This window comes from Salmo trutta, chromosome 3, assembly GCF_901001165.1.
Source record: "Salmo trutta chromosome 3, fSalTru1.1, whole genome shotgun sequence".
Taxonomy (NCBI): domain Eukaryota; kingdom Metazoa; phylum Chordata; class Actinopteri; order Salmoniformes; family Salmonidae; genus Salmo; species Salmo trutta.
Window position 1 is genome coordinate 53,721,685 of NC_042959.1, and position 144,179 is coordinate 53,865,863.

General features: G+C 42.6%; 2 protein-coding genes and 2 long non-coding RNA genes across 14 annotated transcripts; 3 read left to right on the forward strand and 1 right to left on the reverse strand.

Moving 5' to 3' along the window:
- The first annotated feature begins 3,655 nt into the window (after positions 1-3,655).
- On the forward strand, positions 3,656-16,798 carry LOC115178724 (tanabin-like). 4 transcript variants are annotated; one of them, XM_029740022.1, is made up of 5 exons: positions 3,656-4,693; positions 5,579-5,703; positions 7,332-7,405; positions 8,068-13,830; positions 13,876-16,798. In XM_029740022.1, exons 1-5 carry the CDS (start codon positions 3,878-3,880, stop codon positions 15,387-15,389), a joined length of 8,292 nt encoding a protein of 2,763 aa, XP_029595882.1. In that variant the 5' UTR covers positions 3,656-3,877; the 3' UTR covers positions 15,390-16,798. The 4 variants fall into 4 exon arrangements, with proteins under 4 accessions (XP_029595882.1, XP_029595876.1, XP_029595891.1 ...); XM_029740016.1 differs by having other exon boundaries at positions 8,068-13,290; positions 13,336-16,798; XM_029740031.1 differs by having other exon boundaries at positions 8,068-10,535; positions 10,716-16,798.
- A 2,644-nt stretch (positions 16,799-19,442) lies between these two features.
- On the reverse strand, positions 19,443-93,275 carry LOC115178754 (myocyte-specific enhancer factor 2D homolog). 8 transcript variants are annotated; one of them, XM_029740065.1, is made up of 13 exons: positions 93,048-93,275; positions 61,637-61,993; positions 59,598-59,801; positions 47,825-47,962; positions 43,730-43,937; positions 40,592-40,648; positions 35,934-36,112; positions 35,234-35,254; positions 33,311-33,422; positions 32,775-32,979; positions 31,535-31,603; positions 26,504-26,554; positions 19,443-23,723 (listed from the first exon to the last, which is right to left on the reverse strand). In XM_029740065.1, the coding sequence occupies exons 2-13, from the start codon at positions 61,688-61,690 to the stop codon at positions 23,300-23,302; spliced, it is 1,722 nt and encodes a 573-aa protein (XP_029595925.1). In that variant the 5' UTR covers positions 61,691-61,993; positions 93,048-93,275; the 3' UTR covers positions 19,443-23,299. The 8 variants fall into 8 exon arrangements, with proteins under 8 accessions (XP_029595925.1, XP_029595899.1, XP_029595915.1 ...); XM_029740039.1 differs by having other exon boundaries at positions 35,225-35,254; XM_029740055.1 differs by lacking the exon at positions 47,825-47,962 and adding an exon at positions 48,053-48,187 and having other exon boundaries at positions 35,225-35,254; positions 93,048-93,273.
- Positions 93,276-112,186: 18,911 nt separating this feature from the next.
- LOC115178796 (uncharacterized) lies at positions 112,187-115,713 on the forward strand. The gene is made up of 3 exons (XR_003872700.1): positions 112,187-112,402; positions 114,292-114,336; positions 115,591-115,713. It is a non-coding gene; the product is annotated as an uncharacterized LOC115178796 (long non-coding RNA).
- A 2,198-nt stretch (positions 115,714-117,911) lies between these two features.
- Positions 117,912-128,898, forward strand: LOC115178791 (uncharacterized). Its single transcript, XR_003872699.1, has 3 exons — positions 117,912-118,105; positions 124,281-124,526; positions 128,358-128,898. It is a non-coding gene; the product is annotated as an uncharacterized LOC115178791 (long non-coding RNA).
- The last annotated feature ends 15,281 nt before the right edge of the window (positions 128,899-144,179 follow it).

A 144,179-nucleotide genomic window follows, 5' to 3' on the forward strand; every position in this document is an offset into this window, starting at 1 on the left:
AGGAGGGGATAGGGTCAAGCGGGCAGGTTGTTGGGCGGCCGGCCATCACAAGTCGCAAGATTTCATCTGGAGAGAGAGGGGAGAAAGAGGTCAAAGCATAGGGTAGGGCAATGTGAGCAGGACCAGCAGTGTCGTTTGACTTAACAAACGAGGATCGGATGTCGTCAACCTTCTTTTCAAAATGGTTGACGAAGTAATCCGCAGAGAGGGAGAGGGGGGAGGGGGAGGAGGATTCAGGAGGGAGGAGAAGGTAGCAAAGAGCTTCCTAGGGTTAGAGGCAGATGCTTGGAATTTAGAGTGGTAGAAGGTGGCTTTAGCAGCAGAAACAGAGGAAGAAAATGTAGAGAGGAGGGAGAGAAAAGATGCCAGGTCCGCAGGGAGGCTAGTTTTCCTCCATTTTCGCTCGGCTGCCCGGAGTCCTGTTCTGTGAGCTCGCAATGAGTCGTCAAGCCATGGAGCAGGAGGGGAGGACCGAGCCGTCCGGGAGGATAGGGGACATAGAGAGTTGAAGGATGCAGAAAGGGAGGAGAGGAGGGTTGAGGAAGCAGAATCAGGAGATAGGTTGGAGAAGGATTGAGCAGAGGGAAGAGATGATAGGATGGAAGAGGAGAGAGTAGCAGGAGAGAGAGAGAGCGAAGGTTGCGACGGCGCAATACCATCTGAGTAGGGGCAGAGTGAGTAGTGTTGGAGGAGAGTGAGAGGGAAAAGGATACAAGGTATTGGTCAGAGACTTGGAGGGGAGTTGCAGTGAGATTAGTAGAAGAACAGCATCTAGTAAAGATGAGGTCAAGCGTATTTCCTGCCTTGTGAGTAAAAAAAAAATTACAAAAAATTGTGTTTCTTAGAGATACAAGTACAGAGAAACCTTACCCAGTATTGATCTATATGAGTGGTGATGGCTCCAATTAGGACCAGTATTAGTACTTCTGCTTAGACTCTGGTTTGCATTACTCATGTCAGACAACAATTTCCCTGTTTCACCTGACTGAGAAGAGGAAGTCATGTTGACGTGCCATTGTCATACACCTGTAGTTAATATGAAAAACTGGATGGAAAACAATAGGCATACAACTGTGAATGGAAAACAGAAATAGTTTTGTACGTAGTGTATCTCATTCTATGCTCACTTGTTTTAGTATGAGGACACCTCTGAAGACATGCCATACCCTCTTGTCAGTGGTTGCTTGAGAAGTTTTTTGAGAAGTTGGCCAATTCACATTGTGGTTGACAAGTTAAAGGGAATACCCTGACTTGCTAAGACTTCAGAACATGTAGTAATGTGTTTCTCATTTGTCTGTAATTAATTTTCCATATGTCTGCAATAGATCTTCAGGACACTACTGATTCAGAGGGGTTGGGTTAAATGCGGAAGACACATTTCAGTTGTAAAACTGACTAGGTAGCCCCCTTTCCCTTTCCCAACCATAGGATCAAGGTTGAATCGAAGTGGACTTGTTACTGTATGGATGTGGGGCTGCTGCAATGTTGAAATACTGTCACCAGAGGGTAGTAGTGAGGTCAAAATGGATCTGAGAAGTGGATACATAACTTTTTTAAATAAAACAATTATCCTATTAGATTTATTTAGCCTATCATTTCTCAACATGTGTGACAATCAGAGTTGTTTTAGTACAAATACAAATGTTTCCTCTAGGCATCCTGTCAAGTCTCTTCATTTACAGTGCTGTCTTAGAGTATTGCATTCATGCTATGGCATTTAGCCTTACATATACAGTGGGGCAAAAAAGTATTTAGTCAGCCACCAATTGTGCAAGTTCTCCCACTTAAAAAGATGAGAGAGGCCTGTAATTTTCATCATAGGTACATGTCAACTATGACAGACAAAATGAGGAAAAAAAATACAGAAAATCACATTGTAGGATTTTTAATAAATTTATTTGCAAATTATGGTGCAAAATAAGTATTTGGTCACCTACAAACAAGCAAGATTTCTGGCTCTCACAGACCTGTAACTTCTTCTTTAAGAGGCTCCTCTGTCCTCCACTCGTTACCTGTATTAATGGCACCTGTTTGAACTTGTTATCAGTATAAAATACACCTGTCCACAACCTCAAACAGTCACACTCCAAACTCCACTATGGCCAAGACCAAAGAGCTGTCAAAGGACACCAGAAACAAAATTGTAGACCTGCACCAGGCTGGGAAGACTGAATCTGCAATAGGTAAGCAGCTTGGTTTGAAGAAATCAACTGTGGGAGCAATTATTAGGAAATGGAAGACATACAAGACCTCTGATAATCTCCCTCGATCTGGGGCTCCACGCAAGATCTCACCCCGTGGGGTCAAAATGATCACAAGAACGGTGAACAAAAATCCCAGAACCACACGCGGGGACCTAGTGAATGACCTGCAGAGAGCTGGGACCAAAGTAACAAAGCCTACCATCAGTAACACACTACGCCGCCAGGGACTCAAATCCTGCAGTGCCAGACGTGTCCCCCTGCTTAAGCCAATACATGTCCAAGCCCGTCTGAAGTTTGCTAGAGAGCATTTGGATAATCCAGAAGAGGATTGGGAGAATGTCATATGGTCAGATGAAACCAAAATATAACTTTTTGGTAAAAACTCAACTCGTCGGGTTTGGAGGACAAAGAATGCTGAGTTGCATCTAAAGAACACCATACCTACTGTGAAGCATGGGGGTGGAAACATCATGCTTTGGGGCTGTTTTTCTGCAAAGGGACCAGGACGACTGATCCGTGTAAAGGAAAGAATGAATGGAGCCATGTATCGTGAGATTTTGAGTGAAAACCTCCTTCCATCAGCAAGGGCATTGAAGATGAAACGTGGCTGGGTCTTTCAGCATGACAATGATCCCAAACACACCGCCCAGGCAACAAAGGAGTGGCTTCGTAAGAAGCATTTCAAGGTCCTGGAGTGGCCTAGCCAGTCTCCAGATCTCAACCCCATAGAACATCTTTGGAGGGAGTTGAAAGTCCGTGTTGCCCAGCGACAGCCCCAAAACATCACTGCTCTAGAGATCTGCATGGAGGAATGGGCCAAAATACCAGCAACAGTGTGTGAAAACCTTGTGAAGACTTACAGAAAACGTTTGACCTGTGTCATTGCCAACAAAGGGTATATAACAAAGTATTGAGATAAACTTTTGTTATTGACCAAATACGTATTTTCCACCATAATTTGCAAATAAATTCATTAAAAACCCTACAATGTGATTTTCTGGATTTTTTTTCTCATTTTGTCTGTGATAGTTGAAGTGTACCTATGATGAAAATTACAGGCCTCTCATCTTTTTAAGTGGGAGAACTTGCACAATTGGTGGCTGACTAAATACTTTTTTGCCCCACTGTACATTCAGTAGTCTAACAATTACACACAATGCTTTTTTTATCAGAAAAAAATTGTGTAAAGAAATACATGATTTCATAAATAACTGAATGTGTACTTGTAGAGAGATAACAGAAATCATTCAATCAAAATGTGAATTTCTCCCAGTGAATAAGAAAAAGACATTCCCAGCAGTGCTAGAGTTAACCCCCAAATGACATCATTGCTCACTCCCACCTCCCTCTCTTCCCTCCTCTCCATCCCTCCTCCCCTTTCTTCCCCTCTGCCCTCCCCCTGCATTAATTCCAGTATGAAAGGAGAGTATCTCACCAGCGGTCACACTCCAGGAGGCAAGCAGCCTCACAGCACATTCTGACCCTCACACACAGGCTTGGAGAGAGAGAGAGAGAGAGAGAGAGAGAGAGAGAGAGAGAGAGAGAGAGAGAGAGAGACCAAATCAGCACCTCACACACATTGACAGAAACTGCTCGCTCCAGAGTGAGGCCCTCTTTACTTTAAAACATTTGAATTACTCAACCAGCATTACTATCCGTCCTCTCTCTCTGACATGGAGCTCCACCGCCTCCGGCACCACCACAGCCACCGGACCGACGACAAGCTCCAGATGCTGAACCTCAACCAACGCCTGGAGACCTACCTGGGCCGAGTGAGGCTGCTGGAGGAGGAGAACAAGCTACTATGCCAGGAGATCCAGGCCCTGAGGGGCAGCGGCCAGGGGGGGCGGATGGGCCTGGAGGACAAGCTGAGCCTGGCCAGGCAAGAGGTAGAGGAAGCCTGGAGGGAGAAGGATCGGGTGGAGCTGGAGCTAGGGAGCCTGGGTGAAGAGCTCCAAGTCCTGGGGCTGCAGAGACAGTGGGAGGCGGACGCCCATGGGGAGGTGAAGAAGAAGCTGGCAGACAGCAGGAAGCAGATGGAGGAGGAGAGGAGGGCTCAGATCTGGTTACGAGAGAAGGTGAGCCAGCTAGAGAAACAAATCCAGTTCCAGATACAAACCCACCAGGAAGATGTTGCCGGCTTCCAGGCTACACTAATCCATGTCAGACCTGCACTGCCACCCCCTCCACCCCAAACGGGTACCCAGCTGCCCAGCCTCCTGGAGCTGGGTGAGGAGTACTCCCAGATGGCTGTCAGGGCGTGGCATGAGGCGGCCATGGTGTTTCAGGGCCAGGTGGACAGCCTGGACGAGTCTCTAAACCAGGCCAGAACCCGGTTGGCCCAGGTGGGCCAGGAGAAGATTGAGAGCCAGCTGAAACTTCAGGCCCTGGAGAATGAGCTGCAATCAGCCCAGGATAAAAGGCAGTATCTGGAGAGGAGTGTGGCCAAACAAAGAGACAGGCAGAGGCAAGAGATACAAAACCTGCAGGTAAGAACAGTTAAAGTAGCCGACCCTGGTCTTTGGTGTGGGCGTATTTATGGGTGTGGGTTTATTCATGTCAATATCTCATAGGTAACTTTGTTAACAGTGTCCTTTGCTAATTCAATCATATAACAGTATCAATTAGATTATTTAGAACTCCTGTTCACCTAAACTGAGACTGAAGCCATAAAAGTGAGATTCCTAACCATACTATTAAATTCCATATTGAGTGACGCTTTAATAATCATGCATTGTTTAAAACGTCTTGAGTGTGTTGTCTGAATGTGACTGCTGTCTGGGATTTAGGATCTTCAAATGATTTCAGTCCAAAGACAAATTACAATGTGCTTGTTGTGCATCTTGCCAGTTAATCGAGACAGCTAAAGCTGCTTCCAGTTGAGCAAACCAGAGCAAAACAAAGCGTTTCAAATGTCAGTCATAGTAGAACATTTTTCAAATGGACATGGCCCAAAATAAAAACAGGAACAATATGGTAATTTTAGGAAAACAAGGTGTTTTTGTCCAAATGAGTCTGATATCTATGAAGTAGAAACATACCAACGCAGTCTCTCTGAGAAGGCTTATATTGTGCTCCCTTTCATTTGAAATGCTAATGAAATGTTTGGACAGAAACAGCATGTTGGACTCGGCCTAGGCTGGGGCTCTGGGAATTACTTCCAGGTCATCATTTGTCCAGAAAATCCACACTGGGGCCCAACCATAAGATGCAGGGAACACAACATTGAGCATTCTATGTTCTATGCTGGACATAAGCTCTTGCCATGGGACCAGGAACCATAATTCGGTGCCTTCAATACCTGTTCATGTGCTATGGTTGGATAACATCAATGCCATTTCCAATCAATTCTCTTCCCTTTTCCTGTTCCACAGGCCCATCTGGATGTGTTGGAGATGGAGAAGGGGGCTCTGGGAAATCAGATTGACACTCTCCTGACAGAAAGTAGGGGTCTGCTGCAGCTGAAGATGTCTCTAGGCATGGAGGTGGCCACATACAGGTACGATACATGTCACAGTACATTTATCAGACGCTACAGTACCTCTCTCATCATACCTTTAGCACAAAACTATAGACATTTTGGGCCAAATGCTAAAGGGTAACTAGTAAATCATGCATTGATGTCAATTGGAGCTTTGCTTGAAAACATTACTTGTATACAAGGATCTCAAGTTGGACTTCAGTCTCAACTAACTTGTTTTCCTTGTATGTTTATCTTCAAAGTATGTTGATGGCCATCCATCCAGTTATTTTACTTATCAACTGTAGAGAGGGAAAGGAGACGAGGGGAGGAAGCCATGAAAGACCATTGGCACACAGCCAAAGGTGATAAGAGGTAGTCATTTTTTATGTAAGAGAGACGTGGGAAGGTTCAAATAAAAGTGTCACCTCAAGTTGGTTTGAACATGCTCTGATGAAGGCGGCAACAGCTGAAAAAGCGACACCAAGCCCACGTATGTTTGATGTCTGCAAAAAAAGCCTGTCGATCAGAATATGAACATTGAGGCAAATGTCCCAATCATCCCATCTTCACTACTATCTTCCCCTTCTTTTCCAAGAGTTATTTTCCAAACATGTTCTTTTTCTTTTTACTTTTCTACCGATTTCTGAGAAAGCCATCATTATTAGCCCCATGTCCATGCTGATTTAGATGTCTAGTTTATCACATTCAAAGATGGCTTTTCAACTGGAAGTTCAGACTGAGCCCCATCACCCCTCCCCCTATGAGAATGTGGAACAATATGTAGATGTCCAAGGCCTGTTGTCCAATAGGGCTCAGCCGTCTGGCCCAAAGGTCATCCCCTTGAAAAGGCCAGTCTCAGCTGTCTTGAGCAGGGTAACTTTATATGGGCCTCTATAGTGGTGCCTTTCTCTTTCCCTTGGTCTCTTCCCACTCCATAGTGACCCCAAGGTATCAGCAGGGAATGACCAGCGTAGGAGCTACGGGAGGGAGTCTAGAGGAACAGGAATAAGAGGCAGGGGGAGAAGGAGAGAGCAAGTCTCAAAGAGATGTATTAAATGCATCAAATTCATATTATCGGCACCTATACAGTACATCCCAACATGCAATAGAACACATTGAGCAACACTTGGAGTGTAATTCTGGGATCATATTGGGATATTCATTTGCACCAGTTTACAAGTATTTCTAAGTATTGTTTCATTAGAGATGCTGGTTTGAATGTGTGTTGGAATGGGCATGGTCCATATATGTGAATACAAATTGTATTAGTTCTGCTTGGGCTAATCAGAATGTCAGGGCGTGCATGCCTGTATTTTAGGCTGTGAGTATGTGAGAGGGGGAATTGAAGGCAGTGGTATGCACAGCAGATGGCTCGTCAATGACAATGTCGTCCCCACATTTCCATAACAACAGATCTCATGTTGGCAACAAAAGCCCTCCCACTTCACTCCTCTCACCCCACCCTATGACACATCATTTCAGAATACCCCCCTAGTGTGGCCAAAGTAAAAAAAAAAAAAAAAAATGGTTATTCGTCACATTAGTATTCAAGCTGCTTCTAACCAGGACATAAGATTTTCTAGATAGTGTTGAAAAGGAATATTACATCACTTTCCCTTTATGAATCCTTCTCTCGTTTGTCTGTGTCTGCTCTTTTCCTTCAGAGCATTACTGGACAATGAAAATCTGAAGGGGGATTTCTCTTCAACAAATCAGCTAAGGAGCACCTACATCTCTGGTAAATGATCACTTCATTCAGGAATCAACCAGCTAGATCAGTGACTGTGTTGTAGTACAACATGATATTGATAGGTGTCAAAGCCAACACCTCCATGACATGTACTCCTGTTACTGTATAAATGTTACTGTAAACCAAAAGGCATCTTCCTCATACTTAAGGTAGGTGAGTCCTGACTCTGTATTGTACCGTGTATATATTCACATTAGACAAAAACGAGTGGGGGATGGTGTGGGTTGGTTAGGGGGCTGAGCTAGGCGCTTTGTGCTCTGTAACACAAGCTACCTAGAGTCCCCAAAGGTCATTGAGCCATATGGCTTTGCTTTCCGGTAATTCAGACTGGAGGGGAAGGAAGTCATGATCAATATCTCTCCATTACTGTCTAACCTCTGTTCAGGAGAACATGTCTCCTAATATTGACTTTGGGATGGGGTTTCGAGATCCCTGTCAACCTAAGATAAAACTGAAGACATTTTGGAATAGACAGAGATTGTAAGACAAAAAGCAATCAAAGCATTGGTGAATGTTTCCTGGTATTGTCAAGATTGTCAGTGTCATTTCAACCTTATTGATGTCTATCTACGATAGTCCCTGGCCTGTGGCCTACCCAGTACCATTATGTATGGTGTACCTATTCAATAATTTTCCTATGTCATTCACAGATGGAGTGCCCAGCTCTCGAGGGGCTAAGCAAAGCTTCCAGTCACAGCAGGCTACCAGTCACATGATCAGGCCCATCTCTACCATCCATAGAGCAAGCCCCCGATCCAATGTAACAATGATGTCCGCATCACCAATCTGGACTCAAAATCGGGTAACCCTGAACGAAACACCCGAGAGTTGTCGAAAGACAGAAGAAGAGCATATTGACTTTGGCACAGGGTCCAACCACCAGGTAAGTTATTCAACGCCTTACCCCGAAGTACCACAGGACGGAATTTCAGTTGACCACTTCAGACCCCAAGATGTCCATAAAGAAGTCAACTATGCTGAGCTTCTCTCACCTCCCACTGAAGAGGCAGGAGCTGATGTTGTATCTTTGCTTGGATCTGACCATAAGGAACAATCCATGTGGGATATGGAAAAGGAGGAAGAGGATCAGAACATAGTCAGAACCTGGTTTGCTGAAGAGAAACCCGTTCTGGAATCTGCCATGAGTCACCAGGTTGAGACCAGCTTCATAATGCCAACTGTGTTCAGCACTGATGCTCAAGAGCTCTACAGCCCTTCAGTGAGCTATGAGAGAGCAGGTTCGGTGACAGGGGCACATTCTGCTTTCTCAGCGAATGATGATAATGATGTACCTTTTGAAATGTCTTTTGAAAAAGAGGAACCTCTACTAGATATGCCTTACGGTCCCATGAATGCATCGGAGGAAAGAGATCTTGAAACAGCAAGGAAAGATGCTGAATGGGGGGGAAATGAAGGCTTGGAATCTGAAACTGCATCAGTGCTAGAACAAGCATTTGAGACCTTCACAAGCAGTCAAGCTTTTGAGTATGGAGCTGGGAAAAGTTACAACAAGCCAATAGAGTTCAACCAAGAGGACAATATGTCTTATGAATCTACTCAAGCCTCCCACGGTTTAGAAGAGGCATTTCGCCATGTTAAAAGAGTGGAGGAAGATGTTATTAATCTCCCAAAAGAGGATGAAAATTATATGTCTAACAAACATGAGGAGCAATTGGAAGATGAATTGCCCCCCTATGGGTATGATAAGGATAATTGTGAAAGATTGGAAGGATTCAGTAAGGAAAATGATATGACGGAAAGAATCGACGAGTTCAACCAAGAGAATATTATTAATCTCACAAAAGAGGATGATGAAAATGATATGTCTAACAAAGATGAAGATCAATTGGAACATGAATTGCGCCCCTATGGGTATGGTAAGGATAATTGGGAGATATTGGGAGGATTCAATAAGGAAAATGATATGACAGAAAGAATCGATAAGTTCAACCAAGAGGAGATTATCTCATATGAATCTGCTCAAGCTTCTCACTGGTCAGAAGAGGTATTTCACAATGTTGAAAGAGTGGTGGAAGGTGACATAAATTTCAGAAAAGGGGATGATGAAAATGATATGTCTAACAAACGTGAGGAACAACATGCACTGAACCCCAATGGGGATGTAAAGGATGAATGGGATAGAGTGGAAGGGTACAATGAAGAGAATGGAATTGGAGAAAGAATGGATGATTGGAAAGAAGGAAAGTATCATATGAAAGAGGAAGAGACGTGGAATAACAGAGAAACCCAACCCAATCGGTATGATCAAGAGGATATACCTTCAAATGTAGAGAAACTGAATCAATTCGAGCAAGAGCAAATACCTTCAGGCAGAGAGAAACTGAATCAGTCTGAGCAAGAGCATATACCTTCAGGCGGAGAGAAACTGAATATATCCGACAATGACAAAGAGGATCATGATGAGGCAAACCTCTGTCAAAATAATTCTGTTTCATGGAGGGCTGAGCTAGAAGGCGACAGCTATGCTCAGGACAACACACTAGCCGACACACACCCCCTGATCCGTTACAAGAGTGACGAGACGGATGTCAACACTCAGGCTTCACACATGGGCGAAAGTGACTCCAGTGATGGTGAAGAGGACAGGGAGGTTTGCCAGACAGGAACAGACACCTGGGGCGAAGGCAAGTCCAAACAGTTTGACACCATGGAGTATCTGTATGAAGAGTCAGAAGGGGATGTCATAGATCAGGAAAGTAACATGGGCTCCACTCACCAAGAGGACATGGATGCTAGCCAAACAAAGGAGCATGCTACACAGGAGAACGATGAGGAGAATGCTGTCGATCAGTTGATTCAGAAGGCAGAAGAGGAGCAATCTTATGAGGAACTTACAGAACCTGGAGAGTACTCCATGGTGTGCTCTGATGAGGACTATAATGAAGAAACAATTGATAGATTGGTGGAGCAAGAGTTAGAGAATTTATCTATATCCAGTTACAGTGAACACTTTACTGGGCAGATGATTGAGAGCGAGTCAGTACTGAGTCTTCAAATTGAGTCTCACACTGAACTTTCCCAGACACATGACATATCATACAGTGAGGAGGTAGAGCAGATACACTCAGAGAGACTGAATCAATCTGAACAAGAGTATATACCCTCAGGCGGAGAGAAACTGAATCTATATGAGCAAGAACACATACCCTCAGACAGAGAGAAACTGAATCAATCTGAGTCAGAGTATATACCCTCAGGCGGAGAGAAACTGAATCTATATGTGCAAGAACACACACCCTCAGACGGAGAGAAACTGAATCAATCTGAACAAGAGTATATACCCTCAGGCGGAGAGAAACTGAATCTATATGAGCAAGAACACATACCCTCAGGCAGAGAGAAACTGAATCAATCTGAGTCAGAGTACACAACCTCAGGCGGAGAGAAACTGAATCTATATGTGCAAGAACACACACCCTCAGACGGAGAGAAACTGAATCAATCTGAACAAGAGTATATACCCTCAGGCGGAGAGAAACTGAATCTATATGAGCAAGAACACATACCCTCAGACAGAGAGAAACTGAATCAATCTGAGTCAGAGTACACAACCTCAGGCGGAGAGAAACTGAATCTATATGTGCAAGAACACATACCCTCAGACAGAGAGAAACTGAATCAATCTGAACAAAAGTATATACCTTCAGGCGGAGAAAAAGTGAATCAATCCGAGCCAGAGTATATAATTTCAGGCGGAGAGAAACTGAATCAATCCGAGGCAGAGTACATAACTTCAGGCGGAGAGAAACTGAATCTATATGCGCAAGAATACCTACCCTCAGACGGAGAGAAAATGAATCCATCCGAGCCAGAGTATATACCTTCAAACGGAGAGAAACTGAATCAATCTGAACAAGGGAATATACCTTCAGGCAGAGAGAAACTGAATCAATCTGAGCCAGAGCATATACCTTCAGGCGGAGAGACACTGGATATATGTGAGCAAGAACATATACCCTCAGATGGAGAGAAAATAAATCAACCCGATTCAGAGCATATACCTTCAAATGGAGAGAAACTAAATGTAAATGTGCAAGAACACATACCATCAGACGGAGAGAATCTGAATCAATCTGAACAAGAGAATATACCTTCAGGCGGAGAAAAAGTTAATCAATCCGAGCCAGAGTATATAATTTCAGGCGGAGAGAAACTGAATCAATCCGAGGCAGAGGATATAACTTCAGGCGGAGAGACACTGAATCTATATGCGCAAGGATACCTACCCTCAGACGGAGAGAAAATGAATCAATCCGAGCCAGAGTATATACCTTCAAACGGAGAGAAACTGAATCAATCTCAGCAAGAAAATATACCTTTAGGTGGAGAGAAACTGAATCAATCTGAACAAGAGAATATACCTTCAGGCGGAGAGAAAATGAATCAATCTGAGCAAGAGAATATACCCTCAGGCGGAGAAAAACGGAATCAATCCGAGGCAGAGTACATAACTTCAGGTGGAGAGAAACTGAATCAATCTGAGCAAGAGAATATACCTTCAGACAGAGAGAAAATGAATCCATCCGAGCCAGAGTACACAACTTCAGGCGGAGAGACACTGGATATATGTGAGCAAGAACATATACCCTCAGATGGAGAGAAAATTAATCAACCCGATTCAGAGCATATACCTTCAAATGGAAAGAAACTGAATGTGTATGTGCAAGAACACATACCATCAGACAGAGAGAAACTGAATCAATCTGAACAAGAGAATATACCTTCAGGCGGAGAGAAACTGAATCAATCTGAACAAGGGAATATACCTTCAGGCAGAGAGAAACTGAATCAATCTGAGCCAGAGCATATACCTTCAGGCGGAGAGACACTGGATATATGTGAGCAAGAACATATACCCTCAGATGGAGAGAAAATAAATCAACCCGATTCAGAGCATATACCTTCAAATGGAGAGAAACTAAATGTAAATGTGCAAGAACACATACCATCAGACGGAGAGAATCTGAATCAATCTGAACAAGAGAATATACCTTCAGGCGGAGAAAAAGTGAATCAATCCGAGCCAGAGTATATAATTTCAGGCGGAGAGAAACTGAATCAATCCGAGGCAGAGGATATAACTTCAGGCGGAGAGACACTGAATCTATATGCGCAAGGATACCTACCCTCAGACGGAGAGAAAATGAATCAATCCGAGCCAGAGTATATACCTTCAAACGGAGAGAAACTGAATCAATCTCAGCAAGAAAATATACCTTTAGGTGGAGAGAAACTGAATCAATCTGAACAAGAGAATATACCTTCAGGCGGAGAGAAAATGAATCAATCTGAGCAAGAGAATATACCCTCAGGCGGAGAAAAACGGAATCAATCCGAGGCAGAGTACATAACTTCAGGTGGAGAGAAACTGAATCAATCCGAGCAAGAGAATATACCTTCAGACAGAGAGAAAATGAATCCATCCGAGCCAGAGTACACAACTTCAGGCGGAGAGACACTGGATATATGTGAGCAAGAACATATACCCTCAGATGGAGAGAAAATTAATCAACCCGATTCAGAGCATATACCTTCAAATGGAAAGAAACTGAATGTGTATGTGCAAGAACACATACCATCAGACAGAGAGAAACTGAATCAATCTGAACAAGAGAATATACCTTCAGGCGGAGAGAAACTGAATCAATCTGAACAAGAGAATTTACCTTCAAGCGGAGAGACACTGGATTTATGTGAGCAAGAACATATACCCTCAGATGGAGAGAAAATGTATAAATCTGAGCCAGAGCATATACTTTCAAACGGAGAGAAACTGAATCAATCTGAGCAAGAAAATATACCTTTAGGTGGAAAGAAACTGAATCAATCTGAACAAGAGAATTTACCTTCAGGTGGAGAGAAACTGAATCAATCTGAACAAGAGAATTTACCTTCAGGCGGAGAGAAACTGAATCAATCCGAGCCAGAGCATATACCTTCAAACGGAGAGAAACTAAATCAATCTGAGCAAGAGTATATAACTTCAGGCGGAGAGAAACTGAATCAATCTGAGCCAGAGTATATAATTTCAGGCGGAGAGAAACTGAATCAATCCGAGGCAGAGGATATAACTTCAGGCGGAGAGACACTGAATGTAAATGCACAAGAACACATACCCTCAGACGGAGAGAAAATGAATCAATCCGAGCCAGAGTATATACCTTTAGGCAGAGAGAAACTGAATCAATCAGAGCCAGAGTACATAACTTCAGGCGGAGAGAAACTGAATCTATGTGTGCAAGAATACCTACCCTCAGACAGAGAGAAAATGAATCCATCCGAGCCAGAGTATATACCTTCAGGCGGAGAGAAACTGAATCTATATGAGCAAGAGTATGTCATTTCAGGCGGAGAGAAACTGAATCAATCCGAGACAGAGGATATACCTTCGGGTGGAGAGAAACTGAATCAATCCGAGACAGAGGATATACCTTCGGGTGGAGAGAAACTGAATCAATCCGAGACAGAGGATATACCTTCGGGTGGAGAGAAACTGAATCAATCCGAGCCAGAGTATATAATTTCTGGCGGAGAGAAACTAGATATATGTGAGCAAGAACATATACCCTCAGACAGAGAGAAAATGAATCAATCTGAACAAGAGTATGTCATTTCAGGCGGAGAGAAACTGAATCAATCCGAGACAGAGGATATACCTTCGGGTGGAGAGAAACTGAATCAATCCGAGCCCGAGTATATACCTTCAGGAGAAGAGAACATGAATCAATCTGAAGAGCAGTACATACCTTCAGGCGGAGAGAAACTTAATCAGTATGAGCAAGAGTGTTTACCTTCAGGTGGAGAGAAACTGAATCTCTCCGAGCAACAGAATATACCTTTAGGCAGTGAGAAACTGAATCAATCTGAGCCAGAGTATATAACTTCAGGTGAATACAAAATGAGTCTATATGAGCAAGAACATATACCCTCAGACAGAGAGAAAATGAATCAATCCGATCTCGAGTATATACCTTCAGGTGGAGAGAAACTCAATCAGTCTGAGCAAGAGTGTATTTCCTCAGAGGTTATGTATTCGGTGCATTCTAGGATTCTAAAGACATCTGAACACACATCTCTTAGAGAAAGTTCAGTAGAAATATCCAAAGAAGAATCTTTGGCTCAAGGTAAGGAATTCAGAGGGGGACTGGGAACTGAAGCTGTACCAGACAAAATAGAAGGACAGGATGACCAGAACCTTTATATGCTGACTCATGCAGACTTCACTGAAAGCCATTCTATCTACAGCAGTTTAAACAGCAGGCCTGAGAGTCAAACCAACATGAACAACTTGGATATAGAAGAGTCCAACAGCACAGATGATGAGTCGCCAAATGCAAGCCAGTATTTGCAACCTGTCACCAAAGCAAATCTAACTGCAGATCAGGAAGACTTGTTAGATATGGCGGTCTCTCACTATGAGGATTGCAATACTCTTATTGAACATTCTGCAGAGGAGGTCACTAGCTATCAGGCAAGTAATGAATGTCTTCAGACAGATGAATGGGAAGTCTTAGAAAGTCCAAACAAACACCTAGAATCTAGAGATCCTTTTGCAGGTCACAAGAGAGACTCCGAAAGATCATCCAAAACTGACAGCGAAGGCCAGGACCTACACAGCTTCCTCAGCTCTGGTGTACACAACAACTTCTGGGGTTCCAATCTGGAGACAGGAGCCTCGAATCAACCGGATCAGCCGTATGACCATGTGACCGAACTACCCAATCAGAACCTAGCCTTGGCTGACAACCTATCCTGGGTGGATTTGGAGAATCCACAGGCAGCTAATTGGAACACAAAAATGGACAGCGACACACCTAAAGCTTCCACCCTTGGAGAAGAGGACAAACAGATGCCCTCACAGGTGAAGCAGCTGGTGTGTAGAGATGTGGTAGAGGGTGTGAATGTTACTTCTGAAGATGAGGGAGACTCCTGGTCATATGGGGAAGAATAGTAACAATTTCAGCATGGTTTCTATAAGGAGTAAAGTAGAAGTAACAAGTGTTACTGAGAGTGTAAAACTATTTACATTTTACAGGCTTTGAATTTGAGCATTGATTCACATTGATCATCACAGTCGAAAGTAAATGAAACGATAATTTCATCCAAACATGAATGTACTATGTCACAGAATGTCATGACAATTCAGTGCTACCCGGGACCCTTGGGATGTCCCTACCCTAAACCCTAACTATAACCATAATCCTTACCTACCCCATTTAAAATGTCAACTTCAATGGGGTAGGGACATCCCAAGGATGCGAGATAGCACAGACCGTCAAATATTTATGCTGTTTTCAAAAACCAAAGTTGTGCTTTGGTGCACACCCTGCTGACACAAAACACCAGTGTACCTACTCCATTTCAAGACATTGAGGGCCATTTTTTGTAAGTTTTACAAATTGATGTTTGAATAGCATTTGTTTTGGTTTGGCCCATCCCCCCCTTTGAAGAACAAAAGTAACTTAATTAAAAACCAAAGAAAGGACATTTGAAAGTCAAAGCATTCTGAACTGCCATTAATTGATAGTTGATTTGATTGCACTGATTGAAGGAAATCAATTAGAGCAAAAGTGAGAACCAAGGTATTTCATTGCACAAGACCTGGGAGCTTGTTTTTTCTAGTCAAAACTTTTATCTTAACATCTTAAGTCCATTTGATAAGGACTCCAGTTGATATATACAGTGCCTTCAGAAAGTATTCATACCCCTCGACTTACTCCATTGAATAGTGTTATTTATGATTATAATTTAATATTTCAACTCACACACTACAAGCAGCAAATGAAATCAAATTGTATTAGTCACATGCGCCGAATACAACAGGTGTAGACCTTACAGTGAAACGCTTACTTACGAGCCCTAACCGACAGTGCCTGTTTCAAAAAATATGGATAAGAGTAAGAGATAAAAGTAACAAGTAATTAAAGAGGAGCAGTAAAAAATAACAACATATACAGGGGGGTGCCGGTACAGAGTCAATGTGCAGGGGCACCGGTTAGTTGAGGTAGTATGTACATGTAGGTAGAGTTAATTAAAGTGATTGTGCATCGATGACAGCAGAGAGTGGCAGTGGTGTGGAGAGGGGGGGCAATGTGAATAGTCTGGGTAGCCATTTGACTAGATGTTCAGCAGTGCATGGTTTGAAATCCTAGAAGAACAGTTTGCCTTCATTTTATGAAAGCATTTCACAATGCAGTGTCACAACGCATAACTAACATACAATGAAACAACATGGTACCATATTAGTTATGCTTTGTTCACGATTACGGCAAAATAAACTTGTGTTGTTTTTTGGCTTGTGTTCTCTCTGTAGAAATGCACAAAAAAAACATACATGGAAAAATAAAACAAATTGACAAATATGTTTATCATTTTATTATTGCTTAAGAACTTTGTATGACTTATTTCATGATACAGCTTTGATATTACTCTACATTGAAATATGTTTATTTTATTTAACTAGACAAGTCAGTTAAGAAACTGTCAGTTATTTAACAATGACGGTCTATTATCCAGTAGTCTCTTCTGAGAGAGGAAAGACCAGCGCACAACGGGTTCTGAGAAGAATTATCCAGTAGTCTCTTCTGAGAGAGGAAAGACCAGCGCACAACGGGTTCTGAGAAGAATTATCCAGTAGTCTCTTCTGATAGAGGAAAGACCAGTGCACAACGGGTTCTGGGAAGAATTATCCAGTAGTCTCTTCTGAGAGAGGAAAGACCAGCGCACAACGGGTTCTGAGAAGAATTATCCAGTGTGTTGAAATCTGGATGAAGCTCAGAGGAAAGTATACCCTTAGACCAGGCCAAGAAAACAGCTGGCTCCTTCCTCTGCATCTATCTGTTTCCTCTGTGTATTACATTAAAGTGAGTGAGACCCAGGGGCGGTGTGGGAGGGGAGATTTGGCACCATCCCAGCTTTACTGACCTCAAAGCAGGCTAGCTAACAAAGCTGCACTGGGCCCTCCATAACAACCATCCCATGGGAAGACCGAGGGATAAAATAGGCAACAAGGAACAATGGGTGACCTCACCTCCTCCTCTTCCCGCCTCACGGCCTTCTTTCCCCCTTTTTTGTCATTCATTAGTCAGTTTTCAGAACAATGTTGGCTATTTTAGCTGCCGGTTGCCTGCTTACTGCCCAAATCTGTGCAATGACTGATTGAATAAAGGGGGAAACCACAGCCATTCACAGAGAGAAAGGCTGAGTGCTGGAATGGCATTATGGCAGCTGTCTGGCATGCTCTTATTCTCTAACGTCTATGGCTCCTGCTCAGCCTTATAACTAGCTATGACAATACAACGTTATCTATTCAGTTCAGGGAATAAGAATAAACTAACTAGATTACATAGATGATCTACAGTATATGAAATAATATTTATATAAAGAGATGTTGTGGATGGACAAGCTATGTCTATCCCAGGAACACATGCCCAGTGCTATTAATAGAAGAATAGTTTCCTGACAAACAGCCAGGATGACCATATCTGATGCAAGAGGCTGAAAGTGCTTGGTCACTATGTCCGGCTGCGACCAGAGGCTCCATTTCGGCTGGGCCATTCTGGCTAAGATGGGGGGAGGGGCTCAGCTGCAGGGCTGGTGTGTGTGTGTGTGTGAATTTGACACAGGAGGGATGTAAAACTATACCTGCTCTCTATAGGGAGTGTGTTTGCTCTCCTTCAACAACCATATGTCATCCATGATTCCCTTTCTGTTGATTTACTCCATGTGACGGAAGACGGAGGAAGGGGTGGCTCCTTGACTGGTCTTCCTTTTCTCTGTTCTAAATTTGGCTGGCCCACCCCTTGCAAACAATGGGCTATAAGGAAGAGAAATATGTTATACGTGCCATGTTGTAAACAGAATAGACAAATATATTCAAATCAGCGCAACCTGATGCATATACAGTATGTTCTCGTTCTATTAGACTCAAATAATTGTATGAATACATCACTAAGGACAAGTGCCCCTTACCAAGGACAAACAAATGACAAAGCACTTTAGACAGAGCCGCTTCTGACAGGGTTTGGCTCCAGCTGCTTCAAAGAATGTGTGAATCATTCTCACATAAAAAGGTCCTCTTATGATGAGATAAGGTCATGTCTGGCAATCAGCAACAGGGTAACAGAAATAATCACACACGTCCAGCCAATGACCTTGATTGCAATAGTGGAGCCACACCCTGACTCATCCCTGGCCACATGACACACAACGTAGCTTGCTCTCTGTAAATAGTGATAAAGGATGATATATACGCAGGTTGGCGTTTATTGTCATGAGTCTTGTCCTGGAGGCAGAACTGAGTGATTTCCCCTTAGGCCAGCTGCAAAGTCAAAATTGGCTAAATTGTAATAATTAATGAAAACAACAATGATATTTTTGGTCTTCATTTAAGGTTAGGCATTAGGGTTAGCAGTGTGGTTAAGGTTAGGTTTCAAATCAGATTGTATTACTTTGTGGCTGCGCCAGCTAGTGACCACTCTGCAGAGCTAAGATTCATGACAAAAAATGCTAACCTGCGAGGTTTAATGCCAGACTGAGTGGTCTGGATTATACATGATTATTAGTTGGCCATTGCCACTGGAGAAAGAAGTGTGTGTCTGAGACATGTGCTCATGGGCCACACAGGACAGAACAGCTGACACTTCCAGCTGACACTATGGTCAACTGTCTGGAGGAGGGGAAAATACACCCCCACCACATCACCCCAATCCTCTTGTCTCATTACTTCATCTCTCTCATTCAGAAAATTGGGACTAAACAAAGTCTTATTTATTAAGTATTTGTTTACTGTGCAATTTAAAATGTCCAATGATACATTTGGAAACTGAAATCTTGCACTTCTTTAAATAAATAGAGATTATGTCAGTGGAAAAGTTATCATGCAATGAATAGACGCCTCAATACAACCTTTCTCCATTAACTCCCCCAAGTCTCTCCTTCCTAGTTGATTTGGCTTTCTCTTTTCCTCCCATGACAGTTATGATTTAGAAACAGAGGAATTTTATATCAACATTAGTTTTATTTGTATTAATCTTAGTTATGTCATTCAAATACCGTGGCATAGTGTCTCACATAACATGCAGTTTAAGTCAATTAAGTTTATCACTTCGCTTGCGAAAAATGGAATGCTTTAAATGTGATTCGATATAGTAAATTATTTCTAGAAACATTTCCATTTCGTAAAACTAAGAAAAACCAGAACAAATTTGGTTTAGGTTTAAAATAATTCAGTAGATCTGAACATGTGATAATGATGCCCAAAGCATTACCAGCACGTGATGACATCTTATGGTGAAAATACATCATTCCACTTCACATATCTCTGGCAATTAATAAACTACTCTCTCAACAGTCCCATATTTTCTGTCACTTACCAAACATAGCTGATACATCACGTTTCAAAAAACTTCTTTCAGAAAACAAGTTTGTATTGATAAATGATCAAATGTTTTGATGGTGAACAACACAAATGCACATTCTAATGTAAATCATAATAACAAACCAAACCTCTTTGTAGGTCAACTTGTCTATTTAATATATAAAATACGATAAAACATACGCAGAAAGGGGAGGGTAAGAAGGGACAAATGGATACTTTGGTACAATAACAAACACTTTTTTGTAAAAGCAGTATAGAATTTGTAATAACATCAGTGCATACTTTATTTATGAAAATATACACAAATTGTATATCATTCTCCAAAAACAACAAAAAAGTTCATTTTGTTTACAACAAAAAGCAGACTAGCCGAACACAATATATTAGCTATAATTGTACTTTTTTCTTCAATTTCTATTTTATTTCTGTGTGATGTATATTCTTATTGATATTACATTTCATATTTATTTCCTATAATATGATTCATTCTTTTTTTGTGTTACGCCCATGCATTGACATCTTTGTGTCTGGTCAGAAATAAATTAAATGTGTCTTGTCCTCACTTTACTATGTGTAGACTAAGTTTTGTACATTTGACAAAAGATTGCAGCATTGAACTGGTCAGTATATTAAACTTGTTTACCACCTTTCATGATCTCACATGTACTAATATTACTACAGCGGTTTTGTTTTACGTCATAAATCGTGCAATTTTAGTACACCCTTTGAAGAAAAAAAACAAAAAATGAAAACAAAACAAAAATATATTTATATATAATAAAATAAAATTCAAATAAAACAAGATTCCTAACCTACACAAAACCGCAAAAAATAAAAATTGCCTTTTCTATATCATCATTACAATTACCATCGATGGTCACAATAATGATAATATTAACATTAATAATAGCAATTATCATAGAACAATTATAATAAAAACAGACAATAGAACTGTCACCGGCACAAATTAACACTGGAAAGTGAGATTCTCGAAACATCATTCATTATACATGGGGAATATGGGGGCGCAGGTTAACTATTGTCATGACGATTGTCTTTTCATTTGTGATTACAGTGACCCTTAGTGTTGTTCTGAGATAATGTCAGGGCTTTATACAACACCTCGATTGGCCAGCATCCAGAGTATTAACCAACCCCATCGTCTGCTTCCGCTAGTCACCATTTCGTCTAGGTATGAAACATCGCTTCATGGCATGTAGCCCTATTCAAGACATAGCTACCATTATTATAAAAAAACAAAAAAACATCAGGGTCAACGTTTGTTCAAAGCTCAGGACACAACAGTCTTACAGTCTAAGGGAAGGTGAATATGCCGGCAGGCGTGATCGCTCTCTCTCTCTCGCTCTCTCTCTGCCATCCACCTCTAGACGATCGTCTAGACTCCTGACGAGTCAGGCTGCACAATCCCTACGGCAACAACTACAACGATATAAAACGAGAAAGAGCCAATGGGAGGTCATTTGAACCTGTTCTGGATAGAGTGCAGAGTATATGCGAGTATGGTGTTTGAGTGTGTGGAGCAATGAGGCGTTTTGGCAGAAAATTGATAGTGGCAGGGGTCAAATGAGCGTGAGATGGACTTGTCTTAAGTCACTGGTAGGGAGCAGTCGCGTTTACACCACGGTTCAATGAGCGAAATGCTGTAATTAATTCATGTGGCCATGGAACTCTCCTCTAACAGAAAGCACAGGGGATACTTGTCTGGCTAATGTGTGTAAATGTGTTTGTGTGTGTGTGTTGAATGAGTTTGACGTGCCTGAGGACATGCAGACATGACTGTCCCTTTCTGGAGGACACCTGGCTTTTAAAGAGAGGGGGCATTTTGGGGGCTTGGGGGGAGGAAGGGGTTAAAGTGCGCTCCGTCAGAGTACTAACCACTGCTCACTCAAACAGTCCAATCCATCGCTACTTCCCTTTTCTGTCCCTCTAGCACCCTCACTTGGCTTTGCAACCTAGTACACTTATGTACACACACATAAATAGAAAGACAGATCCACTGAGAATCAACACATTAGCTTTTAGGGATATCCTGCTGAACATATGTGAACATATATTTCTATATACAATCCCTGTCGTCTATCGTTTTCTCTGCATCGTATGCAGTTCATCACTTACTCTCAAAATCTGCTATCGCTGCTGTTTAAATATATATTTATATGCTCTATATGTTTACCCTCAAAGAACGATGTCCCTGCCATACAAAAGCCATACAGAAGGAAACCGAACAAATTGCTTATATACACAGTTCTTCACTTTTTCTCCCAGTTTACATCTCCTATTCAGAGCCTTCTGAAACACAGGCATTGTTTAACAAAAATACTTTTTGTATGTGAGTGTGGATGGATTTGAGCGTGGGGAAAATCGAAAAGTCAAGAAGGTAGTAAAAAAACCCACAAAAAGAGCATTTGAAATAAATATCACAGAACAGGAAACACACGAAGCATCTGAAGTTGATCTGTAGGTATCTGCAGCATGTGTCATACAGCTAGTGCAGCCCTTCCCTGATAAAACAGTATTTGACCTAGACAAGGTATCGATGTTTCAGATTAAAACAGCTATTTGCATGGTCCTGATTAAATACCTGGCTAAAACTAAACAAAACAAGGATCGTCCACTTTAGAAGAGTAAATCCTGTCTTATAAAATGGATAGCTAATCAGTTTGACTCAGTGAATTTTGGGTTCTCAAATCTAAAACAGAAATGTTTATAGAAATGTAAAGATGGTTGATGGACAACAGTCAGACAGAGAGAGGACGTAATACTACAAAAAGAACAGTTAAAATCTCATTCACCAATCTCATACTCTTTACAAAAACACCAAAAGCTGGATATAACAGTGCCACTGAGCAGATACAAAGAAGTGGATTCATTTTGGTTGTTCTACTGTTTCTCAACAGAGCAGTGCAGCTGGACTAGAGACCTACTGTGGATAAAAGACAGGAGGATACCAGGTGTGTATTATGTAATGTAGAGGGTGAAGAGAAAACCCAGCAAAGCCTATAGTCAGTCAATAGTCAGTCAGTTTTCTAGCTGCTCTCTCTCTCCCTTCAAAACGAAAAGGAGACAGAACCAGCTTGAACAAAAGAGAACTCAATTCATTCCAATCCTAATCTTGTCCAACACACTATGTTGACATGTAATCCCTGGTTCGGTGTCTCTGCCCAAATAGAGGGTGTTTGTGTGAGAATGTGTGTGTGTGTGTGTGTGTGTGTGTGTGTGTGTGTGTGTGTGTGTGTGTAGTACAATATAGTGTAAAACAGTATGCAGCTTGTGTGTCAACGCATACATTTGTGAGAGAAAGAGTGTGTGTAAGAGTGTAAGAGCATGCGCAAATGGGCGTGTCCGGTGCATGTGTGTGTGTTTGGTGGAGGCATGTGTGTGAGGTCAGCATTTACTGTACATACGGTAAAAGGGTGGGGGAGAGGGGGCATCTCTCCCCTCCACTCTCTTGTTCTACACATCTATGTGACCCAGGTGTCCAGTCTCATTCTCTTCACGTTGGCCCCCTCATGCTCCTGCTGCTCCTGAGTGGACGAGGGCCTCAGGAGCCCCATGGCAGAGGAGGCCCCTCCCTGGTGGTGGAAGTCCTGGGCCCGCCCCTGGGCCCCATCGTCCCGGTCACCCTCGTAGGAACTGCCGTTGCTGCTCAGGCTGCCGACGGGCGAGCGGCCCTGCAGGGTGGACGGCTCCAGGCGCAGGGCCCCTGGGTACTGGCCTGACATAGGGGCCCCTGTGATGGTCACTAGGCCCCCTCCTCCGCCACCCCCAGCTGTGGAGCACGGGGTGCTGCGGTCGCGGTTGGGCGACACGGGCTCCGACTTGATGCTGATGTTGGGGTTGGTGTTAATCGTCAGCATGGTGCCCTGGGGTAAGTGGCCCACCGGCCTGGAGGGACCGAGAAAAGAGAGAAAGAAATGGTGAGACGTGTGCTGACATCTGCTGGTGAGACGTGTGCTGACATCTGCTGGTCAGCCAGGGTAACTGCAACACTACTTCCAAACACATATATCCACATCACCATGAACATCACTTTAAATACAGGAGCCCAGAGAGGGACCTGCTAACCAGCACACAGTGTAGTAAGCGCTGATGGAACATAGAGTCAACACCTCCACACACTAGGTGGGGGGGGGGGGGGGTCCTAGATGACAAATGTGCCAGCAAATTGAGTAGCGGAAAAACAAACAGAACCTTGCAGAGGGAAAGAATGTAATTGTTTATGGGAGTGGTAGATAAGTGTCCCTTCTATGAACTGCGTAGGTCTTCAATTCTATGTGCCGTGCTCTGTGTTCCACCCTACTGTTCATACACACCCTGGGATGACAGCTCATGTTTTGGCTAATTGCTAACGACAGGTAATGTTTCACTGCTAAATGTTTTAGGGAACACTATGTCATGACGTAGCTTTTAAAAGCGACTATAGGTTGATGGACTGAGGTTAGACACACGAACAGAGACGCAAACAGACTGGATGAAAAGGCCACACGGAAGTGCACGGTCCACAAGCCATGCAGACGGACTCTGGATTCCGAAAGACCACTCCCATGCCTTGTGCCATGTGTCCACAGTCACTTATCTTTAGCATTTAGTAACTCATGCAATTGTACCCAGACATCTCCAACTTCACACCCCGCCAACAAGTCCCATCTGTAAATTCACACAGCCCTCAGCACCCTCCCCCTCTCTCCCACACCACTCCCCTCGATTGGAAAAGCCAACTCACTTGAATCACTTCACCCTTAAATCAGGTCCAACGCAGCCGTTTTTATCTCAATATCAAATCGTTTCTGGCTAACAATTAAATACCTTACTGTGATTGTTTTCAATTAAAATTGTCAAAAATAAACAAAAATTGCTTCTTAGCAAAGAGCAATTTCTCATGAGTGTGGAGTGGAAAACTGAAAACTAGCTGTTATTGGCAGAGAGGTTTGGATGTCACCAGGCGGTAAATTAGTGAATAGACCAATAAAAAAAGATATTCACCAGGCAGGCAAAAACTCCATCCCACAAAAACAGGCAGCCATTTTTTTCCAAAAGTATTTTCAAACAGCTCTTACACTAAAAGGGCCTTTTCACAGTATTATTCCATCCTCAGTGTGGAAATATACAGTGAGCTCCAAAAGTATTCTGACAGTGACTCATTTTGTGTTGTTTTGGCTCTGTACTCCAGCACTTTGGACTTGAAATGATACTATGAGGTTAAACTGTCAAGCTTTGATTTGAGCGTATTTTCATCCATATCGGGTGAACCGTGTATAAATTACAGCACTTTTTGTCCCCCTATATTTTTAAACACTCCTACCTTCATGCGAATGCTACCATGATTACGGATAGTCCTGAATCATGAATAATGATGAGTGAGAAAGTTACAAATATCATATCCCCAAGACATGCTAACCTCTCACCATTACAATAACAGGGGAGGTTAGCATTCTTCGCGGGGTATGATATTTGTGTGTCTAACTTTCTCAGTGATCATTATTCACGATTCATTCAGAATAACGATGTAATCATTGCATGCTAGGAATATGGGACCAAATACAAAAATGTTGACTTCTTTAATACACATAAGTGAATTTGTCCCAATACTTTTGGTCCCATATAATGGTGGGACTATGTACAAAAAGTGCTGTAATTTCTAAACGGTTCACCAGATATGGTGAAAATGCCCTCAAATTAAAGCTGACAGTCTGCATTTTGTCATTGTATCATTTCAAATCCAAAGTGCTGGAGTAAAGAGCCAAAACAACAAACAAAATAAATCACTGTCCAAATACTTTTTTTGCTCACTGTACATAACACACAGGTAAATAATGTTTTTGACTGCACTGGGCCTTTAAGCTAGTGTACTTATAGGGCACAATGGACCCATTCATATTATTTTATATATTCACAATTGCACAATAAAAGATGCAAGAACGTGATTCTTTACCCTACAACACACACACATACTCTCGCTCATGTGCACACTCACTCCCTAAACCCTTGACTGTGTTACTCTGCCTCTATGTGCCACTTTATCAAGTGTAAGCCCGGCATTATGGACTTGTACAGGTTGATGGATTATAGTGCCACAAGGGTCCTGTTGCTATGGAGAATAATACGGTCAGAGTCAGCAGGCTGGTGACAGTGATGAAGGCTCGCTCTTCAGGCTAGCTCAGAGCGCTAACACAGCTAGCGCAGTCAGAAGCACACGGTTACAGTACAGTACAGTATAGCGCCATTTCCCAAAACCTGGTCCAGAAGGACCATTGTGTGCACAGTTTTCACATTAAACCAATCTCTCAATAAATGAGCTTAAACTGAGTTGATAGTGAGTTTCATTGATGATTATTACCAGTAGCTTCTGTTGAATAATTATTGGATCTGGTTTTAAATGAAAACCAGCATGCATGGGGGTCCTCAAAGACCAGGTTTGGGAAACAGTGCCATGCTGTGTGGCTAGTTATACACTGAAGATAGAAGAGGCTGGTGGGAGGAGCTATGGGAAGATGGGATCATTGTAATGTCTGGAATGGAATGAATGGAACGGTATCAAACACATCAAACATTTGGAAACCACATGTTAGACTCAGTTCCATTTATTCCATTCCACCCATTACAATGAGCTCATCCTCCTATAGCTCACCCCACCAGCCTCCTCTGACTGAGGAGATATACAGTACCAGCAGAGACCCTCTTCCCTGCCAAATAGCAAGTTTGATTGAGAGGCCATGCTGTAAAGGGAGGGTAAAAAAGAAAGTTTGAGAAACTAACACAGGGAGGGTGATTCAGAAACCTGCTCTCCATTAATGTACATAACAGACAGCCCAAAAACTTGGCAGAGATAGAAAATACTTATTATAAACATGACTAAATCACTCTACATTCAAACTTAGTCAAACATTGGGTATTCATTTACAAAATAAAATGTAATTATAGACTCATCATTTTGAATATATTGACCAAGACATCAACGTAGTCCCTAAATAAATGTTATTTTATTGATTCTATTATTTTTCCCTTTCCTGCAATGTAGGGTAATCAAGCTGGAGTGGATGTGTTGACACAATGATTCCCTATCCTGTCGCCTGTGCAAACAAACAACTATTCCTTGAGGAGAAAGGAGCTTTCTCTGAACTAAATAGGATATTATGTGCACAGCACACAAATCAGCAGTGTGTACACAAACTATTCATTACTGTGTACATTGTAAAACATGGGTAAAGTAGACACATAAAGGTAAGCTTTTCCCTGAACAAAACTGGAGACAGAGAGAGACAGACGCAGAGAGAGAGACAGACGCAGAGAGAGAGAGAGAGAGAGAGAGAGAGACAGACGCAGAGAGACAGACGCAGAGAGAGAGACAGACGCAGAGAGAGAGAGACAGACGCAGAGAGAGAGAGACAGACGCAGAGAGAGAGAGACAGACGCAGAGAGAGACAGAGAGAGAGACAGACGCAGAGAGAGACAGAGAGAGAGACAGACGCAGAGAGAGACAGAGAGACAGACGCAGAGAGAGACAGAGAGACAGACGCAGAGAGAGAGAGAGAGAGAGAGAGACAGACGCAGAGAGAGAGAGAGACAGACGCAGAGAGAGAGACAGATGCAGAGAGAGAGAGAGACGCAGAGAGAGAGACAGAGAGACAGACGCAGAGAGAGAGACAGAGAGACAGACGCAGAGAGAGAGACAGAGAGACAGACGCAGAGAGAGAGAGACAGACAGACGCAGACAGACAGACGCAGAGAGAGAGACAGACGCAGAGAGAGAGAGAGACAGACGCAGAGAGAGAGAGACAGACGCAGAGAGAGAGAGACAGACGCAGAGAGAGAGAGACAGACGCAGAGAGAGAGACAGACGCAGAGAGAGAGAGACAGACGCAGAGAGAGAGAGACAGACGCAGAGAGAGAGAGACAGACGCAGAGAGAGAGAGACAGACGCAGAGAGAGAGACAGACGCAGAGAGAGAGACAGACGCAGAGAGAGACAGACGCAGAGAGAGAGAGAGAGACAGACGCAGAGAGAGAGAGAGAGACAGACGCAGAGAGAGAGAGAGAGAGACAGACGCAGAGAGAGAGACAGACGCAGAGAGAGAGACAGACGCAGAGAGAGAGAGAGAGACAGACGCAGAGAGAGAGAGAGAGACAGACGCAGAGAGAGAGAGAGACAGACGCAGAGAGAGAGAGAGAGACAGACGCAGAGAGAGAGACAGACGTAGAGAGAGAGACAGAGAGACAGACGCAGAGAGAGAGACAGAGAGACAGACGCAGAGAGAGAGAGACAGACGCAGAGAGAGAGAGACAGACGCAGAGAGAGAGAGACAGACGCAGAGAGAGACAGACAGACGCAGAGAGAGACAGACAGACGCAGAGAGAGACAGACAGACGCAGAGAGAGAGACAGACGCAGAGAGAGAGACAGACGCAGAGAGAGAGACAGACGCAGAGAGAGAGAGAGAGACAGACGCAGAGAGAGAGAGAGAGACAGACGCAGAGAGAGAGAGACAGACGCAGAGAGAGAGACAGACGCAGAGAGAGAGAGAGAGAGAGACAGACGCAGAGAGAGAGAGAGAGACAGACGCAGAGAGAGAGAGAGAGACAGACGCAGAGAGAGAGAGAGAGAGACAGACGCAGAGAGAGAGACAGACGTAGAGAGAGAGACAGAGAGACAGACGCAGAGAGAGAGACAGAGAGACAGACGCAGAGAGAGAGAGACAGACGCAGAGAGAGAGAGACAGACGCAGAGAGAGAGAGACAGACGCAGAGAGAGACAGACGCAGAGAGAGACAGACAGACGCAGAGAGAGACAGACAGACGCAGAGAGAGACAGACAGACGCAGAGAGAGAGAGAGACAGACAGACGCAGACAGACGCAGAGAGAGACAGACAGACGCAGAGAGAGACAGACAGACGCAGAGAGAGAGAGAGACAGACAGACGCAGAGAGAGACAGACGCAGAGAGAGAGAGAGAGAGAGACAGACGCAGAGAGAGAGAGAGACAGACGCAGAGAGAGAGAGACAGATGCAGAGAGAGAGAGACAGAGAGAGAGACAGATGCAGAGAGACAGAGAGAGAGACAGATGCAGAGAGACAGAGAGAGAGACAGACGCAGAGAGAGACAGAGAGACAGACGCAGAGAGAGAGACAGACGCAGAGAGAGAGACAGACGCAGAGAGAGAGACAGACGCAGAGAGAGAGACAGACGCAGAGAGAGAGAGAGACAGACGCAGAGAGAGAGAGAGAGACAGACGCAGAGAGAGAGAGAGAGAGACAGACGCAGAGAGAGAGAGAGAGAGAAAGAGACAGACGCAGAGAGAGAGAGAGAAAGAGACAGACGCAGAGAGAGAGAGAGAGACAGACGCAGAGAGAGAGAGAGAGACAGACGCAGAGAGAGAGAGAGTAGACAGACGCAGAGAGAGAGAGAGACAGACGCAGAGAGAGAGAGAGAGACAGACGCAGAGAGAGAGACAGATGCAGAGAGAGAGAGACAGACGCAGAGAGAGAGAGACAGACGCAGAGAGAGAGAGAGAGAGAGACAGACGCAGAGAGAGAGAGAGAGAGAGACAGACGCAGAGAGAGAGAGAGAGAGAGAGAAACAGACGCAGAGAGAGAGAGAGAGAGACAGACGCAGAGAGAGAGAGAGACAGACGTGCAGAGAGACAGACGAGCAGAGAGACAGACGCGCAGAGAGAGAGACAGACGCGCAGAGAGACAGACGCGCAGAGAGAGAGAGACTGACGCAGAGAGAGAGAGACAGACGCAGAGAGAGAGAGACAGACGCAGAGAGAGAGAGAGACAGACGCAGAGAGAGAGAGACAGACGCAGAGAGAGAGAGACAGACGCAGAGAGAGAGAGAGACAGACGCAGAGAGAGAGAGACAGACGCAGAGAGAGAGAGAGACAGACGCAGAGAGAGAGACAGACGCAGAGAGAGAGACAGACGCAGAGAGAGAGAGACAGACGCAGAGAGAGAGAGACAGACGCAGCGAGAGAGAGACAGACGCAGAGAGAGAGAGACAGACGCAGAGAGAGAGAGACAGACGCAGAGAGAGAGAGACAGACGCAGAGAGAGAGAGACAGACGCAGAGAGAGAGAGACAGACGCAGAGAGAGAGAGACAGACGCAGAGAAAGAGATATATTGAAAGGAAGAGACACAGACAGAGAGTGAGTTAATAGTGATAGACAGATAGCAACATACTGAGGTAGTGAGTTGTGTGTGTGTGTGTGTGTGTGTGTGTGTGTGTGTGTGTGTGTGTGTGTGTGTGTGTGTGTGCACCATTTCTCCAATGCAAAAGGACATGTCCTTAATGCAAGGACAGACATGTTCCCTAAACAGGAACCATTTCTCCAAAACCCCTTAAAACTCCTCAATTCAGACCCTTTCTCTCCTGAATGCATCAGCTGGGTTCCTCAAACACAGAGGCCAACACATCCTGCAAGGCTGAAGGCAGCAATTGACGTGTGGAAAACGATTCAATAAACAAGTCACCGCGGGAAGGCTAGCGGGATGCCCTTGACACAGCATTAACATTTAGATTGGTGTGCTAGTCAACAGGTGCACGCTAGTTGCAGTGAGTCTTTACAGGAGGCTCTGGAATGATTGGCCACTCAGTGCAAGAGAAGGAAGTGGAGAAAAAAAACCCGGCAGAAATCATTTCCCCCTTGCTTCCCACGGCGGGTAACCAGGGCTGACAGAGAACGCGAGGCTTGCAGTGAAAAACCGTCAATCACCTTTGATTGGAAGTGTCTGCTCACTGCAGCTACCGTGCAAGGGAATAAATAACAAAAACAGTGGGACTGTACGTATAGCCTATGTAATCAAACGCTTGTGTGAGAGAACAAATCGTGGGTGGAACATGCTCTTCAGGGCAAAATGAGAACGGTTTGATCAAGTGCGTTACTTTGAAGAAGCAGTTTCACTGATCTATATGAAGTATGGATGAGTGAAATCTGACTATTGATCTTACTGTCAGGCCATCCAAGTGAGAGAGATTAATAGACCTGTGCTTCAAGACAAAAAAAGGAGGACTACACTACTCATTCTTGGTGTGTGTCAATGCTGTCCTGTGAGACTGACACACACAGCGTTGGGCGTCTGCCATATTCCTGCATATTTCTCTCTTTGGTTCCAACACTCAAAGCCTCACAAACAAGATATAAAAGAAGGAGGAAAGACGCAGATCTGGGTTCGATACATGGCTGTGTCGCAGCCGGCCGGGAGACCCATGAGGCGGCGTACAATTGGCCCAGCGTCGTCCGGGTTAGGGGTGGGTTTGGCCGGCCGGGATGTCCTTGTCCCATCGTGCTCTAGCGACTCCTGTGGCGGGCTGGGCGCATGCACGCGGACACAGTCACCAGGTGTTTCCTGTGACACATTGGTGCGGCTGGCTTCCGGGTTTATCGAGCAGTGTGTCAAGAAGCAGTGCGGCTTGGCGCGTTGTGTTTCAGAGAACGCATGGTTCTCGACCTTCGCCTCTCCTGAGACCATATGGGAGTTGCAGCGATAGGACAAGACTAACTACCAATTGGATATCATGTAATTGGGGAGAAAAAGGGGAAACAAATAAATAATGTTTTACAGTGTAAGTTACATGAAATCTAAACTGTTATACCTTCATTATGTTCTTATGAATTGAACCCAACCTGAGAGCCGCACAAACTTAATTTGATACGGCATGACGATAACCACACATGTAGCGCTAGATGCTAATTCGTTCACCTCAGGTTAGCAGCGAAATTGGAGATGCAGTTAGCCATCTCCCCGTTCTGTTTCTCTGCGCCCCACATGCTGTGGACAAGAGGGGGAGAACAAACAGGCGGTTACATACAGCTACCCCGCGGCTAGCCTAGCCGCCACAATCACAGAAACCTGCATTTGGCTCTAACAATGCTAGTAACGAGACAAAGCTGATGGCTAATGACGGTCACTAGCTAGCATTAGCCTACAGCAGGTGGTCAATGCACACCTAAACCTAAAGCGATCTTGTATCCACGTGGGGAGATGTTAATTAAGGGAGAGGGAGTTTAGGTCAGCTTCTCAGACATCCTCAAACTGAAAGTGGAGGTACATGCATACCAGAGGTGGTTGGTGGGAAGAGTTATAGAAGGACGGCTCATTGTAATGGCTAGAATGGAATCAATGAAACGGAGACAAACGTGGTTTTCCATATGTTTGATATATTCCATTCCAGCCATTACAATGAGCCTGTCCTCCTATAGCTCCTCCCACCAGCCTCCTCTGATGCATACTATACTATAGCAAGTGGATACCAGTGACGGTCTGAGGTGTGAGGTGTGAGGTGTCTGAGGTGTTCACAGTTTGGGTCTGTTTTGTAGCTAGCAACCATGCTATGCTGCTCTTGAGGAAAAATGCTTAATTTAGTAAGTCAGACTTGCTGATGAAATTGTGTGCAGACAGTAAGTGCATGTGTGTTTACGGGTCTATGGGCTATAGAACAGGTAAGTACAGAGGGATAGTCTGTATGGCATGGGTGAGGAGTTACTACTCAATGATTGGTCACATAGTATGGGGAAAGTTTTGGGTTAATTCCCTTTAACTGAAGGACGCAGATATCGGTTTAGGGCAGTGCTATTCAAACTTTTTCAGCGGGGACCCAATTTTTTCAGCTTTATTTTCTGGTGACCCCATTTTTCCCCCCATGAATTTCCCCCCTCCCAACCCAAATCTAACGACACAATGTTAAAATCGAATGACACCACCTTCAATGAATTGCATTTTCTGCTCTTATTAACATGAAAAGAAACCAATAAATACATTTACTTAATAATTGTTTTTGTATATTGTTTCATACAATAATCTGTACTCTTAACTGTATTATTATTATTTTTTTAAATATAGGGGGGCCCACTAGGGGTCGTGACCCCGACTTTGAATACCACTGGTTTAGGGTGCAGCTAGCTACACTTATACAATAGGGTGACCGGGGAAGTGTACTTACACCAAGTTACTGAGTGACGCCAAGCTGATCTGTTGTTGTTGTTGCTGCTGCTGCTGCTGCTGTTGTTGTTGCTGCTGCTGTTGTTGTTGCTGCTGCTGCTGGGATACTGCTGGTTGCTGTTGCCAGGTGGACATGTTGCTAGGCAGCAGCCCTGATGGCGTGAATGTCTGGAGCGCTGTGAGATCTGCACTTGTCAGCTGGTACTCTGAGGGGGAGGGAGGGGAAGAGAGGGAGGGCGAGAGAGGGAGAGAGAAAGAAATACTCACACATTGATCAAAGTGAATATGCATAGGATTCACTTACAGTGGTAAATTGTGTTCTTTTCTGCCTTTGCCAATTTGGGTAATTACAGAGCAGACTGACAAAAAGAGAATAACTGAATAAACTCATCGAAAGTATTCACCATTGTGTTTGTCACCCACTGGTCCTAATACACTTGCTTTAAGACAAACTACAGACATACAGTGTGTGTCCAATTCCCATATTCTGCAAGCTTTGCCCGTGAACAGAGAGTACCCTTTTCCTCTTTTACTCACCAGTGTTGTAGGCCGTCTGCATGGCGGAGAAGGGGGCTAGGAGACTGGGCGTCGCCACGGAAACCACTGGCGTGGACAGGTTCCCTTGAGAACCACCTAACCGCTGAGCATTCTGGGAAGACAGAGGACACAGGAAAGACGCTTGAACAGCAGGACACAGGAAGTAAAGACTTATTTTAAACCAAAAGGTTTGTGCCCACGCAGTACCATGACATTCACTAACAGTATCAAATAGAAACGAAGGCGGGAACATCCTGGCCTGTACGGTTCATGACTTCTCTATGACACGGAAACACCAACATTCACGGCCACGTGAAAGAACAGTTGGTGGGGGTGTTAGGAAGTGTTCCACTCAAATGGAGAATCATGCGGATTGATTGAGAGGCATGCATCGGGCAGAACAACCAGAGTGAGCGACAAAGTGATTGTGTTTGTGTGTGTGTTGGTGCGTGGTGATAAGTGTGTGAGTCGGGGCTCAGACGCTCCAGGGGTGGAGGTCATTGTGCCATTGGTGTCACCTTGTAAACAGTTTGTCCTAGTCAATGGATACACACACTCCAGAGAGTACTGTAGCCTATACACAATGACCTCCTGTCCAACCCGACATGGATTACACACACATGGAGTTGACCCATGCACATGCCAAGATACATACAATGCATTCACAGAGAGCTTTACCTCCATTTTGGATTTACCACACATAGTATGCATACACACTATTCTAGAACATACAGTACCAGTCAAAAGTTTGGACACACCTACTCATTCAAGGGTTTATTTTTTTTTACCATTTTCTACATTGTAGAATAACAGTGAATACATCAGAACTATTAAATAACGCATATGGAAGTATGTAGTGAGCAAATTTTTTTAAACAAATCAAAATATATTTGAGATTATTCAAAGTAGCCACCCTTTGCCTTGATGACGGCTTTGCACACTCTTGGCATTTTATCAACCAGCTTCATGATGTAGTTACCTGGAATGCATTTCAATTAACAGGTGTGCCTTGTTAAAAGTTAATTTGTGTAATTTCTTGCCTTCTTAATGCGTTTGAGCCAATCAGTTGTGTTGTGACAAGGTAGGGGTGGTATACAGAAGACAGCCCTATTTGGTAATAGAACAAGAACATATTATGGTGTTGACACAGTCTGTGATTTATTTCGAATTTAAAAAAAAAAGGCACACTTAACCAGCATGGCTACCACAGCATTTCTGCAGTGTTACGCCATCCCATCTGGTTCGCGTTTAGTAGGACTATCATTTGTTTTTCAACAGTACAATGACCCAAAACACACCTCCAGGCTGTGTAAGGGCTATTTGACCAAGAAGGTGAGTGATGGCGAGCTGCATCAGATGACCTGGCCTCCACAATCACCCAACCTCAACCCAATTGAGATGGTTTGGGATGAGTTGGACCGCAGAGTGAAGGAAAAGCAGCCAACAAGTGCTCAGCATATGTGGGAACTCCTTCAAGACTGTTGGAAAAGCATTCCTCATGAAGCTGGTTGAGAGAATGCCAAGAGTGTGCAAAGCTGTCATCAAGGCAAACGGTGGCTACTTTGAAGAACCTAAAATATATTTTGATTTGTTTAACACTTTTTTGGTTACTACATGATTCCATGTGCTATTTTATAGTTTTGATGCCTTCATTATTATTCTACAATGTAGATTTTTTTTTTAAATAAACAAAAACTCTGGAATGAGTAGGTGTCCAAAATTTTGACTGGTACTGTACATTGTACTGTGCTCTTATTCGACTAATACTACACTGTAAATACTGTATACTAATTATCTACTAATATACCAGTACGACAGTATACCACGACAGTATACCAGTATGACACTCATGCCTGTGAGACCACAGTGTTGACACAGCAACCACAGTCAAGTCTAGGAGGAGTTTCTATTCACCTCACTCACCAACTCCAGCTCCTCATCGGTCTGCAGGGGGCAGTAGGACAGAGAACACGGGTTACAGCTCTGTACTAACCTGCTGATCCAGGATCAGCCCCCAATCCTTAACCATTGGGCTCATTAAGGGAAAATGCAAAACTGAACTCAGATCAGCGTCTGGTGGGGTATTTCACCACACTCACAAAAATATGAAATTCAGAACGGCAATTATGACGAGATGCATGGATGCATTTTGACGTCAATCCTTCTTTAGCACAGTCTAAAGCCGCACTCAGTGCGTGCCAAAATCAACCTTTGAATTTAATCTTACTATAATTGCTGTCCTATTAATTGTTCAATTGCTTTATAAACTAATAATGACTCAGCATCTGTTTTGTAGAAAAATGTGAGCTTCCGAGTGACACCACTCAGAAACAAAACTTTGTTGTTACTGTAGACATCCCAACCTCCTAAAATGTGTTGAGTTGAGTCACAAGACACAATAATAAATAAATACCTCTCATACTTCAACCGCTTACAAATCAAACAGCATACGCTTCGTTTTGGTATTAAATGTTTATCTCAGAAGGAATAGAGATTCATAAAGATTCATCACCCCATTGTTTTGTGACTGGCAGGACACCAATGAAGCATTTATCAATGTGAGAAAACAACAGACTCAGTTTTGGCCAGTAGGGCTCCCATAGTGGATCTCTCTGTGGCTCACCAGCTGCATCAGGCTCTTGCCGCTCTGGGAGGTGATGACCCGGAGATCAGGCTTGCGGCTGTTCACCATCTGAGGGCTGGGCGGAGGTGGAGACTTGGCCAGGACTACTTTCCCCAGGCTGTTGCCGTTGGAGATGGAGAGGAGGCCGGGGGAGGCCCTGGCACTGATGTAGCCGTTCGCTGGTTGAGAGGGAGACGGAGAGGAGATATTAATATGGTGTTAAGGAATGGATGGAGTGTTTGTGTGGTGTGTGTATGCCTATCACTTACTGTAGGACAACTGTAACGCTGTGAATATTAGTATGAATCCGTAAACATTACTCGTTTGACCCTTTCACGCATTACACTAACACTACTGACAAAACCTAATAGCTTTTCACTACAGGAGCAATGTCACTCCTATGTCAACCCTACGGCATCCCTATGTCAACATTCAGACAGTCCCCTTCAGGTTACGTCATGTGACACATCCCTAAGAGAAACAACCTTTTGTTATTACTCAAGACATTCCAACCTCCTGATGTGTTGTTGTCTCATAAGACACAATTTTAAAAAACTAATAAATGCCTCTAATATTTTAATTCGTTTACAAATCAAACGACGTACGCTTCGTTTTGGTTTCACTCATTATGAAGGTCTATCCATCGAACGGCTCAATGGTGAGCAGTGTTAATCTGGGACAGCATCAAGCTACTCAGACAACAGCATTCCTTCTTGCCATGGGACAGAACCTCAGCCTGATTTCCCCTTACTTGGTTAAAAGGAGCCGTTGACTCAAAGAAAGACAGGCTCACTGTGTGGATAGGGGAGCGGGGGACTTTCCAAGCACTGTCAGGAACACAACCAGGCAAACACAGACAGTAGACACACACAGACAGAGAGAGAGAGAGAGACAGAGAGAAAGAGAGAGAGCGATATATACAAAGAGACATGCACACATACTGTGGGAGGGCACACAGTCAGACGCACAACTACGCACGCACACACACACACACACACACACACTCCCTAGAGCTGGGCAGGGTTCTGCGATAGCAGATAAAAGTTGCTCCATGACGTGTCCCAGATGCTACCAGCATGTGACACCGTTTCATCTCAGTCACACATACTTCAGTTCAGACACACACACACACACACACACACACACACACACACACACGCGCGCGCACACAAACGTACACACTGACGGGTGGCAAGGACAGAATGATGTTTGCGCCAGACTCATTTGTGTCAGCAGTATCAATAACACACTACTTCCATCAAACATACAAATACGTAACAGTTACCATAATTTTGCTCTTGCCATTCACAACTGGATAGAGAACTCTGGGCAGCCAGTGAAGGTTACTTTGTACCGAGGTGTTTTGGGATGGGAATATTTTGCCTCGGCTGTATTTTGCACAGCCGAGGCAAAAGTGGAACAGGGCGAACAGGGCTTTTTGCGTTGTACCTGACCTAGCAGACAGACACTCGCTCAGTCCTTCCTCTAAGAAACTGGACGCTCACTCATCTACCCCAGCAACAGAGGGAGATGAAGGAGGAGAAAGAACATGTGTTAGTCGGATGTTGGCCCCAGGCCCTGGGCTCTTTGAACAACAGGGCTCTAGTGTGTAAGAATTCACACTCATTATGTGTCTGTGTGAAGGTTTATCCATGCATGCGTTTGTGTAAGTACATGTTCATGTATGTTTCTAAGTGTTTATGTGTTGTATGTATGCATCAACATATGCGTTTTAGTGTATACCTGTGAGTGTGTGTGTGCTCTCTCTCCCAGGCTCTACTCCTATTACCCAGTGCCGGGCGTGGGAATCTCAGGAATGCCGGGTGACGTCAATGGTGACATTCCCTGAGCCCAGAGCCTGGGTCTGTGTTCAACAGCTGAGAACGACAGAGCGAGGGGGAGGAGGACGGGATGTGGAGGGAGGAGGGGGAAGAGAGAGAGAGACAGCGGGCTAGCAGGGTGAGTCACTTGAGCTGCGTCTTGGGACCACCGAACTGTTTACTGCACTGGAGGGTTACTGAGACAACCCCGGTTTAGAGAGAGAAAGGCATCGTGACTACTGTGGTCCATGTTCCATGACTTTGTGACTTGGGTCTGATTCTGAAACTTGAGATAGGATTGTGTAACTCATTGTCATACGAGTCTTTCATTGATATCAATGTGAAAGCCGAACCTATGCTCACAAAAGATTTGTTGCTCAGTGCCTTAGTCACAAATAGAAAAACATATTCTTCTCTATACAATAATACAGCCATTCACTTTTGAGGAAGATGTTGTAGCACAATATCTGATAATATTGTCATCTACCGATGACTGTATGCCTTGAGGAATTAAATTAGAAGTGAGGCTCTGGCCGGTGTCAAAGTCACCTCTGAGGAGACGGCTCTGCCAAGACAAGGTACAGTTTGAACCACGGGGGATTGGAGTGTGTGTGTGTGGAAGGGGGGGGGCATGGAGCAACAGCTGCGATAGAGGGAGAGAAGGACAGAGAGAGGGAGGGAGAAAGCTGGGTCAGGGGAGACAGAAGAAGGGGGGGGGTGAGGAGACGGTGAAGATGCTAGGCCAGAGTGTTCATGTCATTCAGGTCTCTCTCTACACCTCTCTTTCTCCCTTTTTTCCTCAGTCTTTCATTCTCTCTCGTTCTCTTTCCCATCAACCCCCTGGGCTATTTACAAGCGGCTTTCCTGTGACCCTCAGCTGTCGCTGGCCAACAGGTGTGTGTGTGTGTATGTGTGTGTTTGAGTACATGAGTGCCAGTGTCAGTGTTTGTGGCGGTTGCCATTGACCAGCTATCCTGACATCTTTTTCTCTTCCATCAAACAGTGGAGTCTGTCCCAAAGTGTAATCCATATACCTTTTATGCTTTACTATAACTCACAACTCCCATCACGTCAAGGAAAGCCATGAAGGGTAAAAAATAACAAGCTAATAATCGATTGTCACAGCTACAGTGGGGGGAAAAATGTATTTGATCCCCTGCTGATTTTGTACGTTTGCCCACTGACAAAGAAAGGATGAGTCTATAATTGTAATGGTAGGTTTATTTGAACAGTGAGAGACAGAATAACAACAAAAATATCCAGAAAAACACATGTCAAAAATGTTATAAATTGATTTGCATTTTAATGAGGGAAATAAGTATTTGACCCCCTCTCAATCAGAAAGATTTCTGGCTCCCAGGTGTCTTTTATACAGGTAACGAGCTGAGATTAGGAGCACATTCTTAAAGGGAGTGCTCCTAATCTCAATTTGTTAACTGTATAAAAAGACACCTGTCCACAGAAGCAATCAATCAATCAGATTCCAAACTCTCCACCATGGCCAAGACCAAAGAGCTCTCCAAGGATGTCAGGGACAAGATTGTAGACCTACACAAGGCTGGAATGGGCTACAAAACCATCGCCAAGCAGCTTGGTAAGAAGGTGACAACATTTGGTGCGATTATTCGCAAATGGAAGAAACACAAAACAACTGTCAATATCCCTCGGCCTGGGGCTCCATGCAAGATCTCACCTCGTGGAGTTGCCATGATCATGAGAACGGTGAGGAATCAGCCCAGAACTACACGGGAGGATCTTGTCAATGATTTCAAGGCAGCTGGGACCATAGTCACCAAGAAAACAATTGGTAACACACTACGCCGTGAAGGACTGAAATCCTGCAGCGCCCGCAAGGTCCCCCTGCTCAAGAATACATATACATGCCCGTCTGAAGTCTGCTAATGAACATCTGAATGACTCAGAGGACAACTGGTGAAAGTGTTGTGGTCAGATGAGACCAAAATGGAGCTCTTTGACATCAACTCAACTCGCCGTGTTTGGAGGAGGAGGAATGCTGCCTATGACCCCAAGAACACCATCTCCACCGTCAAACATGGAGGTGGAAACATTATGCTTTGGGGGTGTTTTTCTGCTAAGGGGACAGGACAACTTCACCGCATCAAAGGGACGATGGACAGGGCCATGTACCGTCAAATCGTGGGTGAGAACCTCCTTCCCTCAGCCAGGGCATTGAAAATGGGTCGTGGCTGGGTATTCCAGCATGACAATGACCCAAAACACATGGCCAAGGCAACAAAGGAGTGGCTCAAGAAGAAGCACATTAAGGTCCTGGAGTGGCCTAGCCAGTCTCCAGACCTTAATCCCGTAGAGAATCTGTGGAGGAAGCTGAAGGTTCGAGTTGCCAAACGCCAGCCTCGAAACCTTAATGACTTGGAGAAGATCTGCAAAGAGGAGTGGGACAAAATCCCTCCTGAGATGTGTGCAAACCTGGTGGCCAACTACAAGAAACATCTGACCTCTGTGATTGCCAACAAGGGTTTTGCCACCAAGTACTAAGTCATGTTTTGCAGAGGGGTCAAATACTTATTTCCCTCATTAAAATGCAAATAATTGTATAATATTTTTGCCATGCGTTTTTCTGGATTTTTTGGTTGTTATTCTGTCTCTCACTGTTCAAATAAACCTACTATTAAAATTATAGACTGATCATTTCTTTGTAAGTGGGCAAACGTACAAAATCAGCAGGGGATCAAATACTTTTTCCCCCACTGTACAACAGAGAGACGCAGTTCACTGTGTATACGGTATCATCTTATTTGCCATGTAAAAACGACTCAAACACAACTAGGTATTTTAGCAGAAGTAGACGTCACTTACGAACAGGGCTCGGGCATCCTCCGTTGGAGTTGCTCAGTTCACCTCCTAATAGAGCACCTGTGGAGGGAAGAACAAATGACAGCGGCCATGTTGAAAAGGACAAGTTGCACATACGAGTTGATGTGAATGGTAAGAATTGCGAAGAAAACATGAACATGAATAATGCTGAATCCAAAACATTGATGCTGTTCATCGACTACAGCTCAGCGTTCAACACCATAGTGCCCGCCAAGCTCGTCTCCAAGCTCAGGAACCTGGGACTGAACACCTCCCTAGATCCTGGACTTCCTGACAGGTAAACTCCAGGTGGTAAGAGTAGACAACAATACCAAAGCCACGCTGATCCTTAACAGGGGGACCCCCCCCCAGGGGTGTATGCTTAGCCCCCTCTTGTGCTCCCTGTTCACCCATGACTGTGTGGCCACGCACAACTAACTCCATCATCAAGTTTGCTGATGACACAATGATGGTAGGCCTGATCACTAACGGCGATGAGACAGACTACATGGAGGAGGTCAGAAACCTGGCAGTGTGGTGCCCAGATAACAACCTCTCCCTCAACGTCAGCAAGACCAAGGAGCTGATCGTGGACTACTCGAAACCGGAGCAGGTGCACACCCCAATCCACATCGACGGGTCCGCAGTGGAGAGGGTCAAGAGCTTCAAGTTCCTCGGGGTCCACATCACTGAGGACTTAACATGATCCTCTCACACCAGCACAATTGTGAAGACGGAACGGCAGTGTTGCTTCTCCCTCAGGAGAGTGAAACGAGTTGGCAGATCCTTAGGAACTTTTACTGCTGCACCATCGAGAGCATCCTGACTGGTTGTATCACTGTCTGGTATGGCAACTGCACCACCCTCGTCAGGAAGGCCCTACAGAGGGTGGTGCAGACAGCCAAGTGCATCATTGGCGGTGAGCTCCCAGCCATCCAGGACGTACATGCTAGGAGCTGTTTGAGAAAGACCTGAAAAATTACCAAAACGTATATCCCCTGGCCATAAGACTGTTCAATGGCTAACAACTACTGCCCCCCCTCACACCTACGCTGCTGTTAAAATTATTATTGATTAGATCTATTACTACCACTACGCTGCTGTTCACTGATTATTGATTGCCATTACCATTCATATTTATCCATTATATAATATAAATATAAACCATTAGCATATTACCATAAGTATTTATATATTCCTGCTACCAGACACTTTTCAGCCCTGTTTACATGTACACTGAGTATACCAAACATTAGGAACACCTTCCCAACATTGAGTTGCACCACAGTTTTTCCCTCAGAACAGCCACAACTCGTCTGGGCATGGACTCTACAAGGTGTCGAAAGCATTCCACAGGGATGTTGGCCCATGTTGACTCCAATACTTCCCACAGTTGTGTCAAGTTGGCTGGATGTCCTTTGGGTGGTGGACCATTCTTGATACACACGGGAAACTGTTGAGCATGAACAACCCTGCAGTGTTGCAGTTCTTGACACAAACCGGTGTGCCTGCCACCTACCATACCCCGTTCAAAGGCACTTAAATATCGCCCTTTCCCCCTCTGTATGGCACACATACACACGCCTTGTCTCAAGGCTTAAAAATCCTTCTTTAACTTGTCTCCTCCCCTTCATCTACACTGATTGAAGTGGATTTAACAAGTGACATCGATAAGGGATCATAGTTTTCACCTGGTCAGTCTGTCATAGAAAGGGCAGGTGTTCTTAAAACTTCTTCGGGCTAGGGGGCAGTATTTTCACATCCGGATGAAAAGCGCGCCCAAAGTAAACTGCCTGTTACTCATGCCCAGAAGCTAGGATATGCATATGCATGGTGGTATTGGATAGAAAACACTCTAACGTTTCTAAAACTGTTCAAATAATGTCTGTGAGTATAACAGAACTGATTTGGCAGTGAAACCCCGAGCACAATCCATCCAGGGAAATTTTGAGGTCTTTGTGTTTTCGAATGCTTTTCTATGGGACACCTGATTTATTAGGGCCCAGATTGCAGTTCCTATGGCTTCCATTAGACGTCAACAGTCTTTAGAAATTGTTCGATGTTTTTCTTTTGAGAAATGAAGAAGTAGTCCTATTCTTTCCATGTGTCACTAAGATGGACTCAAGTCTTTTGGTGCGCGTGAACAAGAGCGCGCTCCTCGTTATTTTTCTCCGGTATTGGAAACAGTTTATCCGGTCTTAAATTTGATCAATTATTTACATTTTAGGGTACCTGAGGTTGGATTAGAAACGTTGTTTGAAATGTTTGGACCAAGTTTACCGGTAACTTATAAGATACTTTGTAGTCATGTTGGGCGAGTTGGAACCAGTGTATTTCTGAATCAAACGCGCCAAATAGATTGACATTTTGGGGATATAAAAAAGGAATTTATCCAACAAAACGACCATTCACTGAGACATTTGGGATTGCAAAAAGATGAAGATCTTTAAAGGTAAGGCATTTATTATATCGCTATTTCTGACTTTCGTGTCGCACCTGCCTGGTTGAAAAATGGTTTTCATGTTTTTGTATGCGGGGCGCTGTCCTCAGATAATTGCATGGTGTGCTTTCGCCGTAAAGCCTTTTTGAAATCTGACACAGCGTCTGGATTAACAAGAAGTTAAGCTTTATTTTGATGTATTACACTTTTTATATGAATGTTAAATATTTATATTTCTGTAGTTTGAATTTGGCGCTCTGCATTTTCACCGGATGTTGTCAAATCTATCCCGGTAACGGGATTCGAGCTTAAGGGATCCCTAAGAGGTTTTAATGTTTTGTATAAACCTCCTATCACACCTTCATTTACACTCTTGCGCACACACACAACTTATGCCATACTGTTTATTATTATTATTTATCCTGCTACCAGACACTTTCCCCTAATCCCTGCCTACATGTACAGTACATCTCAAATACTCCAGTATCTCTGCACATGTTGTACTGGCACTGCACCTGTATATAGCTTCCTCTTTTATTTTTTATTTCTCCTGTTTTTTATTTTGTATTATTAGTTCAATATTACTGCACTGTTGTGTAGGGCTGGCAAGTTAAGTATGTCACTGTACTTGTGCATGTGACAAATAAAACTTGAACTTGTGATGAAGTCAACCATTAACCACTGTCCACTCTGTTCCTTACCTGCGCTGGCCGGTCGTTGTGGTAACCCTGGAGACCCAGTGTTCCTCTGGAGAGATGGTTGCTGTGGCGACAGCAGGCGGGGGTCTGTGAGGGTGGAGGTGACGAAGGAAGTGGTTACCAGGCCGCCAGAGTTACTGAACTGGAGAGCATTCTGATTGGACACTGGCACCGTGACGGGCATGGAGAAAGTGGGCTGTGGGACGGCTGACTGGAGGAGAGACAGGAAAAGGGGCTTAGAAATGTAAACGCACGATGGGCACATGTATAATGTTAAACACACACTCTCAGAAGCATGTGCATGCACAAGAACACACACACATACTATCGCACAGGATTTGTTAGCATGCAACTGACTTGTGGAAATAAGAAGCTGAAAAAGTGTTTGCTTTCAGATCACATGCAAGGTTATTTATTGTACATCATAAAAGCTACATGGGATTGTTATTGCATTGGTTATTGGTGACATGTCATATTGTACATCACATTATACATCTCATGACCCCATATAGTATCTTTAATTGCAGAGAAAATTGAAGAGAAACCATTGGGGAAAAAAAGTTTTTTGCACAGAGCTTGGAACTTTGAGTATCTTGATATGTAGCCTCTACCTGAGAAGTTGACTGCTAATTTGCTTACTTTTACCTGGAAGTAAACGTTTACCCTTAAAAATGTATATAACTAGCCACTAAAACGTTCTCTAAAGTATCAAGGAGTGCTTTCTTAAAGTATAAGAAGTGTAGTTAGGAAATAGCTTTGACAGGTCCTGAGTCAGCTAAATAATACTACCGTGTGACCCAGCCCAACACCAGGTCCTAGTCAGAGACAGGACCCAGGCCAAGGTTGTCCACTCTTCTGCCTGTAACCCATTTCACCCTGTTCCTCATCATGGCAGAAAGCAGGCAGGGCCTCTATATATAGAATATGGGCCAAGCGTGGCCTGGTACTGTATGTGCTGAGTGGGACCCAGTTTAAAAGAGAGAAAGAAGATGCTCTCATCTGTCCATCATATCGACCTTCCTTCCCGTTAGCCTACAGTGTATTCCACAAGTTTACATCTGGGATGTGTGTGTGATGTTATACAGGGGAAGAAAGGGGAGCAGGGAGGACTAAGTTGTTTTGGTATTGTGTGTTTTGTATTGTATTGTATCTGACATAATCTGATAAGAGTCCTGTCATTCTTGTGACAAACCATTTGTCAATGTGGGGAGACGGAGTGTGTACTTTTCCTTTCTTTATAGCATTTTAGTAGACAGAGTATTAGTCTGTGTCTGCATTATCCTGTTCTAGTTACGAACAACAACAGTGCTAGGTAATGTAAAGACAGAAAGGCATCCGGGCTGTCACTAGTGCTGTAGCTCCTCTGACCCATAAGACCCGTGAGGGCGTCATGTCACGTACACAACTTCACTCAATATGCTGCATATGGCAACAATGTTCAGGGGACTATGGTGACAAAACCAATCTGCCTTGGACTCCACAATAATAGAGATGTCTCAAATCCCAGAGCACCAGAAACAGAGAGAGGCAGAGAAAGAAAGCGCGAGAGAGGGTAGGGGAGAGAAAATGAAGAGCGAAAGAGAAATAAAGAGAAAGACCAAATGGGTAAGCCTACTGGGCATGCTGGTGGCTAGGTCTGGAATCTGGGGAGGTAGTCTACAATATAAGGCCGAAGGTTACAGCACTGCACACTGGCCAGGCAGAGAGGAGGGAGAGATGGATGGGTGGAGGGATGGAAGGATGGCGGTGAGGTTAGTGTGAGGGGGCAGAGGTGTGGAAACGTGGAGCATACAGCACTGGGACAGCACTTCCTACATACACTTATCGTACACCCATTAAAATACTGTTGAATACTACACTGATGTACACTAAACTGTGCTGTGCCATTTGGTCAGATGTCTCTTGGATAACAAGTTATTCAGTGGTATTGCTACGTTAGGTCAGATAACTGCCAGTGGGCATAATCTTAATACTAGAGTAGAGTGGCTCATTCATTGTGTCAAGTACATGGCATTACAAAGGCCCTAAAATGAATCATATTGGATAAATAATAGTCTTTCAGCTTTTCCTCGGGCTAAGTGGGTTCGTTGAAGGCAGCTCAAGGCCTTCTCCACCAGCATAACAAAAAATGAACCTATTTCTCTCAGCGGAGCGCTACATTGGTGATTTCCTAGATGCGAGGGTATCAGAATGAATTAAACTCATGCCCTACTTTCCTTCCCTCCCTCTTGTCCTAGAAGCCTTTGAAAGTTCCCTTTCAACTTTAGGAAATGTCTCATCCTATTTGTTAGCAGTGATGGATTAAAACCACAAAAACAACTTTCAAACAACGTTCCGTTGACCTTTAAAGGTCCTTGACATTTGACTACAATGATGATCTCACGAGTGAATACTCTGTAAAATGCAATTAGATTGAATCGTTTTACAAAAATAATGCCCAGCTTTAATCTTAGTATTGTTGGAATACAGGAGGGAAACGAGTGATTTAAAGATTTCTAAAATAACTTCAATAGACGGAGAAATAAACAAAATTTGTCTCTCTTTTTAGTACAAATTTGACAGTGACAGCCTATTTCAAACAAACAACAGGAAACACAACATTGCAAACAATATCAAGTAACATCACTTAAATCTGAAAAGCTAAATCAGCTGAGTCACCAATTGGCAAGTTCCAGTCTTGCCTTATAATCCTGTACATGCCTGTAGACGGCATAGCTAGCCTCTCTATGCTCCCTAGCGCCTTCTACTCGACTCTGGGGATTGCAGTACGAGTGGGATTAAGCGTGTATATCCCAGCCCCCTAGCTGTCATGTTGGTGGATTATGATGCTGTTGAGGGAGATTGGTGCTGTATGCTTCCGTTTGCTACAGTGCGCCCTGTGAAAGGTGTGCCGGGCAAGGTGGGGGATGGGGGCTTGATTGCTTACAATCGACTAGGGCGGGAGCTACACTCTCCAGGGGGTGGCAGATTGAATTCTATTCTTCTTTCTACTCAGAAATGCTTTTAGGAGCTATTTCAGCTCACCACAAACATCAAAGTGTTGGAGATACGGCTTTGGTTAAATGAGCTGTATTCACTGAATTGATTCGATCGAGAGACATTCAACTTTTTTGCTGAACCGCTGCTTTAATGTAAGTGAGTGATTGGGTGTGTGATAATATCAGTTTTGGATAACAAAACCTTTCCAGCAACATTGGGTTTTTTGTTTTAGTGACAATATCCTACATAATACAGATTATGCAATACATTGTAGTACATGTTGTATAATACATTCTAAGAAACCAGGGCTTAAGTCAGGGATAGGTGTGTATATCTCCAGTTCAGCTCATCCTGTGAGCAGTAAAGTCCTTCACATTGGCCCGGCGGGAACTCGATAGACAAAGTCCCATCCCTCGTGACCAATAGGGAGGCCAGATCAGACAGGAAGCCTGGTTGTAAATTGAGTGCTTCTCATTAAACTGACGTTAATGACATTATTGAGCCCTAGTGGAAAATAATGAATCCTAAAAAAATTGGCACCGGAGAGAGGAATAAAAGAGGCGATAAACCGTGGCAGCGAGCCAATTATAAGGCAGCCCTGGAGAGTGTCTGACTGACACCCTGGAAAATGAGGAACGGCCTATCCGAACCTAGATGGTCACACTTTATCTGTAAAACTAACGCCCTTGAAAAGCATTCATTTGTACGATTCTTCTCACTCTTCAAAGGGGTGACAACGCATACTGAGACGTATTGCTTTGAATGTGTTATGCCCCGTTTGCTATGGCATCATCATATGTCACTTTTATGTAGTCTTTATGAAATCTGTCAATAGCTTATGAATGACCCCTGAGACCGGTTATGTCATGTTTATGAAGCCTTTACGATTATTTCCTAAATGGTTGGCTGCAACCACTCTCCAATCAGACTGTTGAGCTCCGCGCCCAAACCTCCTTGCCCTTGCCCGGGCACACACGATCAGAGGGGGAGGGTGGGAAATGGAGGGGAGTGGAGGGGGGGGGGGTGCTCTGTGAGTATTTGGGTTGCTGTCTGCAACCGGATCTGGGTAAAATCCAGTCCGGGTAACACAGCAGTTGCAGTACAGCTCACGGTACTCACTGACAGCCTATAGCTCTGCATCATTTTATCAAACTCCTCGTCAATTTTTTTGTATTTCTCCTCAGTGTGGGGGGTGAGGGAGAAGGGCTCCTCAGGGTCTGGGCTCTCTGAGTCCCGGTGCTCTTTCTTGTTCAGAGCCTTGGTCCGTTTGTTCCCACAACAGAGAGAGAGAGAGAGAGGGAGAGAAAGGGAGGTTAGAGAACGTGACGAGAGGACGATGGTACTCACGCCATAGCGCTTGAACAGGATATCCAGGTCCTCGTTCTTGCGGTACTTGTCGTCGTTTAACGGGCTTTGGTCGATGGAGTCGTCGCCGTCCGGCTCGGGGCTGTTGCAACCATTAAAGCCTTTCTTTCGCAACGTCTGAAGCGGTTAGAGGAAGAAGAAGCAGAGGAAGGAGGAAAACATTTCATTTTCACACACATTTATGTCAACAACACCCATTATGCAGACTGTACCACCATTTAAATTCTAATAATGATAAAGAAAAGAACAGCGATGGCATTCGAACAAGACCAGTAACATGATTCTGAGCCTCAGATAATAGATAACATCGATCCATTTCAGGAAGGTCAACATCTATGACCATAGTTTCGAAGCTAACCACCTTCAAAGGTCTACTCTACACAAATCAACAAAGATGTCTGAAATAAGGAATAATTACTGGACAATGACTAACCATTTAAAACAACACTTTTCTTATGTTGGAAGTTTACATACACTTAGGTTGGAGTCATAAAAACTAGTTTTTCAACCACTCCACAAATTTCTTGTTAACAAACTATAGCTTTGGCAAATCGGTTAGGACATCTACTTTCTGCATGACACAAGTCATTTTTCCAACAATTGTTTACAGACAGATGCTTTCACTTATAATTCACTGTATCACAATTTCAGTGGGTCAGAAGTTTACATTCACTAAGCTGAATGCCTTTAAACAGCTTGGAAAATTCCAGAAAATTATGTGGCTTTAGAAGCTTCTGATAGGCTAATTGACATAATTTGAGTCAATTGTAGGTGTACCTGTGGATGTATTTCAAGGCCTACCTTCAAACTCAGTGCCTCTTTGCTTGACATCATGGGAAATCAAAAGAAATTAGCCAAGACCTCAAAAAATTGTAGACCTCCACAAGTCTAGTTCATCCTTGGGAGCAATTTCCAAACGCCTGAAGGTATCACGTTCATCTGTACAAACAATAGTACACAAGTATAAACACCATGGGACCACGCAGCCGTCATACCGCTCAGGAAGGAGACGCGTTCTGTCTCCTAGAGATTAATGTACTTTGGTGCGAAAAGTGCAAATCAATCCCAGAACAACAGCAAAGGACCTTGTGAAGATGCTGGAGGAAACAGGTACAAAAGTGTCTATATCCACAGTAAAACGAGTCCTAGATCGACATAACCTGAAAGGCCGCTCAGCAAGGAAGAAGCCACTGCTCCAAATCCGCCATAAAAAAGCCCGACTACGATTTGCAACTGCACATGGTGACAAAGATCGTACTTTTTGGAGAAATGTCCTCTGGTCTGATGAAACAAAAACAGAACTGTTTGGCCATAATGACCATCGTTATGTTAGGAGGAAAAAGGGGGAGGCTTGCAAGCCGAAGAACACCATCCCAACCGTGAAGCACGGGGGTGGCAGCATGTTGTGGGGGTGCTTTGCTGCAGTTCACAAAATAGATGGCATCATGCAAATTATGTGGATATATTGAAGCAACATCTCAAGACATCAGTCAGGAAGTTAAAGTTTGGTCGCAAATGGGTCTTCCAAATGAACAATGACCCCAAGCATACTTCCAAAGTTGTGGCAAAATGGCTTAAGGAGAACAAAGTCAAGGTATTGAAGTGGCCATCACAGAGCCCTGACCTCAATCCTATAGAAAATATGCGGGCAGAATTGAAAAAGCGTGTGCAAGCAAGGAGACCTACAAACCTGACTCAGTTACACCAGCTCTGTCAGGAGAAATGGGCCAAAATTCACCCAACTTATTGTGGGAAGATTGTGGAAGGCTACCTGAAACGTTTGACCCAAGTTAAACAATTTAAAGGCAATGCTACCAAATACTAATTGAGTGTATGTACACTTCTGACTCACTGGGAATGTGATGAAATAAATAAAAGCTGAAATAAATCACTCTCTACTATTATTATGACATTTCACATTCTTAAAATAAAGTGGTGATCCTAACTGACCTAAGACAGGGAATTTTTACTAGGATTAAATGTCAGGAATTGTGAAAAACTGAGTTTAAATGTATTTGGCTAAGATGTATGTAAACTTCCGACTTCAACTGCGCACACACACAGGTTTGGGGCCACTTAGAAATGTCCTTGTTTAAAAAAAGAAGTAAATGTATTGTCTATTAAAATATCAGATTGATCAGAAATAGTGTAGACATTTTAATGTTGTAAATGATTATTGTAGCTGGACACGTAAATTTTTTATAGAATAGCTACATAGGCGTAGAGGGCCATTATCAGAAACCACCACTCCTGTGTTCCAATGGCACATTGCGTTTGTTAGCTAATCCAAGTTTATAATTTTAAAAAAGGCTAATTGATCATTAGAAAACCATTTTACAATTATGTTAGCACAGCTGAAAACTGTTGTTCTGATTAAAGAAGCAATAAAACTGGCCTTCTTTAGACATGTTGAGTATCTGGAGCATCAGCATTTGTGGGTTCGATTACAGGCTCAAAATGGCCAGAAACAAATAATTTTCTTCTGAAACTCGTCAGTCAATTCTTGTTCTGAGAAATGAAGGCTATTCCAAGCAAGAAATTGCCAAGAAACTGAAGATCTTGTACAATGCTGTGCAATACTCCTTTCACAGAACAGCCCAAACTGGCTCTAACCAGAATAGAAAGAGGAGTGGGAGGCCCCGGTGCACAACTGAGCAAGAGGACAAGTACATTAGACGGTTTATTTTGAGAAACAGACGCCTCACAAGTCCTCAACTGGCAGCTTCATTAAAAACACCAGTCTGAATGTCAACAGTGAAGAGGCGACTCCGGGATGCTGGCCTTCTAGGCAGAGTTGCAAAGAAAAAGCTATATCTCAGACTGGCCAATAAAAAGAAAAGATTAAGATGGGAAAAAGAACACAGACACTGGACAGAGGAACTCTGCCTAGAAGGCCAGCATCCCGGAGTCGCCTCTTCACTGTTGACGTTGAGACTGGTGTTTTGTGTGCGTTTTGTGGGAAGATAGCCCTATTTGTCGCACTGGCTCTCATGAGGACCGCCACAGGAAAGGAAAACCCAGAGTTACCTCTGCTGCAGAGGACAAGTTCATTAGAGTTACCAGCCTCAGAAATCGGAAATTAACTGCACCTCAGATTGCAGCCCAAATAAATGCTTCACAGAGTTCAAGTAACAGACACATCAGCATCAACTGTTCAGAGTTGGCCATTTATGGAAAAATTTCTGCAAAGAAACCAATACTAAAGGACACCAATAATAAGAAGAGACTTGCTTGGGCCAAGAAACACGAGCAATGGACATTAGACCAGTGGATGTCTGTCCTTTGGTCTGATGAGTCCAAATTTGAAATTGTTGGTGTCTTTGTGAGACGCAGAGTAGGTGAACGGATGATCTCCGCATGTGTGGTTCCCACCGTGAAGCATGGAGGTGGTGGTGTGGGGGTGCTTTGCTGGTGACACTGTCAGTGATTTATTTAGAATTCAAGGCACACTTAACCAGCATGGCTACCACAGCATTCTGCAGTGTTACGCCATCCCATCTGGTTTGCGCTTAGCGGGTCTATCACTTGTTTTTCAACAGGACAATGACCCAAAACACACCTCCAGGCTGTATAAGGGCTACTTGACCAAGAAGGAGAGTGATGGCGAGCTGCATCAGATGACCTGGCCTCCACAATCACCCAACCTCAACCCAATTGAGATGGTTTGGGGACCTCAGAGTGAAGGAAAACAAATACTCAGCATGTTTGGGAACTCCTTCAAGACTGTGGGAATAGCATTCCAGGTGACTACCTCATGAAGCTGGTTGAGAGAATGCCAAGAGTGTGCAAAGCTGTCATCAAGGCAAAGGGTGGCTACTTTGAAGAATCTAAAATCTAAAATATATTTTGATTTGTTTAACACTTTTTTGGTATGTTATTTCATAGTTTTGATGTCTTCACTATTATTCTACAATGTAGAAAATAGTAAAAATAGAGAAAAACCCTGGAATGAGTAGGTGTGTCCAAACTTTTGGCTGGTACTGTATATATTTTATTGTCACATACACCGGATAGATGTAGGGTCAGCCGTAGTAGTACGGCGCTCCTGGAGCAAATTAAGGTTAAGTGCCTTGTCTAAGGGCACATCAACATGTTTTTTCATCTGCCGGCTCGGATATTCGAGCACCTCTAAATTGGTGTGAAGCGTCACGCCAACAAAAGCCATTGAGCAAAGGTAAAGGGTAGGGGGTGAAACGGAAGCACACCGTGGTGACGGAAGCACACCACCAGCCACAGAGCTAGAGCAGTGAGGCCATTTCAGCTCTAATGCACAGTGGAAAGGGTCTTGTTTTGACATTATTCTGGAAACAAGCTTTACTGTAAGTAGCTTTGCCAGTGGGATCTGGACCAAACAGCAAACCAGATCCCCGACACTAGCAAAATGAATTCTAACCTAGAGTGTGGCAAATTCTTCTACACGACAGATGTACTATTAAGTTCTATTGTATATGGAAAAGGGGAATGTGATTTTAAGTAAAGCAACATAAATAAATGGGTATCTACAGTATTATGTGGCAGAGAGATGACTGTATTATCTGCCATACAGTGAGTGCTGCCTGATGGAGATTTGATTAGTAGATAAGTGGATGTTCTCTAGGACACCCACTAGGGACGATCACTGTTCTCTGTGTAGTGAGGATGACTCAATACCATGAAATTCAATGCCAAGCTGAGAGGCAGAGAGAATAAAAGACGTAAAAAGACTAACGCAGTCATTAGCTACCCAACTGTGAAGTTAAATCCAGGTTTACTGAGCTAAACCCCCCAATACAGATCAAATTCACTTTAAATGTGATGCCAATACTATTATCCATAATGTAAAGTATGATATCCAAAATATATAGTATATATTATATCCATATTATTACACACATTATGAAATCCATTCCACATTCCACCCACATGGAGATGATTCTTCCATCAGTACCCGATTTCTCTGTTCAGGCATATCAATTCAAATCAGTGCACTGATCAAATTAGACACTAGAACTTCCTGACACTGTTCAGCCACCATACTGTTTATTCTGCACTGTTCATGGAAAACATGATCCTTGTGTGTCTGAGCTGACCTAAAAAGCTAAAAACTGACAATGACAACATGTGACAAAAGTCTGTGCGGGGGACGTGGTAGTCATGGACATATGCAGCCGACTGTCAACAAGAACAAAAATCGCTAAATACAAAACTGCCCTGACAATAGGACCTGGCAGTCCTATATAATGGCACACACACACACACACACACACACACACACCGGTCAGCTGATCAGCTTGTCTCAGTCAGCTCCATCTGTTCACCGGTCCCTCCGCACCTCTCCCCCACTGGCACAATCTTTCAAGTGCTGCCCTCTATTGTGTTGCCAGGGTAAGATTCCCCTGTAGAGCAGCACACAGTGACTGGCTGGGCTGTGAGCTTCCCTGCCCCTCCCCCTCTGGCACTCTCGTCCTATCTCCTGCTCTCCCTCGCTCTCTCTTTCATTCTCTCGTGGTCGCTTGGTCCTCGTCTCCCTCTCCAGCTGTATCTCTTGCTTTCCTTCCCCTTTCACCCTCTTCTCTTCCACTCTATCCATTTATATTCATTTCTCTTTCTCCATCTTTCTCTCTCTCAGGATCTCATAATCGATCCATACAGTCCTCTCACGTCAGCCTCCTATTCTCCCACATGTTCTCCTTTGCTGCTCTCCTTATTCCTCTTATCCGGCCTTCACTTTTCCTCCATCTCCTGTCTATCCATCTCTCTCCTCACCCGTCTTCTTTTTACCTGCTCTCCCTCTGTTGACCTATTCCCACAGCTTCCCATCCTACTTTTTTTGCTCTCAAAATGCCATCCATCTCTCCTTTTCTCCAATTCTACCTCCTCTCGCTCTTTAGAATGGAAGTATGTGTTGAGCAGTACGGGCCGGGGCCCTTGTCCACAATGGCAGAATGTAATGTCACGTCCCATTTGCAGTTGCCCGCATTCAGGTACATGGTGCCCCCCAGGACATCCTGATGGAGCACAACTAAAGCCTCTGCTTACTACACTACTGGGCTGCCAAAGAACACATCACTAACGTGGCTGCATCGGGGAAACTGAGTGGCTGGAATCTGCCGGATGTCTGGAATCTGCCGGATGTCAGATAGCAGCTCATAGGATGACAGTGTACTTATGCCTATGAGGAGGACCATATGATCTGTATCACAGGCCTAGCAATCGCATCCTGTTGCATTTAACAGTGTAAAATGGGCATAATGCTGCATAAGCTCTTTAACATATTGAGATTCATTTTAACTCAGGCATCAAATCACACTATTTACTTAGCTTGCCGTGATGAATAAATAAATGTGGTTTTCATTTGCTCTTAAATAATCAACCCTGCTACATTAATGTTCCTGACAGTAACAACAACAAACATGATGCAGACTAAGTGCCTGTTTAACAAAAACCAAAAACGGAATCTGATTTGATCCCATTTACCATCACACCCTGGTGCATCATCGTTAAACCAATTACCGTCTCCATGGCAATCATGGTGCATCATGTGACCTTTGGAGGCCACGTGATAAGGAGAAGCCCCCATTGACCCTGTCCTGCCCTGATTAGGATACGACAGGTCTTAGGGGACATCCCAGGAATTTGGTTGACATGGCAAAATGGGATTAGTCCCGAGGTAGGGAGCATCGCCAGGGCAACAGAGGGAGGCCCGCCTCCTAAGGAACCATCAGCGTTGTGATAGGACAGTTCCGAAGGGCCCTGGCCCCCACCCAGAACCCCTTTTGGTGGTGAGCCTCCATATTGGAAAGTGATGGGCAATTATATGTTCTAATTGGAATCAATTACTTAGGGGGAATCTTGTCAAGTGCTGTTTTGTGGCGCGTGTCGTGAGGAGCTCCTCTCACCGTGACCTTGAATCGGGGAAGTGACAAAGTCTTTAAGCCATGCTGTGGTAAGATCTTCCTCTTTGAGCTGTTTAAGAAAAAAGGCATTCCCTCTTCTTCCTCTCCATGGCTATTCATCTCCCTCATCCTCCCTCGCTTTTCCTTCCCTCGGCCCTGATTGGGATCTGCAGTCAAGCGGATTAACACGTTCTGGCAGGAGAGGCAGGCTGCCCACACACACACACACACACACACACACACACACACAACACGTGCAGCACAGAGAGAAGCCGTGTGTGTACATATGCATCACCTCCCAGCTGTGTACTAGAGTGAAGGAATGCCCAACTGTGTGAAGAATATTGAGTGTGAGTGTGAGTGTGTGTGTGTACGTACAGTACCAATCAAAAGTTTGGACACACCTACTCGTTTGTTTTTTTCTTTATTTTTACTATTTTCTACATTGTAGAATAATAGTGAAGACATCAAAAATATGAAATAACACATATGGAATCATGTAGTAACCCCAAAAACGTTAAACAAATCTAAATATATTTGAGATTCTTCAAAGCAGCCACCCTTTGCCTTGATGACAGCTTTGCACACACTTGGCATTCTCTCAACCAGCTTCACCTGGAATGCTTTTCCAACAGTCTTGAAGGAGTTCCCACATATGCTGAGCACTTGTTGGCTGCTTTTCCTTCACTCTGAGGTCCCCAAACCATCTCAATTGGGTTGAGGTCGGGTGATTGTGGAGGCCAGGTCATCTGATGCAGCACTCAATCACTCTCCTTCTTGGTCAAATAGCCCTTACACAGCCTGGAGGTGTGTTTTGGGTCATTGTCCTGTTGAAAAACAAATGATAGTCCCACTAAGCGCAAACCAGATGGGATGGCGTATCGCTGCAGAATACTGTGGTAGCCATGCTGTTTAAGTGTGCCTTGAATTCTGCATAAATCACCAACAGTGTCACCAGCAAAGCACCCCCACACCATCACACCCCCTCGTCCATGCTTCACGGTGGGAACCACACATGCGGAGATCATCCGTTCACCTACTCTGCGTCTCACAGCGATTGGAACCAAAAATCTCCAATTTGGACTAATCAAACCAAAAGGACAGATTTCCACCGGTCTAATGTCCATTGCTCGTGTTTCTTGGTCCAAGCAAGTCTCTTCTTCTTATTGGTGGCCTTTAGTAGTGGTTTCTTTGCAGCAATTTGACCATGAAGGCCTGATTCACGCAGTCTCCTCTGAACAGCTGATGTTGAGATGTGTCTGTTACTTGAACTCTGTGAAGCATTTATTTGGGCTGCAATCTGAGGTGTAGTTAATAGCCGATTTCTGAGTCTGGTAATGCTAATGAACTTGTCCTCTGCAGCAGAGGTAACTGTTGGTCTTCCTTCCTCTGGCGGTCCTCATGAGAGCCAGTTTCTTCACAGTTTCTTCATAGTTTTTGCAACTGCACTTGAAGAAAAGTTCAAAGTTTTTTAAATGTTCTAGATTGACTGAACCTCATGTTTTAAAGTAATGATGGACTGTCATTTCTCTTTGCTTATTTGAGCTGTTCCTGCCATAATATAGGCTTGGTATTTTACCAAATAGGGCTATCTTCTGTACACCACCCCTACCTTGTCACAACAACTGATTGGCTCAAACGCATTAAAAAGGAAAGAAATTCCAGAAATGACCTTTAAACAAGGCACACCTGTTAATTGAAATGCATTCCAGGTGACTACCTCTTGAAGCTGGTTGAGAGAATGACAAGAGTGTGCAAAGCCGTCATCAAGGCAAAGGGTGGATACTTTGAAGAATCTAAATATATATTTTGATTTGTTTAACACTTTTTTGGTTACTACATGATTCCATATGTGTTTTTCATAGTTTTGATGCCTTCACTATTATTCTACAATGTAGAAAATAGTAAAAATAAAGAAAAACCCTTGAATGAGTAGATGTGTCCAAACTTTTGACTGGTACTGTATGTATACACATTTCAGTGTTATTAGTATAAGTGCTTTTGAGCATTGGGTCTGTATATTTATATGTATGTATATTAATGTACTCTGTGTGTATGTGTGTGTGCGCGCGTAGGGTACATAGTAAGCATAACGTATGACTAAGTGTGTGTGCATGACTGCATCAAACTCCATAATTCATACACCAAAGCACTTGCTTGGAGGGACCCGGGGAGGCAGAGCGGCAAATGGACACATTTTGTGCCTATCTGCTCAACCCCTCGCTCAACCCCTCTCCTCTTTCTCCTCCTCTTTTCCTGCTCACCCGTGCCAAACGATTCATCTAAACTCTGCCCCTCTCCCTCACTACACAGTACAGATCAAACTAAACAAGCTAGAAGGAGCCTCTCGGTCTGAGGAATGGCAGTAGAACAGTGGTTTGCCTCTGGGCCTGAGGCTTGCTGAAGGAGATGGAGATGCATTGGGGAACCCTCATATGGATTCAGGCAGTGACACACTCCTGCACTGAGACTCTCATCTGGCCTGAATATTGTGAGGCATTCTCACGGGCCACTGCAGAGTGGGCGCATGCACACAAACATGAAGGCTTACAACACAAATACAGGCAGACATACACACATTAGGAGGCACACACACACACAGCCAGTGGAGCTTAAGCTAATGTGGCCCAGAGCAGCCCAAAGCCCTGCCACAGCACACTAGCACACACACTTAAGAGCCATCTGCAACTGGAGCTCCATGTAGCTCTCCCACTGAAAGCCCTCACCTTTGCCATCCACAGAGACAGAGAGACACAGAGAGACACAGAGAGACACAGAGAGACACAGAGAGACACAGAGAGACACAGAGAGACACAGAGAGACAGAGAGACACAGAGAGACACCGAGACCGAGAGACACCGAGACCGAGAGACACCGAGACCGAGAGAGACTAACACTCAGAATGCCATCTCAGTTATTCCACGTGGTAATGGACAGCTGCAGCGGCTGTACCAAGTATTTCATGATCCAGTGACATGGTCTTCATAGAGCGAAACAACTTCACTTCATATGAATTATAAGTGGTAAGTTAATATTTAAATAGCCAGTTAAAATGCATCTGCCCATTTGTTATGAATCCATGAGGAAACCTTTGTGTATGAAAGGGTCAAGGCAGATAAATTATACCGCACATATTGGTGAAAAAAAGATATCACTTGAGCGAATGAGCTCTCAATGTAACCTCATTCACATTCCCTATCTAGAAACTAATCTCTACGCTCCACCTCCTTCGTGCAACCCTCCATTTTGTGACAGTGTGGTTCCAGGGGGACCGGAGGCTTTTTGTTGGAGTGGCCTTGGAGCCCCGGCCAAGGCCAGGGGGTGGTGACAGCAGGTCCAGCTGTCCCTACCTCTGCCCTCCCTCCATGATCCCAGGCACCAGGCAGCCGGCCAGGCCTGGATGGAAGGATGGATACTGGAACAGGCCCCACACGAGCCTGTAATCTGGCCACAGCACACTGGTGTACATGCATAGGGGCGGCCATGCAAGGCTAACTGCCCACACCGTCTCTCTATCTCTCTTGATCCATCTCTTTCTCTCTCTGAAGGTAATGTCATGGAAGTTACTGTAGCTGCCCTCTCACTAGACATTTGCTTTAAGAGGAATTAATGATGAAGGCTTATAGCTTGTGTTTATATGCATCTACTCTGGCTATGACAAACACAACATCCAAACAACTCTGGATTCAACCAAGAGTTCAACAGAGAAAAGCACAAGAAACTAAAAAAAGCGATCTTGAATACTCGAACACTAAAAAAAGAAAAGAGAAAGAAAAAAACCATCCCTTTCTCCTGCTACATAAATAAAGACCTGATGGCTTTGGATTGAAAGCGCTCATCCAGACCAGAGTGGTGGTAGTCAAAAATAAAACAGCTCTTGATATCAAGAAAACATAACACCAGGTCACATGGGCCTGTTATCAAACATAAATCATGAACACGCTAGAAATGTTGCCTACTTAATTTACCAACAAAATAAAATAATCATCAGTTTATAGGCAAACCCTAAAATAAAGTGTTATCAAATCTAAACGACCTTCAAAACGAGCATATTAATGACCATACTGCGACCAAATTACAACCACGGTTGTGAAAACAAAATTAAAACACAGCGAGCCGTTTCATTACCGTCTCTCCTCCATGGCACTGTACTGAAACGTCGTATTGTAACACCTCTCCCCTCCCCCACTACTTCAGAACACACAACCACCCTTGTTCACCCTCTCCTGCAGGGAACTACACAGTAACACCTCTCCTCCACTACTTCAGAACACACAACCACCCTTGTTCACCCTCTCCTGCAGGGAACTACACAGTAACACCTCTCCTCCACTACTTCAGAACACACAACCACCCTTGTTCACCCTCTCCTGCAGGGAACTACACAGTAACACCTCTCCCCCACTACTTCAGAACACACAACCACCCTTGTTCACCCTCTCCTGCAGGGAACTACACAGTAACACCTCTCCCCCACTACTTCAGAACACACAACCACTCAGTTCACCCTCTCCTGCAGGGAACTACACAGTAACACATCTCCCCCACTACTTCACAACACACAACCACTCAGTTCACCCTCTCCTGCAGGGAATTACACAGTAACACCCCCCCCTTCCTCTCTCCCTCCTCCTCGCTCCCTCCTTCATTACCTCCATGATGTCGACGTTGGTACGGCTCTCGTGGGGCTCGTTGTACTCGGTGTATTTGAGCAGGACCTTGTCCATGTCGGTGCTGGCGTACTGGAACAGCTTGTTGGAGTGGTTGAAGATGATGAGGGCGATCTCACAGTCGCACAGCACGCTCAGCTCATACGCCTTCTTCATCAGGCCAAACTTCCTCTTGGTGAACGTCACCTGTCAGGGGAGGGATGGTGTGGGTATATTAGAGGGTGGTAGAGAAGGGACGTTGTGGAGAAGGGGGGGGGATTGGCAGGTGATATTGGGAAGGGAAGGGGAATATTTGGCATAGAAGGAAAGAGGAAGAGCAATAACATTAGCGATACTGTAAAAAGTAAAGGAATTTGTGGTACTGTATAACAATTGGTTAAATGTAATAAAAGTGGGAGGGAATATTTGAATAACAGTAAATAAATAACAGTCTCTTAGAGAACAGACTATGTGTGAACAAACAACACATTACAGACAGCTAATTAAAGGTGACAACAGGGATGAGGCCCTGCAGTGTGTTGTGGTTCTGTTTAATACCACTCCCTTGGTTTTGAGGCATTTATGCAATGGGGAATTTGAGTTTGTTTGTTTTGCTGTAGACAGGATCAGAGAGGAGCACGAGGAAGCAGACGCACGGAAAGGAACCACACAGGCAGATTCTACAGCTGCCACGTGAGACCTTCAATTGCTCGCTCTCTCCATCTCCCCTCTCCCTCTATAATTGCTTGAGCGCCCCCATGTTACACTGATGCCTCTCTGAGCCAGCTTGTGCTCTCTCCTTGTCCTCCCCATGGTCTCCGTCTCCCTCTCTCACTGTCTCCGTCTCTCTCATTTCCTTTTCTCTCCCTCCTTTTCCTCTCTGCGTCGTTCTTGCTCACTCATTGCTTCCCGCTGCCACAAATAAAATTATATTGGGGTCGTATCCATGGGCAACCGCCTACCACCCCCCCCCTCAAACCCCATCACACACACACACAATCATCTCTGCGCGCGCACACGCACGCACGCACGCACGCACACACACACACACACACCACACACACACCACACACACACACAGGGAAGAAAGTTCAGCGAGGACAATGGCAAGCCAGGCTCACAGAGCTGATAAACAATACTATTGCAATGACTCTCATAACCAATTATAAGACGGTTTATCACGAAGAGAAATACTCTGATTTGTCGGAGGCGTGAGGTACACCGAGTCTTCGACAATAATTAGTCTTGATCCTTCCTTCGACATGAATGCCAGGATAAACAAGCTGAACATAATTGACATTAAGAATAGAATTGCAAGTAACCAATGGCAACGAACGACAGAACAAGACATCCGCCATGAGACATGGCCGTGTCCTAACGAGCGTGGTTGTGTGGCGAGGAGAGGAGGAAGCCACAGTGACAACCACAACCTCCCCAGCTGCTCTACTTTCTGCACCTGCAATGTTTCAGAAGTGTTCATGGTCTCCGTAGCATTCGGCATTCAGTTAATAATCCATTACTATGTAAAGTATTTGTGGTTCTCACGCTCTCTTTTCACAACATGCTGTTGAATTTCGGTCAGAGTCTATCTATAGCCTTGGGGACGGGACCAATCCATTCGTGCTATTGACAGTATCTTATAATCAACATCTAGCAGGATGATGGTTCACCAATATTTGTCAACTTTTGACGAATCAACATAATGCTTGAATGCCTGAAGCATTTTGAGTCTCTGTGTGTGCTGCTCTATGAAAATGGGCACCTTTAAAGATTAACGAGGAGAAACTTAAGATGATTGTAGGACCTCAGGCCACCTAGTGTCTAAAACACTCAGGTTTTACTCAGCCAGGGACATTTTGGGGATGGCAGACGCATCACATCCATTACTCAATAAGCTCAATGAACCAAAGCCCATTAACCAGTTGACTCATTTTAGAAGGATCATTTAGCCTTTCATCGTCTTGGAAAAATACTGGTGTAGTCATAGGCATGATAGAGTTCTAACATACAACTAAACATTATGCACAGACACACACACACACCTGTCTGTTCCGTTCGTCTGTAATCCTCTGTATTTGGATCTTTTTCCTTCCCATGGTTCCGGTCTGGCGGTGGGAGGGGTAGGGGGCGTGGCGGGATCAGAGGGCACGGCTGTCCTGTGGAGGTGGTTGGTGGGCACTGTTGACGACTAGGCGCTTGGCTGTCGCACTCTATCTCCCTCCGCTCCACCTGTCTGAGGCGGCTAGTCTAGGAGCTCTTATCCCTGCAGGAAATAATGAAGAAGAAAGAATGGGGCCATGTGGCGGGGCCTTCAGATCATGGTCTGTATAGCAGGCAGGTCATCCACTGGTCCTCTGAATTAGGATCCTCTTCCCCTCTTTACTGCAGGTGTGTTACTCCTGGAAAATAGAGAGCATCGGATCAGTATGAGATTCAGGAGAGGTATCATTCATGTACCATTCCTGCCAACGTCCTTCAGAATCAACAATTGTCTTAGCCTTTTAACCTCCACAGTACTCAACAGAGAAACCAAAGCGATGCATTTAAGTCAGGGTTCCTTTCGGACAAATTAGAAGCACGCTTCGAAAGAGCAGCCGCAGCAGTGGGGGAAACTGAAGGATGGGGGAACCCTTCTCTTGGGGTTAGTGTTTCCATGGGGGCAAGTGAGCCTGGCGCGCTGCGGAGCGGGAGCCCCTCAGGGGGGCCACGGGGAGACTGTGCTGTGTCAGCTTTATTAGAGGCATCACCGACACATAATTGATCTGTTGGTTGCCTGCAGCAACTCGCTGCCTGCTCGACCTGACACGCTGCATGCGATTCCCAATCGAAGGCAGAGCCCGGCCCTATGGCCCAGTGAGGCTGCTCGCCACGAATGGGCGGGACGCTAGTGCTCAGAGCTTCTGTTGCGTTTTGCAGTAGGCTCTTGGATTCAGTCACTGAACAAGTAATGTTATCATTACCACTAGGTTTTGTTATCTAAACTCTGGTAATTTGGCACAGTTCCATGATAGATAACACTCTGTGTCCCTTTAATATACATCCACATTTACGTCATTCAGCAGATGCTCTTACCCAGAGCGACTTACAAATTGGTGCATTCACCTTAAGGAAAAGGACTGTATTTAAAAATATTTAATTGAAGACAGAAAAGTTAAGGTCCAATCCGCAGTTGAAAAAATAACAAAGCCGCCACCCCATCTCTGTTTTGGTAAAAAGCTGAGGGATGGGATTGGATAAATGTAACCACTCTCAAATTCATAGAAAGAGCTATGGACCGACCATCTATAATAAATCAAAATGATCATTTTAACCATGTTGAGGCTATACAGTGTTTGTTTACATTTATAATGTTTACAAACATTGGAGTAAAAACAAGCTTATATTTTGGGTTCTGATGGGGTGTAACAGTTGAACTAAGCTCATGAGGCATTTTTAAAGTTATATTATTTTAATAATCCATATATATACATATATATATCATTCAGTAAATATCATGAATTTAATTAGTTCAAAAGTGGGTGTAGCAACTGCAGATTGCCCCTTTAACTAAACAGGGATGTATTATTATTATTTTTTTGCAATGTATAGCAATTTGTAACAACAAAAAGAGAGAGGGCAAATGAGAGAGAACAGAGTACATGTGTGCATATAAATTCATGAATGAATGAACGAGCAGACCACAACCCAGGAATGGCAACAGAGGCATGGACCATTTTAATTAAGCCCCACTACTACTACTATTTGTGGTTCAGCCTTAAAAATAGCTATCTATATATACATCCAGACTGTGTAGTGTTCCAACACACCCGCATGACAGTGGGAGCCGAGACATTGCATTAGAGTGAGTGCATCTGGAAAGCCTTGAGTGCAGTTTCAACACTACATCACCCACATTGTTTACCTGAGAGAATAGTAAAACCACCCCCTGATTAATGCCTGCTCTGCTTCCATTACCATAAAAAACAAACAATGACGTGATAGAACAGGTTCTGTGTGTCTGTGTGTGCACGGACACGTACCACACACTTGCTTCCAGTTGATGCAATTGCCTTCACTATAGCAATGACTTCTCCATGAATTATGCACTACGTATTTGGCTTGGAGGAAGGACAATGGGAGGTCTGAGAAAAGGGTGTTATGCGTGTCATAATTGTTCTCTTAAAAATAAAGCCCTAAAAAAAAAGAACTAACGGCAGCTTCAGCTCTTGTTTTACATGGAAAATATGGAGGGGGTTGTATTAGGGCATTTTCACGGCAATGGAATTACGCTTTTTCACTTTAAAATGTATGCCAAACAAAAACAATTGATTTCAAAGTTTAACAAAGCATACAACTCAATGCACAAGGACTACTTTGAACAATTAACACAGAACATTTCACAAAAACACATTTACTGGAAGAACTGTGCAGATGCAACCTTTGGTAACATAATTACTGTAAAATCTCCCTCAGTTTTTTAGGCGACCACATTTGAGAAAAACTTAAATATCTGCTCCAATTACGGTTAAAAGGTGTCTGCTGAAAGAACGGGGTGTCAGCTATGACATGACACCTTTAATTTGAAAAAAAATATTTTGTTTATTGAACTACAGTAGGTGAAGTGGATTTACATCTGGTAACAGAATTAAGGTAACAGAATTACATCATGATTCCCTGATCTGTACTTTATAGAAATGCATAATTATGGATATGAATATAATTCTCTTCATGGTAATGTATCCTGAATAGGTACAAAAAAAAGTTAGAAATATGCAACATCCTTCTTTTGCATATTTGGGTATTATTCTACACACTGGGAATTATTGTAATGAGCACCGCCCCCAAACAAGAACACATTTGGTTGGTCCGGACCAAATCTGAAACAATCATAGGCGTCTGTTTCACAAGTTTGGACATCACAGTAGAGTCGAGTACAGTACAGCAGAGCACAGTAAAGTAGATATGTTCAGTACATTAAATTATACTGTACTATACTACTTTACTCTACTGTCCAAACTTGTGAAACAGACTTCTATGATTGGTTAAAATTTGGTCCGGTCAGGGCGGACTGACCAAATTTCAACATCCATGGACGTGCGATGTTGGTCGGTGCCCAGTGGGTGAGGATGCTTGTTACAGTAAAGGGAAAGAGGGTAGGTGTCAGTGACAGCCGGGAGAGGTGACATTAACGAGAGAGAGAGGAGAGAGGGGCAAGAAGGGCCTTCTATACCATCAAAAGGAACATAAAATTAGACATACCAATTAGGATCTGGCTAAAAATACTGAATCAGTTCTAGAACCCATTGCCCTTTATGTTTGTGAGGTCTGGGATCCGCTTACCAACCAATAATTCACAAAATGGGACAAACACCAAATTGAGACTGCATGCAGAATTCTGCAAAAATATCCTCTCTGTACAACGTAAAACAACAAATAATGTATGCAGAGCAGAATTAGGTCGATTCCCGCTAATTATCAAAATCCAGAAAAGAGACAACCACCTAAAAGGAAGTGATTCCCAAACCTTCCATTACAAAGCCATCACCTACAGAGAAATTAACCTGGAGATGAGCCCCCTAAGCAAGCTGGTCCTGGGGCTCTGTTCACAAATAGACCCCACAGAGCCCCAGGACAGCAACACAATTAGACCCAACCAAATCATGAGAAAACAAAAAGATAATTACTTGCCACATTGGAAAGAATTACAAAAACAGAGCAAAACTGAATGCTATTTGGTCCTAAACAGAGACTAGACAGTCGCAGAAAACCTGACCACTGTGACTGACACAAAATTAAGGAAATATTTGACTATGTACAGACTCAGTGAGCATAGCCTTGCTATTGAGAAAGGTGGAAACTGAGCTGCACTTCCTAACCTCCTGCCAAATGTATGACCATAATAGAGACACATATTTCCCTCAGATTACACAGACCCACAAAGAATTCGAAAACACATACAAATGTTCATAAACTCCCATATCTATTGAGTGAAATACCAGGGTGCCATCACAGCAGCAATATTTGTGACCTGTTACCACAGGAAAAGGGCAACCAGTGAAAAACAAATACCATTGTAAATACAACCTATATTTATGTTTATTTATTTTCCCTTTTGTACTTTAACTATTTGCACATCATTACAACACTGTATATAGACATAATATGACATTTAAATGTCTTTATTCTTTTGGAACTTTTGTGAGTGTACTATTTACTGTACATCTTTTATTAGTTTATTTCACTTGCTTTGGCAATGTAAACATATGTTTCCCATGCCAATAAAGCCCCTCAAATTGAAATTGAATTAAAAGAGAGGGAGAGAGAGGTTGTCCAGACTGTTTTTACAGCATTGCTTTGACCACCAGATGACAGAAAGAGAAAAAAAATTGTTATGATCTGAACATAACAGTATGCCAGTGGAAGGGAGGACAGTAGCAGGTGACCTAACTGTGGTTTGTGACTACTACAATTACCCATTGTAGCCAATTCAATTGCAGCAATTCCCTTACAGATTTTTCAGTAATTCGGTTAATGATTTGGTAACAGAATTATGAGTTTGAATCACTTAATAATTAATTAACAAACTTGATATCAGTAAAAACACTACAACTATTTGGTCGGTCTTCCTTTACTTGTCACTTCTGTAAACTTTCATTATCCTCCCTCCTCATGAGGGAGATAAATAAGAAAATATCTTTAAGATACGAGGGTTTTTGGTAATGGAATTTCAAGGAACAAGTAGGGCTGTTGCGGTGACCATGTTACCGCCACACCAGCGGTCACGAGTCATGAAGGCAGTCAAATTCCATGTGACCGTTTAGTCATGGTAATTAGGTTTCTCCAAGCTCTGATGCTGCTGATGGTCATTAGTAGCCTACCAAACTTGCTAACTGCCTGTTACTCAGCACTCTATTGGTCCACTAATCACACTGTCATCAATGATGGCCTCTACTAAAAAGAGGAGGATCAGCTTTCTATAGGCTTGGCCTACTATTTTTATTTCTCAACTTCCTTTATATTAAGCACATTGCTTATATTTACAACAGGATTATAGCCTGGCATGAAAATAAACCACGGGGAAAAGCCTCCCCCAATCGCTATTTAAGTGCATAGATGACATGTATTTTTCCCCACTGCCTCTGTTTCAATACAGGTGCATGATAATAGTCCATTCTAAATCAAAACAAATTTCACACATATATTATTCGAGATTAAATCAAGAATAGTCTGATGGTTGAAAATATTAGCCTATCACTTGTGAATTATATATTAACACTTGTGAATGATGCCGTGAAAAAGTAACAATACCTTTTTTCGACATTTTCAAATCATATTCGCACACCTCATGTAGCCTCATGTATCACAAGGTGTGTAGAGCCTAACTGGCATACAATAAGCAGCACATGAGTTTCAAGTTTGGGGAAGATCATTTTCACCATAAAAAAACTCACCTTTATAATAAAAGTATTACATGCATAAATTGCATTTGTGGTCACTTTTGATAATGGTGTTTTCCTCTAATGGAACATATGCGCTTATAGCCTACTACCATGTGCGCATTGCGGTGCTTATAATGTCAAGAAATAGCCTAATAGTTTATCAACATTTTAAGCTAAAACGTTCTGATCTGTTGCGTCAGCCACATTGCGTAAAAAAAAGTTTGGGGATGCTAGTGGTTGTATTAATTTGGGATCTATCACATCCCACAACTGTTCCAGACTATGTTTGGAATATTTATTTCTCGCACAGAATAAGTCGACCTTTGCACTATGAAGAATAGTAGATTGACATAGGCTAGTGCTTTTGCTGTTCGTTAGGCCTACTCATCTTGTTTGCTGACGAAAAGTAAATGTGGACAGATCTTCCAATATCTTCAATATTCACCTCGGAATTGGATAAGGAAGGGCACAGTTGTGTCCCCGATATGTCTGTGTTCACTTCTAGCCTGTGAGAAAGACCCGATCACGCCATGGAGCACGCAGCACTCAAGGAGAAGGGCACAAAGGCTACTGGCCGCAAAAGGAATGGAATTTTTTGTAGGCTGCATTATGGCCACATAAAGGGAGAGTCACATCATTAAAGTTGCATCATGCAGCCGTACAATGTATTAAAAATCTAAACATATAGCCCAATGTTTGTAGAACTACTAAAGTTAAATGAATAACTCTAAATTAAGCATATAGGAATATATATATTTTTTTGTTAACCACAACACAGAATAGCTGCATGTGCACACTCCCACAAATTGTTTGGAGAAAATATCCTTTCTATTTTATTCAGCTTTATTCAATTGTATTCTTCATACTATACAATAATGCCATGAAATTCTAAGCAAATCTTGTCTGCTAAATAAACTAGTGTAGGCCACAGCCATTTGGCATAGCCAGATCAGGAACTAACATAAGGACAACTCAGAGTATGCTATTCTGTCTTCTGAAATATACTACATTTTCTTCATATCATGCTTCTTTAGACCTGTCTAAAATAAGGAAAACCCAGCCGCGAGCTGCCCAGTGACGCAAGCCTACCAGACAAGCTAAATGTCTTTTATGCTCGCTTTTAGGCAAGCAACACTGAAGCATGCATGAGAGCACCAGCTGTTCTGGATGACTGTGTGATCACTCTTTCCGTAGCCGACGTGAGCAGGACGTTTATACAGGGCAACATTCACAAAGCCGCAGGGCCAGACAGATTACCAGGACGTGTATTCAAGGCATGCACAGACCAACTGGCAAGTGTCTTCACTGACATTTTTAACCTCTCCCTGACCAAGTCTAATACCTACATGTTTCAAACAGACCACCATAGTCCCTGTGCCCAAGAAAGTGAAGGTAACCTGCCCAAATGATTACCGCCCCGTAGCACTCATGTTGGTAACCATGAAGTCCTTTGAAAGGCTGGTCATGGCTCACATCAACACCATCATGACGGAAACCCCAGACCAACTCCAATTAGCATACTGACCCAACAGATCCATAGATGACGCAATCGCAATCGCACGCCACACTGCCCTTTCCACACTGGACAAAAGGAACACCTATGTGAGAATGCTGTTCATTGACTACAGCTCAGTGTTCAACACCATAGTGCTCATCACTAAGCTAAGGACCCTGGGACTAAACACCTCCCTCTGCAACTGGATCCTGGACTTCCTGACGGGCTGCCCCCAGCTGGTAAGGGTAGGCAACAACACATCTGCTACGCTGATCCTCAACACTCAGGGGTGCGTGCTTATTGCCCTCCTGTATTCCCTGTTCACCCACGGCTGCATGGCCAAGCACGACTCCGTCATTAAGTTTTCTGACGGTGGTAGGCCTGATCACCAACAATGATGAGACAGCCAATAGGGAAGAGGTCAGAGACTTGGCAGTGTGGTGCCAGGACAACAACCTCTCCCTCAATGTGAGCAAGACAAAGGAGCTGATCGTGGACTATAGGACTACAGCCCCCCATTCACATCGACAGGGCTGAAGTGGTCGAGAAGTTTCAAGTTCCTTGGTGTGCATATCACTGACAAACTATCATGGTCCAAACACACCAAGACAGTTGTGAAGAGGGCATGACAACCCATTTTCCCCCCTCAGGAGACTGAAAAGATTTGGCATGGGTCCCCAGATCCTTAAAAGGTTCTACAGCTGCACCATCGAAAGCACCCTGACTGGTTGCATCACCGCCTGGTATGGCAACTGCTCGACATCTTACCGTAAGGCGCTAGAGGGTAGTGCGTACAGCCCAGTACATCACTGGGGCCAAGCTTGCTGACATCCAGGACCTATATACTAGGAGGTGTCAGAGAGAGGCCCAAAGAAATTGTCAAAGACTCCAGTCACCCAAGTCATAGACTGTTCTCTCTGCTACTGCATGACAAGCGGTACTGTGCAGGCAAAAAATATGGCCAACAGGATGCATGTTTTGGAATATTTTTCACTCTGTCATTTAGGTTAGTATTGTGGAGTAACTACAATGTTTTTGATCCATCCTCAGTTCTCCTACCACAGCCTTTAAACTCTAACTGTTTTAAAGTCACCATTTGCCTCATGGTGAAATCCCTGAGTGGTTTCCTTCCTCTCCGGCAACCGAGTTAGGAAGGACGCCTGTATCTTTGATACACCATCCAAAGTGTAATTAATAACTTCACCATGCTCAAAGGGATGTTCAATGTCGGCTTTACTTTTTCTTCATCTACCAATAGGTGCCCTTCTTTGCGGGGCATTGGAAAACCTCCCTGGTCTTTGTGGTTGAATCTGTGTTTGAAATTCACTGCTCGACTGAGGGACCTTACAGATAACTGGATGTGTGGGGAAATCATGATTAAAAATAATCTTAAAACACTATTATTGCACGCAGAGCGAGTCCATGCAACTTATTATGAGACTTGTTCAACAAATGCTTACTTCTGAACTTATTTAAGCGTGCCATAACAAAGGGGTTAAACATTTCTATAAACATAATTCCACTTTGACATTATGGGGTATTGTGTGAAGGCCAGTGACACACAATCTCAATGTAATCAAATGTAAAATTCTGTCTGTAACACAACAAAATGTGGAAAAAGTCAAGGGGTGTGAATACTTTGAAGGCACTGTAAGTGTTGATATTAGTTGGCAGGGGTCTTTACTTCAACATTATTAAGTTTTGATGTACGTCTAATACCTTTCAATCATTTTTCTGGTCAATGTTGTCCAAGACCCTTTTTTCCATCTGTTGGACCAGAAATGAAAGTCTTTGCTTATTCAAATTTTTTGGGATGGAAAATGTTAATTTTTTTTTAAAAAGCCTTAATTTTTAAAACATATAGACTCTTACAGTTCATTTGACATGCTCCTATAAACTTCACGTGCGTGCTCATGGGTCCTTTTTGATGGAAATGCCCATTATATACTTGCAAACAGGAGAAACTCTGGAGGGGGGTGATATATTTGCCAAAGGCTGTAGAAGAGACAGGTTTATACTGAAAATACTCAAACTAAAACAGAAAACACTTTTGAGTTTTATGTTATACACTCAAATAGTAGAGGATTTAGTGAGGGAGCAGAGCACTACTCCTGCCATAGGAACACTGGTCTACAGTTCAAAGGCAGCGGTCAGTGGGATTTGTTTTGGGCTGCGGGCCAGTCACACATGAAAAGGCTGCTTTATCTGCCTGGGTGTTCAAGCCTCGACCTTTTACCTTTCATGCAGCGGGAGTCAGCCTCCCATGTCTGATGTCAGGTAGAATCTCTCCTCTCACATTGAAGGCAGAGGGCCTGGAGAGTGTCTACTGACTGACTGAACTAGGGAGTGTCTGTGAGATACTTTAGACAAGGAACAGATTAACACCGATAAAAGCTATTCTGCAGTGGTCCTTGCATTGAGCCCTGAGGAACCCCCTAAAATATATGCAATTTGTATCTGTATTGTTGAAGATCGTATACTGCACACTAAAATATCAACAGCTACACTACATGGGCAAGATCTTTGATCTTTGCATGTAAGGTCAGAACTGTAAAACACTCACGACAGAATAATCCATAAAAGAACAGATACACAATGGTGCATCATTTGTGTGTAAGTTCAGAACATCTGTTGCTGTTCTTTCAACCATTTCAGAGGACCACCTCCTGTTCAGCCTGAGGGAGCAGAGCCATTGGCTAAAAGGTGGTGCAACACAGTAGGAGCCACAGTGTCACACAGAGTTGCCACCACCTTATTCATCCTGCTGCATGTGTCATAGCCTACAGTGCCATAGGCACAGGGGTCACGACTGAGTCATGACGTATAGCACAAACGACAATTGCATGCCACAGCAGCAGGGCATATGGGCAGAGAGATTTGTGTTGGAGAGGTTATGTGCATGTATGCATGTCCTTCTGTCAATGCATATATACGTGTATGTATGACAGTGTGTCAGCCTGTTAGTGTAGTCGGCTATACATGTGTCAAGCTATCAATTGTGTATGCACACACACACACACACACACACACACACAGCTCTTTGTAAGTTGGATCAGAGCACCCTGGGGCACAGAAATAAGTCAGTGTTGGGGGCTGCTGGAGTCAGGCCAGAGCACTGCTGAGAAATCCATCACCTTTCCCACTCAGCACCAGAGCCTGCCAGGACTGACCAGTCTGCTCATAACAAACACAGCTACACTATAGTTAGGAAACTGTTACTTACACCCAAATCAGGAGAAAACTAACCTTTAAAATTAAGTTACCTCTCATTGGCAGCTACTTAAGAACGGGTTTCGTTTTATGTAAACAGATCTGTTTATTGAGAGCAGTTACAAGCTTCGCTGTGTATATGCTTACGTTGTCTTGTTGGCAGACATCACCAATATCAGGAGAGTCACCTACAGCTCAGGTTTCATTGAGAGCAGGCAAAATCTCCCTCTCTGGCTGCATGGGGCTACGGGCTCTGTGGAGGCTATCAACAAGACAGATCTCTCTCAGTTTGTGGTCCAGGGAAATCAATACTTATATTCAGTATCACCATGGTCACCCGAGCGAGGGTTAAGGTAGAATCCCTTCTCCCTGTATGAACGATAAAATATTAGATGATGGATGACAGTCTGGCTGCTCCATACAAATGAAATTGCTACTCAGAATTGAATAGAATTCAATCAAACCAGAGTGCCACCACGGTATTGCGTATAATCATTGCAATCCACACCTGAGGCATGGAGGCCACCTGAACAGAGGGACAGGAGTCTGATTAGTTAGCCATTGATTGGGGCAGACATATCCGCAAACACAGGCAGTAACTGGGCTACTGATCGCTCGCTCATCCTGCCCAGTGCTTTCACCCCAACCTTGGGCTGTAGTCCCAGCACCAGCTGTGGGATATTTACAGCCTGTTGCCTCATGTTCCGGCACAGCCATTCCGCACGCCTGGTCCACTTCCACTCTGCCTGTTGACTGACCTCTTGTTTGGTAAGACGGGTGTGCATTGTGGCTTATTACCGAAGTATTCAGTGTGAAGGTGAATCTGTGTGAGTGATATGGTGGAGAAATGGTTGGTGGTGGGCTTGGATTATTTTGAGGAGAGGAAGGAAGGATGGGGGCTGGACCTTGGGTCTGCGGTTTGGCTTGTGACTGGGCTTGTGCCTGTGTTCATGCTGCCAAAACTGGCAGGGGAATATGATCCCACCCCCCTCCTTCTCTTCACCAATTGTAGGGTGGGTTTTTGGTGAGGGGTTAGCTGCAGTGCAAGAGCAGCACTTCTAGAAAGGGGTGGGAAATTGGAGAAGGTTGGACAGGTTTGGAATGGGTGGTAAAGAGATCTGCGCTCCTCGGCTCATGAATCACGCCCCTGCTGCCAGTCATGTCAATACTGCAGTCTACCCCAACAACAAACACACACGATACACAAAGACATAACCTCAAAGCACCTAACTGTCACGGAACTACCGCCACCACACATACAACGAATCACAAACTCCTACACAAACAAGTCTGCCTTCTGCGACACTCTCACGTAACTGCACACAAAAACACACATTCATATGCACCAAGAGGGCCACAAGACTGGTGTAGTCAGGTTTGTTGTTGACAGAGGCTCGTCTCTGTCACCATGTTATTAGTGTGGCGATGTGGTTTGACCTGTCAGGTGACATCACAGACTCATGCACAAACAGGACCACACCCACTCACCCAGCCCTGGGAGTTGGAAACTGCTCCCATTCACCTGTAACACTCCTGGGGCTATGCCAGAACAAAATAAACACAGGTGCCTGGGTAGAGTAAAGTATCCCTTGCTGCTTTCCACAGGTTATTCCACCAGTATGTCTCTAATGGGAATACTCAACCCATCATCTTTCTCTTTATTCTCAGCCTTTCGGTTGGTGAAACCTAATGGATGCCCCTCCCCCACAAAACTTCCCTTTCACCTCGCATCAGATGAGGGCCAACCAGCGCTGAAGGTCTGAGAGAGAAAAACACCCTGCAGACAAAACACTGACGACATCAATGTGACATTAGGGAAGAGGGTGTGTGTGCGCGATTGTTGGTTGTCGTCACCAGTCGAACATGTTCTGTCAATGAGAACTCACAAAAGAAGTAGACAGACAAGATCAAGGTAGATGTCCCCATGTTCCCATCAAGTCATTAGTGAATAAAAGCTCATTTGCATATAAACATGACAATGAGTCTGTAAATACTCAACAGCGCACCAAACCTTGTGATGTTGTTTTCAGGAGATTACCCGTGTTTAGCACAACTCTACGTATAGAAGGAGCTTGCAATGTGTTTACCAAACATGTGGTTATTTTCTGGTTAGACAACCAAGGTTCTTTGACTAACCTCATTTGAAGAGTTCAACCTACTTACACTGTATCCTGTACGTCTCCTATGCACCTGCAGTGACTCTCACAAGATTTCTCACCATTCTGTTATTCTTCCTATGAGCATTTATTGAGGCTGCATGATCATTAGCAGGGCCTTTTGCTCAGAAGTATCTGATCAGTGACCTTATTAAGAATATAATTAAAGAAAAGAAAATTGACATGTCTTGGAAAAACTCAACTCCTTTTCGGTTAGCGTCTCAAACCCCTATTGAAAACAGACTTGCAGTGAGCAGCCAATTGCAATGGAAATGTGGAAAATTGGAGTTAACTAACCACACTTCACAGATCAGTAGCTTGAAAGAGTTATTCTTCTCACAGTTATGCTAGTCACGAAAGAACAGACAAAAATAAAACGATAAGGCCATATTTCATAGCGTATTAGCACAATGCTAACATACATTTTTTTTTTAAATAGCATACCCTTAGGCTATTACTGTATGTAGATGGAACTTGGATGAAAACTGTCTACCTAAAATCTATAAAATAAACCAAAATTTCACTTAGGCCTACTGAGTCACATGAGCTGCTGTAGAAGAAGTGGGGAATTCACAAACTAGCCTTTACCAAACCACCAGGATGGAAACTGTTAATAGTGTTGGCCCTACTGTGTGGTTGACAGTGAAGCACAGGCCCCACAGTAAGTCACCTCACAGTCTGACATCTGCCTCGTAAAGTCCTCAGGATGTGCCTGAGCCACACTAGCCTCCGATACTGATTACTAAACCACAAAAGCAAAACATAAAACACAGTAACTACCCTGAACGTGTGGCTGTTCTGTGAAAGAATATGCTGAAAGCACAGTCTTACAGTAATATTATTGCACCAAGACAACTTTTTTTTCTCTTTAGAACTTAAGCCAGAGCAGAGGCCCCAGACTGTGCTCAGGAGGGACATTTTTCTGTTTAAATTCATTAGGCATTTAGCTGGAGCAACATTTGAGTTAATGCACAAGTGACATTGTTAGGAAGCAACAAATCTTATTTGAAAATGCAATGCCGGTATTGGTTGCCCTTACCCTTAGCTGATCAGTAAACCGCAGTCAAAAATCAGAGGCACAAGTTTAAAAAGACTCTTTAAAAAAGGCAGAAAGCACCAGCAAGCACTCTGAATTGAATCCAAAAGACTGTTTCAGTGGCACCCAGAGCATTCTAAGTCAAAGTTCAGGCATATTCCCAGTGAGAGGGGTCCAGACAAAGTGTGGTGTGTCCCGTCCTCCGCATGACTGGTAGAAATGACAACTGCAGCAGAGTCCCTCACACTGGAGACCCCCTCCCCATACTCGCCTTCCCTCTGGACAACACCCCCCCTCCATCCCCTGGACAACACCCCCGGTCAACCCCCTCCCTAACTCTTCCCAAGTCACCCTTTGCCCTAATATGCAGTCAGGCTCTGTAGTTTGTCAGATCCTCTATACCCCCCATTCCCTGGCCTGTACACATGTGTACATTCTCCCTTCGGATTCACAAGCTGCTGTAAGTGCAATGGCAGCTGTCCCTACACACCTTTTGTTCCAACAGCCCCTCTCCCCCTACCCCCTGTCATCTCCTCACACATGCTCAGCTGTTGAAAGGTTGGGCACACCGGACTAGTGCTGGTCTATGCAGACCCAAATCTGTAGATGTTCTGAACTGGTCTTTTGACCTACTCATCTTCTCTTTTACACATGTTGCGTGTAGTCACATAGTTTGCCTCAAATTGCTAGTGTGTCATATACAAGAAGGCAAAACGTTCAAGGGTACGACTGAAGGCTCTGACTTGACTAGCTATAATCTCACAATCAGGCCCAATTAAAAACTGGAAAACTGGAGAAATCCACATGAGAGTTGAGAAGTGATGCCATGACTCTGCTTCCCAAGGAGTAAATCTCAGGCTGTGCCCTTTCATGACCTTTGAATCTCTGAGGGGGTCGAGAGGGTGTGGGAAATGTGAGGCCAGGAGTCTGTTGAACAGTTGTGTCATTGAGTGTCCACAAAACACAGCAAATATCTTTATGGGTAAAGGCACGTCTAAGTCCAGAAACCAACTGGTTAACAAAGGGTTGAAATTCCGAGGAGCAATCTCATCTTGAAGCAATAACTTATATGGATACATCTGAGGGAGGGAAAAGAAATGGCTCCCTTTGAGTATTGGAGAGGAAATCTGCACATGGATGGGAAAAATGCACAACAGCCCTAAACACAACAAGACACGTTGAGGACACAATTACTTCAACAACAAAACACCAGTGATTGGTATTGGCCTTATCTCGCTGCCCCTCTCCAGGTTTTTCCCTTCCTCCCCCTTATCGTCTATGTGCTAGCAAGGCAGCCTGGGGCTCTCCATGTTGAACACATTGTGTTGGCCCACAGCCTAATAAGGGGATCCATGTGACTGCCTCCTCTCTTCCGGTGACTAATGTGAATGCTGCCCAGGACTGTGTGGTGCTGCTGGCCCACGTGTGGTGGTAGAGTACGGGCATCAAGAGGGAGAGGGATGGTGGTGGTAGAGCTGCAGTATGGAGAGTATTAAAGAACTAAGGCATTTATTTTTTTCCCTGAAAAAAGTCACCATACCAAATGGATCATTGAATTATTATGCTGGATTGTAGTGATGGGGGAAAAATAGACAGTTACATATCGGGATATTCTTTTTGCCGATATATTGTATTGTTTTGACAATAATCGCAATATTATTTTTGCGCTAGTTGGCTGTACCTGTACCAAAACTCCAGTATTTTTCCTTTTTTCAAACTCTCCCTTGTCCCTCTGCAGAAGACATGTGGTGAGCAATATGTTTGGAACGTCGAATCTCAATAAAGTCACAGTCTCAAATAGCAATACATATCGTATCGGCACCTAAGTATCATGATGATATCGTATCGTAAGGTCCCTTGCGATACTGGAAGGGATATTTTGTTTTAGAAAAGGACATGCAAATAAACCTCCATAGAGCTCTTATACCTCTCTGTGCTGGACAGCTGCTTACCCTAGGAGTCCAGATTCACTTCGTTCAGGGTCTACCCAGGCAGAGAATGTGGATACTACTTACACTAGTGTTGACAGTATACCGAAACTTTTGAGATACAAAAAAAATAAAAAAAAAGATAGAATTGTTTGGTTCTAGAATTTTTGTTACGTGCGGTACTTCTGTCAAAATGTGTTTCACGTGAGACTTGATCCTTTCAATCAGCACACTGAGCGCAGCCCCTTTAATAAAGCAGGTTCTTTGCACTATGGCTTTAGAGCACACACAGTAAAGCACCTGCTACACATACTCATTCATTGCTAGAGCTGTCTGGGCTGCATTTGCTTCCCACTCTTGCTGCACAGAAGTTAACACACTTGAATAATGTAGAAATAATGCAAAAATGTTGAACTGTTCATTACAGTTCACAAAACAATGTCCATACAGGCTAGAACTGTTTTACAATGCAAGACGATACCGGTATAGCTTCCAGCTTTAATTGTAGGTTCACTTTCCTTGCTAGCTTAGGCTACAGCCGAATTCACTACCCTAGTACTTTGTTTGTGATAACCATAATGCAAAATATGCTGATTTGAAAGTTGATTGTCACCAAGAAATATATATTAATTCACTTCGTCTCCCTCGCCACCAAAAACCTCATTCACTTCTTCGTCTCCCTTGCCTCCCGTCTGGTTTACACTAGATCCATAGCCACAAAGTCAGATTCCACAGCCACATTCTGTCTCAGCAAATGACATCATTCAATTTCTTAAAGAAGCAGCACACACTTTTATAAAAGAGATCTTCATCTTCTTTATTGCACTGATCAGTACAATAAAGTAATGTTCTCCTACAGTTGCCAATAAAATAAGTGTGTAGGCCCATGAAATCAACTAAAACAAGCTCAATAACTCAATGCATGCACACACTTGTTGAATAATATGCATTCACCTGTACTGTGAAGACCTACGCTACATCTTGATTTACCATGTTGTTTTGTAGTTAGATTGTTTTTACCAAAGTCAAATTGATTGTATTAATGCATACATTGACAAACATTTGCAGATATAATGCTGAACTCAAAAGATGCCCAATGATTGAACAGAGCAGGAGCCGAGTTTCTGTCTGAATCAACTGCCATTCTGTGACTTAGCTAATATGCATACTTTTTTTGTTGCTATGGAACCGTTTTGGTATTTAGTATTGTGAAGGTACCGAGTACTGTGATACTAAACCTGGTATCGGTATCAGTCAAAATTCTGGTATCTTGACAACACTAACTTACAAAGTACACTTTAAAAATAAAATAACGGAATAGAAATTGAACCATGAAAGGTGCGTCTTTAGAAGGAACTCTCTGCTCTAACAGCATAATAGGAAATTCATGGATGCTTTATTCAATACAAGCCCATTTGGTACTCTCTTTGTAAATGACTAATAGATTTGTGAACAAACATGATATGCTTTCAAGTGTTTGACAATGAATACCCTAATCATACAAATACTGCTTCCTTCTCAGGGACTACATTAAAAAAAACAAATGACAAAAGAAACTGCAGTACAGCATTTTAATTTCGTGACCATTGACATTACAATTGTGTCAACCATAACAACAAGAACTTTTCAGTAATATGTGAAAACAATGTTCTCTAATGCATTATTATAGGAGAATAATCTTCAGGGTAAAAGTAGTAAACCCTAAAACTCTGACCTGAGGTCTGATGTGAGACTTGACAGACATTCCTTCAGGGTTTGACAATTCAGCACAATTTTCATTCCTAGGCGGCAACAGCTGCCACTAAGATATTTGGGGATTCTCAAAAAGAAGATGCCAACACATCCGACCCACTTTACCCTAATCAGCCTTACAACATCATTAACATTTAGCAACTAATATGATCTCATTCATGAATATCAACAGTGCTTGGAGAGACAACCAAAGGACTTGACCCAAATTCTCTGAACAAGACTACTGTTCAACAACAACAACATGGATTTCTGTTAGTGTCCCTCCCTGAGAGCCTTGCCCCATTCTCCTAATCAGGGGAAATTTGGTATCTCCCAGCCCTGGGAGCTGTCACAGCTAAAGGGTAGAGGTCAAGAGGAGCGAGACGAGTCCTAACAGACGCGGCAACCTGTTCCCTTCAGCCGCGCCTCGCTCAGCTGCCACCACAAAGGTCCCCTGCCTTCACACAGAGGCAGTCGCCAGAAACGACACTCGGAGACTACCACACAGCAGAATGACCAACCTGGGAGGCGCCAGACATTTAGTCTAGGCTGAGACAGAATGAGACATAATGTTTATACTCAAAGGTTTATCAACAGGATGTTGTTTTGATTGTGAACAGATTAGGACATTTCAATAAAACCAATGCCTGTGGTCTCATTCTTTTGTAAAGACAAATAATGGAATCAATGTAAGTTGTAGAATAATGATATCGGCTTAAATTGAGCATATGTTAAAATCCAATTTGAGTATACTTGATGTTGAATATCTGTATGAAATCTACTACAGCCTTCAGATTATACATGATCACTGGATAAAAAAAAGAAGTGATGAAAACAAGAAAGGCTACCGAGTCCACATTCTAATCTATGGTGATGGGTATTAGGCTTGTGCGGTATACCTTATATTGGGGTATTTGGAAATAGCCACGGGATGGTTCTTCAAAACAATTTATTTTAAGTTTTTCAATAGATTTTAATATTTGTAGCAATTTGTTTTGTAAATACCTGCAGTCAACTTGTGCAATGAGTTAGGAGATAAAGCAGATCGCGTTCTTCATTTTACCTTTCACATTATTTTATATTATGAAGCTTACCTTAGGTCCCCAGAACAGTTGAGCCAGTCATGCGTTTGTAAATAGCACAACTGGAGAAAGCGGGAGCAGGTGAGTCCAGCTGTGTATTGACAGGGGTCGCGTTTTACATTGAAAGTCAGTGTTTTTTTTACTTTAAAAGAGTGATCAGGGAGTGCAACTATAGTTTTCCTTCACAGAAAATACATTAGTGCAACACATTCAGCAGAAAATAGCTTAATTTCATCAGATGACAACAGAAGTGCAAAGCTATTTGGCTGGCAGCCACACAAGTAAATGAGCTTACAATGAAAAAGCTATGTATTTTTGCCAAAACAATGCATGGCCATCATATTTCTAATGTTTAGGCCTATCATAGAAAGAATGTAGTCAGCTACATTTCCTACTGTTTTGCTTAAAGATAATCTTGCATTTTACCAGAGAAAAATTGGTTGGCTACACCGAGAAAAGTATGGAGAAAAGTAGCTACATATCAGTCAGGGTGCTGTCTGCTGATAAAATTCCCATCTGTGAATTGTCATCCAAGTTTAGAAGTGCAACTGAAGCACAGAAGTTTGTCTGATGGCGAGCAGAAATTACAACAAGAAACATTTTAGATCCACATTTACAAAATGCAGCAAGATATTTCTGCGTTATATTTTTTTCCTGCGTGGAAAATGCAGAATTATGCTTTAACACGACCCTTAATTTTAACTTGCCATCTAAGTAAGTGGCTGAATTAATAACGTGACGGGGCATCATATTATTTTAGCTTTCTGCCGTGTTTGAGAAGTCAAAGCCCTTGGATAAGTTATTTGTACATCTGCCATCTTAAATAAGAATTCGTTCTTAACTGACTTGCCTAGTTAAATAAATAAAATAAAACAAAACAATCTTGATTTCCTTGCGTTTTTTTGATCCTCTCCATTCGCAACCTGTCTGCTCCCGCCCCCTCTTCTCTGAGCAGAGCAGGCAGGCCCGTTCCCCTAGCGACTCCAGACAGACACAGTGTGTAGACATGCTGCTGGAGAGACAGTACTGTTCCTACTTCAGACAAGCATGCATCAAAACTTTGTTAATTTGCACAATGGCTCTCGTTCAAATTCGCTTGTAAAATGTCCAAACTCACCAAAAACGACATTCGGTAGCACACACACACAGTCAGTTGGACGTGTGGTTACTGGTAAAGCTGGGTTTTTCATGCAGGACAATTCCTGTGGAGTCACAACAGGTGTGGAACGAGCGAAAATGAAAATAAACGAATTGCAAAGACATATGCCTAACTTTATGAGCTGGTTTGCCTGTCTTCGCAATTTGTTTATTTTCATTTTCGCTCGTTAGGAAATTTAGTTAGCAGCCTTCATGGAAAAAATAAATAAAAATGTTCGCCATTACTTGTGCTAATTTTGTTAGCATTCAGGTAATAGACGCCCAATGGGCTTTTTTGTGTTTTTTGGTGCCCTCTTGTGTACTAAGCCTGTAAAACTGTAAATCTTGGGGTGAGAGAAGGACGGTATGAAGATATGAAAATCTGGATACTGCCCAACCCGAATGGCTATTTCTAGCCATTACAGTCAAAGGGAATGTATTGTCCTATAAGATTCAAAATAGGATTTAACAGAAGAGGCAACCTGTGCTTTTTCAGTAAACCTTTTTCATATTGGGTCCAGAAGTCTGTCCTTCAGAGCACCGTGGACTGGTATGGACCACAAGAGCTGTGCTAGATGACTACTTCGGTATTTAAGATGGAGGCAGCTGACCCCAAGGGAAAATAAGACTGGGGGCGTATATGAGCTGCTCGGCATGGCACGGCGTGACATGGCCCAACTGTCATTGCACACAATACAGACGAGGCGCTGTGTTGTGCACAGACACTCAGGCGACGAGACGTTTGATGTACACAGTGGGGCGGAGGCCTCCACAAAAACTCCTCCCTTCCTTATCCCCCATCTAACACACATCTCAGAAACAGCTGACGTTTTAACAGGCTTACAACAGCTGACAGGCTACAGGTGGGTCAGAGGGGACCCTTTATAACCCCCTTCCTCTCCTCTTAGTCCCCAGCTCCATAATTCCTCTGAGACACAGACAGACAGGACAGACAGAGACAGAGAGACAGACAGACAGACAGAGACAGAGACAGAGTCCCAATTCCACACCTGTTGTGACTCCACAGGAATTGTCCGGCATGGAAAACCCAGCTTTACCAGTAACCACCCGTTCAACTCAGTTGACCTCTCCATCTAACCCACCTATTCTCTGGCCCTTTAAAAAAGAGCTTTATGACCTGACAGCATGTGTTGGAGAGGCTTGGTTCGACTACGCGGCTCAGTGTGTGGGCACTGTGTACAGTATGTGAGAGCGTCAACACATGCTACTCTGGTGTCGACTAGAACTATGGTACAAGCAAACCCGCTAAGCTCCTTTGCTGCTTCCCTTACGGATGTCCTCAGTGGAATTACCAAACAGCAAGACCACAATGGAAATAGAATCATTGACTACAGTTTTAATCCGGAATAATTTCTCAATGTTTTTATGTAATCTGTAGACATTATGTTACATGATGCCCTATTTTGCATTACATTTTTGCTTCAATTATTAAATAATACAATCATTAAAAAAGGTATACAAGTCAGATGTTCTTAACCTTTTCAGGAGCATACTAGACTGACACACAATGAAAATGAATTGCAGCAAGATGTCAGTTTTACAGGTAGTGGTAGAAGGTCAAAGCAGCTGCAGGGGCCTTGGGCTGCAGTTAAACTACCAGGGGTTGCAGTGCTCTTCTTACAGGGAGCTGTGATCACAGAGTCTCAAGGGTGACAGACTAACTGAAAGACTCGTGAAAGTTGAATTGTGAGGGAATGCTGTCTTCATATTTAGGACAAGTAGACAGTTTGTAAAAGGCTAAAGCTATAGAAGAGAGGGGATTTGAAAGCACAGCACTTCTTTGGATTGGATGGGAAAACCAACTATGGGGTGAAAAAAAATAATTTAGGATTTGCTGTGTGCGTAAAATAGAGCAGAACACTTTCTCGCTCTTGTCACTTACCTTCTCACCCTCCAATCTCTCCATCCATCTATCCTTGCTGAATCTCTTACATTTCCTCCCACTTATTTTCTTCCTCTCCATGCTTCTCTCTATTTCTCTTTCTTTCTGAAGGAAATTAGTCTGTTGGCTTTTAGCTGTAATATGATAACCATTTCAATTATATAAACAATAGCTAGACTCCTCCAGAGGAAGAAGTGGTTAAGATGCACTTGGAGTGTCGAGGCCAAAGCGCACATGGAAGCTGACTTGTAAACACATAGCGTGAGTGTTAGAGAGTGAGTGTGTGTGTATGTGTCTCAGTGGATAGATGTCTCTGTGTGTGCACATATGACTGTGTGGGATGAAGAGCATAAGAGGCCTGGGAGAGAGAGAGGTGAGGACAAGTCAGTCAGCAAACACGCTGAAATGAAATGTTATCTAATACATGGAGAGGAACGGTGAGGCTGTCGGTTAAAAATTGTGAGAAAAATACACTAATCTAGAATGTCACTGCATTTTCCCCATGGCAAACTAACTGACCACCTGTATTGCTATATAGCCCACTCTGGTATTGGCGCATAAGCCAACAGCTCACAGATACAGTGTGGGTATAGCCCACATGATGAGATTATTATGGACAAAATAGCAAGATTGTTTTATTTGTCAAACTGCAGCCAAAGATCGATCACCATGTCACCAGAATAAGAACTTGGATATTTATTGGAAAGGTGCATCAAGCTCATCACTGTGCACTTTCACCATCCTGTGAATTTCATCATAATTTATTTAATCTGTAGACTAATAAACTGCATGCTTTCCCGAGTCGTAGTCGGAGGACCACACAGACTTGCCACCGCCATATCAAGCATACTTAATTTTACAGGCACAAACTGATCCCACCTTTTCAAGCATATTTTGTTTGGTCTACATTTGGAAATTTGACCAACAAATTAGCCGTTTCCATCTGACATGTACTTTACTCGCATAAAAAGGTTGGATGTAAACCTGATTATAGACTGTATTTCAGTGGTCCAAAGGCTGTAGGACAAGCAGTAGTCTGCCATTTCAACACTTGTTCCATGGTAACATCAGATTGCCCTTCCCAGTTGTTGTCCACACTACTCAGATTGCTGCTGGGGATCAGTACAAGACCAGCACCCACCCACACACACACACACACACACAATGGGAAGTGTGTCACTTTGGAAGGGTGGAGAGGGGATTTTTTTACTCTCTCCCTCTCCCTGACTCACTGGAACCATTCCCAGCTCTGGGTAATGGCTGCTTCACAAGAGAAGAGGAATAAGCCAGCCATCTTCCCTCCCAACGTAACCTAACACACCCTGCATGGAGCGCACGGCTAACTCAATGAGCCCTGTGCAGATGGCCCCATTACTGTACCACATCTGTACAACCATAAAACTATACCACGCCGCAGTGAGGAAAGGGTGATATACATTCAATTGAGAGCACAACTTACAGCATTTGCAGTAAGTCAGTGACATAACAAGTGTAAGACACAGGTTTGGGGGGAATAGGATGGGAGGGGAGTTTGGAAAGGATGAAGAGCAAGTAATGGCAGGACTTGAGATCAAAGGGAAAGAGGGAGAGAAGGAGGAGAGAGGAGTGTGAGAGGCGGAGGTGTAGTGTTTCAGCTCGGGCGCTTGCCGTTTCAGCTGTGCCGAAGTGATGGCTAGCCCCTGCTCTCGCACCACGGTAACCCCGTCAGCACAGCGGCATAGCTGGCGCTTGGTCTCACTCGCTCTTTTTCCCTTTCAGTCTCAAAGTTGGGATTATTATATTTCTCTACAGCTGTGGAAGTCTCTTCTCTCTCCATTTCTACTTTTGTCTCTCTCCTGGATGCTTTTGAACTCTCGTAACAATGACAGACCTTCCCACCGTACTTGAAGTTTTCACATTGTTCAATGGATTCAGCTGCATTTTCCAAAGAACACGGGTTGGTTTTCCCAAAGGCCTCATGCTATACTCTGATTAAATACAGCTCACTGGTGGTTGCTGATCCTGATCCAACGTCCTCTCCCCTTACATTAAATCTAACATTACCTGAACACACTGGTTCAGGTTAGTTATGAACCATTTGTGCTCGACTTCTAATTACTGTTCTCATTACATTGTTTCTTTGACATCTTTTATGTAGAAAATGACAGAAAAAAGGCTTGCCTGATTTGAACTGAATGAACACAAATGTAATTAAATTGACACCACAGTCAAGGTCACGCTGGCCCCGGTGTGGTGTAGTGTAACACTTTGTGTTCCGAATCCCTTGCGCACCTCAGACTAATTTGTTAATGATAATCTTGCATATGTGTTGCATTTAGCCTACATGTGTTGTGATGTCTTGATCTCACCGCCCCTTGATCCCACCAAAGACCCCCAAAAAGCCCATTCGGTTGGCATTATGCAAGATTACCCTTTCTATTCGCAAAGAGTATATTAAGGAGGGAAATTCGACTTCATCTGGATAAAGCCTCTGGCAAAACTACTAAGTGGTAGAGAAGAAGAATGAAAACAAAAGGATATGGACACCGTCATGGAACGGAATGAGGGAGTTTTAATATACTCCTACAGATTCCATAATCCCAGATAAAAATACATGTTACGTGCATTCACCATTTTGATTTATTCATCTGTTTCTACCTACTAGCCAAAAGGAGGTCAACCCAGATTTCAATGTTTTTCTCCAAAGCTGTATATTTCAAGCAGTCTTTAGAGGCGGATTGGATAAATGTAGTGCTCTGAGCAGAGTATTTTTAGAGAAAAGCAACAACTGGATGTAAGGATTTACCATTGATTTTTTTCTCTTCAGCTATATTTTTACAAAACATTGATCACTAAGCTATAACCTGATGCATGATTGACATACATATAGAAACATGGTGAGCAAACCAATCACAAGACAATGGTATCTGATGATAAACCAACTTTTGAAGAACTGTTGAGATGGGTCATTTCAGTGAATTTAGCTGCCCTTACAAGAACCACGGAAGATCTCTTCATCTTTCGAAGTCCATCTAATCAATGCGAGATGTTAATATGCTTACTAATGCTGTTACAACAACAAGGATCAAGAGTGACCATTTAGAGCTGTGAAAGGAAAGGACATGTTATTTTAGCTATGGTAGACTAATGGCTCCAGTGAGAATTGATGAATGCTACAGTATATTAAATTAATAGGGAATCATCGGTATGCTTTTATGACCGGCAGTACAATGGAACGCTAATCGCTATACCATTCACGGCTTTAAGTCTATGGTTGAATTCTAACAAGCAGAGATGTGGAACCTAACTTCCCCTTCAAGAGGCGAGCAGCTGCTATTTTTGCTGTAAGCTGACACCGGTGATCGCACAAAATCAACCACCTCGTTTCAGGGAACTCGTTTTTCCAGAGTGACACCAGTCAGTTCTCATAGTTTTTCAGTTCAGAGAACGGATGTAACAGATTCAAATGCTCATGAGATTACTCTTTGGTGTGTTGGAGCCGTTTGAAACATTGCGTCCTTGTACCCAATTAACTGGTGCGAAGTTCTACATGCTCAGGTTGAAGGTGTTTGAACCTCCGCTAGAGAGCAAGCAGCCGTTTCAAGTCAAATAAAGTATTTCTAAATAATATGAGAGGATTTCAGCTGTTTCTCATTGCTATTCAGGTTATTTCATAACATTCAATTATTCAAAATGACCAAGAAAAGGTGGGTGAGAATCAAATCTGAAGGGTAGTAAAAGATGCAAAATGGGAGCCTCAAATAGACTACCTACAACCGTGTTGAGAATATGTCAATCCTCTCTACTTTGCCTTTAGATTGGGGGTATGCCAAGAACCACCCTTTGGTAATTAGAATAAGACTCTACTCCATCAGACCTCAACTGTACCAGGCCGTTGCCACTCATGATAGCAGAATTTTGACTTCGATACCGATACCAGGTTTAGAATCACGATACTCTATACCAAAATGATACGTACAAAAAATAAGGAGTATTAGCCAAAGTCACAGAATGGCACTTGATCCATACCTTTTGAGTTCAATATCATTACATTTACTTGTTTTTATTTTTACTTTGTTAGTTTTTTTAACCACATAATAGTAATCTCTAGTCTTTTGATAAACTGGGTAAATCAAGATGTAGCCTAGGCCTATTCACAATACAGGTGAATCAGATTCAATAGGAGTGTGTGTATGCATTGAATTATTGAGCTTGTTTTGGCTGATTTCGTGGGGCTACAGAATAAAAACAATATGTTCACCTTCCATTTGGAACTTATAATCACTGATCTGGCTTTCAAGTCTGTCTATGAAAATGCCCGTTTTGTTAGATTTAACTAGAACCACACATAATGCACATTCACTAATAATGACTAACTTCTTGTAGCAGGCATTATAAAAAATTAACACAGGTCTCATAAACAATCTCTCAAGCACAAGCCCAGGTGCTAGGGAGTTAGCAATGGGGGTGGAGACAAATCGATACAGTTACATATCGGGATATTATTTGACAATTTATCGTATCGTTTTGACAATTTAGCTATATTATTTTGCTCTAGTTGGCTGTACCTGCACCAAAACTACAGTATTTTCCCTTCATAGCTCGTTCTCCATCTTATTTTTAAATAGAAAGCCAATTTGTTTCCAGCACTTTTATTTATATAACTGATCAAAATAATATGTTTGGAACATTAAATCGCAAAATCACAGCATTAAATTGCAATAAATATACAATTGTGAGTCGCAATACATATCGTATCTAAGTATCGTGATACAATCTAAGATCCCTGGCAATTCCCAGCCCTATCTGTAGTGAGTAGCCATCCAATCTTTATACTTTAGGTTTAGCCAACTTGGATCTATTTGCTAGCTAACAAGGTAGAACCGTTGGATTGTTACGAACACACCCTTATGTCCGTCTCCAACTGTTTGGACAGCATGCTAGCCCCTCCACTTTGTTCAGAAGTTGAAATCAAGTGACCTACCTTATTTCTCAGAATGAGAACGAGTTGCCAATTCCTTATATAAATTGTGCTTTTTATGGTTATTGCACATTTATAAACACAGACTAGACAGCTAGCATAAGTCTAGCTAAAATGCTACTAGCGGTACGTGTTATCGCAATGCCGCACGCAAAAAACTAAGTATACATTTTCCAGAATCAATGTTCATTGATACTCCCATTTGAGTAGTGTCTGCTCTGCATGCATGGAGATGAGACATACAAATGGTATGGTTAGAAAGGTTAATTTCTCCTCTATCACAGTAAAATAATCTCTCAATGTGTTTCAGTGTCCATATGACCAATTCTGTTGGACCAAACCTCAAATGCAAATAGCGAGTTGAAACCGCTTGTCAGAGATGAAGAAGTGATCTCTCAGCTTTCTTGTTGTGAGTGGCAGGGGGAGGGGCTTGGTATGTGTGTAAAAGGTGCAAACAGCACAGAAGGAGCAGAGGAGGCAAGGCCAAAAAGACAACATGAGAACAAGCGGACAAACACTCATGAAAATAAAAACTTGATTCTTGCGATACAGGCATTTGAAATATCATGCTAAATCATAAATTAGAATTAATCTCAGCACCGAATCCCTGCCCTAACTGATCAACAACATTTGAATAGAAGAAGCAATCTCTTCTCCTATAAAAGTGTGAGCTGTCTCTGTAGTTAAGACCCATGACGTCATTAACACACACACACACACACAGTCAATTCAAGGCACCAGCAAAGATGATATTGACTGGAAGAGACATGAGGCGAGGGACACGAAATGAAAGAATCAAGTTTTCGGAGAAAATCAGCTTTTTGCGTTATGGTTTGCATATTATCACAAACAAGGTACTAGGTAAGTGAATGTATGTTAGCTTCAACTGTAAGCTAGCAAGGAAAGTTAGCCTACAAATCTGGAAGATGCCGGTATCATCTTCTTGCATTGTAAAGTGCTCTAGCCTGTAATGGACATTGTTTTGCAACCAGTAATGAACAGTTTCAACATTTCTACATGACGTGTTGCATTATTCAAGTGTGTTAACTTCTGTGCAGCACGAGTCGTGATGCAGCCCAGACTACAAGTTAGAACAGTGGTTCCTCAGGACAGGCTATAGCTAGCAATGAGTAAGTGGAGCATGCATGGTGCTCTCGTGCTATAAGGGGACATCGACTGCGCTGATAGACTTAATCCTCTCTCAAATCAGTAGACAACGTGAAACACGTTTGACAGAAGAAACGAAAGTAACAAAAAGTCTAGTACCGAACCGTTTTTCATGTTCTATTACCACTGATCGGTAGAGAATCTCATTATCACCATCAACCTGTTCCATTCCATGGTCCAAACCACTCATCCCTAAGCGGGCACTTCACATCTTCACTTCTCCCACAGTATCCCCTCTACTGGCCCCCTCTTTCCTTCAGGGACCCTAGGGCCTAGTTGACCTCCCTGTCATCTGGACTGGAGCCCTCTCTCCTCTGTGCCTCTCTGCACATTACCTTAATTGATGTTTAACCCCTGAATCAGCTGCTGATGGCGCTATTATTTATATTTTAAATCTAAACTTATTTAACTAGGCAAGTCAGTTAAGAACAAATTCTTATTTACAATGACGGCCTACCGGGGAACAGTGGGCTAACTGCCTTGTTCAGGGTCAGAACGACAGATTTTTACCTTGTCAGCTCGGTGATTCGATGCAGCAACCTTTCGGTTACTGGGCCATCGCTCTACATGAGGTCAGCAATTAAGAGCTTGCTGGAGGAGAGATTAGTCCTGGGTTAGTAAAGACTTTTCTGCCCTATAGCCAAGGAGAAGCAGAGCTCACTGGGCTTTAATCCTTGCAGGGGACGGTTGGGAGACAAAGGTTGCCAAGACTGCTTCCCACATTACACCTCTGTAGATCTTTGCCCTGTGCAGAGGTCCTCTGGCTGCAATTTCAGGATGAAGCATTGAGGGGAGGCCATTTTGAAATGACATGGAAAGAAAGGGGATGGAGAGGCAAAGCTTGCCAGTATACTTCTCACTTTAAGCACCTTTGGCTTGTGGCTCCATTAAACGAAGAGAGAGGGTGACATTTCTTTCCCTTACAGTGTGCTGGGGTAAAGTGAGGCCCTGTGATGATTGAATCACAGCCATAATGGCAGAAGGCAGGTACCTGCTGTGCAGCGGAGTTCTTCCTGCTCTCAACACTCAGCGTGGGAAAAGCAGTGGGCAAAGCTGCCTTGGAATAAAAGAACACAAAAAAAGAGGCAATGAAACAAACACGGCGAGAACACACACTCAGTACTTTATACTTGATATAACTAAAATGCTCTCATTCTTTCCAAAGCTGTTGGTTTGTTACAGGTGGAACAATTGGGTTCTTCGGCATTACAATAAGCAGAGGCTATACTTATCTGACCTATACTTATCTGACCTGACTGAAGTGAAGGTAAGACATCTTCCTTCGCAATAGAGCGAGATAACATGAGGTCAGCTGTAAGCCAGTGCATGGGAGGTCAGACAGACATTTACCTTGAACTGTCCAGTCATTATTTTAGCCTAGGGTTAGGCAGTGATTAAATCACATTAATATTTGTGTCAGGCAAGGGGTGGCCAGTACACCATTGATTGTCCCAGAGATTAGTGCTTAATTGAAATTACACTGTAATTGGAGGAGAAGGCCTTGACCAATAGAATGTTCTGGGCAGCAGGCATCTTAAGGATTTAGGGCTATGCTGATCACTCATTCTTTACTCTAATCCATAGATTGCTAGACCCCCACTTCTATCCCTTCTCATGTATCCTTACTCTCTCTGTCATTCCCTCCTTCCCAATAGATGCTCACGCCAAAACAAATATTTTACATTCACACATGTACCACACATAAAAATGCAGTAATTGTATGGGCACATACTCAAACACTTACATGAAAACATTCAGCCATTATTCCATACAGACTGCCACATGTGAGATGTCTGAAGAGCACAATAGCTGACCATCTGTGTTTGCAGTTAAGCAGGTCACTGCAGCATGAGAGGATGATTGTTATTCCTTGGAGACTGATTTAACAAGAGGAATCTTATTTTTTTGACTGGAGCCACCATGTGGCATGGCTATACTGAGGGCGCCATAAAAACATTATGTTTTCACTTGAGTAATTACAGAGTTATTACATAGGTATAAGACCAACTTAATGTAAAGTGTTACCCATTTGCCTTTAATATAACTTAAGTTACATTTTTGAGTTGCCCATTATTAAATAAGAGAGAAGTAGGAGCGGCAGCTAGCCTAGTGGTTAGAGCGTTGGGCCAGTAACCGAAAGGTTGCTAGATTGAATCACCGAGCTGACAAGGTAAAAATCTGTCGTTCTGTCCCTGAACAAGGCAGTTTGCTCTCTGTTCCTAGGCCGTCAATGTAAATAAAGATTTTTTCTTAACTGACTTACCTAGTTAAATAAAAGGTTAAATAAAAAAAATTGTAAGAGACTTGTCTGGCAGAGGCTAGTAGGATGCGGTCACGCTTCTCAGGCACAAAAAAATGCTTTTACTTTGCTGAGCCTAAAAGTTATTTGTCGCTTTTAGGCTCAGCAAAGTAAAAGTCTACTTACACTCAATCTGCCAATTTAGGCCATGTGTGTGTGTGTGTGTGTGTGTGTGTGTGTGTGTTGAGAAATAAAGAGGGTGCAAATCATCCAATCCAATTGCAATGCCTAAACACTTTAAACTATTTCATGACATCCAACCGTGTCCTGTGGCACATGCGGGAATGATGGCGGGAGCCTCTAATGATGTCAAAATTGAGGCCAGCACAGGAGACTCATGAGGGCCAGTGTCTTCCAGAGAGATGAGAATAGATAAGGTAGGGGGAGGGGTGTAAAGCTCCCATTAGCTCTGACATCTTGACAATGTCAGAGACAGCAGAGTTATTTTGTATTGGTTGGAATACCCAGTCCATGCCACTGGTCCTGACCCATACTGTCTTAACGATGAAAACAGATTAGCCTTTATCTTTTTATCAGGGTGAAAAGTGTAATTTGTTCCCTGTCTTACCTGTAAGTACTCCTCAGCGGGAAACACAGGGGCATGTCATTACGGGGACAGCTCATTGTCCTGTAATCTCCTACTCGGTCTCTGACTGCTCTGAGGCTTGCCAGGGCTGGTGAGAACCTCTATCTGGACTGTGTCCCTGAGGACCCTGTCTCTGACATGTGACACCCTGACTGGAATCACAACGTGCACTATACCTACATGCATAGCTGAAACACTCATCAGTTTATGCCCCTCATTTATGGGGGGAGGGGAAAGACATTAATACATTTAATCCCACAAGTGAGACACTAAACTGTCACATATTAAGGTTTAGGCAGAGCATTAATTAAAATAACTAGACTTCCTATTTTACTGTAAAAACAACATGCAAGGGTAATGGAAAAACTGACAGAATATAATTTATCCCTCAAAGAATATTGGGAAAGAATTCCTATTACAACACACTAATTACACTGAAGATTTAGTCTACACATGCTATCTCCAACACTTTCACAGGCAAAATGGATTCCGGATTTTAGGAGTAATCAATAGTTTGTTGACACTTTTCCCTTGAGGAAACAGCAATTACACCACAGGCAACCATTTTTGCGCCGTCAAATTCTTATACAGTCAGGTCAAGTGTTTTGGCAATGTTTACCAATTGATAGTTGCAAAACATTAACGTTGGCTTACATGCGCATTCCGTTGACACCAAAGGTTCCTTAAATTACTTTTTTTCTGACACCTTGATGCTTTCTTGGCGCTATGCTATGCTGTAACTCTCTTGCCGATGGAGAAAGAGACCATCAAATTGCGTGTCTGCCATGAAGGAACAACCAACCATAGCATCTTAATAGGAATAAAGTGTTCAGTAAACTATTCATTCTACTCACTTAAGTTAAATCAATTCATAGAATTGAAGAGTAATCGTGTCAAAACATCGGTGACACTTTTCATAAATCGTTCTGACAGCTCCTGGTGAACGGTCACCACGGCTGTTGCGCTCATGAAGGAAGAGAATCCCTACATCAATACAGTCACCAATTATTAGCGTTTATTAACTGTGCTAGTATCATACCATTGAGGTGACATAAAGTAATCCCTAGTTTGCAAGAAATACAAACCAGCAAGAAAACTCTCCATCATGTAGTCTACCCTTGACACTCAAAATAAAGCACGAGACAGCGCGCGACCACCACACCGAATTATGGTTGCTTGGAGTGGCCCTCAGTTCAATGACATCAGAAAGTGGCCATTCGAAAGCAACATGTTGTTAAATGTAAGTTATTCAAACTAAACAGATGCCTAATGTTACTGACCAAACATATTCACTAGCAGGTAGCTAACCTGGGTAACGTTAGCGAGCTTGTGAAGAGTGACTTACCCTGTAGAACTGTATCCACATCTGTCTGGTAAAACCGGAGATTCAAAAATATATGAATATGTATTTAAAATGTTGATTGAGGAATAAAGATTATTGTTAACAGGCTGTCTGTCGACGTCAGTATAAATTTAAAAAATCGTTCCTCTTGATGAACAAGGTAACTATTTAGTTCTGTCAAACGATACAATGTAGCTGCTGCTGCCCAATCTATCTTGATTGGCACTGCTTCATGATTGACACTAGCCGGACCAATAGGCAAGAGATATTTGTGTTGTTTAACCAATCACTGGAGAAGTCAGAGGATTCGACTCGTCAACGTGAAGTTAGTAGAAGGTGATCCGTGAAGTAGGAAGGACTAATGGTGAGATCATGTGTGAGTGTATCCCTCCGCCTCTTCTATTTTACTGTAAGTGGGAATGTCTCTATTTGAATCATGATATCCATTGTCAATATTGTCTTACTTCTCGAATTTACGCACAGCGTTTGAAGTAATGCAGTGTGTCATTTCAATTGTGATGCCAGTGATGTCTTATGTGTTGGCCTTGTAGCGTAATAGCAAAATAAATATTCTCTTTCCTCTTCTACGGCCATCTGACCTTATACGTGTGCGTTTTCCCTCAATAAATGTGTCTTGCATTTGGTCTTATTATTTGGCTATATATGCTGTTGGACAAAAGTGCATCCATAAGCTCCATAAAGTAGCATATAGGTACAGCATAACCTACGGAAAGTAGCATACAAATCCTGTACAATGGGTATCACCTAATGAGGTAAAATTGGAAACTTCGATTTCTGCAGACTTGAAGGGTAGGGTACGCACTGAGCGAAACGCAGAGCAGCGTTTCATGGCTGCGGAAGAAAATGGTGTTTACAGTGAGGAAAGGGGTGATGCTGGTCTGCATAGAAATGGAAATGTACGCATGTAGTGTGAAGCGCATGACACGCTTGAATGTTCATTTGCTCATAATCATCTGTAAAGTTTTAAGGCTACTTCACCAGTATAAACACGTAATGTTATTTATTCCAGACTAATGAAAATATGCATACAGTATTCATATCTTATTCAGTTTCATATTACAGTCTGTCGCACGTAGCCTACGTCACCACTTCGTCGGTATGAAGCAAATTGTCAGGGCTGTCAAATCTAAGTTACAGGACATGGTATCACAGAAATATTCAATGATATTGTATCTGAAAGTAGCCTACGGTTTATTAATGATGTCAGTATCTCCATTTTTGAAACAAATGTGTCCATTTATTATTAGACAGGCTGATGACAGATTTAAAAGCATTTCGCTACAACCGCAGTACCATCTGCTAAACACGTGTATGTGACCAATACAATTTCATTTGATTTGATGACACAAAAAAATGAATAAAACGTTTAATGGGCCTACTTTAATCTTTTCCCACATTTTGCATTTTATCGAACTGCAGATGAGGTTCCTCTTATTTAGATCAAATGTGCCTTTGTTTGCCTGTTGTAATACTTCCAGTCACTTTTGGGGGCTCTCCTTAACTTCCCATTTCTCACTTTCTCGATCTCTCTCAGACGCACGCACGCACGCACACACACACACCATTAATGTGTCGTATTTCATTCTATGCTGCCACAGTCGATGCAGAGCAACACATGGAAACACCCAGCCAGGGAAGCTCTGCAAATGGACCATTTACTTGCCTGACACTTTAATCAGTGTATCCATAAATGTACATTGGACATTTTGTGATCCATCGACTAACAGCCAGATAATCAGAAAGAGAGATCATTGGGGGGTAATCAAGCAACAGAAGTAGTAGTGGGGAGGAGTAGGCTGTAGGTAGAGAGATTACACTCTATTTTATGCTTTATGTAAGGAGCTTAAGTAGTGGGGTTTTGCAGAGGAGAATTAATGCAAACAGATGGGCACCCTGTTGGCCTCTCTCACGCCGGCCTTTTCCTAGAGTTGGACAGCATAGCCTTCAACCAGTTGGACTTGGAGCCATGGAGATACCATGGGAAATAAAAACAAACTATTCACACTGGTGGGAATAAGTCCCCAGAGACATCTCCTTCAAAGTTGATCGGGCTGTAGATTGTGCCTGTGGAATGTTGTCCTACTCCTCTTCAATGGCTGTGCGAAGTTGTTGTTGGATATTGGCAGGAACTGGAACGTGCTGTCGTACACGTCGATTCAGAGCATCCCAAACATACTCAATGGGTGACATGTCTTGTGAGTATACAGGCCATAGAAGAACTGGGACATGTTCAGCTTCCAGGAATTGTGTACAGATCCTTGTGACATGGGGCCGTGCATTATCATGCTGAAACATGAGGTGATGGCGGTGGATGAATGGCACGGCAATGGGCCTCAAGACCTGGTCACAGTATCTCTGTGCATTCAAAATGCCATCGATAAAAGGCAATTGTGTTCGCTGTCCTTAGTTTATACCTGCCTATACCATAACCCCACCACCACCATGAGGCACTCTGTTCAGAACGTTGACATCAGCAAACCGCTTGCCCACATGATGCCATACACACTGTCTGCCATCTGCCCAGTACAGTTGAAACCGGGATTCATCCATGAAGAGCACACTTCTCCAGCGTGCCAGTGGCCATGGAATGTAAGCATTTGCCCACTGAAGTCGGTTACAAAGCCAAACTGCAGTCAGGTCAATACCCTGGTGAGGACGACGAGCACGCAGATGAGCTTCCCTGAGATGGTTTCTGACAGTTTGTGCAGAAATTCTTCGGTTGTGCAAATCCACAGTTTCAGCAGTTGTCTGGGTGGCTGGTCTCTGACGATCCCACAGGTGAAGAAGCCGGGTGTGGAGGTCCTGGGCTGGCGTGGTTACATGTGGTCTCCGGTTGTGAGGCCGGTTGGATGTACTACCAAATTCTCTAAAACGATGTTGGAGGCAGTTTATGGTAGATAAATTAACATTAAATTCTCTGGCAACAGCTCTGGTGGACATTCCTGCATTCGGCATGCCTATTGCACGCTCCCTCAAAACTTGAGACATCTGTGGCATTGTGTTGTGTGACAGAACTGCACATTTTAGAGTGGCCTTTTATTGTCTCCAACATAAGGTGCACCTGTGTAATGATCATGCTGTATAATCAGGTTCTTGATATGCCACACCTGTCAGGTGAATGGATTATCTTGGCAAAGGAGAAATGCTCATCACTAACAGGGATGTACACTTATTTGTGCAAACAGTTTGAGATAAATAAGCTTTTTGTGCATAGGGAACATGAAACATGGCACCAACACTTTACATGTTGCATTTATATTTTTGTTCAGTATACATTATTATTTCGGTAAGGGGTTCACTTGCAATTAGAAAACTTTGTTTATTCTGAAACAGTCATCAAGAGCTATGTAATGTTATGGAAGATCAGGTAAGTGTCCAAGCACATTCCACACAATAGTTACTTCTCACGAATAAGCAATGTTTTCAAAAGTCACCATAATATTAGTTGTGTAGGCAATATGCAGGCAGCACTATGTGGAGGATCCTGATTGTGGGGACACATATATGATCATATTGTTGCATAAGGTTAATGTTTTTAGTTGAAAGAAAAAGGGTTCCACAATGACATTATGAGTGTCTCTGTCACAGTTGATTTGGCGTTCAAGCTAAATGCAGTGTCCCTGGTGACCTAGCTGCCTCTCTCACCCCAGACTTCCGCAGGCTAGAGACCCTTCATCCCATCCAAACAAACACATTAGCAACAAGAGGCTTTGAGGAGGGAAGCAGGCTGCTATAGTGATGTAACCAGATTGCTCTTTATCAGGGCTCTTGTGTCCAGCAGACCAGAATCAGTACCAATCAGAGTGTGTGTGTGTGTGTATGGGGCCCATATTTTTTTTTTTACATATGCTACAGCTAAATCTTCTCAATAGATGTTGTGGGAAATTGATTTATCTTGATATTGGACCACTTTTGAGGTCAGACAATATCTGACATACTTGTAAATATTGTTTTTCACTGCCTCACCCTTGCTCTCTCCTCTCGCTCCCTCTTCATAAGCCAATCTTTCCTTTCTTTTTCCCTTCTATTCCTCTCTCCCTCTCTTTCTCTCTGTGTGGAGAGTGTGTTAGTCCACGTGAAAGGTGTGTGGGTGCAGCTCCCTCTCTGCAGTGACCCGCTGCTCCGCCGCACTTGGTTTCCAAAGCATCCTGTCAGGCTGCCAAGCAACATTCAGTGTCCATGGCAACGGAGCCAACAAACCCTCTCACCTCCATCAGCTGTACCTCTACAATCAGAGCTTAAATGTGGCAATCAGGAGGAGGACTGGAATCCAGTATCTGGGCTATAGTGAACAGGTGGAGTCAAATGTTACAGTAAAGCAATCACCATGTGTTAATACTGGTTGTTTTCTGGGAGTGAGAGCCCACCAATTTTCAGCTAAGACGACCAAACTGCTGAGGGTTCAAAAAGGGTGACAGGTTCTCGAGAACCAAGATGCCCAAATAAGAGACTAGAGGGAGGCCAATTAATTGCACCAGCGTAGAGTTTCCAAAGTGCAGAGGCTGTATCTGTTATTTTGTAAAGAGAATACAACATAAAAAGTAACTAAACCAGGGTCAAATTAGTTTTCAACTTGTACCTTTTTGTCTTTCATTCCGATATGAAAAAACTGTAAAAAGTTATGATTGAGATTATTTTAACAGAAGCCCACCTGAGTTTTCATTCTGATTAGAGACAGACATGGATGCATATAGGCCTACTGTATACATTCATGTGAACAATAAATGTATGGCTTTGGTTAGAGCAGGCTCTTCTACCCTGTTCCTGGAGAGCTACCCTCCTGTAGGTTTTCGCTCCAATCCAAACCTGATTTAGTTTATCAACCAGCTAATTATTAGAATCCGGATAGATTAGGGTTGGAGTGAAAACCTACAGGACGGCAGCTCTCCAGAAACAGGATTGGAAAGCCCTGAGTTAGAGGTAGTGTGCCCCCTCTAGCGGGTATAAGTAAGCATTACACCCAAGTGAGAATTGACAGCAAGGTCGTAGTTCACAAGTTCCAAAGATATCATGAATTCACTGTTGACGACTTACACCATTTATGCCATTTTTACATTGCTTTGTAACTGGTTTGATATATGCTCACATTGAGATGAGGACATGACTGTGTGTGGGCTTAATTCAATTGAATCCACATGTAGTATTTACACACGTGTAAACATGCCATTTCACCCCTGTTGTTTAGGGTTTGATTGATTCTGGTTCTACATAGTCAGTACATTATACCTACTCTCTCAGTTGCTGATGTTATTTAAAAGTAACCCATTTTAAAGCAGCTGATGGATATAGAATGGCCATGTAGTGTTACAGTGAATGGAGGCTTAGAGGCCTATACCATTTAAACAAAGTCTATGAACCCATGCATTTTTTTTATTACAATGCTAGGATACTGCATGTAAATTAATAGAATCTAAATCGGTATAATTAGGCCTATTTAATTTGACACCAATGTTTTTTTGGAAGAAACATGTAATGGACAAATAAAATCACTTGGTGGCGACCTCTATCAAGGAATTGGCCTATCCTGCACGAGCAATCTTTTGTATCAAGGATGGGGGCTACATTTCTACACATTCAACACCCCTAGGCTCAAACCATGTGTACAATAACCATGGCAATTAGGCTATGAAGAGGTTGTAATTCATTAGAAGCCTATTTAAAAAAAAGTTACAAAAATGACATATATAATTGTGCTTTTTTATGATATTATTACATGTTGATATTAGACCTATCAATAAGATTTGCCTACAGGTAGATCCATAACAGAACTAAACCTCAATATGAGGTTTCATTATCTGCAGCATTAAGAATACTTACAAATCTTTAGGCAGATGATGCCCAATAACTGAAACTTATAAGACATATCCATATAGGGTTGAGTCTATAAGACCAACTTTTATATTTTCCTTGCATTGTCATTTGTGAATAAATACTAGACGCAGGTCAATGAGTAAGCACTTCATATACAGTCACTACATCCGTAGAAAAAAGGTGCTATCTAGAACCCAAAAGGGTTCTTTGATGGTCCCCATAGTAGAACCCTTTGAAGAATCCTTTTGGGATCCATGTAGGACCCTTTCCAGAGTGGTTTCTACGTGGAACCCAAAGGGGTTCTCCCTGGAACTAAAAAGGGTTCTCCTGTGGGGAGTACCGGCCTACACAACCTATTCCACATTTTGAAAGTGAAAGAATTATGGAAAATGTTCCAAATTATTACAAAAGTTAAAGATTACTCCAGTGTTAATATTTGGCAGCTGTGAATAATTTTGAATAGGATTCTAACAACCTTGCACAACTCTCAGTGCAACATACACTGGGTGTACAAAACATTATGAACACCTTCCTAATATTGAGTTGCACCCCCCTTTGCCCTCAGAACAGCCTCAACTCGTCGGGTTATGGTCTATTCCAGGTGTCAAAAGCGTTCCACAGGGATGCTGGCCCATGTTGACTACAATGCTTCCCACAGTTGGGTCAGGTTGGCTGGATGTCCTTGGGTTGTGAACCATTCTTGATACACACGGGAAACTGTCGAGTGTGAAAAACCCAGTAGCGTTGCAGTTCTTGACACATTCAAACCGGTGTACCTGGCACCTACTACCATACCCCATTTTAAGGCACTTAAATATTTTGTCTTGCCCATTCACCCTCTGAATGGCACACATACACAATCCATGTCTCAATTGTCTCAACGCTTTAAAATCTTTCTTTAACCGGTCTCCTCCCCTTCATCTACACTGATTGAAGTGGATTTAACAGGTGTCATCAATAAGGGAGCATAGCTTTCACCTGGTCAGTCTATGTCATGGAAAGAGCATGTTTTGTACACTCAGTGTATATCCATTGTTTTTGTAAAAATTCCTCAAGCTCAGTAAAATTGGTTGGGAATCCTTGATGGTCATCAATATGCAAACCTTGTTTCTGATTTTCAAGCTTATTTAAGTCAGGACTGAGACTGGAATATTCAGGAACACTCACATCTTGAAAAGTGATTGTGGTGTCTTTGTCATTAAAATGTGTGTAATTGTCCTGCTGAAAAATAGAACTGTACCTCAGGATTAGGTTTTCAGAAGTGGATGGTTTCCTCTAGCTTTTTAGCTCGGCTTTATTCCTTACATATTTCTTTTGATCCTGGTGCTGGTGACAGGCATACCATGATGCTGCCACAGCAATACTTGAAAATACAGAGGATCAACAACATTGCATTCACTCCACATTACTGGCCTGTATGACAAAGAAGGAATCCTGTATTTAAAAAATCCACTCCATATCATCCATTCTGTTTGCAACAAGGCTGTTAAGGAATATTGCAAAATAACACGGAAATGAACTTTTTGGCTTCACCCTCCTGTTGTGTTCGTTTCATGTTAATTCATTCTGTGTTCCCGGTCCAAAATGACCGCCCCATTATAGCTGATTATAAATCCATAACAATACATATATTATCCCCTAATGTTGTGTTAGATCTTTTTATCAACTTAAGTTCTTGTGAACATTAAAAGTTGTGAACTTATATTTGCTATTAATGGCCTGTAGGCCTTATTGACCTGAGCTCATACAACTAACTAGATGTTGAGTAAAAAAGCATAATGTATGGATTATTTTGACTATAACAAATACTCAGATGAAACATATTGTGCTATTTATCACAGACTACTTTGTGTCAAAGTTTAACAAGGACTCTCTCCTCCTCACCAGTGTCATGATCAAAGATATGATCAAGAGCCTCATCTACAGTATATCGTTTGGCCATTGTGCTGCCACAGAATGAATTGTGAGCAAGGCCTCAAAAAAGCTTTATATACCAGAGCTTCGAGAAAAGTTCTATATATTATTGAAACAATGTTGCGATTGTTTGTGAGAATGCCAACAGGTGTGGTTCCCGTGGAGGGAAAGATTCTATTGGGGAAAGGTTCCCGTGGGGGTTGCCATAGAAGCCAAGAAGGGGAGTGAGGTGTGTGTGTGGAGGTCTGGGAGAAGTGTGTCCATCTGATGAATGGCTATATGCCTGAACTCAATTTTATACACTAATTGTAGTCTCACCCATTCATTTCTAATGACGGTCATTTCTGACCAGGAACACCACAGGTGTACAAAAGTTAAATAAAACTTGTAATGAAAATCATCAAAATGTATTTTGTGTGTTCAGATGCCCTGTGTGGACAAAGTCATGGAACCTTATGACAATCAGATTAAATGAACTACATTTTTCAGAGAGAAAACTTGTAAATTGGTCAAATTATACCAGAACACAGCAGGAGGGTTAAATGAAAAACTACAGGTTTGGATCAAATTCAATACACCACAACACAGAGTAAAACCTTCTGTATTTGAAAGTATTGTGGTGGCAGAATCATGTTATAGGTATGCTAATAGGTATGGATCAAAATAAATATGGTAGGAGCAAAGCCAAGCTAAAAAGTTAGAGGAAAACACTCTTTAAGTTTTCTGAAAACCTAACACTGGGATAGTTCTATTTTTCAGCTGGACAATAACGCAATGCCAAAGATAAACCAGAATGGCTTTCCAAGAGATATTGAGTGGACCTGAGTGGACCAGTCTCAGTCCTGATTTGAATATGCTTGAAAATCATAGATTGACAAGGTTTGAATATTGCTGTATTTTCTATTCACAGCTGTAAGTAATGGCAGCAAAAGGTGCTTCCACCAACTGTAGGAAAAGAATCTAATGTAATCCCTTTTTAAGTTCAATTTTAAGGCAGCAAAATGTGAAGACTGTGAAAAGGGTCTGTAGACTTTCACTAGGCACTGTATGGGGTAATCAAAATAGTTGTTTTTGTAAACCTTTATCCATACAATTATATACGACATAAGGGGTGGGGCAATATGTCAACCTTAAATGGGCCATCTGATCATTACCATTTACAGTGCAATAACATAACTGCAAACAATTTCCATAATTATATGTTTTTTAATATAATATTGTATGATGTTTATGGAGTGGTTAAGTGGAAACGCCCACCTTTATGTGGAGCTAGGTATTCCGCATACCGTCATTTCATGAATAGGACTACATTTGTCCTTGGGGAGAGTGGTGGGGGTGGTATAGGGCTGGTGTAGCCTACTTGCAGAAACACTTTCCTCCCTCCTTCCCTAATTTAGCGTGTGAACACTCTGCTTGTTACTCCGCCAACGGAGGCCTTTCTCTTCCTCTAGGAAGACCGCCTGTGCCTGGAATTTAGAACCCTCTCACTTTTAATTTATGTGCATATTAATTGCACGCCATTGTAATTTCCACCGTGGGATACAACATGCAAATGAACAGTGTGTGTTTGTCAGATTTTTTTTCTCCTCTGTTAATCCTGCACTACCGCAAGAGAGGAATATTTCTAAAACCAACCCACATGCCCATAATTCTAAAACATCGTGAGTAGCCCGCATACCCTGACAATGGACAAGAAACAAATTCTGAATTATGACTACAGTTGGTTCAGTTAGCACGTTTCTGCCATGCTTAGTGGTGTATTCCTCTCGGTCTTTGGTTGCATGGAAACGTCATGAAATTAATATTCCCATAAATGAAAATTGTGCTAATTAAGTGTTTTTTTTTATACAAATAATACGAATAATTATAGGCATAGGTAAGCAACCAGAAGGCAATGTTTATTCAATAGGATCCGATGTAATAGAAAAAAACTACCTGATCATTTTTTCACCTGATGAGAGGTGGTTAGCATAATGTTAAAATAGTAGGCCTAAGTGTAAAGAGTGCTATAGGCTACATCAGCGTGGGATGTTTCCATATTTTGATATTTTAAATATGCAATTTAAATTCCATTATTTCTGCTAAATGTAGCGTTGGCGGCACAACGGAGTATAGCCAATATGGAACATGATAGGCCCACCGAAGGCAAAGTCTCTTCGTTGAAAACAACTAACAAAATATTTAATATCAAGGGAGAAACTGTAATTGACTTCTTCCAAGTAAAACATAATGGACATTTAATTTTTGATTCAGCTATCATTTCGCACAAAAGTAAGTTCTTACACTTTGAAAGTGACTAGTTCATATTTGTTTATTCTCAGCATGAACATACAAATAGCCTTAAAGGTCTAACGCAGCTGTTTTTATTTCAATATCAAATTATTTTGGGGTAACAACCTTATTGTGATTGTTTCCAATGAAAATGGTCAAAAGAAACCAAAATAGTTTCTTAGCAAAGGACAATTTCTCAAGCAAGAAGTGAGAAATCTGCAAACTAGCTTTTATTGGCAGAGAGGTTTGGAATTATCTTTATTTTACTAGGCAAGTCAGTTAAGAAGAAATTCTTATTTTTAATGAGAGCCAAGGAACTATCAACAACCTTGTTCAGGGGCTGAACGACAGATTTTTACCTTATCAGCTCTAGGATTTGATCTTCCAACCTTTTGGTTACTAGTCCAATGCTCTAACCACTAGGCTACCTGCCACCCCAATTACTATTGGTCTATTAGCTAAGTTATTGCCTGGTGATGTCACCAGGCAGGCCAAAGCTCCATCCCACCAAAACAGGCTGAAATCTCAGGCAATCTTTTCAAACAGCTATTACACTAAAAGGACATTATCATAATTTTCACAATTTCACAACATTATTCCAACCTCACAGTATGGATATATATAGAAAATATAGAAAAATCACGATTTTGACTGCACTGGGCCTTTAAAGAAAATATGCAGGTAAATTCCAATCCCATAATAATGTATAGCCATATATAGGCCTATAGTTTACATTAATGTTTCCTTTAAATGATCATTGAGGTTTCCGTTTTACAATGTTGGGGGTTATCTTTCATTATTTGTCTATCTATATGGAAGAGTTTTAAAGGACATAAACGTGTATGGCCTACATGCGATTTTTTTTCTTCTCATACTCATAAAGTAAGTAACCTATGATCAACGGCCATTGCTGGAGATGGCCTACTTTTAGTTGACTATCTATCTGATCCTGATAAGTAAGTATGTCAGTAAGTAAGAAGTAAAATACCAATATGCAGAATGAAGAGACGAATACACGTTAGCAATGTTGCGTTATGCTATATTAATTATACATGGTGCATGCAATATGTGTAGGTTTTCCCTGTTAAAATTCCTCTATTCCATTTGGACATTATTGTTTACCACCAGAGCCTTCTATTTTGAATAAAACAATTAAGTTCCCTGGTTACCATATGATACTTGATTCAAGAAGAGGATGTGGGATACACATAAACTCATTAAAAAAACTCTATAATAGGCTTTACATATGTATAACCTAATTAGAACTTTGGGTTGCCTTTAAGTAATGCCAAAAATATTAGACCCATTCTAGTTACAAAACAACAATTGAGAACATGTGGCCTGTTTTTTTGTATTTAAAAGGGGTGCAGACCATCATGTGTGATGTGGGTCCAGTAAAAAAAAAACGTTATGGCCTCAGCATCCATTTACTTAAATGTGATACTAATAATTGACACTACGCTATATATTCCACCAATTATATTTAGATCCAGGACAAGAATAAGTTTACATAAAAAATACCAACCCTGTGTTCCAGGGCTGAAGTTTGAGTGACGCGTAACTTCAGGACCATGCATGGAGTGAACGGTGACTGAAGGCTATACAGGTGCGGTGGCGCACTCAGTCAGGTGAATCGTGTTATACAATCTTACCTCTTCTCCAAGAATATACCTATTTGTTGAATGCAGGGGGGATGTTTTATTCCTGCAAAGAAGGGACAAACAGTCCATATAATTCCATTTACTTTTATTCAGGAAGATAATGCAGCCGGACGTTGATGTATCGTCAATAGTAAACGTGCTGATCTCAAATATGCATTTTTGCACCGATTCATTTGACATATGCTTCTGTGTAAGGTTTTAGACCTAAGGTTCAGGCCCTGCAAAAGTGATGAATTAATAAAATAACACGGTTTGTTTACTCAATAGATGAGACATTGAATTTATTTAAAAATATAGCATCGACAAATAAAGCAAGTTTGGATGCTCTCCGCAGATTTAAATGATGAAAATACAGCCTTACAGCCTTTTTGCTCTGATCTCACATGTCACAAGGCACCGTATGGGTTTAATACAAGTTAGGAAGTTGATATCCTATCCATTTGAACAAGTCAGGCGATAAAGGCTAGTCTACTTGTTTGGTTAAAACCTTTTGTCCATTGAGATCTAATCAATCCAATTCGTCCAAAAACAGGCCTAGTTAAGACTATAATTAACCCTTAATCCCATTGTATTCCATCATTAGTTCAGTTAAATCTGAACGGTTTAACTCCCATTGATTCTCACACATGATTCCCAGATTGATATCATAATCAAAGTGCATCTCCACCCCCTTCACTTAGGGCTACCGGCACTTAAACTAAACAAGAGCAACTGGTGCAGGCACATAGGCCTAACCTCTTTTAAATGAGGCCAAATTCAAAGGATCGTAGGGGGTTGGTAGTAGGAAAATATCTCTAATGTTGTCTAAACGCCCCCAGGCATAGATTCAATAAACATTCAAAAGCCCCACGAGCTCAGAGGTCCAATAATGAAAATGGTCCCATCTTCACGCTCGCGCGTCACCTTAATAGGAATAAGCTCGGTTTCGTGCAGCCCAGTGCATTTTTATTAACACATCGACCTCCTGCTCTTTAATACTGTAAGCATACAACCACGCTGACAATTCAATCGCAGAGGTGAACCGTGCTCAAAGACTGACTTTTACCATTGTGCCCCCTGCACTTCGCTCTCTTCAAAACATTTCATGATGGGCGTGGTCGTATTATTACAAATCCTATTTTTTTTCATTCGATTCTTTCTTTGGTTTATGAATGGGGAAGGGAGGCCGAGAGAAATAATTGCTACAAAGCCTTCCTGTCAGGTATGGTGTAGGAGTGCTCGGTGCTGAGAAAGTTTAAATCGAGCTGTCTTTTACCACTGACACCGTCAGAACGCAAAGGGTAACCTGAACCCTAATCCCCAAACCCAATTAGTGCTTCGCGCATTGGATTTACTCCAAGTAAATTCTCGGCCAAGCAAATTATGTAAGAAGATGGCAATGTGTATTCAATATGCAGCCCATCATTCATTCATATTCGACAATAAAGCATTTGGTATCAAGTCCTAATGAGGACAGAGTAGGACAAAACCGACAGAATGGGCCTAGAGAAATGCATTAAATGGGCCTCGAAAACTGACGTGAGTGACCATCTATGAGGTTTGACATTTTTCATATAGCCTCTATAACCTCAATTTCTCCAGTAAAATAAATGGCAACGCGTATGACACGCTAGAGATACTTCGATTTAAATATTCGTAGTTCTTTCTCATTTTAAGTGTGGACACCTGTTGATATTCTTCCTCGGAAACATGGCCTGTGATTTCTTCTTTTCACAAGTTTGTCGTTCAAAGTGATTGTTTAGCCGGAACGCATTCAATTGCATGTGTATTGGCCTACGATAAAGAGGTTATAATTGGGCCAAATGCCTGTACAACAAATTCTTCTGATCAATTAAAATATTGTGCACAAATCTGCACATATCCAAAATAGTGCAGGAATTCGACAATTGAAATGCATACAGTTTACAGTACACTGGCTTGAAGGTCTATAAATAGAAATCAAGTTACATTGGTATTACAATCGCCTCAATTTCCTGTGTTTATTTTCTTGAACTGTGGGTACATAATATGCATTCATACTATGTTGTGTTTCTGTATTAAAATTGTTTAACTAGGCAAGTCAGTTAAGAACAAATTCTTATTTTCAATGACGGCCTAAGGAACAGTGGGCTAACTGCCTTGTTCAGGGGCAGAATAACAGATTTTTATATTGTCAGCTCGGGGACGCGATCTTGCAACCGTTCGGTTACAAGTCCAACGCTCTAACCACTAGGCTACCTGTGGTATTGTTTTAGTCAAAATACATTACGTTGATTAATACTTCAACTGAACGAGGGCTATTTGGATTTAGCAAAGCTCATGCAATTCAAGATTGGAACGTTAGAAAGCTTGGATCGCCCCTTTCACAAGACCTTAAAAATATTTGTACTTTGTAAAATATAATACAAGTATAATTACTCACAGCATTAAATGTTTGTTTGGCCTATTTTAGAGCAGTTTCAAAATATGTTTTCCATTGATTTGCCACCGCCACAAACGTCTCCCTAAAATACAAAAAAAAAAGACTATTCTATGACAATTCAGGCTACAGGCAAGCAAGTGGCAACATTTTTTTTTAGAACACAACATTGTAGAAACTAATATTAAATATGAACCTACAGCCAAATACAAGATCTGTATTGTATTATATTATATTCGAAATTATGAGCAATACCTATTATGAAGGAGATTAGCAACTATGGACTAGGCCTACACCCTTATATTTGTGGTGAGGAAGTAAATTCTGATTTTTCAGCCACATTATTATACCATTATGAGAGTGGCATCTTTAGGTTACCAGCCTTTGTAACGTTGTCAATCTGAAGCACTTTGTGTTCCCCATGATGACATCATGTAGCTACGCAAAGCTCCTACACGCATGTCAGCAAATTGGGGCCTCTTGCGTTCATATTTATGAACGCATTAATTAAGCAATTCATTTGGCATTAGGGCCTACGCATCACTCTTCATCGTTTCGAGAGTCCTGCTATGGGGAGGAGAAACCAGCGGCCATAGACCTGCGAGCTAACATGATCCACCGGAAATACTATTGTTGGTCCGTGAGAGATTATATCTCAAAGCAGAGCCTTCTTTTGAAATAGGTCTAATGCATTGGGGAAACAGATTTTTGACTCAGGAACAGATTTAATGGGCGTTTGCAACAGTGCAAAGTACATACATATTGTCACATAACCTTGGTGCTGTATTTACTTACTTATCAATTATTTATTCAATCGTGATGTAACCTGCGTTTTGTGTTGTCCCACCAATCTGGCTCTTTACAAAATGAACGGGACCATTGGACTTCCATGAATACTGAACAGGGTTTGTGTAAGGCCTATATACGCATTCTGCCCCTCAAGTTTTGCAACGTCAGAAGTGCATCTGGGAGAGGTTGTTTCCTGCACACTTGGAGTGAAATAAAGCGCTCTCACTCCTGTAAAACCACACATGCATTGTGATTGTTAATAGCCTATAACGTATATGGCCCATAAACATTGTTTAAGATATTAATCATGAACTAAACTTATGCGTCATTGCAATGTGACCGTATACATTCATTAGATTGTTCTATCTAAGATAAGGAAATCCTTTTCGGAATTTGAACACACACAGACACTAAACACACACTGAGATCAGAAATATAGGCCTGGACTGCATTTTTTCTTCTGTGCATATTATGTATTTGTGCAAATGTGCATTGAAGTGCATTGATAAGTAGACCTGCAGTGAAGTGAAAAACTTGCTGTAAAATATATTGGCATTTTTCATTCGTAATGCTTTCTAAACCTTATCTTTACCGATTGCACCAAAAATATATTATGGTTTTGCTTTTGGTCCACACGAAGGGCCTCCTTCTCTTCTCCAATTGAGCGTCAATATTAATTTTTAACTGATTAGCATATGCAAATTAATTTTTAATTGCAGGCGTAATGACTCTTGCGTGTGCGATTTTTCAACCCGCCATTTTTGTTCCTGCATGGTTTACAGAAAACCTGTTTCAATAAACAGATCTTGATTATTTTGTTATTCATAAGACAATCCTACACTTAATACCAAAGAATGTAGGCCTACTAAATGTACTGTAATTGTAAGTAGACCTGCAAGTTTGTATTTTTATCTGCATGTACGAGGCATGAGGCATGTACGCTACTACTGAAACGCTAGGTTGCAATTCTCTTAACGTAATGCTATTCACACAATTCCAGAACAGATTCAATGTTGATTGTTTTTAATATTGTATATCAAGAAGTGCAAGCGGAAAGGTGCAGCCCTATGGTAAATGTAAAGGTAAGAATATATGTAGGTATCATTTGTAGCCTATTTACAATAGGCATATTTGATATCCGTGTTACTGAAATGTGTAGGCGTTAGATTATCGCCTTGTTTCTAAAATACCTGACGTAAAAACTTCCTCTCGGTTGATGAATGATATAGGGGGAAGGGATTGTCTCGTGTGGCGCGAGAAGAGTGTGTGCGCGCAATGGGCTCCCATGGAGTCTTGACAATATGTCGAGATTAAAGGGGACAAAAGATCGTTGAGCTTTGAGTTGCTAAGCACGTCTCAGATTCTAGCTTGCCAAGACAAGGGTGGCAATTTATTAGCAGTGGTGAGAAAACTAGAAATAGCTAGGATGGACTTGGGAAATATATTGCAAAGCGCATCATTTCAAGCCATGACACACAAATACGTAAATGTAAATGTAAAATATGATTGTTTATCGGGGAAATGTGATATTATTAAAAAATAATTGATAAATACGAGTGAACGCATTATGTGCAAAGTTTAAAAACAATTGAGGTATTGGGGTTTTTCAATTTCCACACCACATATCTGTATTTCTCTCTCTCTCTCTCTCTCCCTCTCTCTCTCTCACACACACACACACACACACACACACACACACACACACACACACAATTATTATCAAAGTTGCATTGCACTTGTTGTTTATAATTGCCTCATATTTCAATTAAAATACAGCGTACACAGCCTAAAGGGATTTGGAGTGACCTGTGCCTTTGACCCCAAGCTCTTGCACTGGCAAACGTTGCTATTGCCGGAAACACACCTCTGCTGGTTTGGGCTCGGCTATATTTTAATGTGGATTGAAGTGTGAATAACAAAAATATGTTATTTGGAGGAATAAGGCCACAAAAACATGGTCGGTATTTGTTCAATTTTGTTGCTTCATCTCCTTTTTTATTTCTAACTGTGCAGATAGAATTTACGGTGCTCTTATAAACATTGTGCCACGTCTTACCTTTGCAATGTGGCTACATGAGGCCTCACTGTATAAGTACGGAGCTATTCGTGAAAAAGAGTGAATAAGACTTTGGCTCTGTAACTTACGTTCAAACCAATGCAAAATTAAACATTGTCTTGGCATTTTATTTGACGCACTCACAATGGCTTAAGTCTGAAATATGCATAGAGATGAATGGATCAGGTTTGCATAATGCCCGAAGTGCCTACTATCGCATTGGGAGTCTAAATCAACACGTTTCCATGCTCAGCCAGAGGTGAGTACGAGGCTATTGCTTCACTAGAAGCACGAGCAAAGATGGATCTCAGGCGGGTTGTCATTACGCACACCTACACACACATGTTCCTCAAGAGGGTTTACGTTTTCATGGTTTATGTTTTCATGTAGACCTATGTGTGTTGTCCTTGTGTGTTTGTGTTTTTGTTGCAATACGCCTAATTGGACAATAACGATTTTCTAAATCTTAATCTGAATCTATTACCAGAATCAAATGAAGAAGGATACCATAGTCCATGGGTGCATGGAATCTGGATGATATAATAAGTGCTTTGTCCTTTACATAATTGCTATGTCAGGTGTGGTGTCACACAAAATAAGTTCCTAATCAAAATCCTCCCTCATATTCCATTTTGTTAACCAATGCGTGAAGTCCACGAATGTAAAGTTACGCATGGTGACATTGTGTGTCTACCACAGCATTTACTAGCCAAAATATGGGTGTTCCCTAAACTGATAGGCTACTTTTTCACAGGGAGCTGTTCAAGAGATTAAACCCGTCAGTAGACACGTCACAGAATAAGCACTACGGGACATGTTCCATTTATGCGTAATTAGGTAATGACGCATGACATTATTCCTCATAAATGTTAGCCTAAAATATGTTACTACTAATAGGACCGTATAAGAAGAGTGTAACCTTTTTTTGTGGTTTTAGTCTAAAATGCGCAAACAGTGAGTCTGTACTGCGGGGGAGTGGGGGGGGGGGGACATGCTAGAGTTGCCTGACGAGTGATAATGAACTTGGAACGTGCAAATTGCCATCATACATTTCTGAACAATATCTCTTGTCCACCACAGTCCCGGGTTCCCATCATGCGGTCGCTGGGGGAAACGAAGCCATTGTCCCAACCCATAGCCCATTAGCCGCTACCAAAGGACGGTTTTAGGCTTGCCCTTGGTAACCTGTGCATCGTTGTGCGCTGGAGAGAAGAAAAAAAAGCTTACCAGGAAAGCTTACCGGGAAATAAACAGTAGCCGTATATATAGTTTGATCTCTAGGAAGCGTCCAAAATTTGGAGAGAAAGAAATGGGGACCCCTGAACACTGACAGAGAGAAACTGACAACAACTGTGGCTGACAAAGTTGTCTCTTTGGCAGTCGAGCCTCCTATTGAATAAGTAATTTATTCAAAGGAGATTTTCATCCCCACAATCTGATTATTATGATAAGCAACCGACCTAGACCCTTGTCTGCTGGTCTGGACACGTTGCTGACGGTAAAAGTTGATTTACACGGTCTCACCCTGGCGATCCAGTGGTCACATTCCACGAGTCTTCTGTATCAAAGAGACAGACAAAGGGAATGGGGAATGCGCGCACTTGATTCAGGCGCACGAGTTAGTCCGTAGTGGCAGGGGCCTTCGCGTCAAACGAATATTGGTAACTAGACAAGATTACATGGAATTCATACAATCCCACAGGAGCCAGGGTCTAAAACTGTCTCCAACCAGTCATGCCAAACGGTTTAGACTTTCACAAAGCAACAGAGTTATTTCACTCAATATTTGAAATGTATCCCAATGGGAGTTTTGATTCATATAAACTCATCCTCATAACGTTGGCATGAAATCACAAGAAAATGGACGCCAGGAACAGACGTAAAGGATTGTAGTAGCCTAGCCTAGCCTATATGAGACGAATATCTTGGACACGTGCACTATTGAGGGCGATAACATTTATGGTTATACAAAACCATGGGTGGGAGAGATGTTGAAAATATTCATATCGCAGCCCGTTTTCTTAATTTCAGAGGGAGGGGACACAATAGAGCTGCGTCGTGTCAAAGAGGCCCCTACTGTCGTGTCATAAGGGGAGGGTCTTGGCGATGCTATATGCTTTTTGGCAGGCATGTTTAAGTTCATATGCATTGTACAAGAGGAATGGCGAGCGCAAGGCACAGCGAACAGTTCACTTCGCTCTCAGCGGGGGGAGGCGAACACCATCTCTATGGGAAATAATCTCGATTATAAACAAGGGGGGACCCGGCCGCGAAAAGATGAATGGATGGGGCCAGCGCCACGTCACAGCGAGCTGCAGCCATGAAGCTCAAGACCAAGCGCGAGCCAACCTACAAGCGCTCAGTTGTTCTACATCTCTTGACTCGCTCGGTTGATTGTTGTGGAGAGCGTTTGTGACCGTGGCTGGCAGACACCGGGGTGAGTATGGCCTATATGATTAGAAAATGTATGTTCTGTTGCGTGCTATTCACGCGGACGCGTACAACGCAGTCGTCATTTTGCATGCATGTATAGCATAAAACATAACAAATAAAAGAACACGCTAGCGCATCATTTTATCCTGGTGGGTTTGGCACTCACTGTATGCGACTCGTGCAATATCGGGCGCGATATAGGCGTCTTTGGCACGGGTTGTCCTGTATCAATCGAATAGGCTATCAATTCAAACGTTTATGCTCATTTGAAGATTGTGTATGATAATTTATATTGAATGGTATCCGCACATTAGATATCCTACAAGACAAAAAAAAACAACTAGCCTGTCCATTACAGCTTGTTTCATTTTGTAGGCTGAAATTATGTTTGTAGCATATGGAAACAACCAATTCCATATATCCTCGATTTTGGATGTGGTCTCACTTGAATTTAATGACTGAAAGGTCAGGCTTACAATGCATTAGATACGATACAGCTTTCTCCTTCATTACACCCAACACTTCACCTATTCTAGTTTAATCATTTTGAGCAAACAAAGAAAGATGGGATATGGGCAATCTCAGGCTAGGGGGCTTGATAACGACCTCCATTACGCGCTATGGAGTAGACTAACCATGCCCCTCACACGGCAAGGTTCCACATGCATCACCCAGGCAGACGCAGACCCACAGAGGTAATAGAACGCATATGTCATTTTACATACCGTACCATTTCTACATAAATTATTGATATAGCCAGATATACTTCTAAAACATCACAAGGAAATTGTCTATATGACATCCAGCGTGTAATTTTCAACATAATGTAGGCTACAATAATGTAGCCTATTATTACATTTCTATAGTTTTAAGGAAAAGTCGCCTATTCGAAATGTAGGTTAGGCCTCGATCAGTTGATCAATTGAGATTCGAGTCCAGATGATGAAAATCCTTAATAGCAATAGTATAAAGTACAACTGCTCACACCTATAGCGGGTGGATGGGGGAATCACAAGGCCATCCAATCCGCACGTGCACGCCGAATACGCGGCCTTCTGAGCACAGGTACTGAATTACTACATTACTGGAGCATAGACCATTGATATGTACCTCCATTATGCTTTGTGAAGTAGTACTATATATGTGACAGTGGTAGGCCTGTACAGGACACTAATACATACGTTAATAATGCGCAATAGCAGATTGCGTACACATGAGTTGTCATAGGCCATGGTATGATGTGTAAATAAAGAGTCTGCAGAATTATATGAAATGTAACGCTTGTATTTTGCGGCCTAAGATCAAAAAGTGAATTGGTTTTGCACAGCCAGGTTGTTTGGTTTGGTTTCATAGTTCGTGCTACATCTGGTGACCTTCTATCCATAAACGTGCGTGTTTTCTTTATTAAATTGCAAATCATTTAATCTGCACATTTCTCCCAAGCACTTAGCTGGATTGTGGGTTGTGCATAATGTAAGTCTGACTCGGTTTTTTACGAGTATTGTTGAAGGTCTTGTCTAAAAATCGATCTGCCTATTGCCTATATGTCTTTAGGGTGCTTTTGGAGATGTCATCTGGGGCGTGTCCTACCTCTAGACTCGGGTACCTATCTAGCTCACGTGCCTTTATACAGGTAGATTACGTAACAACGCTCTCGTGAATTTTAGCCTACTATCTTGGACCATGTAATGGTTTTATGTCGCCTCAACGTCATATCTAGAGGGGCAGATGCAGGCTTGAGGATTGGTACCTGTCTGTAGGCACAATAAAAATATATATATACTCAGTTCAAACGAGACTGGGTTGTTGTAATTGTTGACTTAAACCGGACAATTACCATAGGACTGCAGTTGGGTTGGAAAATAAGCGTTTTCTTGTTTTTGTTTTTTTCAGGATTCAATGGAGAGACATATAGGCGCAACAGAGCAGGTGGCATAGGTAATATAAATACACCACACTCTCTTACAGTTTTAATGACTGGGCAGGTATGGCTTAGACATTGTTCACTTTAACTCAGTTAAATCACTTGCACAAAATCCAAGTGGAAGAGACATTGTAGGGCGTGTTTAGCTAAAATCGTAGTTTTTTGTAGTCCCTGCTATCCGGGATCCTTGTAACGTCCATACCCCGTTGAAGTCGAAATGGTTAAGGTAAGGGTTATGGTTAGGGTTATGTAATGGGGTATGGTTATGGTTATGGTTATTGATATGGTTAAGGTTAGGGTTTAGGGTAGGGATGTCCCAAGGATCCTCGATAGCGCTGACCTTTTGTTATTATATTAGCCTATATGATATAATTTGTGCATAAGAGTGCAGTGAAAGTACCCGTTGAAAACTTAGTAAAATCGAGTCAATAGTTAATAAAGTATTACAAATTGACTAAGCCTATGGATATTAATACTGTATCAATCAATCATAATTTCACAAGAGAATACAGAAATGAAATGTTATTTTACTGCATATCTACACCTTTGCGTTCATACTTGTTAAGCTCGTCAATTTTTTTTCGTAGCAGTGGACGCTGTTGGTGTTATGACTCCACAAGGTTCCAGGGTGCAGCCGTAGGCTACAGTAGCTTAGGCCCTCTGCCAACAGATTGCATGGACCGCGCCAATTACATATGATGAACATTTAGAAATGACCTCAGTTCGTGCCTCGTGCATAAGCATTGAGACCTGGGCAACAGCGTTGTGCCAATACATTACGGATCAGGTTGGATTGAATTACATCGATTCACGTCATATCTCAAAGGCATACATTGCTCACTTTATTGTAAAGATATAACTACGTTCTTTGTACCTAAAATACATCTACAGAAAATATGTGCATTGTGTATTGCTTCATCAAACATTTTCAATGCAGCCTATCCCTGTGCGCTTCAATTATTCCTAAGGATCAATTTGAAGGACGTCACCAACGTCTTATCCAATGACGAGGAGTGATTAGGTTTGTTTGGATGAATGAATGGTTGAATGAGATATACCCCTTGACAATTATGTGGTTGGCAAGATGCAGTAATAGACAGTCGAACCGGATCTCTCCCTGGCACGTTACTGCGCCATATAGGCCTATCTGAATTTACCAAGGGGTAGGCCTAGGTTAACTGTTAAAACAAGAAGACAAATGCAGTTATTTTTAACAAACTGATTGTATGATAGTTAATATGCTTATCGGGGATTTTGATACTTTGTAGTGGTGTTGAAATCCTGGCACTGAAGAATCCTAAGAGACACGGCCGCTGTCCACTGTTGTGGTGCTGAATCTGAGGTGAGCTTCGTTACTGTTGCGCAGTGAGTTCTTTGTAATCTTATCTGGCGCAATGTAGGCCTAATATGAAACATATTATTTCTTACTTTATTTCCTTAAATAATGTATATTATTATTACTTGAAATAAAGTTGGTCAAATGCATTGACAATATCAGAAGGAAACGTCGCAACTGCGTATCAAACTATTTGGAATTTGCACAGTATAATAAAAACAATAATAATGATAATAATATTAATAATAATAATATTGATTAATAAAATAGGATAATAAAAACAACAACTTTCCAATTCAAACTCTCCACTGCAAATGATGAAATACATGGTAAATGTAATTTCATGAAAATAACATAAAATACATGTTTTTGATTGTTTTCAATATAATGTTGAGAATATAATGCTACTTATCGTTTGTGGTAGTATTATAAGTATTTATATTATATAATAACTTAGCAATTAAAAAATATATATATTCACACAACTGTCTCACATACTGTGTACAGTGTCACAAAAACAGTCAATTATTATTATTATTTAGTTGGATTTCAAATATTAATCCTGGGACAGTATAACTAAAAATAATTTCATGCATTATATGTACAATCAAGTTATTGGCTGTGCCAATAAATAGCACAAATTAATCACTGAGATAGAACTACTGTAAGTCGCTCTGGATAAGAGCGTCTGCTAAATGACAAATGTAAAATGTAAATGTAAATGTATTGATAACCCTTTATGCTTATATAATCAAGTCTCATTATTTAAACAAGGTTTATCCAATATCCATGTCAGATATCATTTCAAATGATGTAAATTCTCTCTCTGACAAAAAAAACACGTAGAGATCAGGACATTTCTGTAACTGCATCAGTATTTTGTTTTGATGGCATTTTGTCCTTGGCAGGAAGAAATACCTTCCTGAGTGAATAGCCACTTTTCCAGGAAAAATAGTGGCATTCCTATTTCCAGCATGTGTGCATGCTTTTGTTTGGTTTGCATGTGTGTGTGTGTGTGTGTGTGTGTGCGTGCATGGGTGTATGTGCATGCACTGTATGGAATATGCATGTTTGCGAGTGCGGATGCTTTCAAAGAGCCTTGTTTTGTCCTTGTGTAGCATACTGTAGTAAGAAATGATAAAGGTGATTAGAAATCCTTATGGTGACTGGTAGATTATGAACAAAAATAAGACATTTTGAAGCTTGAATCCTTGTCCTAGCTGACAGTAAGGAGAGGATGTGTTGTCTGCCAACAGTGTGAGACTACAGGTAAAGATGTGTACACTAAAGGGGAGAATGTTCTCTGTCTTTCTCTCTCTCCCTCCATCTCTCTCCTGTCAGTCATTAGAACATGTATAGATGGGAGGAGCCTCGTTGTCGGGCTGGGCACACAGAAAAGCTTTTAATTGGCCCTTGTGCCATGTGCCAGAAATGTGTGTACTCTGTGTGTGTATCTGTGTGTGTAGGTTTGCACTTGTGTGTGTTTGTGCTTTAGTGCCGTATTCTGACCCCAACCTTGAACATGCCCTCCCCAATTTACTGTGGAATCACTGATAGATATGCAAACGCAAGAGGCAAACCTTTCTCTCTGTATCTTACAGTAAAACAGCTTTAATTTAAAAAAATACATTTTGGACATGGTGGGGGGCCATCACCCTCCTATGGAGCCAGTCCATGTGAGAGACTGCCTCACCATAGGGGTGGGCACAGGGGCGGAGAGGTGTGGTCTGGGAAGACTGGCGCCGTAACCAGTTTGGACTGGTTCGCCAGCCTGTGTGTTTTGATCAAGCCTCACGCTGATTATTTGACTTTGAGGAGTCAAGGCTTTGGCTGCCTTGTTACGGGCCGGCCGTCCAAACAAAGGCTTTGTAACAGCAGAACAGTGAGGGCGGATTGGCAGGGAAATGTTACAGTTAGTAAGTGGCCAATTGCTGATGAGTACTTTAAGCAGACGGTCGGGAGGTTCTGGTACTTTTGTGAACTGTTAGTACACATTTGATGAAAGTTGATTCATTTAAAATAATCAGCATGTCTTACATTTTAGATACTGCATGAACGTGACCAGACCTCTCTATAGAACTGATACAGTTTACTCACTGTGCACTTAAGTTTGAAAAGGGAAATGAAAGTCTTAATTGTTCTGATTGTTAATACTATTTCTTCCTGATTATAGGTCAGAATCTGGCCCTTGCGTATCACCTGTGGCACAAGAGGATGGGCAGCCTTGGGGGTTGGTTGTTATCTTTGGTTATCTAGCTGTATGAGTGATGTACATTCTTCATAAAGCTAGATAACCGAAAGTAACAAGAATCCCATTACGCTCCTGAAAGGCATCAAGATCCCCAACACATATCCCCCATGCCGCACCACCCCATTCTACCATTCACAGCAAAACAAGCAAAAAAATGGACGACATCATAGGACATGGGAGCAGAAGAAAAAGTCAAGTAAGTCGTGTGATGTCATCCAATTGCACAGGTTTATGTGTGTATGTGTACGTGTGTGTGTCTTTTTAACTCAGCTTGACAATTACAACTATCTGGTCTCTGCTGGCCCTTGTGTGCCGTATTCAAATATATCACAATTGCCTCTGAGAATTTTAGCAGCAGATTTGAGAGTTTGAGTATTTGTTGAGTTTCTTATAAATTTACATGTTTGAGTATTAGAATTTTTGATATTTCCCCCTGAGCCATATAGTTGGGAAAGCCTGATCTCTTTGAGATTGATCTCTAAAAATAATGAGCTATACACATATTTCCTCATATTTGCACATGGCCGGTGGCATTGGTCCCTAGCAGCCCGGTTGGTCCAACAGGATCACTTGTAATCTAATAAGCCCCTGATCCCTCTGTGTGGGGCTGCATGCAGCGGCTTATCCTTACGATCACATGGCCAGCAGTGGTGGGCGGGTCCCAAAGAACCAACGGCAACCTGAATGGTGCTGACTGCGGACTTTGCCGAAGTGGTTAACAAAATTGGCCAGTCAGTAGCTGCAAGTAACCATCCTACCATTGTAGCAATTCTGTACTGGGCTGATGGGGTTTTAGTTAAGGCTGTTTGGAAAACAGGTGAAATGAATAGAAAGTATGGTTGCTGATTATAGCCTCTAATGTCATATGTTATTTGGATTGTGGAAGTTTACAATGGACTTTTTAAGTTAATCCCACGATCATCTCCCCTGCCAGCACATAGTCGAATGGACAGATTTGTTTGAGGCCCGCTTTGTTAAGCTAGATGGTTGTTTATTTGTTTTCTCCCCCTCTTTCTTTCATATCGGAAGGTGTTTGATTTTGCTTTTGTTTGGGTGTTTGATTTGAGGTGACAGTTGGCTTGGTTGTGAATGGGCCATGGCGAAGCCTCCATTGCATGAGGTGCTACCATGTGGAAAGGCCTGATGGGTCTTGTTGAATGCCACTGTGTGGGGCTCTGTGGGGGAGTGGTCCGAGGGCAATCAACCAGAAACTGCCCCCAGTGACAGAGCCATGAGAGAGGGAACAATCCGGGCCTCAGCCAATAGTGGGAGTAATTGGTCAATCAGATCTTCACACCTTCAATCAGTCATCAAGGCAATGATGTTGATTTCTTTTCAACTAGAAAAAGAATCATGTCGAGTGAGGCCTCTAGTATGATTTTTCTGTCTTTCGACCAAATCAGCCTTCCATAGCTTCAAGACATTACAGAGAAATTGGAGAGTAAATTGTATACTATAGCACCAGTATGTTTGAAAAACACGTTATTCATCTGGTGATCAATGGCCTAAACAGGGTTTTAATCACATTTACTCGGCTAAATTTATACATTTGAATTCTGCTTTGATAGCAAACACAATACTTATTCCAATATGGCACGTCGGACTAGACAAACTCCTGTTGGAGCGTTTGTATAGCAACAACACTCACAATGTCAATTTTAGCACGTTGTGCAGCGGTCCCTGCCTGCTGCATTGCAGGTGCTGAGTGAGACATTTGAGCTCAGGGCTCAGCGAGGGAACGAGAGACGAGGGCCTTGACAGGAAGTGACAGGCGGTGATGTCACCTCCTCCGGTGGCACAGTGGTACCTGGCTCTTTGTCTGTTTTCCCTAGCCACTGTCATTACCAACGGAAGAATCCAGGGGAACTGGAACAAGGCCCCAACGACTGTTCTTGGCTGTTATCTGTGGTTGTATAGCTATATACATGCCGTTGTGGTTGTTAATGTGACAAATTGGCCTTTTACAAAGTGTTATGCAAGTAAAATTTGATTGATTGACAACATTTATGGGTAGAGATTTTAGCAAAGTTAGATTAGCTTTCTGACATCAGTTTGTATTTATTTTTCAGGCAGTAATAACGTTTTTTTTCTCTCCAATTAGCTACAATTTGTACGATAAGCATGAATACTATTTGAAGAGAAGATGATATGAAGTCAGTGACAGACTCCCATAAAGGTGTGTGCACTGGTGCAGCTGTTTTGTTGGTGGCGATAAGGGGGATGACTGTGTGTGGCACAGTCATATCAAAAACAGTCCATACTAGGGACCCGAGAGTATGGTTACAAAATTCCAGGAACTTTCTGGTTGGAGGATGCACGGAGTAAGGAGGGAATAAGCAGGAAATCCAGAATCTTCCAACCAGGATTTCTGGAACACCAGGGAGTTCATTGAAAGTTCCTGGAATTTTGCAACCCTACCCCAGAGGAAAGACGGCCTTTGCACTGCCTGCCTGAAAATGGCACAAAAACAGGAGTTCCACAAAACCTCCGGGACTCTACTGTAGCCCTGTCTGGAGTGGAGGGAGGGAAAGAGAGAGGGGGTAAAGAGAAAGGATGGAGGGAGGGAGAGGAGAAAGGAAGGGAGGCAGAGGGAGGGTTTGGTGGATTTGTCTTAGCTTTCAGGCTCTAGGCAAGCAGATTTAGACTCCAAGTGTCAAGTAGAAAAACAGGCGCCCTGGCGGCCCCCCACCAGTAGACTTTACAGTCAATAGAGCTAGTCCACTTGTCACAGGGAGACAATGGGCTCCTTTACCACCCTTTCAGCACCTCCGGGTCCTAGCAGCCAGACGGGTTTCTGAAAAAGGCCCAGTGATTCTTGCCCCCTTTTCTCTGCCTCTTTTTTTTCTCAACAGAACACACCAACAGAGTTGGCTTCACTGCTGGGCTGGTACAGAGGGGCAGACTTTGCCATTTCTAAAGCGGCCCCCGCCTCCCTGTCGCTCAAAGAGAAATTCATGTATTTCAGGCGTTTACAGAAGTCAATGGACCCACCCAGACAAAGGAGATTAAGTTTGGTAACTTAGCAGTAACAGGTGTACTTTGACTTGGTTCGGACCACACCGGAGGTGGGTGCTATTGTTGGACCCGTTGTTCTGTTTCCTCCCTGACAGCTTCGACTTGTGTGGAGATAAAGATGGAACTGCTTTACGGCCTTTGACAATCTGCTTTATATGTTTCCTCTTGGAAGTTAGTGCTGGGAGTTTGTTTGGTCTAGCTGTCCAAGATCAGTCTCTTATCATTTCTCAGTCTTTGAAAATACTTCTCAGTTTTGCTACAATTCATCATTGATTTGCCAAGAAGTCTCCAAAGGGAGACAGGAGTTATGTTTAGATCTCACTCACCCCAGGGAGCTAGTGAAGTGTAAACAATCCAAATAGAGAAATATCAGAAGGATTACAGAACACTGTACATTCTAGCATTTAGAGCAATGTGCTCAACTGGAAATGCTTTAACATAGGATGCATTTTTACAAAAAAGCTAATAATATTCAGAATATTTTAACAGTTAGGAAAAAGAGCCTCTCAACAAAAAGAGAAAGATTACATTTTCAGAAGTTGGGCAAGTATTGCACAATCTGAAACAAACTATTTCAGTCTTGAACCAAGCTTTTGGACAGAGCCTGACAGAGCCCCAGTCCACAGAAGGCCATTCTGGTGAAATTACTTGTCAGAACGTCATGTGAAGGGGCTGTTCAGACCGAAGCGGCTTTGGCAGCCATTGTCTTGTTCTCACTCACACACCTTCGAGTCCAGAGTAAGCACACAATTGCATTGTTCCCTGAGCTGTTAATATCAGAGGCTTCACAATGGAGCCCATTCGCCATATTTGCATATGGCACTTTTCCAACAAGGACTCAGAGCGGGCTTGAAAGCCGGCCCACTTTAGTGCCAATGGCAAAAAAATGTCAAGTGCCAATTAGGAGAGGTTTGCCACCATTCAGTGGTACCCCACCCCCTCTTCTACTGCCCCTCCCTTCCTCCTAGCCTACTCTCTCATACTCCCAAGCCCCTTCCCTTCACCCCTATCCCTACTCCCCCATTACAGCCTACAAAATAGTGTCTCCCTACTGGCACCCTGAAACAAAAGCTTCCTCCTTCCTCAAGCCTGAGAGTGAAAACAGACAGCAGCTCTCTCCTCCCCGATTAGTCGTTGGTTCACCAAATGTCATGTATAGGCTAGACTGGTAACTAGTTAGTAGATTCCAACCCAGATTGGTGGAGTTAGTTTGTAGCTCTTGGGTTACTTGCATGTGTAGCTTGGCCAGAGAATGACATGGAAAAGCACCACTACAATATGTTTGACTAGTTTGAGTTTGTGCTAAAAGAATGCGAAGGCTAACATAATAGCTCCGTCAACCTCTTCATCAACCTCTTCATCAACCTAGCATGTTGATACTGTAGCATTGTTGTCTTTGGTATAATGAAGTTTCACAACATTTGATCTCATACAGCCAACCATCTGTGACTCCAACAGCATATTTCGGACAGCAATCCTCTTCGAGGTCACAGCCTTTCTCCCACTGTATTATATTTTCATATGTGATCACATAACCTTTCATGTGATTTTGGTACAACTTACAGTACATGTGGGGTTATTGCACATTTACATTTTAGTCATTTAGCAGACGCTCTTATCCAGAGCGACTTACAGTAGTGAATGCATACATTTCATTTCATGCATTATTTTTGTACTGGCCCCCCGTGGGAATCAGACCCACAACCCTGGCGTTGCACACACCATGCTCTACCAACTGAGCCACAGGGAAGGCCCCAAGGCACATGATTATATAGGTGATGCCCGCACAAACAAAAGGTCCCACAGTCACAGTATTTTCAATTGACATATTTGACACAAATGATTACATCGTGTATGTTTATTTATACAGTAATTATTATTGAACATGTCCTCACCTGGGATATGAACTCACAACCTCTTGGTTCACGGCATTACGTACGATCTTCCTTTCTACACCACCATGTCTGTGTCAGTAACTGATTTCACCTCTATTCCTACACTTTGTACTTCAAAGTAAATCTCAGCTTTGTTAATAATACACCATTATATTTATCATAGTGATTCAGGACAAAGTAAATAAATGCCCCACCAACGTTAGACAACTATACAGAAAACCCACAAATTGATGAAATAAGTGCAGGAAATCAATGATGAGATAATAGTCAGATTAATTTAGAACTAAAATAGCAGTGCAGATGGCACTTTTTTGCTAATTGCAGAGATGCATTGTAGGTAATTAATCTGTAGAGGACTTCTGAGAATACAACAGACTTTGTGACACAGCAGAAAGATCAGCGTACTCCAAATATAGAGAGTGTGATTTCAAATCCCAGGTATGTCATCAAATGTCATCATATTGATTAAATGTACAGTATTACACTATTTTAGCTGAACAGCGTACCGTTTACCTTAAATCTCCAATACCATTTCATTACTTCCTTTACAAAAAAAGCAGGAAAAGAGACAAGTGTGGTTAGTTGTTCACATGTTAAACCATATGTTCACATGTATTACATTTACACCACCTTTTCACATGTGTGGAGAATAACAGGTTTTCACCTCACGTGAATTGTAATAAAAGCAACGTGTGAAATTTGCAGTTTCACATGTGAAAAACGTAAAAAAATGTTGCATCCCCATGTTGTCACATTTCTTTCACGAGATCATGTTTTCACGTGTGCTCAAATGTTTTCACATGTGTAGTTTCATGGTATCACATGTTGCTTTTACATGTTATCACATTAACTTCACATAAGATCACGTGATCACGTGAAATTCATGTGTTTTTTTAATAACGGAGCTCAAGTCCTTGTTGCGTCCTTGAATGAAAGTGAAGACATTGTGGAACTGCTGAAAAGCCTGTTAGCTGGAGCAATCTCCTTGCTTGCTATTGCAGATGATGTGAGTCTGAACTTAACTTCATGTGAAACTTGTATGATATCAAGTATGATGTTAAAATACAGTGCAGTCAGAAAAAAGATAAGTCATCTTCATAATACAAAAGGCAATCTTGTTTGTCCAATTTGGGCCACCGTTGTTCCTCCACATACCATTTACCTGACTTACCGCCTCCTGCCACTCAAAAGGATTTTCCCCCTGTTCTATTTCTCTTTCATTCTTTCATTCAATCTCTGTGTCCATTTTTTTTCTTCCCAGGCTTGATTCTCAGATGGTTGGATCTGATTTGCATGCATTTGCATAATAAAAGTCATTTGCATGCTCAGGGGCAGACTGTACCATGAGAAAAGACATGTGTGGGTGCGTGTGTATACGTACATATGTATGTATGTGTATCTCGGCTGGTTAAACCACATACTCACATTTTCTCTTTTTACCTATTCTTATTTTTTGTGCAGACTACCAACACCACCGTGACAGAATGCTGGCAAAATGAGCCTGAAAAACAGGGAGAGGAAGAGAGGCTGCTGTTGACTCTGCCTCCCTCTTCTCGCCCTCCTCCGTATCGCCTCTCCCCTTCTCCCCTCCCTCGCTTCATCCTCAGCTGCCTTCCCCATTCTCCTGTACCGCGAGACGTAGCCCACGCCACCATCTTAGGACGACGCACGCTGGCATGAAATGGAAGTGAGGATCAGAGAGAGCAGGTAACAATAACAGCCCTGTTCTCGCCATGCTGCATCACGCCTCCATAACACCACCACCGCCACCATCACCCCATCCTTTCCTCCTCCTCCGGACCCTCCCTTCTCTCTCGCTCCCTCCCTCTGCCAGGCTGGCCTTGCCTTTAAGCAACTCAGATGTGTTTGCTAATTGCAGAAATCACGGGACGCGTTGATGGGGGGGGGGGGGGGGGGGGGGGCAGGCTGGGGTTTTTGTGTGTGTGCTTGCATTAAATCACTTCTTGCTCTCGCTCTCTCTCAGGGGGCATCTGTGCTCTGAGTAGCCCAGTTTTCTTCCCGTTTGGGAATTGTTGTGCCATCCTCTTCACACACATGCCCGACATGGCGACGGCTGCCATTTTGGTTGAAGGTTGAAATACACGAGCCGTATTCCCTGGTCAGAATAACTGAGACATGAATGTTCCACATTTAGCATATTACACAAGATAGTTACACCCAGAGACTATTAACAAATATTAGCTAGGGCTATATTATATCATCATCACTATTCTTATTATCAATAGTAATCAAGTCTTATCATTCCGTTTTTGTAATGAATAATCCTAATTTGCTGACATGTAAACATTTACGCTAATGACTGTTTAGTTAAAAATTCTAAAAGCAGTTCAGAGCATATCTTTAAAGGAGGAAACTGTGACACCCATGAGCCAGCGTATGCTACTCAGACAGAGACTGCAGTACAACACCAACACAGAGAGAAAGGGACCAGGAGAGAGTGAGTGTGGTTGAGAGACAGAGAGAGGGAGCGAGAGAGGCAGAAGCCGAATGAGAGTATGATAGCGAGGTCTCAGTAGAGGAAAGCTGTCTTTGTGTTGGTGGGTGAGGTTTTGGGGGAGCTGGTGCTGAGACAAGTCGTGTATTGTTCTCCTAAGCAAGCTTGTTGTAACGACTCCTTTATTCCGAGCAGGGAGCTGCAAGTTTAAAAACCGCTTAATAACCAAAACACCAATTAGAGTCGGCTGGGCCCGATTAAATAAGGCAGCCGGTAAACAATGTGTGCCATTGTCCGTGCTGCACGGAGAGAACTCCCTTTGTTTGTGTCTGCGTACTGGAGGTCGAGACAGTGCTATCGCTAAGATACTGTACGGTGCCAGAGCATTGCTAATGGATAGGCTACTGAGTTACTACCCATGCACATGGACGGTGAAACACTAGAGTGCTATTAAGTCTGTCTCGTCGCCAATCCCACCAAGGTATTCCGCTGCATGAGGTCTACAGAGACATTGCTGTTAGGACTAGACATAATGAATTTATTAAGGATATTCAAATAAACTATAGCAGCTGATTAAGCCAAATGTGGAGATAGAAAAAAATCCTGACAAAACCAACAACATTCAAAGTTTCTATGTTGGGGAGCCAGTCTAACAAAACATCGCATGAGAGCCTTAGTAGTAACAGTGTCTAATCTAATGCAAAGCCACTAATCACGGGCAGTCTCTGTAAACAGGTGGTAGATTGAGCAGGGGCCAGGGCCATTCTCAATTTACTGTGTAAATTATGCAGAGCCCAAAACAATACAAACAGTAGACAGTAGAGTGGCTGGCGTTGGGTAATGAGATGATGTGTGGGCTGTGCGGGCTGGGAGCGAGGCGAGTCGAGGGGGTGGGTGGGCACAGTCAGCAGCTTGCGTCTGAGTGTCCGGGTCTGGAGGGCTGGAGTTTGGGCAGGGGGCAGACACTGTCCCGTCTGCACACACCCCTCCTGCCTAGACTAGGGGGTGGGGGGGAGGCAGCTGGGACCTGGAGCACCTTCCCCCATAGCTCCAGCGAAAGCTCCAGTCTTGGGAACTTCTGTGGCAGGCAGAGGTCCCCCCAATATTGGCACGTAGGGGCCCCCTAAAGTCTGGCTGTGTCTGTGGCTCCCACTCACCCCCTCCCTCCTGTCTCCCCACAGCTCCCCAAGCCCACACCTCCCTCCCAACTCCCTGCCTCTCTTCCCAATGTGACGCTGGGGGCCTGGGAAGGACTTGAAGTTCACGGCCAGACCTCCTATTGAGCTGACAGGCTGACTGTTTGCTCAATTCGACTCCCTATTCAAGACTGAGCTAGAGGGGGAGTTTAAGGGGAGTACGGTGGGGGTGTTGGTGGGGGGGGACACCACAGAGCTGTGACTATTCATTCAGAGGGAGAGACAAGTGAATGGAGAGAGAGGAAAGGCCAGGAGAAGATAAAGGGTAGAAGGGAGGGGAGAATAGACAGGGTGCATAAATAAGAGTGAGGATTCCATGCACAAAGTTTGCTCTGAGCAGTGTGTGCCCCCTCTCACACTCCCTTAGACTCTTAATTACCAGCGTCCTCCACTCTACTCTCTCCCCCTCTTTCTCTTTCTCCCCCCCTCTCACAATCATTCTCATCGTCCTGTATGTCCCCCTGTCCCCCTGGTTTTATTGGCCCACATGCTGGGGTTGTAAATTTACCATTAACTAGCTCATTCACCGTAGGCCACTCAACAAAAACAAGACCATGCTTCCCAATAACTCAAACCGACACCAATACCCTAAACCCCTTTTGTGACACCCCTTCTGTCTCATTTTGCGTTTCATTGGAAATGTCCTTCCTTTACTTGTAGTTAGCCCATTGACATGCAGTACATATTAAACTGTTATCGAGATGCTATCTGGCATGGCTAACATGATTCTGGGTAATAGCTAATATGGCTAACATGATTCTAGCTAATAGCTAATATGGCTAACATGATGCTAGCTAGTTAGCATGCTGGCTCTACCCATTGTAGTTATGAAACCAGACAACCACAAACATCATGGCTGGTTCTCTATGTACTCTATGACCCTTGGGTAAGATTTTAAGTTGCTTGTCTGAGTGGCTCTAAAATAAAAGGGCCCACAGCTCTCAGAAGTCCCTCAGTCTCAGCTCCTACAGCTTAGGGTGTGTCACATGCTTCCTCTTTGCATTATGGCCCCTTAGCGTACCAGGCTCCCGGCAGTGCCTTTCAACTTCACCCTCAATCCCCTTGGCTAGCTGGCAGTCTGCGCCCAGCACACAGAGCAGGGCTTACCTCAGCTAAAACCAGACCAGGCGCACCGAAGGCCACTTGTCAGAAACTCCCTGATGGTTTTTGCTATATGAAAGAGACTGGCCGTTCACTCGAAAATATTTTAACACACAATGTACTGGCTTTATTTTGAATTTGTTTTATATATGGTGGTGTTTTAACCAGTGGTTGGAACCGGTTCAGGGAACAGAACCGAAAACCAGAAAATGACTAAATATGTCAAGGATCTCTAGTGTTCCGGAACAGAACCGTTTTTTTTAAATCTTGAGAACTGGTTAATAATGTTATTTTTTGTTCCAAAAATATTCCTAATGTCTTGTATATAATTCTGCAATTCAGTGAAGTTTTGATGCTAGTAATAGCCTATACACACTCCCAATTCATGTCATGATGCTCAGCGCTTCAAACCATGTTCCTCCATGTCCACTGCTTTCTCTCGCTCTCTCCCCACCCGTGAAACTTCAGTCGCATCATCTCTGACCAATTAAACATGCAAACAACTAGCCTACCTGTTCCATAGCAAGATGCTCTATCCGTGCTAATTGGTGAGGTAAAATAATAAGCTAAATATAAAAACGATGTCGATTTCACAGGTAAAAAAATGGGGGGAAAAAGGAAGTATATGAACCACTACTTTTTTCTTCTTCAACCGGTTCAGAACTTTATTATGCTGGCCGGAACACTGGAACGGAACAAAAAATTTAGGGGTTCTGTTCGGGAACGATTGGAAAATAATTTTGGTTCCAACCCCTGCTTCTAACATACATTTTTTCCCCCCTCCAGGCAAATAATGGTCCAGAACACTGATAGAGGGCAGAAAAAACAGCGAGCAGTAATCCATTGGGAGAAGAAAAGTTGCAAACTACCAACCCATCCCTCGTATTTGCAATGGAACAGGCCCATTACAACAATGTTTGTCCGCTATACTCCGACTTGTACCCCAACATTTGAGCATCAGAGCACTTTAGCTGCCTCTGACGTGTGGTTGGACCTCCGGCCTGGGTTTTGTTATCCAGCAAGGGCCAATCTGGATTGGTTTTGTTTCCTTTCTTAAGCCAATAAGAAAGTGGGTTGGTGGCGTGGAAAACAAGAGCAAATATCTCAGGATCCAAGATGAACAGAGAAGCAGTGATTCTTGGATACACTGTGCTATGAATGAGATACATTACATGTGCTGTGTTCCTACAGTATTTGCTTGCAGCCTCAATGACATCTAAACAAAACATTAAGAACACCTGCTCTTTCCATGACAGACTGACCAGGTGAATCCAGGTGAAAGCTATGATCCCTTATTGATGTCACTTGTTAAATCCACTTCAATCTGTGTAGATGAAGGGAAGGAGACAGGTTAAAGAAGGATTTTTAAGCCTTGAGACAATTGAGACATGGATTGGGTGTGTGCCATTCAGAGCGTGAATGGGCAAGACAAAAAAATGTAAGTGCCTTTGAACGGGGTACGGTAGTAGGTGCCAGGCACACCGGTTTGTGTCAAGAACTGCAACACTGCTGGGTTTTTCACACTTAACAGTTTCCTGTGTGTATCAAGAATGGTCCACCAGCCAAAGGACATCCAGCCAACTTGACACAACTGTGGGAAGTATTGGAGTCAACATAGGCCAGCATCCTTGTTGAACGCTTTTTGTCACCTTGTAGAGTCCAGGCCCCAACAAGTTGAGGCTGCAACTCAATAGTAGGAAGGTGTCCTTAAATGTTTTGTACACTCAGTGTATGTACATGTGAGGAAATGTTCATTGCAATACAGATTCTTAAGTGCAAACATTTATATAATAGCATAGAGCACTTTACTACTACTACTACTACTACTACTACTACTACTACTACTACTACTTTAATTTAAAGTAAATAACAATGTATGAATAGAGTCCATGGTGTTGCATGGGAATGTTGTATAACAAGCTGTATAAATAACATAGACCTACCTAGATCATAATGGTTCGAATTTTAGCCCATTTTTATGTTTATGTTTTATTATTTACTAGTTGCTATGACAGACAGATACATGAATGTGAGACCCACGGCAGCAGTGAAGAATACTGCACTGCGATTAGACGGCTCCGTGTGTCATATGACACACAAGCGAATGGGAGAGCTGTTGTCTTTATACTCTATGCAACTGTTTTTGGTCTGCTACCAAATATATTGGGCAAGCCGCCAACTGGATTATTCTTGGGCGAACAATCTCATGAAATATTATGCTGTTTATTCAGTTCTCTCTCACAGTGTAGGTTTTTTGTATGTGTCTGGCTGTCTGTCTGTCTGTCTGTCTGTCTGTCTGTCTGTCTGTGCTCGTGCGTGTGCGTGTGTGAAAGCGAGAGAGAGAGAGAGAGAAAGTTAGAGAGAAAGTTAGACATTACAGATGAACATAACACATTTGATTTATAAAACAAATTGTGGAGAGACATTTTAGTTTTAATTTTTCAATAACAGAATTCAATATGCTGGCCCTAAGCCTCTGCCAACACAAATCAGTGTAGGAATTACACATCTAATATTCTTGATGGCAGAGCTCTGTTTGATCAGCGGTGCGGTTTATAGGGAGTAAGCTAGGCTGCACAGGCAGAACATACTAAACCACTAACGCTTTCCAAGTAGGCTTTGAATGCAATAGTCTGGCTTTCCCTAGCAAACCACATCAGCGTAATATAAGGTACTTCAGAGTAAGACATGATAAATACAGAGATTTCAAAGGCTTCCTTCATTTCCTGTCCTTGACATTATCGCATACACGCGCACACACACACACACACACACACAATACACATGCGAGCAAATGCAATAATGCAATAATGCAAGCACTATCATAGACTAGTTTGTTTTATATACATTTTCAGAAAGTGGCACATTTTTATTCCAATTGATAATCTATGCTAATCTTTGAAGTATTTCTTTTAACAATCTATTCAGTGCTTGTACAATTGAGTTGAAGGAGACTATCTTGGTCTGAATTTGTAAATGTATTATTTTGATAATCACAATGCTATATTATTACTTATCTGCCTGGATAAGCTTGAAATTGAACAACATTTTTAGTCCGTAACTAAAAGTCACTTTAGGGATGGCTAAAACCAGTCTAGTCTGGTCGCTGAAGTTATTCAATAATTCTATGTTTCTTGTTTTGTTTTGCACCAAGATGAAATGTCTATTCAGATATTTTTAAGCAACCGATGTTGTTTGGGTTATGCAATCTAATATGTATTATGTAATGCTTGAATGCACTGAATGAACCACATGTGCCTTTGTATGAAAAACAAACTGTCTTGTCATGGATTAGTAATAAAAGTTTACATTGAAAACAAACAGAAAAAAACAGTTTTGTTCTATTTCTGTCTATCGTCATGAATCTATTGGCATGTAAGAAGAGAAGGTGGAAGACCCCCCAAAAAATCACTGACAGTATATCACAAGACATACTAGCCCTACTTCGAAGCTGTTAGCAGATTTACTGTTAACTCAGAGCCAGGACTGGAAGAATCTATTGCCAAATTCCACAGGACTAAGGATCTTACACGTTTAGTGTTGAGCTACTTGAGATCATAGTAATTGTGATAAAAAGTAAAATCTAAAAAGTAAAATTCCAATTCAATACATAATTGAGATGGATTTTGTTTTGTAAACGCAATCCACAATTGCTCTCATTTATTTTTATTTTACTCAACACAAAGAACTCAAGGACTCAAGGGCACTCCCAAAAAACCCTCAATACACACAGGCACATGCGCACACACACAACCCTACTCAGTTGTGTAGTCCTCTGTGTACTGCATGTCACAGTGTACCGTCCCCCTGGGATGTCTGACACCACATATGGCAAATGTGCCAACACCGGCATATGGGCCCTCACAAGTCACTACCATTGTCATGTTAAAGAGTCTGCTGACCCTAGTGTATAGGACTGTAAATATACTGTAAAACAAATGAAATGCAACCCTAACAGCATAGGTTTATCAAGCAGTTGTTATCATTTCATGAATCTTTGTGCAATTTAATGTAAACATTTTAATGCTGCAAGCATGCCGATACAGGATTTTGATATGCACATTGGATAGTGTTGGAGTTCTAGAAGAAACTCTACTGTTTTGTATAGCTATGGCCAGCAGAAAGCAATTGGCTGTACAAATAAACATCCACTCCATGCAAATATTATAGTGCCCTTATTAACTGGGCCAGGTTGCTAATACATTATGTTCCAGGCGTTAACATCCAGTCTTTTGTGACATCTCCCCTCGCCCTCCATGTTTCTTGGTGGTGTTATCGTTCTCATAATCTAATTCACTGGTTTTTGTCAACCTGCCAAGAGACAAGTTGCATTTGCTGAGCGCTATAGGCTTTAATGAACTGAGCGGGGATGTTAAGCACATTTGAGCAACGCTAGCTACACAACGGAACTGTTGTCAGTCTGATGGTGGATTATGGTCTGAGCTAGCTGCTGCTTGGACTCACAGGTTGGTCAGGGTCAGGTCCAGGGTAAAGTCACCCAGCTCGTCTGTGAAACGCTCCTGCTACTCGCCAAGATACCACCCGGCTTCTTTTGTAGCCCCGTCATCCATTGGCATCACGTCAACAAGGGGGAGCCATGGAAAATAGAGGAAGAATTCAATGTTCTATAATCATATGGGCTACAAATCGTATTGGCTCTGTGAGCTTCATTTTACGATGCACAATGTTGATTTGCAACACTTGAGGTCACTCGCCACTTTATTGACTGATAATGTGAACGCTTCAAACAAAGGATTAGCATACGCAAATAAGGAGTTGCTATAGTTAGTTAACATTTAGAGGGTGTAGCCTTCTTTCGGGAGAAGCATGCATTAGCTACGTCTAACATGAGAGCGATGTAGGAATACAGACTCTTAGGCATTCCAAGATGGCGGCAACGGTCTGTCAACATAGCTTTAAGCTGATACGTAAAATGGAAGATTCACATTTCTGACCATAGCTGTTTGATGGACAGTGGCACCAGGGCCAGTGCCAAGGGAGTACAGAGGAGAAAATGGCGTGTTTTGGTAGTTGTCCAAGGGGCAGGAATTCGGGTGCTGCTCCTTTCATAGGTTCCTCAGCATCATCATTACCATGCAGGAATGTGCCCCTAGGAGTCCATTCTGTGTGGTTTTAGAGGGAAACGCGTTCTCAACCTATCACTATGGACCGAGGATGCGTGTCCTTGGATCCAACTGTGGTCAGTGCCAAGTATTAGCAGTCACCCTGTTCAAATAATTTTGACCTCTTTTTAAGCGTTTGTTTGTCCATAGTTTGCTGCTTTTGCCGTCTTTCGTTGCACGGCCATTCCATGCAGTGAGCAAAAAGACAGTGGCCAGAGGTGCATGCTAAAAATATGATAAATATGTAATCAACATAAAAATGTTATCAACAGAAAAACGTAATAAAGTAACAAAGCACTGGGCTGAAATATCAATGGATCAAGTGAAACGCATTGATCACTGATCAATTGTGGCCACTGCCTTCGGTGTTTTTGGGTGCATCAAGTGAATCCTGTCCTGGAATGTCAACCAGTTTGGTCAGAGCTGGCGAATGGAGGCAATAAGCAATGTGAGTAATGTCTTCTCTTTCACAGCCTCTCAACCCCCTGCATCCTCAACCGCCAAAACGTCCCTCCAAACTTTATGGTGATGTCATTCAAATGCAAAAGAGGTTTGCTTTCAGTGAGTGAGTGAGTGAATGAATGAGTGTGTGCATTCACATGTTACTCGAGTGGTCGATTCCATTACTTGAAGGACCATTACACTTGCCTGTCACTAACCAAAAGACCTGAGAAAAGTGTGTAGACCTAAATCACCCTCCTCCTACCATCCCCCACATCCACTTACTCATCCTCGCTATCAAGTTATTTTAGCACAAACCTTGTTTGGATCCTCTTAAAATATTACTTATACATGAACACTCAAAAAGCTCTCAACAGGACACATAGGATTGTTGAGGCTAACTAAGCATAGCCTACCATAACTATTTAACAAGAGGGATCTAGTTTACTTCTGTCCTTAATTATAACAATAGCATTTGTAAAGTGAATTGGTGGAAGGCCAAATGCAATCAAGGAAACTCAAAAGGTTGGTTATACAATCTCGTAAAATTAAATGGCATTCGGCCATGTTTGCTCAGTTCAAGCACTCAACTTTTAATTGGTGTGGTCGAGGGGGGGTTTAAATATCACTGAGGGGGTTAGGTTAACTCAATAACTATCACAAATCAACATTGCTGTTGTTGAAAGGGTCTTGACGGTCTTGATCTCTCCTTGATTGACAGAAATCCTATCATCTTGTATTTGGTTTCGACCTACATCAACTGTGCATCCACTCCAATCGCAGCTTCTCTTTAACATAGAATATTTTTGAGTCAGATGTTGAAACCATAAAGTAAGTTAGTTATGGAGAATTATATTAAACAGTGCTGATTGGATTTGATTGTTGTTTGAATACCAATCAATCCCATTAGAGAATGGATCAAATCTGACACTTTCGACAGATTCTGAAACGTGTGTCTGGTGTCTTATCATGGGAAGGCAGAAAGCTAGTGGAGCTTCTCCCTTAATTCCTTAAAAACAAAATAATAAATCTGAGATCTAGTGTGTGGGAACAGAACCCTTGGGTCACATTAGCATACACACACAGTGGCGTTGGATGGGACCAGAAGGGTGTCCCGAAAGCAGCCATGGAAGGTCTGAGGAAGGCCCCTCTAATAGGCGGAGGAGGCTAGAGAAGAGAGGGGCTGGGGGGTGCGAAGAGAGGCGCGATAAGTTAATGCAGACAGTTCAACAAAGGCATCCACCGCCATCGGGGCAGAGAGGAGTACGGGAAAAGAGCCGGGGTTAAGGGGAACTCAGGGGGGTTCAAGTTCAAGGCAACTGTCACTGTCTGCATTTTAACCGCCATACCACACCCACCCAGTTCTTCTACTCCCATTGGTACCCCCATTCTCTCCTCTTCCCAACATTAAATCTGAGGCTAAACACAAATTCCATTTTGTCTCACTACTGCCCTATCGGCAGAATAGAGGTGGAAGTAAAACAATGCATCGTTTCAGGATTCGTCTGGGTGACACTTATGGTAATGTGTGTGATTTTGAACTTCTAGTGGCTTCCATGGGAGAGTGGGAAGGGATTATTATGCGTTTTGGTAAGGTGGGTGGTATTTTACTGGCAAGAAAAGGAAATGTTCAGTGACTTATGCAGGATATGTGTTTACGAGTCAGAGGTTGTACCATTACACTCTATAAGGGAAGGGTCTTCATAGAGCTGATGGTCGTTGTGGTAACCTGCGTTCTTATCCTGATTTGGTTGTTCATTTTGAGAGGCTAAGTAATTATGTAAACCTATGCAACACAGGCAGATATTTACCATAGTCAGCTACACAGCCAAATAGGGGCCATTTTAAAGCAGACACATTTTTTGAAAATAAAAGGAATCTAGATATACAAAGCAGTAAATCAAACAGTCAGATAATGCCATAGGATAGTGACATAGCCTATTTCGTTTTTAAATTGTTGATATTTGCATATAAGATTGTCAATTTTACCATTCTGTTTCCGCAATGTTTCCATTGAGGCATTGCCACACTGAATGACAATAGTCTCTCTAGGACTCTACATTAGGCTCAGTTAATCCACTATGGAATTACATCAATACTGACTAATCTTGACCAGAGCAAAAGTTCAAGTCCACTTAATGAACTGGAACCCCACGTGTGCTTTCAGATGGCGTCGCCTCCATTGAGAAAGAGCATATGTTTGTTTGCTTGTGACCAGACTTGGGTTTGGGGGCACCCTGACCACCACCCCATAAAGAGAACATCATCACTGCCCTCTTGTCACCTCTTAACCCGGGGCTACAATGGAAGGTCAATTGAGCGGAACTTTGCATACCCTTGTCTTTGTGATTGTCTCAAACGCCCATTCGACCGCAAGGTGTCCACAAGCTGACCCCCTAACCCCATGGCTTACTGGCCACACATTAACCAATCAGAACTGGCTGTACCCTGTCTAAGAACTCTGAATGGTCCCCAAGGAGAGAGAAGTGTGTTTCTAAGGATAAAACAAGTATTATATAAACAGTGCCTTCAGAAAATATTCATACCCCACGACTTATTCCACATTTAGTTGTGTTAGAGCCTGAATTCAAAATGAATAAAAAAATCACCGATCTACACACACTGCCCCATAATGACAATGTGAAAACGTTTTAGGAACATTTAGAACATTTATTGAAAATGAAATACAGACATGTCTAATTTACATAAGTATTCACACCCCAATACAGTTGAAGTCGGAATTTTACATACACCTTAGCCAAATACATTTAAACTCAGTTTTTCACAATTTCTGACATTTAATCCAGGTAAAATTCCCAGTCTTAGGTCAGTTAGTATCACCACTTTATTTTAAGAATGTGAAATGTCAGAATAATAGTAGAGAGAATGATTTATTTCAGGTTTTATTTCTTTCATCACATTCCTAGTGGGTCAGAAGTTTACATACACTCAATTAGTATTTGGTAGCATTGCCTTTAAATTGTTTAACTTGGGTCAAATGTTTCAGGTAGCCTTCTACAAGCGTCCCACAATAAGTTGGGTGAATTTTGGCCCATTCCTCCTGACAGAGCTGGTGTAACGGAGTCAGGTTTGTAGGCCTCCTTGCTTGCACATGTTTTTTCAGTTCTGCCCACAAATTTTCTATAGGATTGAGGTCAGGGCTTTGTGATGGCCACTCCAATACCTTGACTTTGTTGTCCTTAAGCCATTTTGACACAACTTTGGAAGTATATTTGGGGTTATTGTCCATTTGTCCATGTCTTGAGATGTTGCTTCAATATGTCCACATCATTTTCCTCCCTCATGATACCATGTTTTTTGTGAAGTGTACCAGTCCCTCCTGCAGCAAAGCTCCCCTACAACATGATGCTGCCACCCCCGTGCTTCACGGTTGGGTTGATGTTCTTCGACTTGCAAGCCTCCCCCTTTTTCCTCCAAACAAAACAGTTCTATTTTTGTTTCATCAGACCAGAGGACATTTCTCCAAAAAGTAAGATCTTTGTCCCCATGTGCAGTTGCAAACCATAGTCTGTCTTTTTTATGGCGGTTTTGGAGCAGTGGCATCTTCCTTGCTGAGCGGCCTTTCAGGTTATGTCGATATAGGACTCGTTTTAATATGGATATAGATACTTTTGTACCCGTTTCCACCAGTATCTTCACAAGGTCCTTTGCTGTTGTTCTGGGATTGATTAGCACTTTCCCACCAAAGTACATTCATCTCTAGGAGACAGAACGCGTCTCCTTCCTGAGCGGTATGACGGCTGCGTGGTCCCATGGTGTTTATACTTGCGTACTATTGTTTGTACAGATGAACGTGGTACCTTCAGGCGTTTGGAAATTGCTCCCAATGATGAACCAGACTTGTGGTGGTCCACAATTTTCTGAGGTCTTGGCTGATTTCTTTTGATTTTCCCATGATGTCAAGCAAAGATGCACTGAGTTTGAAGGTAGGCCTTGAAATACATCCACAGCTACACCTCCAATTGACTCAAAATATGTCAATTAGCCTATCAGAAAATTCTAAAGCCATGACATCATTTTCTGGAATTTTCCAAGCTGTTTAAAGGCACAGTCAACTTAGTGTATGTAAACTTCTAACCCACTGGAATTGTGATACAGTGAATTGTAAGTGAAATAATCTATCTGTAAACAGTTGTTGGAAAAATGACTTGTGTCATGCACAAAGCAGATGTCCTAACCGACTTGCCAAAACTATAGTTTGTTAACAAATTTGTGGAGTGGTTGAAAAATGAGTTTTAATGACCCCAACATAAGTGTATGTAAACTTCCGACTTCAACTGTACATGTTAGAATCACCTTTGGCAGTGATTTTCAGCGGTGAATCTTTCTGGGTAAGTCTCTAAGGGCTTTGCACACCTGGATTGTACAATATTTGCACATTATTCATTTTACACTTCTTCAAGCTCTGTCAAGTTGGTTGTTGTTCATTGCTAAACAGCCACCATTAGGAAAAAATGTGCTGCTCAATAAGGTAATTTTACTGATCTCCTGAAATGAATTGGATCTTGTCAATATTGAATCATGTGACTTCTTTCCCCTAAAGGCCCCTTAAAAGAAATAAAAATATGTAGAAGAGAAGCTATTATTTGAAACATATGATAGATTGAGAGTGTAAATGTGATATGCATTTGAGATGTACAGCGAATTAAAGGAGATCTTATCATATACTCAAGAGCTAAATCTGAGCAATAGGAAAAAACAATGAGGTTCATAGTAGTCATTTAACTGCACTCAACTGAAATGTGTTTCTTGCTTTTAACCCAACCCCTCTGAATCAGAGAGGTGCGGGGGTCTGTATTTACCCGGGGAGGAGTTGTAAGGGGGTTAACTGCCTTGCTCAGGCGAGGAACGATAGATACCTTGTCGGCTCGGGATTCAATCCAGCAACCTTTCGGTTATTGGCCCAACGCTCCTACCCGCTTTGTTACCTGCTCTAAGACAATTGAGAGAACTTATATTTTGATCATACTGAGATAGAGCCTAGATTAAATATGGTGATACTTGTCTGTGAGAAGTTAAGCATGTTTGAGATGGATTCTAATTATTTGGAGTCAAATGGAGATGTTCTTTTTTCTTGCAAGAATTGAGGGAGTTGAAGGGAAACACATTTAAGAGAATTTAGAGAACTCATACATTGATCAATGTGAGACCAATCCATGGTTATTTCTCAGGAGCAAAATTTGAGATATAAGAAAATACACTACATATCTCTTTTGTTGAATAGTACTCAGTTTTGTCTAGGATACATACTGTAAAGATGATAAAAAAAGATTACTCATCCTTGATTCTCCTTTCCTATTGGCATTTAAGTCTTGACATAGATTGTCAAGCCAATTTAAGTCAACTGTAACTATGCTACTCAGGAACATTCAATGTCATCTTGGTAAGCAACTACAGTGTATATTTGCCATTGTGTTTAAGGTTATTGAAAGGTTTTCCTCTAGGATTTTGTCTGTGCTTAGGTCTATTCCATTTATTTTTATCCCAAAAAACTCCCTAGTCCTTGCCGATGACAAACATACCCATAACATGATGCAGCCATCACCATACTCAGTGATTTGCCCCAAACATAACATGCTGTATTCAGGACATAAAGTTACATTTCTTTGCCACAGTTTTGGGAGTTTTACTTTAGTGCCTTATATGTGCAGTATTCTGTACAATCTTCCTTCTTTTCACTCTGTCATCTGAGTATTGTGGAGTAACTACAATGTTTTGATCTATCCTCAGTTCTCCTATCACAGCGCTTAAACTCAGTAAACGTTTTAACGTCACCATTGGCCTCATGGTAAAATTCAGAAGTAGTTTCCTTCTAGGGTTGAATGGCGGAACCCGGTTACCGAGATTTACCTTACCGCCCAAAACCACTCAATTTCCCTGGATAAATAACTGAGAGAAACAGGTACATTATAATAAATAATTTATATAAACAGCATGGCGTGAAATTGAACTGTTAAATTATATGTCAAAATCTGGCTTCTCTACGGCCTCTGCGGTTAGGCGGAGCGGAACGGGTGAACCCAAGAGCAGACTCAGACGAGGAGATGAAGTAACCAAGGTATTTATTGGAACACAGGGGGAAGATGGGGTGCAGGTCAGGGGAAACTCGGGCGGGTTGCTGGAGACAGATGTGGAGGCTGAGGCTGAGGCTGGAGCGAGCGAGGTTGAGACAGGGTAAGCAGGCCCGGGAGGGAATCCAAGGGAGTAGTAGAGTGGGGAATCCAGGACAGAGTAGCAGGAGGATGAAACGTGGGACAGGAGACAGGGACCAGAGTCAGAGCAGGCAGAACTGTACCGGAGAGGAAAACAGCATCAGGCAGGGAAACAGGCACAGCAGGGTAACAGGATCTGAATAGTAACAAATAGCTAGAAGCGTAGACTGACTGAGCAGAGATTAGGATCTGGCAGTGTGGAAGTGGTAGGACTGAGTATATGTAGAGGTCTTGATTATGGAACGGGTTGCAGCTGGTGGGGATCAGGATGAGACAGGATGAGCAGCAGAGTGCGTTGCAAGAGCAGATGTGACATCTGCATGATGAATCAACGCTCAGGGTGAGGACAGACAGCCCATCTCAGTATGGAGCGCAGTTCAAAATCCATGTAGAACTATCATCTCATCATGGCAACTTATTTTTCTTGTGACAGGTAGGCCTACATTTGCTGCAGCATAGCCTATGCTACAGTAATATAAAGACAGAATGTGTTCTAATTTACCCATCTCCATCTGGCTTTCAGAGGTAACTTTGTTTTTTTTATTCTACATTTTAAATGTTTTGTATTGCAGCTGCAGAGTTTTAAAACAGCCTATCACTCGAATATTGTTTCTTTAAATCAGTGCATGCGCGAGCACTCTCGCAATCTTTCTCTCTCTCCATCAACTCCATCAAATTGCATCCAAAATAGATAATCCTTTTCTAGATTGATATACGGCCCGATATATACACATGTCCTAGCCTACCTCTTTCAGGTAATACATGCAATGCTGTATTAGCCTTATATTTAGCTAATTAGTGATGGGTTATTTATAATAAGCTTCTAACTTATAGCCTCCGTCTCTTGCGCTATACGCAAACACCTGCGTTCCGAAGGCCTCTCCTTAAAAAATGCTCCTTAGTTCTTGGTGTCCCATGCAGGAAAAGCTAGACTAGAATAGTTTTTGCATTTCTTTTACATACAGTGGGGGGAAAAAGTATTTGATCCCCTGCTGATTTTGTACGTTTGCCCACTTACAAAGAAATTATCAGTCTATCATTTTAATGGTAGGTTTATATGAACAGTGAGAGACAGAATAACAACAAAAAAAAACAGAAAAACGCATGTCAAAACTGTTATAAATTGATTTGCATTTTAATGAGGGAAATAAGTATTTGACCCCTCTGCAAAACATGACTTAGTACTTGGTGGCAAAACCCTTGTTGGCAATCACAGAGGTCAGACATTTCTTGTAGTTGGCCACCAGGTTTGCACACATCTCAGGAGGGATTTTGTCCCACTCCTCTTTGCAGATCTTCTCCAAGTCATTATGGTTTCGAGGCTGACGTTTGGCAACTCGAACCTTCAGCTCCCTCCACAGATTTTCTATGGGACTAAGGTCTGGAGACTGGCTAGGCCACTCCAGGACCTTAATGTGCTTCTTCTTGAGCCACTCCTTTGTTGCCTTGGCCGTGTGTTTTGGGTCATTGTCATGCTGGAATACCCATCCACGACCCATTTTCAATGCCCTGGCTGAGGGAAGGAGGTTCTCACTCAAGATTTGACAGTACATTGCCCCGTCAAATGATGCGGTGAAGTTGTCCTGTCCCCTTAGCAGAAAAACACCCCCAAAGCATAATGTTTCCACCTCCATGTTTAACGGTGGGGATGGTGTTCTTGGGGTCATAGGCAGCATTCCTCCTCCTCCAAACACGGCGAGTTGAGTTGATGCCAAAGAGCTCCATTATGGTCTCATCTGACTACAACACTTTCACCAGTTGTCCTCTGAATCATTCAGATGTTCATTGGCAAACTTCTGACGGGCATGTATAAGTATTCTTGAGCAGGGGGACCTTGCGGGTGCTGCAGGATTTCAGTCCTTCATGGCGTAGTGTGTTACCAATTGTTTTCTTGGTGACTATGGTCCCAGCTGCCTTGAGATCATTGACAAGATCCTCCCGTGTAGTTCTGGGCTGATTCCCCACCGTTCTCATGATCATTGCAACTCCACGAGGTGAGATCTTGCATGGAGCCCCAGGCCGAGGGATATTGACAGTTCTTTTGTGTTTCTTCCATTTGTGAATAATCACACCAAATGTTGTCACCTTCTCACCAAGCTGCTTGGCGATGGTCTTGTAGCCCATTCCAGCCTTGTGTAGTTCTACAATCTTGTCCCTGACATCCTTGGAGAGCTCTTTGGTCTTGGCCATGGTGGAGAGTTTGGAATCTGATTGATTGATTGCTTCTGTGGACAGGTGTCTTTTATACAGGTAACAAGCTGCGGTTAGGAGCACTCCCTTTAAGAGTGTGCTCCTAATCTCAGCTCGTTACCTGTATAAAAGGAGCACTCCCTTTAAGAGTGTGCTCCTAATCTCAGCTCGTTACCTGTATAAAAGACACCTGGGAGCCAGAAATCTTTCTGATTGAGAGGGGGTCAAATACTTATTTCCCTCATTAAAATGCAAATCAATTTATAACATCTTTGACATGCATTTTTCTCTATATTTTTTTTTGTTATTCTGCCTCTCACTCTTCAAATAAACCTACCATTAAAATTATAGACTGATCATTTCTTTGTCAGTGGGCAAACATACAAAATCAGCAGGTGATCAAATACTTTTTTACCCCCACTGTAGGTGGACTATTCGAAGAGAGACGCAAGCTCTTTTTTGCTGAATGTTAAACAGCACCAATAGAACTCACGGGTAGTTTGAAAGAAGAGCGAACACGCGATGGTGGTAGGCTATAGCAGTTATTTATGTAGACCCATAACCATCCAATCCTCATGAAGAGAAGTGAAAGCCTTCTGCATCTCATTCAGGTCCTATATTATTCAAGGATGTCATTAGAATGATAAAGATAAGGACAACGAAACGTATAGAGAAACAATAGAGAAAGAGGAGGTTGGCTAATAACATTAGGGGAAATATTATGAAAGGTATATATACACGTCAGCCTACTAATTATGCAAATAAGACCTATTATATTTAAAAATGAAAATCTAATTCGCTAGGCTATACTTGTAACTTTGGAAGCCACAATCGCATGTTCTATTCTGGTTTATCATGGTTTGAATGACGTAGGCCTACATAATTCCAGTACATATAATACAGTACAATTCAATACAGTACAGTAATACAGTTCACACTCAAAAAGATTACTGGAGCTTGTTTCATTTATTTACCCAAGAGAGCATATAGCTAGCTACATCTATGTGTTTTTATGTCTTTCTGTCTTGTGTAGTGTGCAGTAGCCTATATCATATATGTATTGGATTACTACATAATCAGTTGGACTTTTTTGGGGCTTGAGCTCTTCAAATGTCATGAATGTAGGGCTCATAAAATGTATTTAATATATTGCTCATCAGGCTCAGGTAGCATCAGGTTTGAATTCTCATGCTGCTCAAAGCTCTAATCAAGTCCAGACATATTTAAATGCTTATAATACTTGTGATTTATTCTCAGGATGGAACATTTGTAAAATCCCAGGAAAATATTCAAACCTATTTCCTTCCTCTCCAGCAACTGAGTTAGGAAGGATACCTCTATCTTTGTAGTGACAGGGTGTATTGATACACCATCCAAAGTGTAATTAATAACTTCACCATGCTTAAATGGTTATTTAGTATGTACCCTTCTTTGCGAGGCATTGGAAAACCTCCCCGGTCTTTGTGGTTGTATCTGTATTTGAAACTCAGTGCTCGACTGAGGGACCTTACAGATAACTGTATGTGTGGGGTACAGAGATTAACAAATCATGTTAAACACTGTTATTGCACACAGAGTGAGTTCATGCAACTTACTTTGTGACTTGTTAAGCACATTTTTACTCCTGCACTTATTTAGGCTCGCCATAACAAAGGGGTTGAATACTTATTGACTCAATACATTTCAGCTTTTAATTTTGTATTAATTTGTAAACATTTCAAAAAACATTTCCATTTTGTCATTATGTGGTATTGTGTGTAGGTCAGTGACACAAAATCTAAATTTAATCCATCCAGGCAGTAACACAACAAAGTGTGGAAAAAGTCAAGGGGTGTTAATATTTTCTGAAGGCACTGTACATGCAGGGTGAGCATCATTTTCTATGGCACATAGCAGCCTTTAACTATTCAATATAAACACACTAAGCTCTAATGGAAAGGTGCGTGGTGTTAATGGACATGGATACTTTGTTATTTACATTAACTGTGATTTCAAGTATTTTCTTCTCCTCTGCAGTTGACAAGGCACAATAAAACACACACACACGCACGCACGCACACACACACACACACACACACACACACACACACACACACACAGGCAGTTGCTTGTTGGAATGGTGCCTTGCTCCAACTCTCCCTACAGCTTTCATGCTAGCTCCTGGTTGCCTTGGCAACTGGCTCTGTGCATGTGTGTGTGATGGCACTGAGTCAGGCAGGACATGGAAAGAGGTTGCAAAACTGTAAAATGCAGATACACACAAAAAAACATGTGTGCATGCATAGAAGTAGGGGTGCTGGGGTGCTGCAGCACCCCTGAAAAATAAAATGAAAGTATAATATCAATATATACATTTTTTTTAAATCATCCTTAACTAGTCCTGTATTAGCACACCAATAGACCGATATAGCCGTCTGTAGCGCAGGCAAATGTAGCGCACCGTAAAAATCGCAGCACCCCCACCACTAAACATCTTCCCGCGGCTGTGTGCCCATGCATACACATTATGAACTGTATTGATTTGTAGAGATACAATACAATTACAAGCATTAGTGTTACAAACACTGTTCGTGTCACACTAAATTTAGTGTGTGTTTGCCACAATTCACAGAGTCACTGTG

Coding starts and splice junctions, on each gene's coding strand:
- LOC115178754 (XM_029740039.1), bottom strand. CDS start 61,690: ATGGGAAGGAAAAAGATCCAAATACAGAGGATTACAGACGAACGGAAC. Junction 43,938..47,824: donor TGCAGAGCTATAGGCTGTCA/GTGAGTACCGTG, acceptor TCTCTCCTCCAG/TCAGCCGTCCCACAGCCCAC. Junction 31,604..32,774: donor GCGTCACTCAGTAACTTGGT/GTAAGTACACTT, acceptor TCTTGTCCACAG/CATGTGGGGCGCAGAGAAAC.
- LOC115178724 (XM_029740015.1), top strand. CDS start 3,878: ATGGAGCTCCACCGCCTCCGGCACCACCACAGCCACCGGACCGACGAC. Junction 4,694..5,578: donor AAGAGATACAAAACCTGCAG/GTAAGAACAGTT, acceptor CCTGTTCCACAG/GCCCATCTGGATGTGTTGGA. Junction 5,704..7,331: donor ATGGAGGTGGCCACATACAG/GTACGATACATG, acceptor CTTTTCCTTCAG/AGCATTACTGGACAATGAAA.